We start from the raw sequence: 110,872 nt of genomic DNA on the forward strand, positions 1-110,872 counted from the left end.
CGCACTCCTATTCATCGATTTTAAAGCCGCATATGATCAAATAACACGAAAAGAGCTAAGGAGAATCATGTATGAAAACGGCTTCCCCGGGTAGCTGACAATATCGATTAAGGCTACGATGGATAAAATACAGCGCTGTATGCGAATATTGGATGGATTATCTGATGCATCCAAGTCCCGCAGGAGGGCTTCGCCAAGGGGATGGCCTCTCTTGTCAGCTATTCAACATTGCGCTAGAGTGTGTTATGAGACGAGCGGCGTTCAACTTGCGTGGTACGATTTTCAATATATCCAGTCAGTTCATCTGCTTCTTTGATGACTTAGACATTGTCGACAGAACATTTGAGACAGTAGCTGAACATTACATCAGACTTAAGCACGAAGCAGAGAGACTTGAACTGCGAATCAGTGCGTCTCGTCTAAAACCAAATATATGCTGGCCTCCGGATCCGAGCACGACAGAACCCGATTAGGTAGTCGTGAAAAGATCGACGGCGATGAGTTCGAGGTGGTGAACCAATTTCGCTACATTGGCAATGTCTGACAATGATACCAGCCGCGAGATCCGGAGACACGTTATCAATGGGAGGCGTACCTACTATGATCTCCACCATCTCCACAATCACTTGAGGTCAAACAGACTTAGCAATCGTGTGAAATGTTCCCTGTGCAAAACGCTCATAAGATCGGGTTTCGTCTACGGGTACGAAACGTGAACACTGCTCGAAAAGGACCTGCGAGCAATGATCGTCTTTGAACGACGTGTGTAAAGAACCATCTTCGGCGGTGTACAGGAGGACAGTGTATGGAGACGGAGGATGAACCATGAGTTCACGAAACTCACCGGTGAACCCAGTGTCCAGAAAAAAAACAGACGTAAGGAAACGAAGGGAGCTGTGATATATAGTGAAAACAAATGTAGATCAAAATTCGTTCACGTTTATTACAAACAATACATTTACGAAAATGTAACGTAAAACGATCAAATAATTAGTAATGGTTGAAAGTGAGAAACATTACTCGATACAATAGGCTCACCGGTAACAATTACCGGCAAAAATGAATCAAAGATGTATGTATGGCAAATAAAATGCAAACAATTGAGCAATAACTGCGATCATGGGTAAGTAACGTCAGAGAATAATCTAATTTGTTGTTTCCACCAAAAATTAATACTACCGTTTAGTCTTTAAATTGCTTTCTAATGATTGCTAAAAATTTCGCTTAAACACATTACACGAATCAAGTCTTTCGTTTCCCAACTTTACGACTTACTCTTGTAAAAAGATATTTCCTCTAAAACATTTACTCTTCTTCAATATTAAAAAATGGTTTCCTTTTTTTCTTTCGCTCTAAAAAGCTGGCTATCACACTTGCTTCTTTTGTATTTTCGTCGCTTACAGTCTAAATATTGTTTGTGTTTACTGCCCTACTCGTTTTGGACAACTTTCGATTGTTGGAGTTATCAGTTCAAAGATGACACGCCGATGACATTAAAAGCATCATCGATAATATTTAGGAGTATTAGGTTTCTTCATTGAAATCTACAGTAGTTGGCACACAAATGGTAGAACGTTGTCCTATCTTAGCACAGCAGTGTAAAAAATGTACATCAGGATGTAGTAAACCGATGTCAGAATGGATCGAGCGGCGCCCCGAGACCTTAGTCAGATATGGAACGATGATCCGTTTGGAGGCCGTGGCGATTCGAAGCTGATCATCAACTGATTTCGATCCGGCTGATACAATCGTAAGAAGTAAATGTATCCTTCGTCGTCGATTGTGAAAAATTTATTGAAGTCGCGATTGATGATCAACTTCTCGGCCGATCCAATCAGCTTGATACAGGACAGCAGTTGGGGTTTGTTCGAGGGTCCGACTTTGCTGAGCCACTGTAGCCCGGCTTCGTCGATGTCGAATGTGAATGACGTTCCATTGCGCGCTGGGCTAGCGGCCAGCGGTGATGCTAGCCCTGACGATCGACTCCCGTACGATGAACGATGCATATCAATAGCGGGGGAGGTGAGTGAAGGGCGGGATTTGTATCGGTTGGAACGTCTTTTGAAGTCCGCCGAATCTAGCCGAGGATTGTTTATCACATAGTCCAAACTCCAAAAGGCGATCTGCTCACCGATGCTGACTAAAATGTGTGGACTATTGGGGTCCTGCCAGGGACTGAAGTACAACGAGGCCACTGCAAATTTGTGCGATTCCAAGGTGGCGATCAGTTTTCGCTCCTCCGTGTTGTAAACTTCTATAGCACCCTTCTTGTAGCCCACGGCCAACAGCTCTCCGTGAGCGGACAGAACACAGCTTGAGATGCGTCTCAGCGGGGCGTCCTCCGGCTGGCCGTACACGTGTAGCACGCTAATCTCCAGTTGGTCATTGTCATCTAAAAAGATCCCTAATTGACGGATAGCACCATTGGTCGTACATATGATCAGGTATTGCTCGTTAAATGCCGACGCACCGTAGGTAAGGCTGTGATCGAGTCGATACTCGATCTCCTTGGTTTGTACGTTTAAAATCTGAAATTAGGTCCGACAGTTAGAGATGATTTTTGCAGAGTGCCTTACTTAACGTTATAATTAACTATATCCGATCACTTTGTACTTCTTTCATTCTATCTTTGTGTAATGATTGCAATCCACCAAATAAATCTAGGGTTATGGTGCACACTGGAGAAATCGTGTCAATTTGTGTGTTTTCGATGATGTCGTTTTATATATAAATAATTCCGTATTTATTTCTTTAAAATTTGCTTCAACTAAGCTTCTAGTGATCGATGGATTTGTCCTGAAATCTTTTTCAGATCATTATGAGGAATTGCCGTTTCAAGATTCGGTATGCAGTGTTTCTATTCATCTATCCTTGTTTTCTCAGTTCGTAGCAGATCTATGTTGTGTTTCTATGGACAATTATTCAATATTTGACTCTCGTCGTGTTACTGATTACTACATATTTATTTATTTTTTATTCGGTTTGCTTTTTTGTAGACGTAACGATTAATGTGTTTTTGCATTTATTTTCCATTTGTTTTGCTGTTTTTGAATTTTGTGAGGAAAATGAACAAATGCATTGGTATCATAACCTCTTTCAACTCTATCGAGAAAATGAATAAATGCATTGGTATCATAAGCTCGTTCGATTCTATCGAGTTGAAAGGCTGTCCCCTAAAAAAAGAGTCGATTTATTATTCATTTTCTGAAGAATTCTCACCGTGCTCTTTCATACTTGGGGTATAGATTTCGAAGGGTTTGTTAACAATTCATTAGCATCATATAACTCACGGTTTCTCAAAGTGGTCGATATCGACACCCTTTGGTTGATTTCGGTTTCTCAGAGTCGACATGAACGAAAATTGATTTTGGGGATCGACAAGGTCCGAAAATCGACCCCTATTAAATAACACAAATTCTTACTTGAAACTTTCAAGATTCTGCAGAAGTTGTGTGAACCACCCTATTATAAGAATGACTAATATTGGTGCGTCGAGTTCGTTAAAGTTTCCCCTGAGGCCAAAAAGGAATCCCCCGGTGGAGAAGAATGGTATCGCAAAGTCGACCAAGAAAGCACCAGCATCGATAAAAGTTTCCAATTGAGGATGTAAAGGCAGGGCATTGTAAACAGCCGCCACACACGCGCGCGCAACTATTTTCGTAAAGACAGCCGCCAAGAAGAAACCGAAACGATGTCATCACTGCTACCGCGGAGAAGAAAACAGCTACCGCTGCCGAAAAGCCCAAAGTTACATCTATGAAGCAGAGCAACAAGAAGAAAGCTCTTTTTACTGCCAGTACAGCTGTAGCAACAAAAAACCAACAAAACTATCGAAAACCGTTGCACAGAAGCCGAAGACACCGATGCCACAGAAAACAGTAGAGCGGTTCTGAGCACAGCACGAGGGATTTTGTATTCAGCAAATCAAATCCAGTTCTTCTTAGAACAAAATATTACTTTGAAGCGATATAATTTATAGAATACTGCGAATAAATAATTTTTTTAAATAGTTTTTTCGATCAAGCGCGATCAACGTAATATTACATCTTTCGGCAACTTTTTAGTACAATGATTCTTGAGAAAGACAATTCATTCCCGCTCAATGTTCGTCGGTAAAAGATGTTTTCTAAAAAAGTTCTCAAACAGGAAGTGGGTGTTGTGTAGAAGGAAGAGCGAGCGCAAAATTCATGTAGATTGATTGGAAGCGACATATATTTTGTCTATTGGAAGTGATATAGATGCAACTTCGAACAAAAGATCACTAAACAAACGGTAGTCCTACGTCAATATCGCGGTTATACCACAGATATAACACTCTCATAGTTATAAAGATGAAAATATGTACCAAGAAATGATTTTTGCTACATGTATGAAGACTGATACCAGAGGAGAATCGATCTTTCAGGTCGTGGAACGGGTTATTCTCACCGACAAAGCTTTTCCATGGAATATTGTGACTGATGGTGCACCATCTATGAACAGATGAGCTAGTAAGCTACAAATGAAACACAAATTTCTGCATAACTCGAGAATTAATCAAGCGAATGGAGCCAAATGTGGCATGTGGGGGTTTTTGGATACGAGAAATGTTTCTATGATGGTTTTCATCCATCTCTCCTCTGGAACCATCCAACAATATTCCAACCAAACATGACAATTGAAAATTTTAGGAAAACTCTGAAAAATTCAGAAAATTGAATTCACATATATTCTACAATTACATCGTGACAGGAGTTCTTCGTCCGATTGATGTTTGCGCTAACGAAATTGATCTGAAAATGTGTCTGAAAATAATTTGATATTTGGTAGAAGTACTAGGGAATTTATAGTAAAAGGAAATTGTGAAGGGCCAATTAGAAGATCAATCAATGAATAGTTCTGTGATTGGATCCATGAATGTTCGCTTAGTAAGAAAACGTGATTGTTCCAAAATATTGATCAAAAAAATTATTTTGGGCCTTCTTTAAAAATGAGACATTTATTCGCGTTTATTTGTTTCATTTGAGACATTCAAGCCGCTAATTTTGTAAATATCGAAGCTCAATCATTTCAGGAAATTATCGCTCCTTCGATAAATACGTATTGAACTGACTTTATCTAGCATCATGGACCTGAAGAAGAGAGTGTATGAGTGAACGAGAGTACGAATGGATGAGTAAGTGAGTGAGTGAATGAGTGAGTGAACGAAGGAGTAAGTGAACGAATGAATGAGGTGACGAATGAGTGAATTAGTCAATAAGTCAACGAACGAGTGAGTGAGTGAGTGAACAAATGAATGAATGAACGAATAAGTCGGTGAATCAACGAATATGAGTGAGTGAATGTGTGAACGAATGAGTGAGTGAACGAATAAAGAAATCAACGAATAAGTCAATGAGCCAAAGATGGAGTGAGATAGTGAACTAATGAGTAAGTGAGTGAAGGAATGGGTCAGTGAATCAACGTATGAATGAGTGAGTGAATGAACGAATAATTTAGTGAATCAACAAATGAGTGAAGGAATGAATGAATGAAAACAAATGAGTTAGTGAGTGAATGAATGAGTGAACGAAGAAGTCAATGAGTCAACGAATGAGTGAGTGACTGAACGAACAAGTCGGTGAATCAACGAATAAATGGGTGAATGAGTAAGTTAACGACGGAGTGAGTGAATGAACGAAAGTGCGAGTCAGTGGAGGAATGAGTGAGTGAGTGAAGGAATGAATGAGTGAGTGAACGAATAATTTAGTGAATCAACAAATGAGTGATTGAGTGAAGGAATAAATGAGTGAACGAATGAATGTTTTAAAGAATAAGCAAATGAGTAAACGAATGAGTGAGTTAGTGAACGAAAGAATGAATGAACGAATATGACAATGAATCAACGAATGAGTGAATTAGTGAACTAATAAGTAAGCGAGTGAAGGAATGAGTCAATGAGTGAACGAATGAGTGAATGAGCACAAAGTCAGTGAATCAACGAATGAATGAGTGAGTGAACGAAGAAGTCGGTGGAATAACCGATAAGTGAGTGAATGAATGAGTTGGCGACTGAGTTAACGAGTGAACGAATGAGTGAGTGAGTGAATGAACGAGTAATTTATTGAATCAACAAATGAGTAAGTGAGTGAAGGAATGAATGAGTGAACGAATGGGTGAGTGCGTGAACGAATAAGTGAGTGAACGAATAAGTCAACGAATGAGTGAGTTAGCGAAGGAATGAGTGAGTGAGTGAGTGAACGAATAACTCGGTGAATCAACGAATAAATAAGTAAACGAATAAGTTAGCGACAGAGTGAGCGAGTCAATGAGTGAGTGAAGGAATTAGTCAGTGAATAAGAATAAATAAGTGGATGAGTGAGTGAGCGAATAAGTGAGTGAATGAACAATGCGTGAATAATTGAGTGAATAAATGGAACTATATTATGAGATGATACGAGTAAATATCGCATGCGTCCAGCATTCTGGATCCAAACATTAGATTTTCATCAAGGTAAACCTTCTAGACGCCAAACGCGTTTTTAGCGTTTTTTGGATCCCATCTGTTTTATTTTTTTTATGGCTTTTATGGCTTCTATAGTTCCACTGTTCACACTTGGACCGTACGAAGCGGGACAGTTGATATGAAACTTCCATTGTTGTGTTATAAATAGCACCAATCACTGATGCTTCTTGCTGCAAGCAGCAGAATGTTAGTGAACAGAGATCGCGTTTAATATTGCACGGCATCATTTTAATTTTTTTGAAATTTCCAGTCGGAGATAAGACCCAGTTAGCTCAACCGACTTACGAATAAAAAGTATGTCGTCAATCTTCTCAATGTGCTTGATGACTTCGATAGGGAACATGTGGAACAGCCATCGAAAGGTTGGTTTCCTGTTTTCGTCGGTTATTCCTTTATTTATGTTTTCTTAAAGCATCCTCAGACTTGCTCATTCTTTCAAATGACGAATATTCTATTCAGTTTGCTTAAAAATAACAGTAAGAGTACCAAACATAATTTGGCGAATACACATAACCGTAAGACTTGCCTGAGGTCCGAATCCACTTATTTTGTTAAAATTGCAATCGCATTTCTAAAACAACTAACGTAGTTCATAATATGCAGATTCGTTAGTTGAATCTATAGACATAAATTAATTTTCCCTGGCACCGGACGTTATGAACAGTAACTGGTTACCAGTATCAGAAGTTCTTAGAAAATTGGTGCGTTTATCATTTGATTTGACCATTTCGAGTACTCTGTCATATATAACATAGGACAAATGTAATAAAAATATATTATCAATAACTCGAAATGTAACAAAATACCATAATTGCATGATTATTAAGTATTTGCATTTTTCACGTGGTGTGAGTAAACTAATAAAGAAAAATCAATATGTGGAGTGAAACATTAATGGCGTTAGTTGAAAAGAAAAAAAAAACATCATGAACTAAGGGTCCAACAAATGCCAAGAGTAAAGTAACACTTGTAGTGGGCGGATAGTACGAGTGATGCACAAGCGACAACTTACAGTACCGTGAAAACGGGCAGGCGGGGAGAGCCAACAGACCAGTCGCGACTAGCTGCGTTAAAGCTAAGGTCATATTAGTTTACAAATATTTGGTCGCCACAATGCCCTCGGGGAAACGAGATCTACTCTAGCACACAAATTGGTACATACCTCCACAGCACAGTTTTCGTATATAAGCACCAAATAGCGATCCATAAACAGATAGCACTCGCAAACTTCGGCCTCGATCTCCAGCTCCGAATCGCCTTCGATAAAAATCATACAACTGTTTTCTGTGGCCGCCACCAGAGCCTGCAGCTGCTCGTAATACTTTAGCACATTTATCGGCCTGCCCAGACTGAGCAGCGTTTCCGGTTTGGTTCCTCCCTCGGCGTTATTCCACTCGCTAAATCGCAGCACGTCACCATTCTTGAGTCCCACAAAAAATCCCGTCCGGCACTGGATCAATCGTTTCACCTCACTCGCTAGCGCTCTGTTCTCGATCAGTGGAGTCAGTTTGTGAAAATCCTCTCTCCCCTGGATGGTTGTGAATTGCAGCTCCTGTATTATGCGCTTCCGGTCGATTGTCCTTACGCTGACCGGTGAATTGTCCAGATCGGCAAGAAAGTTTGCGTTACCTTCCAGCTGGTACTGATTGGTGACCAATTGATTGTTAGCGGTCACCATCAGCGAGTACATATTTATGACATTCCCGCTCTCCTCGGACGATGAAATTAGAATGTATCGATACTGGTCATCATCCAGAGAAAATATGTCCACGTCCAAAATGTTGTGACTGATGTTGGTCCGAAGAACTTCGATGTGGTCGCGAATACTGAAGATTGAGATGCCCTGCGTGGTCCCCAGAATCACATACTCATAATCATCCGAGATGGCACTGCAAGTGTTATGATGATGGGCTGGAGTTTCATAGATTATATCCAACCGCTCAGTTTGGGGCCGGTTCCGTCGATCGCGGTTAAGAGTCCGCAAACGAATTTGGTTGGGACCAACCAAAACCAATGCGTTTCCCATGTAGTGTATATTGACAACTGGCGGTTCATCGAAATTATATTCCACACTAGTGGTGTTAAGGTTAAATATATACCCTTGGTTGCTTGCGGTAACGAGAAGCATTTTTGGAATCCTGCCAGGATCATCCACCAACGGTTTGATGATGTACGTGTCCTTGATTCTAGTATTGCACCGAGTATTTTCTGTGAAATTACTCAAACCGTTGTAAATGTGTAGGCACCCATTTTTAGTAATTGCGAACATTTCCGACATGTTTATGCTCACCGCGTTCGGCGAACGTTTTTTCGACACTATACAGAAGCTAACGAATCGATCGTTGGGATCATGTGGGCGCAAGCACTGAATTCGCCTGCGAAAGCTACCATCACTTTCGTGCTGACGTGCATTTCGATCCAGGGGGATATTTTTCATTGACCACACGTTCAGTGTACCTTCTTCGTCCAAGGCAACGAGAACATTGCTTGTTATCTGCATATCCACTACTCGCCCTTGATTTCCATCGAATACTGTGGCGGGAGCTGAGTACCATGGCGAGAGATCAACAAGCGATATTTGATTGTTGTCCAGGCTAACTAATGCGGAGCCAGGATCCTGGAAACGAACCTTAATCGGAGTGCTACGAACTTGCACCAACTGATGCTGGTGGTTGTGGTCACTAGGTAAAAGCATAATTAGTAAAAACAAACTGAGGAAATAAAATATAATACTCACATATCATAGAACCAAACGCGATTGTCGTACCGGTTGGCCTGTATTTTCGCTGCCGTAGAAATCAATCCGGTGCAGTTGATAGCGAGCTGCAGCAAACACGCGTCGGCTGATTTGGAGAGTAAAACCTCCGCCCTCATCAAGAACTCCGTCAGCGCTTCCGCGTACAGCTCGGGATCGTGAACGTGGGCGAAGATTCTGTTCTGATAGTGGCGAAGATCACCCACCGTGTTTGGGAGACCGGTGTAGCGCAGTTTCTGTTCTAGGAATCCAAAGTCCAGAAAGAGATCGGGGAACAGGTTATGCATCCCCGACTGCTCGAGATGGTTTGCGATGTAGAAATGGAAGTAGTTGTCATTCGGGAAGAATTTGGGTAGATCCAGCTCCGTTCGGTTTTGGAGGGCTTCAGCGATCCTACGGGTAAAGATTGAATGGTTAAACAATAAATAATGTTGGAATACAGATGGTCAGATGTGTTAAACAGTTAATCCAGATTATATGCCCACGAAGTGCTTTGGAAACAAGCAAAATCTGCAAACGTGAATTAGCTTTAGTTGTGCACATTACCTATAGCTTTCGACCAATCGCTGGTGGAGGTTAGCGTAATTTTCGACTGGATTTTCTTTTAGTAGGAAGCTATAACATACATAGTGCAGCACGTAGAACACCTGTTGGTCTTTGCAGTAGCGTTTGTCTAGCAGGCCTTTGTTGATCAGCTTGGCGGCAACCGCTTCCGTTTGCTCCACCGAAAGTGCCCAATAGCGTTGGAGAACCTGCAAAGCGAATGATTATAATTGTAGTTAAAAGCATAACAGTTACATGTGAATAGCAGGGTAGCTATTATTCTTGTATGGTCTTGTCTCACAATATTGCTAGGCTAGTATTTTAACAATGCCTTAGTACTGGAAGCCGGCTCCAACAAGTAAAGAATAGAATAACGTGTATGTAACATGACTTATTCAAAGTTCGCTCAACTACAATTAATCTGTTAACATTTGTGACTTTTATTTTCAATGCAATGGAAAATGGCAAACACATAGAAGCTCTTCACACTGACTTCAGTAAAGCGATTGACCGCATCGACATTCCATTACTACTCTTCAAATTGCAGAACATTGGAATGGAACAAGGACTCTTAAACCGGCTCAATTCTTGTCTAACAAATCGTGAACAAATTGTTCATTTTAAAATTCTCTCTCAAATCCAGTAAAAGTCACTTCGGGAGTCCCACAAGGCTCTCATCTTGGTCCTCTTCTTTTCATTCTGTACGTTAATGACATCTCCTTCGCTCTCAAGCGTATAAATGTACTTGTGTATACAGACGATATGAAGCTTTTCGCGGAAATTGGTAATGAAAACGACATCGAATCATTCCAAAACGAAATATAGTATTCCATACATGGTGTAATAAAAATCTACTAAAACTGAATGTAAAAAAATACAACTCCATTACATTTAGCAGAAAAAATCTTGTACTAAATATTGTAATACATCTTGGAAATCGAAATGTAGAGAAATGTGGAATAGTTAGAAATCTAGGCGTCGTCCTGGACTGTAAACTCACATTCATAGAAAACTACAACTTTGTAATCAATAAGGCAAATAGTGTGTTAAGCTTTGTCAAACGCTTCTAACATAAAGACGAGTATACTCGTCTATTGCCGCGAATGGGTTAATTAACTGATTAAATACAGCAGTTAGGAATTGTGTGTAGTGATCCCCGATTTATGAAATTAATCGTTCATCAGCTAATCGAATACTTTTCAGCAGTTTGTTCAGGGGTACGACTAAAACGTCAAATCCCTCATATTGCCAGTGTATCCAATATTGCTGCGGTTCACTGACATTTTGGTTCTGTCAATTACTGTTGTTTACAACTCGGTCCGGTTATATAGTCGAATAGTGGCTAACTTTAAACTCCATGTTAAATGTGAACACCCCCATGTGAAACCGAAATATGAAAATCGCTCATGCAGTTAAAAATAAAGCATACTATCTCCGTGATTTCAACGATTTCAATGCTCGCAAATGATACGTTGGTAAACAAATGACGCCATATTGATTTTGATTTTGGGTAGCCTATATTCAATTGATGTCTAACCCCTGAGTTTGTTATTCGATACGATTAATCGCCCCAAATCGATTAATCGATTAATCGTCACACTGAGAGAAATAGTAAGTTAGACTAATATTTCTCATTTGACTCATAACCGTTCGAGGATCCCGCTCATTCTGAAAACGCTGGCAGATTGAGGTGTAGACGACAAGTTCTTTATTGAATGGTCCTAACGTTCCCAGTGGGAAATGGGCAAGCTACTATACTTTATCGAGAATTTCGCCCCAATCAGACCTTCGATGTCAAAATAGGAAAAACCAGCTCTAGAAGCATGTGCTCCCTTGGCCGAGTGGTTAGCGTCATAACTAACATGCCGGGTGTTCGGGTTCGATTCCCGTTCTGGTCGGGGGAATTTTTCGTCAAAGAAATTTCCTCCGACTTGCACTGTGATCACGCGTATTCTAGAGCTTGCCACTCAGAATGCATTCAAGGCGTGTTATTTGGCATAGAAATCTCAACTAAGTACTAATAAAAATGACGCAAGTAATATTACGTTGAGACGGCGAAGTTCCTCTAGGAACGTTAGTGCCATTGAAGAAGAAGAAGCTCTAGAAGCATCCATGAGAAGACTTTTAACCTTTTTCTAATTGCCATGAACAACCTGTACTGAGGGGAGTTTCTGTATTTTTCTACGCGAACGATATTCTCCTTATGGTGGTAGGAAACACGCGCATATTCCCACGCACCAGGATGTAGGCAGCTACCAGAGGCATCGGCCATTGGGCAACTGAAAGTGGGCTGTTTAAGCGCAAAAGAGCGATCATGTGGTGATTTACGGCAACAGGGACCAGGGTCCCGGCTATACCATAACAAAGTGTACTATACAAGGTACACAACAACATGACAGCTATGGTGACAGGGAGAGAAGGATAAGTTTCAAAAGAACCAGACATACGGATTCGAGGAACAGACGGACAGAATTCAGATCCGGGCGGATGAACGTATATCGAAGGAAACGAACTGGATATTTACACCTGACGACGAAAATTAATGGTAGGAAAATTGGATAAAACTTATTTTCTACGGAAAAAGTGTCTTTGTTTACGTGTCAAAATGCGTAGAGCGAGCCCCATCATGAACTCCGACCGCGAATGACGAATCTCTGTATTAGGATCTCTGAAAAGAATCTGAAACTATTGATAACCAGAGCAGAGGCTAAAGCCCCTAATGGTTGTAATAGCTGTTATCCATGGTTATTATGCAAAGGAACGAATGGATAAACTCCTAATCACATCACTCACCGCAGTGAATCCTAATTCTTACCTCCCACCCACTAACAACTATCCTTTCCTTGATAAGGGAACTAGGGAACCACGCTATAGAAGCGACCCTTCTAGCCTTCGGGAGGCGCATATCATACTAATATTCCTTCCTTTCCTCTGGTGACTGTAAGGACATGGTCGGCGTCGTTATTGTCTATTTAAAGCGCGATTCGCCGAAACTTGCACAATGAAAATGATTTGCTACACCCTAGTGTTATTCGGTGTGTTCTTTGTGCAATTTTGCTGGTTCAGGTCAATCAAGGAGAGAAACTACGAAGTGAACAGTCTGCCCAAGCTCTGGAATTGGCTGGAAACATAGAATTGAGGAGTTAGGTAGACAAAATAAGAGAATTTCCTAAAGATAGGGGGCTGGACACATGAAATTTAATAGCTAGAGAGTTTTGGCGGAGCGAATCAGATAGGAGAATAAGTTTAGCTCGGAGTTTTCTCCAGTGGATTATTACAGTTTTGAGGGTGAACGATGGGAGGTGCCCAGCTTTCCGAGTGGAAAACGGTATCAGGAACATCTTTCGAGCCGGGGCGAGCTCGGTTGCCTGACAACCGATTTTCATGGAATTGACAGCAGAAAGTTACCGTTTCCGTGTAAGGAATTATCGGGAGTTGGTTTCGGGTTTATGAAAAACAAAACAGTAGATTACAGCAAGGATCTTACCGACATCTGCCAGATTTTCTCGACTGATCTCGGCAAAAAAAGTTGAGGTACACAGCCTATTAGATTTTTAGTTTTACAAACTTACACCTATCTTGACTTCTCCAATCACAACCCTATCATTATTAAGGCTCATTTCCAATTCTACAAATGGAGAGTTTTCAGAAAAAAATAACAAGAAGCATCAATATACTCACACTCGGAGGTATCTTTACGTTATCCCTGAAAACCACCAGACTGCTAAAGGCTTTCTGCTCCTCCTCGCTGAGCTGATCGAGGATCGACTTGATCGTCATGTTTTCAATCGCGATCGAGTGCCTCGTCAGTTCGACCGCCAACTTGCGCCATATTTTCACCACGTGCATGTTGGACACGTTGTTGTAGGCGCTCCCATACTCGGACATCTTGCGGGCAATCAGCTTGATTACGAACGGGTTACCCTTGCATGTCCGGTGGATTTCGTGCGCTTCCGGTGGCAGATGATCAGACTTTAACCGAAGCGCTTTCCCAAACAATTCCATACTTTCGTCTTCGGTGAATCCCGGCCGAAGCTTGACGACGAACCGTTCGTATTCGTTGACGCTAGCAACCACCTCGGAATTGCTGGTGATCACCAGCGTTTTGCACTTGAGATCGAACGCCGCAATCAGGCTGGGATCGCGTACGTGCGATAAAATAAGCAGACAGTTCTTGTAGCGGTCCTCGAACAGTTGAAGCAATCGACGCTTCCGAAGATAAATCTCGTTGGTGGGATACCGTCCGTTGTAGGTTATGTCGTCGGACTTGTAATCGGATTCCATCTGTATGCTAAGGTTTTCGAGCAACTCTAGGATCTGCTCGGGTTCGTTGCAGTTCGCCAGACTAAGGTAGAAAATGTTATAGCCCATGCGTTCGACGATGTTGAAATTTTCGCACGCTTGACTAACCAGGGTCCACTTGCCGGTGCCGAAACCCCCGTACACGAACAGATACCGCTGGCCACGAACACCGTGTTTCAGTTGCTTGAGATACTTTTGTATCTGCCAGAGATGCTCCCGCCGGTAGACGTTCAACTCGTCTATATTGGGAACGGTGGTATTGTTCCGATAGGAGAGGTAGCGGCTAATCGGTCCACTGATTCCACCCTTCACGTCATCTTCGTGCCGTTCGACGATCCAGCCGTAAAATGGTTTGAGCACATCGAGAAACTCTTTCACAATCATTATCCGTCCGCTGTGCAACTTGTGTTCGAGTATGGTGAACATGAGATCGAGTCGATGATCTTCATTGGGTTCGTCCAGAATTTCTTTACAGTCGGCTTGGCTGAAAATACGTCGATCGATGAGGTCGTTCTGAATGTCCTCGATGTCGAGATCGTAAAGCTCCTCGCGGAGCAGTCGCAGGTGCAGTAGTTCATTGGAGCCGGTCATAATGGACAAATTGGAACGGGAGTATTCTGCAACGGAGAGAAACAAAACGATTGAATTAGTGAACGAATATGTGCAGTTTGATGACATGATCTTTCGTTATCTACTCCATCGGGCACAAAAAGCAACAAAGTTCCGCATTGGATTTCCTGGAAAACCATCATCGCGTCAAATGCATGTGTTTTGCTTTCGCTGCAAACATCTATCGTATTTCTAATAACTCCAATAGTGAGTGGCTTATGGCAGAAACGTTTATCGCCCTTTTACCGCAATATAACCCGCTCAGCAAACCACAGGCAGTCGGTCGCATATCCGACCTATCATGCTACAATAATTGCGACCGTTTACATCGTGGCGTTATCTGATTTCCCACACATAGTAAACGGTAAACACGCTCTCCGCTTGCGATTGCTGTTACACTTCAATTCACTCTCATTGTGCTCTTTAACACCTGATCTGAGATTTCAAAGATTTTGTTTCAATTTGTACCCAATTAGTGAGAAAGCCACCTGTCATCTGTCTGATATCGGGTGACGTGCATTAAGGGTGGGAAGCTAGGTTTTTTTTTGTGGAAAACACTACATTCCTTCGTCATGATAAAACAGACAGTTTCCTTCACCCCTGTGGGCAAACAAAACAAAGAAATATTTGCATTGTGATACACACCGGCCCAGCTGGACTCGATGTACTAGGAGGAGGTGGTAAATATCAGCAGCCACAACAGTCAGTGTACTTTTCAGTGCAAAGCCATGTTTCACAGGCTTGCATGAATAGTAGCCCTGCAATAATGCGCTAGCTCTGCGATCGAAAAGGCTCTGGTAGGTATATGAATCATCACCCCGTCATTATAATCATCATCAGTGGCCACTGCAGAAAATAAAATGTTATTGATAATTGAACAAGAAGAATAAAAGGAAAGACATAATGAGTAACATTTATGATACTGATTTACAGATATTGAAGGGTGGAGTGTTTTTTTGTCCGTGTTTATAGCGCATGTACTCTGTGCCTTCTAGGGAAAAACTGTACAGGTATAGATAAAATGAATCATTGCAGAGAGGCTTGATTGCGATTGCGTGGCGTGATGGATTTGATGTCCCAAAAAATATTGTTGTTCCTTGTTCCTTCAAATATAAAAATTGGAGGTAATTTAGAAAAGTAAATTAATACTAACGGATTTTAATTTGTGAAACAAAATTCATATTGTACATGAAAATACGAAAAATATGACAAACAAAATTCTCATAATTTTAAACTAACATGGTGCCATTATTTCCGGACGGCATGAACCCAAGAAAAAAAAAATGAAATGAACGACCGCATCGTTGACGTATGACTAGAAATTATGTTATTTCATTCGCTTGGTTATATTATATTATTTTGAAATTAAATTAAATTTGAAAAATAATACTAAACAATTCTAGATGGTTGATTCGATTGTCTTGCACTCGTGAAAACAATACACAATCTGACCATATGTTGCATCTTAAATTACAACCTCTGTGATTATTAACTTGAATTGGAACTCATTACATGCTGAGCTTACGATTGGTCTATCGATTGTTCTTCAATGAAAAGTTGTTCCTTCATTATGGCTTCATCGGTTCCGTTGAAGTAGAGAGATTGAAACTAGAGATGAAACAGATATCCGGTAACTATCCGGTATCCAGCCTATCCGGACAATATTTGCTATCCGGCCGGATACCGGATAGTGACTCACCATCCGGCTGGATATCGGATATTTGAAAAAAAATTTGTTGTTATGACCATGTGATAAATTATAACTTAATCGCATATAAACATCATTCACACGTGATTAAAAATAAGGTGTGATTACTGACTTGTCCAAATTGTTATTAAAATTGAATTATTATCAACTCATATCATCAACGTTATATTCAGCTTCATCGTTTTCGTTTCGTTTAACAAGTGTTGAAGACGGCAATGAGCTGTTATTCTCAGAAGATTCGTCTCACGATATTTTTGTATGATTTTGACTTTGATGAGTTTTTGTCTATCTGTTTACGTTTCGAGAGCTCCTAAATGGTTTTATCTGAACTTCGGTTACAATCAGATAATTTTGATATACTTCTATGTAGTTAAAACGACCTCTCCAGGGTTTGAGGATGTTCACACACGAAATAAGTTCGGTGTTCTTTATGCAGTTTGTCTTTATCCAAAGTTTTTTTTTTGATACGGCAACATGCGAAAATACCTCGAATAAGGTACACCGGGGCAAGTTGAAATTCGGGGTAAATTAAAACGGAAATCATAACTTTCACTAGGGATGATGGATTGACGCGATAAAAATCTATAAAGTAAACATTATCTTTCAGCCCACCTTATGACAGTCAATATCAGAATATTGAAATGCATTAACGCAATCCGCGCCTTTGTTTACTCTTACTTGATCCGTGAAATCAAACCAAACATTTTTGCGCGCTGACTGAATCGGTCCAAAAACACTGATTTTTTTCAAAAATACCGCCCGAATCGCACGTCAGGTAATCAAATAGGGATAACCAAGTGTAGTGGCTTTGAAAACCAAACTGAAATATCTTTTCCGTATAGTTCTGAGCATTTAAACTCGCCCCATGTTTTTTCCAACCCTGGGGTAAGTTGAAACAAGTGAAAATCGACTATTTTTAAAACATTGCTGCAGATTCAGGACGTTATTTGTCGATGATTGTTGTATGAATAAATGATAGTAAATTTCAAAAATATGAATCATTTATATTTCGTTCCTCAGTATGTTCTACATAACTTCTGAATACACGGACATAATACAAGTAAAATTTGTTAGTTTTGCAACTAGAGGTCGTTCAAATATTACGTAACGAAATTTTTTACTATTTGAGACTCCTTCTTCCCTACACAACATGAAACAAATCGTCATTCGCATAAAAATGTTTAGATTTTGTTGGATTTATTCCTAAACAATTTTCGACAAGCCATCCCATCCTCTCTTTTCGAGTGCGTTATGTAATATTTAAATATTTGAATGATCCCATAAACCTCAATAGTGGCCGTTTCGAGTGGCTCTACTCTGACATGACCGTCTAAAATAGTATTCTTGATGTTATTGTTTCGTATATTGATTCCTAGTATGTTGTGTCCATTTTGTGTGTAGTAGACTACTCCTCCACATCAGACGTGTAACAAAACCCTTTTTTCCAAATGTTTATATGTAATTCTTTCAATTTAGTGTTTCATAAATCAGTTGGAGATAGCTTGAGAAGCAAAATAGCACATTAAACTCATGATAATTCCGCGTTTCAACTTACCCCGCACTACGAGACAACGGGAAACAATGCATATGAAAACATAACATATTCATAATTGATATTTTTCAAAGCATCCAGTGTGAATCCCTATTTTTTATCGAAAGTCATCGGTCATACCTTGTATATGCTGCAAACAGATTTGAATTTAGTGATCTAGCGATTTTTTAAGATAACTTTCAAGTTGAACTTCGAAAAAATCGTTCCAACTTGCCCCTGTGTACCTTATATAAAAGCCCAACGTACTTATCCATCAAGCCTGGCAGTTGTTGAATCTTCAAATTAGTGAATGTGTCGCTGATCATAATAATTTCGATTTGTGGTGAAGTAAGTGTACCCCCTCTTAGACTGTTAGCCATTAACAGACAAAAAACAGTTCCAAATTTCTTGTATAAAATCATGGTACACTATTAAATAGGATATTTTTTTCAACTTGCAATACCCGCACTTCGGTAAAACCTCATTGGTTACGATATCGCAACTCATGCGCAATGCACAAATAGAATTTTTAATCTAAACGAAAAACTTGATAGTCGCTCAAAATTTTTATTTCAAAATGTGATTATTACTTTTTCACATTTAACGCTCTATTTGCACCATGTCACATGCCATTTCTCTTAATTTTGTATTTGCAAATAAAAAGCCGAATATCCGGCCGCCACATTTTTGACGTAGAGCTATGCTGTTATTATATTCGAGTCGCTTGTTATTAACATCGGATATTATTTTAGAATGCTGCAAAATTTTAGAAATAACTTTTTAGTAGAATGGTTTGGTCGCCCTGATTTTGTTTTATTGTAGAATCAATTTTTTTATTGTAGAATCAGACGATCATTGATTGAAGATTCATCCATGCCCTCGCAGAATCACATGTCGCATTTTTTTCATGTCAATGCATTGAATATTCACCTCGAATGCTATTCGCTGGTCTTTTTTGCAATTGCTGACATACACTCGGCTACAGGCACTAGAACCATTATTCCACATCTCATAACTACGTCAATTTTTCTTTGGCACCGCATGGAAACAACAACAATGGCAATACTTGCAAGTATCAAATATCATGCTACATGTTATTTAGTATCGAAAAGAGTTGCATTGCTTCATTATGATCAAGATTAGCGCAAATGCCATTCTTCTTGAAGACAGTTTTGCGATTGACACGCGAGCCCAAATAATTCGCAATATTCCAGCACGACAATCACTATGGTTTAGCTTGATATTACTCAAATAATTCTGTGGCTCATAACCTTAACGCCTGTTTCGCCATAGCGTCAGTTCGATACATTGATGCAATGTCAAAGTCACCAAGTCGACTGCTTCGAATAAAATAAAAGTCTGAATATTTGCCTCAGCAGAGATCCATTATTCATACCCTAGCGCAAATATTCCTCTTCCGATATTTCCCTCTTTGTTTCTATTCATTATCGCGGCTGCATAATTTGCACCACCAAACAATCGTCTATCATAGCATCAAAATATTAGGTGATTGTTGCATAGCGACAGGGCCAATCCACACAGGAGTAGATAAAAATTGGATTTCAGGTTTCAGTACATACGGGTTATGAATCACGTACGCACACAAAGCCATATATCGATGGCTTGAAGCAACTAAATATACACACACTTATCTCCGCTTTGCGCTCTTCCCAACAGATTTATTAATATTTCCGGACTGTAGCTTTGTTGTCATCCTTGGTGGTGAAGGAAAACAAGGAAGAACAAACGATATTCATTGCTCCGTAACTAGAACGATACTGAAAGTTTGCCCCAGCGAATTCCAATGTTTATGTTCTAGGCAAATATTCACCTTCGTTCTCAATCTTCTTCTTTTCTTTGTTCACGGAGACTTCAAATCATTCCCCTTCGTTGCTCGCCGATAAGTTGCTCGTTAGTGACGGCATGGGTTGGTAAGCTCACAAATGAGCAGAACAAATGTATGGGAAAATGGAAATACTTCTAGTTTTCATCAATTTAAACCATTTACACTCCAGGGGATTATAATATATAGCATAACAAACAAATCTTAGGGAATTTTTTATTCGTTTGGTTTTAAATCGCCAAAATCCGTTCGCGGCAAAAACAGTTGTTAGCGTTAACTTTATTTCATAAAAACGTGACCTGTTTTCTGATTTGTTACTTTTAATGAAAGACGTAGTTCTACGTCAAAAACGCGAATCGCTCCTTTTACACGTGCTTACTTGAAAACGCCATTCGAGAAACTGGACAACACCGTGTCTTGATGGTGCCCCGAGATTCTGTTACAAAGAGCTTACCGCTTTAACAAGCTGAAACATACACAATAGAACAAAGAAGTGACCAATACTTTCTGGATGGTCTAACAGTTTGTTGAATGGCGGGATGGTTGGATGGATGACTGATTTATTATTTGCAATGTTGACTGAAATAGATAGAGAATTACTCTAACCTTATCTTCTGAATGTCAAATATGCTGCTTCGTAATTGTTAGTTTAGAAAAAAAGAGTTTTATGCAATTGATAATTGATTGCATCGTTGTCACAGCTCGCAAATTCAATCAGTACGTAAATGACATCGCAGCCGCAAACCCAACGCGTATCTATTATTAATTTCTATTACAAAAAATGTGAAGATGAAAAGGAAAAGAGAAACCGAAGGTGTCTCAAAAAGTACGAACTATTCAGTCTTAAGCACTCCGCAAAGATGAAGGGAATAGGATTCTTGAAGAAATCCGACTATAAGACGCCGCAAAACATTGGGAAGTTCAAGATTGCATGCAACAACAACGATTGCTTGAGTCAAATCGGAGCCGTTCGTGAAAAGAGTAGAGAGAGAAAGAGAGAAAAAAAAGAGAGAGAGAGAGAGAGAGAAAGAGAGAGAGAGAAAGAGAAAGAGAAAGAGAGAGAGAAAGAGAGAGAGAGAGAGAGAAAGAGAGAGAGAAAGAGAGAGAGAGAGAGAGAGAGAGAGAGAGAGAGAAAGAGCGAGTGAAAGAGCGAGAGGAAGAGAGAGAAAGAGCGAGTGAAAGAGCGAGAGGAAGAGAGAGAAAGAGAGATAGAAAGAGCGAGAGAAAGAGAGAGATAGGAAAAGGATAGAGAGAGAGAAAAAGAGAGGAAAACTCAGTAATTTGTATATGAAAATGGCTTTTTTGTTTTCAAAGTATTCTCCCTGACGATCAATACATTTCTGCGTTCTTTCGAGCCATTTATTATAGCAACCACGTCAATTCGAAAGTGGTACCTCCTAGCAGTGTCTTAGAATATTAACAAATATTCACTAGTAACGAATATGATTTTATTTCAGTGTTGTTGTGACACTATTGTGTGGGGTTCATAGCTTCGCCGTTATTTATACTTCGAATATCAAAAGCAAAAAAATAATATTCATCACATTCGAAATGATATTCGTTCTGGCAGTGAATTTGAGTAAAAATTCAAAAATAAAAAAAAGCCAGACTAGACCATTTAGAAAACAAAAACGCCAGAGTTCGATAAAACGAACTTTGCAAGAAATCACGGAGGATTTTATTTGGCGAGACGGTAACAACGGCAGAATGAATACAACGAGTGGTTGACATCGACATCGGGAATTTCATAACGCATTTCCGAACACGGCATCCGGGAGCTGCAAATAAGCACGGGCTCATTAAACATTTGGATAGTGCCAAGTAAAAAATCACGAACGCACCCTAAACGCTGCATTTATTATATTGCAAGCAGCAGTACAATAAAGCGCTTATAAGACCATTTCGACAGAAGCTTTGTGTGTAATCGCCGGGATGATTCCCATCTGCATCACTCTGGCGGAAGACAGCGAGTGCTACAAGTGCAGGGTAACCAGAGGTATCTGAAAAACGATGAGAGCGGAGTCGATGGACAAATGACAGCAGGAATGGGATAAGGCAGAGAACGGCAGATGGACGTACAGGCTGATACCGGTACTTTCGACCTGGTTGAACAGATAGTACGGTGAGGTTAATTTCTACTTCACGTAAAGGGTGTGTCACATCAAATTGCATCACGGAAAAAACGCTGTAGAAATTCGCCCAGTAGACCGATCCTTTTGAAAATTTTAGACAGTAAAATAAAAACTATTAAACAACTTTTGGCATTTTCTGTTTATTCATACTTCGAGCCCAAGCCCGTATGTTCGCACCTTCCTCTTTACCCCGTCCATAAGGTTCTGTACAACGTCAGGTTGTAGTTTTTTTTGAACAGAAATCCATTTTCTCTTGAAGTCCGTCTCCGATTTGACAACTTTTGGGTTCTTCCGGAGGGCCTGCTTCATAATCGCCCAATATTTCTCTATTGGGCGAAGCTCCGGCGCGTTGGGCGGGTTCATTTCCTATGGCACGAAGGTGACCCCGTTGGCTTCGTACCACTCCAATACGTCCTTTGAATAGTGGCACGAAGCGAGATCCGGCCAGAAGATGGTCGGGCCCTCGTGCTGCTTTAATGGTGGTAGTAAGCGCTTCTGTAGGCACTCCTTAAGGTAAACCTGCCCGTTTACCGTGCCGGTCATCACGAAGGGGGCGCTCCGCTTTCCGCAAGAGCAGATCGCTTGCCACATCATGTACTTTTTGGCAAACTTGGATAGTTTCTGCTTGCGAATCTCCTCCGGAACGCTGAATTTGTCCTCTGCGGAGAAGAACAACAGGCCCGGCAGCTGACGAAAGTCCGCTTTGACGTAGGTTTCGTCGTCCATTACCAGGCAATGCGGCTTCGTCAGCATTTCGGTGTACAGCTTCCGGGCTCGCGTCTTCCCCACCATGTTTTGCCTTTCGTCGCGGTTAGGAGCCTTCTGAACCTTGTATGTACGCAGGCCCTCCCGCTGCTTGGTCCGCTGGACGAATGAACTTGACAAATTCAGCTTATTGGCGACATCCGGGACCGAACTTCTCGGATCACGTCTAAACTGCTTAACTACGCGCTTGTGATCTTTTTCACTGACGGAGCATCCATTTTTGTCGTTCTTCACCTTCCGGTCGATGGTTAGGTTCTCGAAGTATCATTTTAGTACTCTGCTGACCGTGGATTGGACGATTCCTAGCATCTTACCGATGTCCCGATGTGACAACTCCGGATTCTCGAAATGAGTGCGCAGGATTAATTCACGACGCTCTTTTTCGTTCGACGACATTGTTCCCAATTTACGAAAAATTGACAGTGAAGCATGGCCAACGTGATCTATACACTCTTATCTGATTATAAGCGAAAGCTGAAGATAAAATTCCTAAAAATTAAATTTCTACAGCGTTTTTTCCGTGATCCAATTTGATGTGACACACCCTTTAGTTCCTATTTGGACATGGCTGCTCCAGGCAATATATACCTCGATTCGGGCACGCAGATATCCGGAGCACGTCGTTTTTGTCTGTCCCAGGGTCACCGAAAGACGCAAGGGGCTGCCTGCACTTCATGTCGGGAATATTGTGGAGATGTGTCGCGACGAGAGGATCTGGAATGCCGTGAGCAGTGCAATCACACATAGCATGTCGGAGCTGCAGCGAAGGTGGAGCGTCGACCAACGTGCTGACAACGCCTGACTATAAAAGGGGAACAACGGCGACCTGTTGCAACGGATGATACCCCACCAGAGTAGTTGTGACGGAGTGCGCGTCATGTTGGAGGACACTACCTAATCGGCGCTTCGTTGGGAAGAGAAATCCTGCGAGGACGACTGTGATGGGGCGCGGGTCAAGTTGGAGGGCGCTGGGTGAGAGCCCCACTCGACGTCTGGGTTTACCCTTCCCAGAAAAGGCTGGTAGAGCGTTCCCTACCTCTTAGAAAAAAAAAAACATTTGTTGAGACAGATTTATCGGAGTTCTCCCAGCGAATTAAAACAGCTCTTTTCCGAGTGTTAATCAGCTTCAAGCTACAATTTACTTCATGAAATAAAGGTTCACAATAATGCATCGAAACAACTTACAATTTAGTCTCCGATTGTAGTAACAAATTAAAGAATCCAAAAAAGTACTTATTTTAGCAAAGTTTTCTAGTCTCGTCCCCTAATCGTTCAGATTTAGAAATATATATATATTTTGTTTACAATTCTTCGTTTTACTCTTCTTTCTCATTCCTCTTCCTCGCTTATCATCACCTCTGACAGTTGTAGTTTAGGGTTTAGCCGTTAGTGGGTGATGGTGCGTAAGTATCGTTTTTGAGGGGCTGTTTCGGCGAACATCCTCCCCCGCGTGTCGCCTTAACTTCCGATGTGGCGTCACTAGAGTTCCCTACGTCGATCACAGCCAGTTTTATCGCAGGTCTTTTCAAAATTCCTCCCGGCGTTAATACCTCTGCCCGACGAACCACTCCATCCTTGCCTGGTGTAACTCGAATTACGCGTCCTCTAACCCAGCGGTTTCTCACATCTTCTTCTGCCACGAAGACTAGTTCACCTTCCTTTATTGGTCGTACGTCCCGAAACCATTTAGTTCGCCTTGTGATCGTCGGTAAATATTCTACTATCCAGCGACGCCAAAAATTGTCCAGAGTATATTGCACCATATTCCAGCTATTCTGCAAGGCCACTCCGCAATCCGTTGGGTTCCTTCCAGGCTCGCGGACTCCGTTCGAGCTCATCAACAAGAAATGGTTCGGAGTTAGAGCTTCATGATCGGCCGTTTCCAAGGGGATGAAAGTAAGGGGTCGCGAATTTACCATGTTCTCCGCTTCAGATATGATGGTTGCCAGTGATTCCTCATCTAACTTCCGGATTATCGGAATTGATCCTAGTGCTGCTTTAACAACCCGAACCATTCTCTCCCAGCAACCTCCCATGTGCGGGGCAGAAGGTGGGTTGAATCGCCATTGCGTTATCGCGTTGGTGAAAGTACTGCTGAGCTCCAAGTTTATTTTTTTTATTTCGTCCGTCAGGTCTCGACTTGCTCCGACAAAATTAATTTCATTGTCGGAATAGATTTCTAAGGGAGAACCGCGACGCGCAATGAACCTTCTTATCGCCTTCTTACAGGAGTCCGTAGATAGACTTGCGTCAACCTCAAGATGCACTGCCCGAACAGTGAGGCATGTAAACAGGCAAATCCAACGCTTCGCCACACTCCTTCCTATTTTAATGAAGTATGGACCAAAGATGTCCACGCCCACGTATGTGAAAGGGCGCACGAATGGTTTCAATCGTACTGCAGGTAGCGGTCCCATTTTTGGGGCGTAAGGGGTTACCTTGTACACTCGACATCACATACAGCGCTTCCTGGTTAGGCGAATTTCCACTCGTAATCGTGGAACGTGAAATTTCTGCCTTACTTCATTGACTACGGTTTCATCGTTGGCATGGCCGTATCTTCGATGGTAATAATCCAACATCAAGTTCGTTACGTGATGGTTCCTCGGTAAAATTATTGGAAACTTCGTATCATAGCACAATATATCCGCTGCGACCGCACGACTTCCCACTCGTAGCACTCCGTTGTTGTCGACGAATGGTGTAAGTTTCACGATAGTACTGTTTGATCTTCTCCATTGATATTCAAACAGACGATGATCATCTCGTTTCGACTTCAGGATAGCTACTTCCTCTGAAAAAGCATGAGATTGTGCAGTTCGCCACAAAATATTTTCCGCCATTTGCACTTCTTCACTAGTAATCCCAGTCGAGTCCATTGATTTCAATTTAGGAGAGCGTAATTTGTTGATAAAATGGCAAACGTATACCATACAACGTAGTAGCCTCTCGAATTTTGAGAATCTTTCAGTGTTTACTACTGGTTGTACCATATAGTGATTGCAAACAACCCCTGCTCGGAGTTCCATATCGCTTTCATTTGCACACTCTTCATCACCAGAATCTGCCGTCCATTGTACGTCTTGTTCATACAGAAATGCTGGTCCCTGGAACCATCGACCTTGTACATTGCAAGTAGGGCCTTTTCCCCACTTGGTTGCTTCGTCTGCAACGTTGTTCTTGGTGGAAATCCATCTCCACTCTTGAATATTAGATAAACTGAGTATTTCGTCGACTCTGAAGGCCACGAATTGACGATACCTGCGTACGTCAGACTTTATCCATGAACAGACGGTTGAAGAATCAGTCCAAAAATAAGTTTTATTAATTTTCAGGGTATGATTTTGTTCTATGAACTTCCGCAAGCGGGCTCCCAGCAACTCTGCCATCAATTCCAATCGTGGTATTGAAAGCCCTCGAAGGGGTGCAACTTTTGTTTTCGATGATACAAGTGCGACCCTGATCTGCCCTTTGTCGAGTATGCGGAAATATGCTACAGCCGCATAAGCTTGCTCGCTGGCATCTACAAATACATGCAGCTCCAAAGACTTGTAACTGTCGATGTCGTATCCTGGAAAATAGCAACGGGGTATGCACAATCCGTCCATTTTCTTGAGCACTGAAAGCCAGTCCCACCAACGCATTGCAATCTCCTCTGGTATCTTTTCATCCCACGCGGTTTCTGCCCTCCAAACATCCTGGATAAATATCTTCCCGTGGACCACAAACGAAGCTACAAGACCCAGTGGATCGTATATGCTCATTACTACTTTCAGCATTTCTCTTTTTGTAGGAATCCGGTTAGCTTCCACCAGACCTTTAATAGCGTCGCAAAACTGCATGGAGAATGTGAAGACATCTTCTTTTTGCAACCACGCTATTCCCAAAACTCGATTGAGTCCCGTCTCCTTTTCCGGTAACAGAGATTTCGATGGTTTTAAGTTCGTCTCTCCTAGTCTTTCGAGTACGCTTCGGTTGCTCGACATCCAATTTCTAATATGAAACCCTGCTCGCTTATGCACTTCGATTACTTCCATCGCCACTGCCACCGCCTCTTCCGCTGTATCGAAACTGCCCACGTAGTCATCCACATAATGTCGTTTCATGACAGCCGCGGCTCCTCTCGGTAGTTCCAACTCTTGCTCCGAGGCATTCAGGTTTTTGATATACTGAGAGTGCGCTGGAGAGCAGGCCGCTCCGAATATTGCCACGTCAGATACCATGATGTTCATCGGCAAATCCGGTGAATCTCGATACGGAAACAGCAACGCACTACGGTCTTCCTCGCGAATCAATATCTGCAAAAACATCTCCTTCACGTCTGCTGATACAGCCACTTCCCGCTCTCGGTACGGAAACAATACTGAGAGTAGCGGTGTCATGAGGTCCGGTCCTTTCAGAAGCACTGAGTTTAAGGATACGCCTTCAACTTTTGACGCCGCATCCCAAATAACTCTAACCTTTCCTGGTTTCTTCTCATTCATTACGACTCCGATAGGAAGGAACCAGGTGCGTCGTAGATCGAAACTATCCAATTCTTTCGCAGTTGCCTCGTGAATGTAGCCTTTCGCTATAAAATCCGCTATCTGATGACGAACGCTGTCATATAACTCCGGGCTTCGAACTAAACGCTTTTCCAGGCACTTGAAACGATGTTCCGCCATTGGTCTGCTGTCCGGAAACTCAATGTAGTCGTGCTTCCAAAGTAATCCTGTCTCAAACTTACTACAGCTGGTTCGACGAGTGGTTTCTTCGAGAATCTTGTACGCTCGTTGCTCATCAACTCCTTTAACCGCTGGAACCACTGCTACACCTAGGCTTTCAACATCGAAAAAGTGGCGAACGTACTCGTGAAGGTCTACATCCGATTGCGCTTCAGACATATGTAGCTGTCGACGAGGAATGCCTACTTCTGATTTCCGTAGATTTCCACATACTGTCCAACCGATCCTAGTCTTAGTTGCGATCGGCTCATTCGACCTTCCTTCTCGAAGCTTCAAGGTAGCTAGTAGGTGGGAATTACTAAGTCCTATCAATATTCCTGGTACAGCGGATTTGTAGGTTTTCACCGGAAGTTTACTAAGGTGGACGAATCTTGTTGCGAGTTCTTCGAAATCCAACGTTTGTTGAGGGAGTCCCAAGCTGTTCACCGTGTACGCCTGTGATACCTTGAACCGTTTTTTCCCCCAGCTCCCGAAATTTCTAAGTTTACTACCTCCGACCCTGCTATATTCTTGGTACCACCTCCAGTCCATTGCAGACACAACGATTCTATCCTACCTTGAACCCCTATCTTCTCCGCGATTGTTCTTTCGACGAGTATCACCGAGGATCCATCATCCAGGAATGCAAACGTGTCAACTCGTCCTTTGTGACCAAACAAAGTGACCGGGAGTATTCGGAACAGCGTCGATGATGTAAGTTGATGATGTATCGTAACTACCGCACTCGTAGATTCTTTGTTCGATTTCGACTCGACCTGTGGCTCAAAGTGCAGAAGACGATGATGCCGTTTCGGGCATTCATTAATACCACATACCTCGCCCTTACACGGCCAACGTGCGTGCGAAGTGAGACATCGTGCACAAAGCTTATGTGCTTTGACCGATTTCCAGCGAGCGTCCAAATCTAATACTTTGAAGGCTGCACAACTTCCAATTTGGTGACCGGCTACATTGCACATTGGACAGAATTTGCTGCTCGAATTTGTTTGCTTCGATTGCTGTGGTTCTTCCGATGATTTCTCCAGGTTTCTCGTTCTAGTTGGCTCTTCATGGTACTTTGACTGTTTCGTTTCAGATATCATGTGTGTGTTAACGTATGATTTTTGCTTAGATTTACTTCCGTCTTCTTTTACAGCTTTTGATGAAATGCTGACAAGCTGGGTCACGCCACTTGCGGCTGACGATATTTTTGCCATGTAACCGCTGAACACATTTAGGTCCACTACTGGAACTTGTTCCTGATAAAGCGCCCAACTGAATTTTGCCGTTGCTGGTAACTTGTCGACAAGTTCCTGAAGCAGAATGGGATTGGACAAGTGCCTTTCCAACCCGACTGCTTTCAAATGACCACAAAGATTTTGCACAACCAGTCCGAAACTCACCAAGGTTTCCAATCGATCTCCTCTAGGAGCGGGTGTTGATCGTACCTTAGCGATCATATTATTCACGATCTGTTCCGGACGGCCATACAACTGTTGGAGCGTGGAAATAATCTCAGGTACCGTTGACGGGTGCAACAGGAAGCTGCTGACTGCATCTTTAGCAGCCCCTTTAAGACTGCGTTGCAACCGTAGAAGGTTTTCAGCGTGGGAGTAGCCACATATATCCGTCGAGTGCTGGTAGCTACTAATAAAAAGCGGCCAATCTACCGGATCTCCAGAAAAGACTGGCAGTTCCTTGGTGACCACTTGTCTGGCTGCTAATTGCTGAGAAGATGGCCCTGTATACCCAACTGTTGGATTCGGAACACCACCTTGGTTTGGGAACAACTCAGGATGAATTTGCGGAACCCCCGTATCCCCTATAATCTTCTGTGGCTTATTCGAAAAAAAAGTCATTCACATAGGACAGAGGGGGTGGTGGAAGAGGAGGACTTCGATACTGACTGTTCCCTATCATATCACAAACCCTAGTCTTTTTATCAACATTTTGTGTAACTAACGGTGGGCTAGTGTAACCAATAACCGAAGACTGTTTATCGTTAAACTCATGACATACGTTCTGCATCTGGTGGAACTCGTCTCGTAAAGCCCAGTAGTCCTCCTCCGCCTTAGTTCGCAGTCGCATCTCATCCTGATTCTGTTGACTAGCAGCCGCTAATTTGGACTGCAAATGTTGTTCATTCGCCCGCAGCCGTTGAATCTCTCTCGCTAGGTCACTGTTCTGTTTCTGCAATGTAGCATAATCCTTCTTGAGTTGCTCGAGTTGTTGTCGCAGAAAACATTCCGCATCTTGAAGTTTCTTCATCTCCTCTGCGTGTCTGATTTCAGTGTACTTTATGGTATCTTGCACTGCCGTTAACTGAAGTCCACGACTGTTCAGCTGATTTCGAAGAGTTGTTTCTGATTCTTTTCTCCGCTTCAGTTCATCGACTTGCTGAGCTTCCAATATTTTTATTTTCTCGATCAATTCCAATTCACGCTCCCGTCTTGTAGCAATGTCCAACTCATGCTTCAGCTTTAACTCCTGGACACATTCCGCGATTCGCTGCAACTCAGTGGCATGTTGCTTACGAATCCCAGCGATTTCGGAACACAATTTTTCTTGCGTAACGATCCGACTCGCTTTAGGAACTGTCCCGGTTCGAGAGACAACGTCCTCTACCTCGAGAAGATCTTCAAAGGGCTTCAGATCGACAAATGGCATGTCAAATTGATTCTTATGCTGGCTAATCTGAGCGATGGCCAATCCGCTAGCGTTCTCGGGCGAATGCGCTAATTCTTCACCTACCGTGCGGCTTTCCAACGTACCAAGGGTTGATTCTACCTCTAACCGCTTATCATCTTTTGGGGTCGAAGAGCAGTGTACAGCTTTGGGAATGCCAAATGCATTTTGAGGTACGCTAGTATCCACAGACGTTGATGTAGGTGTCTGTCCATCGACGACCTTACCGGAACTCTCGGTTATCTTTGTCTGCTTCACCCATTCTTCCGTCCTCCTCGCACTTCCCTGGCTACTCCGTAAACTACGTATGCTTCTTGCCTCTTCATCGTCTCGTCGGCGCAGCAACTCATGCTTTCGCTCGATGAATTGCTTGCCTCGTTCAAGCTTTTCCTGAAGCTCCTTTTCATTTAACGCCTTTTCCTTCGCAATTCGTTCCATACTTAGTTCATCCACAAGTCGGCGTTCTTCCTCCAGACGGTCCAAATCACGGTTGATTCTGGCTCTGCGAATGCTAGATGTACTTGATATCCCACTAACGATGCTCGGTGCTGGATCAGGAATTCGAGGAACGCATGCCGTACATGAGAAACTTGTTGAACGTACCGTAGCAATGTTGACGTTGGCACACGAGAAATGGTACCACCGATTGCAGTTCTGGCATTCAACCATGAACCGTTCCGCATCATTCGAACGATCGCAACCATTGCAATCATGATTTTCTACGCCAATGTGGTCTTAAATCGAAGCCTCGAATGAATCTCTCGAGCGGATCGATATCGGATCATCTTCATAATTCTGGAGGGGAGCATTCGCCTGCTCCATAGCTCTCGTTCGCGAACGCGTTTGCCGGACATTCGACTGGAATTCCATGACTATTCGGATAAATTCTTGAAGAATTTGTTAAGACAGATTTATCGGAGTTCTCCCAGCGAATTAAAAACAGCTCTTTTCCGAGTGTTAATCAGCTTCAAGCTACAATTTACTTCATGAAATAAAGGTTCACAATAATGCATCGAAACAACTTACAATTTAGTCTCCGATTGTAGTAACAAATTAAAGAATCCAAAAAAGTACTTATTTTAGCAAAGTTTTCTAGTCTCGTCCCCTAATCGTTCAGATTTAGAAATATATATATATTGTTTACAATTCTTCGTTTTACTCTTCTTTCTCATTCCTCTTCCTCGCTTATCATCACCTCTGACAGTTGTAGTTTATGGTTTAGCCGTTAGTGGGTGATGGTGCGTAAGTATCGTTTTTGAGGGGCTGTTTCGGCGAACAACATTGATGCACTGAGATTAGTTAATCCACAAAAAAATTATAAACATCGTAATAAAAAATAAATAATAAACATTGTAGAAAAAAAAGAGTTCTCGATAAGTTAGTGAGCATACTGTGTTCGGCTATATTTGACTACGTATGTGGGACCAACATTCATGCATTAATTTCAAGTGTTAACACACGATCTTAATACACAGCAGCTGACTCCGTCATTGCATATAAATGCCGTCAACGAGCCGTTGCTGATAAGCAGCCAAGACACCAGTCAGTCTGTCTATGGGGCCAACGATGAGTCGCCCATGTTGAAGCTGTTGAAGCGTGCAACGAAAAGAAAAACAATTGACTGATAAGAGAACGTGTTTTCGCTTTATAAATAGTGACACCGATTCCAGCTACTCTCCTACGCGTCCTCCCTCCCAACGTCTCTTAAGGAAATATAATAGCAAAATTGAAAATATAGATTATCAGTTGAGTAGCGTTTGATCTTACCTTGCATTGCACTAGTTCTGCGATGCATACGGATTAATCACTTTCAGAAAAATAGCAAAAGTTCATGAGACGAATACAAATTGTTACGTTCTAAAATTGATAGAAATTAATTGTCGATTTTACACTCGTCGTATTTGGTTGAGCAACAAACACTAACGATGTTAATACACAATGTAGAAACAAAAAAACTATCACTCTCGATTCAGTTTACCGCGGACACCGCGTTGTGATGAAGGTGGTGCAAATAATCCCCTCCTCTCACCCGTACAAAAGCTGGCATGAAACTGGACGCATTTTCCTGAGCTACGTGCGCTTCTCTCGGGCGTGGACCATATCCCCGCGATTGGTGGTCATTTTTCGCACACCAATGTATGATCTTCGTATCCCGTATATCTACGAGTGGAAGGGGAAGGAGAAAACCGATGTCCGACGACTAGCGGGTTCAGCTCAAGACGGCGGGTAGAGATCGAACCGATGGTTGGCGACGGTGATAAGAACTGCAAACCGTGTGTGAAGGTGACGCAATTAGTTTAATTCAAGTTTTGGTGTGTCATTCGGAAAAAAATTACAATTTAAAGATCGATTTTTGCGACTGTGTCAAAAAGCAGCACCTGATGATTCTTACAAAAATTTCGAGTGTCTTATATGGTACGATAAAATTATCTCACATATAAATTATCCTGCGTTATAGTTTAGTTTCCCAGAATATAATCGAATATTTATTATGACGAAGTAATAACGAAAATTGAATTGTTTTGTGTTTCATTTCCTATAAGATATCATCATGGCATATTATTTGGTTTTATTTATTTTTTTAGTTGTATATATATACATTTTAACTGAAGTGTGTAGTATGATTTCAAACCCCATTTCAAATCCCATTCCAAAATCCATCTTAAAACCCCCAATATACAAATTATCCTTCTTCTCATAAGCAGTTGATTGTTTCAAAATAAATGACTCATGCGTGGTCACTTCAATTTACGATTCCCACGAAACATTCCTCAAGCGCAACTGCATTATTTCGTTAATTGTTTTTCTCCCACATTCGCCCATGTAAACAATAAAAAGGCTAAAGGCAATAAACCTGAAACCAAAACAAACCCAGTTCTATTCTGATTAAATACGCGACCGTACACGAAGTCGTCGTGACACTTTACGATTTCCCATGAAATCGATATGTGCGCTTATGAGCGCAGTAAGCAATTTTATTTCTTGACACCATTCACATCGAACACCACATTCGATTGATTGGCTTTTTGAAATCGACTTGGCTCCTCCCAGTGAAACTCTCCACAAACTGTTGGATAAGTTAGCTTAAGATTTTTGTAACTAGCATCAAGTGAGTTCTTGTATTACACTCGACGCGGACGGCCGCGTGGAGCTACATTAAATCAATAAAGGTTGTAAACACATAAGTTTGAGTTTCAGATCCAAATTGAGAATATATATCAAGTGACCAGATGTTCAGAGGTCTAACGCGGGACACAAAAAAAACGCTATGCATATACGTTATCTGAACATAAGCCATAGTTTAGCGATTCTCATTTATTCGTGAAATTCTTAACATGTGTACTTGCAATAGAGTCATTGAAAATGCCAATCAATTTTTCAACAATTTTAGTGTTAACGCAAGCCTTTAAGAAATAGACCATTTTGCGATGGAAAAAAACTAAAAAAGTGAAGGGTCTGAGCCTAGGGGAACGGACGGAAGTTTAACGTAGGACTGTGATTGTTCAGAACACTTGGTTATTTTAAATGTAATTTTTTTCATTGTTCAGAAATTTGTTAGTTTTTGAAACTCTAAATAGTAGCCCTGAAAAAGACCGTATGTTGTATGTACTCATAACCTTTAAACGGTTTGCAACGAACAAAGAAAGACGATAAGCTTCTGGCAGGAAGTTCAACTGTCTAACTGAAAATGATTAATGAATATCAGTGGGACACATAACAGGGTGGAATGGTAGATGAAGTATACGTGAACCGGTAATAAAAAAAATATATCATCATTGATTACATTGAATATGAAATTTATGGGGAAAAAACGAAAAAAAAAGTTGAAAATACTCACGATTTCGTGATATTTTCAGGTAAAATACACATGAAATCATGAAGTTGCTTTATTTTTGATGGATAGCTATGGTATTGTGATTTCTTTCCATTTTCTTATTCTTATTATTGGGCATCGGGAGCAGTAGCTTTCTTGGTGAAATAATGTTCGTTTGCAGACTATCACAATCTAGTCGTATTGGTTCTACTGCTCAATCTATCATAGAAGGAATTGAGTCATTGAGAATTGAATATGAGTCATGAAGAATATTAATATTCCATTTCGTTTCATTCTTGTGGTGCGATGTAATGCCGATTTCAATGAGTCTTCGCATGATAATCGCTGCCTCCCCCTAATTAATGAACGATCTCTGTATGGGTGACACTTTCCTCGTTGCTTTGATGAAATCTTGCATGAAGTTTGAGTGATGCATAAAATCTTGCATCTGATTACTATACACTGGAGTCGCTTTTTACGCGGGGGATATGTTCCGCGTAAATTCCAAAATCCGCGTAAAAATATGCCGGGTAGTTTTCCAAATCCGTGTAACAATCTAACAAACAGCGAATTATTAGTTTAAAATGCAACCCATATTCTAACAATAGATTTACTGATTTTTTTTGCATCCTACAATCATGATATCTGTATCTCCTTTTATTTCTCAGATACTAATCAGTGATACAATTCAAACTTTTTTGGTGAAAAGTCACATCAATTAGCACTTTGAATTTTTACGCGGTTGATACGTGCCGCGTAAAAAAAACCACGTAAACTTCGAAATCCGCGTAAATTCCGAAATCCGCGTAGAAAAACTTGTAAATTCCGGAATCCGCGTAAAAATAAACCACGTAAATTCCAAAAACCGCGTAAAAAGCGGCTCCAGTGTAACATCTTGCTAGTTTGTTAGATAAAACGAATTATTGCACATTCATGGGAACGAAGTTGGAAGAAAGAATGCATAATACATGATTTCCCTTCGCACCCGCTCGCAAAACATACCTCATTCATTTATTAAATTGCTCACTTGTTTCATTATTTACACTGTTTATGTCGCAGGCGAAAAAAATGCTGAATAAATTTGCCGTCTAATGGTATATATTATAACATATATCGTAAGAACGATTCTGCGTAATATGCATTTAAAAAATCTTAAGAAACGATCAATTTTTCGTAGAGTGACCCCCCTGTATAGAAATCAAAGATCATTCAATGGAACAAATTTTCCTTAAATCTTACGTTTATTAAGCCTGCAACAAAAATGATTCAGCACTGTTGATTCACAGGCATCTTGAAGATTTTTTTCATACTGCCAGCTTCACTCCCACAGCGAAGGAGTTGGACATCCTGAGGCACTTCGCACTATAGCCGATCTGGTATTTACAACATCCTCTCCGTGCCGATCGAAGCAACCAGCCAAAGGATGAAGAAGAATCTGCCCAAAAATGGACATTTTTATGCGGAAGCGTCAGACGAGGCCAGCCGTGTCTGAGCAGTAGGCACCCAGAAGGAGTAGCTGGAGAGTCTTACGGTGAACGGGGAGATATACAGTACGAAGTGCCTGCCGTAAGATGCCGCATTCACCAAGAAGTAGTAGCCAAAACGAAGAGACAGCTGACCGCCAAAGCAACGAATAGCTTAGAGAAAATGCCGATATCCATTTTTTCATCGGCCAACGGTTCCGACCAACTTCCGTAAGGCCGTCCGACACTTCATTTACGATACTTCATCAATCAACTCTGCCTCTTCCTGTCCAGCATACACTAGTTCTTCCGGTTTATTTAACACGTTGAGCCCCGATCGAGCTAGGGGACCAAAAATGAACTTTTCGTCTGACTCTCGTCGGTCCCTGCGGATCAATAGAAATTTTAATGAAATTAGTTTTCCAATTTTTTACTGTCGTTCCCAATTGACACACTCTGAACGAAGTAGTAGGACGTCTGGTGAGTTTAATTTTAACAATACTTGTGAAATACTGAATAGTTTGAGCCTGCGTGCTCTGATAAGCATAGTTAACTCCTCCAGCTCCAACTTCTGTAGGTAAAAGAGGTGGGTCACCAAAAGTAACCTCGGTCGCCATGATTGAAAAAAAAAATTAAATGTAATACGTGTGACGAATAAAAATATATTGTTCGAGAGTTTTTTCAGAAACCTTCTCAGGTCAGAATGGATATTATTTCCGAAGTCTAGATTCGCCGAATAGTTGAGAGTTCGCGTTTTCAGAATCACATCACTCACCACAGTGTATCCTGATTCTTTTTGATTCATGATAATCGTGAGGCCGCGAATACCATACTAACATTCCTTCCCTTCACCTAGTGACTGTAAGGACGTGGTCGGCTACTCCAAAGCGTCGTTCAGTGTGTTCTTTGTGCAATTTCGTCGGTTCAGGTCAATCACGGAGAGCAGCTGCGAAGTGTAGTCTACTCAAGTTCAAGCTCAAGCCATTCGAAATATTCAAAAGGAAGAAAATGCGTAGAACATGCACTATCTGCTGTTTCTTTTTTTTAAATAAATTTATTTTCAAATGGTATAGTGTAAAGAATGAATGGGCCGTTTTTATGAATAGGAAAAACGCTTGGTGAGAAGAGCAATACAGATGTTCTCACTCAAACTCTTGAACCCCGATAATCTTTTCGAAAAACGTTACAATACAGCCATTCCACACAAAAACCGATATAGTGTTTCTCAGATTTTCGTGAAAATTGATAGTTTTTTTCTTTCAAAAAATAACTTTTTTAAAAATTCATAAGTTTGAACTACTGGATCGATTGAAATGATCGTCATATCAAATCATATCTCATAAACTCAAAAATGCAAAAAAAAAACGCTTCATTGATTTTTGGATTTGTTATGTAAAAAACCCTCAGCTTTCAAGAAAAAATATAAAGCATATGGCGCCCTCTATCTTTAACTGAGTAAACTATAAAAACAAACACAATCAATAATTACGAAAACAGAATCCAATTTTCTCGCAAGTTTAATATTTTTTCAGAGAAGACTATTTTTGGCTTTAATTTGATATGTCGTATATTATAAAAAAATGTTATCTGAAGCTACAGAATCTTGATTCTAAAAAGTCTGGAGAATTTGTAGAAATACCACTACAAATGATTCGCGCGTAAATTGCCAGCTTAAAATGCAAACGCAGTGCTTGCTCTACGAACACTGACGAGAAGGAAACATCGCAATTTGATTTCCGCTCGTGTAAAACTTATTGCAACGACGAGAGTATAAAAGATGTTATATTAAGGTGCTTTATCAATATAAACTGAACCGAAAATTTCGCTTACACAGTACTGCTCTAGCTAGCGAGCATACAACAGCTTTTGTCGAGACTGAGAGAAGGTCTTTGTAGCCATGCAGCGTGAGCGTGAGTGAGTGATCCTGGGTTCAAACCCGGCCCCACTAACGAAAATTGTCAAAATGACACTTTTTCGAATGAACTTGAACGTTTTAAATCTATAACCACTGTAATAGAAAATACCAATTAATCAATTGTTTTGCTTTAGTCAGCGATCGATCAACAGTTTTTCTTAATGTTGGTGCTCAATGCGAATGCGATACGAAGTCGAACAGTAGAACAATAGATTGTCAATAGTGTCTTGTGAATGAAATATGATGCGATTTTGTTCGCAACTTTAAATCCGAGGTGGATGCTCGATGGAATGGTACACCGCGCATCGGTTTTCATACCGTCTGGTGGAGAGTGTTTCTGTATTGTTGAGTGACATGAACAAAATTCTGTTGCTTTGATGTTTTGCTAATGGTAGACTGAAGTGGTTACCATAGTATTGAGGTTTATTATTCCGAGTTCCGAGAGATTTAATCCGAGTTTAAAAGCTATGAAAGAGTTGTTTTTTGTTGGTTTTTACCAGGTTAGAGACAAAACAAAAAGTTTGAACCCGCTATGATCCATGGTATAAGAGAATAAAGAACGTTCACAATGCACATTGAATGCAATAGGTATGTTGACGTAGGACAACATGTTGTTATTGTTCTCGCAAAGTCAAGAATGAAGATATTTTTTCACAATTTTTTTTGCAAATAAATACTAACTTAAAAACTATAGGGCCTATAAAATGTTGGTCAATGAATGATATGTAGGAAATAGTTCGAATTTAAAAAATATATTTTTTAAATCCACTTAAAAGTATTTTAAAAATTAGAATTCATTTATCTATTGAGCTTTTTTCTCAATTCTGAAAAAAAAATATATAAATAGGCCATCCATACATCGGAATAAGGGCACTCCTACAGAGAAAATAGTTATTGTAGCAACTTTTTCATGTTTCCTTTGAAAACATCCTTTGTTTTCAGCGTTTTTTTTTAGATTTGTTTGACATTTTTCAATAAAAATTTAAACAATTTTCTACATTCCATTCCTCGGCCAAAATTTGGTAGGTTTTATAGTTTCTAAGTTAGAGTTTTTTGTTAAAATTTAAGAAAAAAATACTTAGACCTTTTTCAAAAAGTCATCTAGGTTTAATTTTTGACATTTCAAGTATGTAATGTTTCTTGAATTACCAATGTTTTTACACCCACAAAGTTTCACTGCGGTCTGAGACGGTGCTGCCAAGCCAACTCCTAAGACGAGTTGGCATGAAATTCGTCTAGTTTAGACAGTCAAAAATATGTCCTTGGAAAGATTTCTAGAAATTCTTATTATTTTCCAAATAACATTGCTTTTAGTACACTCCATTGTGTTACAAAAAGTCGATGACCTGTTACGCTAATCATTGAGCCTTTCGTTCTGGTCAGCATTATTTGAAAAAAAACGGCCCTATCATTCCACCTGATCAGGTAGTGCATGTGTTGTTGTCAATGTTGTCACGCATTGTACAACTTATCTGACGACTCATGCTCGAATTAACAGATCTGATGAACGATTATGTCGTCTGTAAATAGACGAAGAACGCGAATTTTCTCGAACTGAATCATGTTTTTCATAATCATTATCAGCAGACTGTTCACGATGAATAGGTAAATCAAACTATACCCAAAAACAAGAGAGAGCTTGACAGCGCACATATCAAAAAGTGTTGCCACCTTGAATCAAAACTTTAAATGCGTTTTTTCTCGGAACTACTTTTTGAAGCCGGTGTGATAAAACTATCCTTTGTATAACCGGTTCAGAACTGGAGTAACGTCCCAAATTCGAGCCTCTGCGCTAGACAACCCCTCAGCACTAAACCTAACGATATTTCATGTATGGCTATTCCTACCACAGTGGGTCAAATGACCTCTCTTTAAAATGTTGTATATATGTATCAATATGTATGGCGAAAAATATATTATTTAGCATACTTTGGTAAAGAGTAAATATTGAAAAATACATTGATGTATTTTTTATGAAACGTAGTAAAGGGTAATGACGATGTGATAATGTTATTTGTAAAGAAATTCTGACATAATTTTGAAAGAGGTCATTTGATCTCGTCGTGGTAGGTTTAGTGTTGATATTTTTAAATATAATATTCCGTTAAAGAGTTGTTACTAAAACTGAAATAATTTCGCAACCCATTGTAACGATGCGCTCGTGTCCTGGACACAACTCTCTATATGTTGCCAGTTCTTGGTCGGGAGTTCTGTGCCAAATAACACCCCTTGCCTGCGTGATAATCCCCGACATGGTATACGAGACGCTACCATTTGGCCATGGAATCCTCAATACCAGTCGGTGTTTCAGGCTATTTTCCGTCGAGAGTATTTCACGGCGGAGTTTTTACCGAATTATGAAGTGTACCCCGACTTAGTGATCCTAAATTGACAGGAATGTCTCTATCAAGCCAAACAAGTCAAATACCGCAAAGGCACATGTAGACAAAGATCCGACAACCAATCGTCGTGAGAATTACAGATAGCCCGACAAACAAACAAAACAGGTCAAACTAAAATAATTTCGCAAATAGAATGGAAATGATTTCTATGATTTTGAATGGGTTATCCAGAGGGTTAGTGGGATGAGCATTTGAATTATGAAGGAATGTGTTCAGATTTGTGTTTTGTTCGTCAATTAATTTCAGATAATTCATTCGTTACGAATAGCTGATCATGAAGTTTCCCGTCTCGCGTAACTGTGTAAATATAGTTGGATAAAATACCATCTCATCGGGAAACAAGTTCCCCGGACTTGCTGATGAGCACCATTCGCCTATTTACTTATGCTAGTCAGCTCCAGCTTGTAAACTTGTGAGTCAATCACATAATCCACACACAGTGCACGCATATTAATACCGAAACGGATAATCGCGCTGCCACATACCTCTCCCGGTAACTTCTCGCAAAAAGGAAAGATCATTCAAAACTTACTTTCCGAACAGTTCAATGAACCTGTCGCCCCGTTCAAGGCTATCGGAGAACCGGTTTGCGTTGTCAGCTGATGATAGTGCTTTGTTTGTTTTCACACATTTTTGTCCAATCATCACATTTTAGAAAACTGCGGGACGCGCGTCATTGGTCCAAGTTGCAAATCATAAACACTTGACTTTAGAAAACTCGATGTTGGTTCGGTACAGAACAGCTTCGGACTTTGTGCTAATCCACTTGAAACAGAACATAAGATTGGGAAACACACTCGCGATGAGTAATTAAATAGTTCAGACCATTTAATCGCAATTGGCACCACTAAGATAGGTTTTTCTCTTCTCCCCACAAGAAACATTCACTCGCCCATAAATTATGATAAATGTGCACCGCACCAACACTGTTTCTACATTCTTATTGCATTGGATGTCTAGAACCTAATCACCGCACTGTCCACCGTAAGAAACTGTTATTTTATTTCATCTAATGTATTCGATTCTGAAACATTCCGTAATTAGCTTATGTCGTAGATTTTTTTCCCACCGTGTTTATCATCGGTGCGACGAGATGTTGACTTAACTGGATGCAGCTGTATCACTGTTCCACTCCACGATGATGTGCAGCACTTCTGGTCGGAGTTACAACACACGATAAATTCCTTCCACACGGTACGAGTGCTGATCGCGAAATGGCAAACCGTCTGCGGAGTCTCCTCCAGCTCAACTTCAACTCAACACAATAACATACACGGAGAGCAGCAGCAGGTCGGAAAGTCACGTCTGCTCCGCGCGTAAGCTATGATTGCCGGGACCGGTTTTTGCACAACACACTGCTGCAGCGGCAGAAACAGAACACGAAACGAAGGGACGGACGGACGGACGAACGGTGATGGACCTGATCATTACGGGAACGAACGGATCTGCGGTCGTCCCGAGGGTGAAGTGGCGTTTTGTGTGTGACGTTCTTGTCAGAGAGTGACATTCTTTTCGACTGTTTTCTTCGTGTCGCACATTTGTAGAAATCGGAGGAGCATTGCGCGAATACAACGTGTGGGAGATGATGTGGTTTATTATTTGTTTGGTTTGTTGGCTTCTGAAAACATTGGATATACCGGCGTGCGTAGGTGAGCTATCTTTTATTTTTGAATGGGATTTTCTTGGCTTGTGTGATTATTGACTGTTTTAAAGTATGACTTATTGAAAACCGCGTTTGTTTGTATATTTACATTTGTACATCATTTATAAATACTGCTAACTATTGGAATTGCTTTGGAAGTGACATATAAGTTAGTGAGAAACAATATGTGAGTTATGATTACAATTCACTTATTGCTTTTCTTTTATTGTTCTCCTTGTAGATCTTGGGTTTTTCGCACTTTTCTGGCGATTCTGGCAACATTCCGGTTCGTTGTCAAGCGTTTGCGTCCATGTCCTACCCGGTCGCAAACGCTATCGAGCTCTTGGTACTTCCTCCAAAGCTTCTGAACCGCACCAATGCTTACGTTGTACTTGGCCGCTATGTTCCGAAAGGATACGCCATCTTGGTGGCCCTTAACTATTAGTTTACGCAAAGAAATTTCGATTTTCATGAACAGCAAGAAAAAAATTTATAACAACTCGCGTAACCGTATTCAGAAACAACAAACTCAATCTGACTTAAGAGAATGATGGAACCTAAGCATACAGCATACAGAAATGTCATTGATATCAGTAATGACGCGCCATCTCCAGCTGAATCCGATAACTGTTCACCTGTATTCTTTTTTTGTGACCGTATTCATTTGTTCACAAATATGATCAAATCTGGCACAACCAATGTGCGAATCTTGTACTGCAATCCAAAAACAATTTTTAAGTTGAGAACTGATATCTTATGTAAAACAAACGGTTCATGAACGAAGAACAAAAATTTTAAACAGTGTATTCTATGTCAAGGAAAGTGTATTCTATGTATGCGGTTCAAACTTAAAAGCAATCGCAAAAAAGGTAGGAACTTCAACTAAGTCAAGTGAAAAAGGTGAGTTTCTTCAAACGCCAGATCCAAAACGAGCATGGACACTGGAACAAGCAAAAAACCTGATCATAATTTCAACAAAACAGATGGGGCTCCGATTCTCCCAAATAAACCCCCGGATCGGTCAACCCAGCCTAATGCAGAACACTAAAGTTTTGCAAATAAACCTCCATCACGTTAAAGCAGAGTCGAGCGTGTTATCCTGGAGGTTTACAAAAGACGCTGTGGATCTAGCTTTTATCCAAGAGCCTTGGGTTCACAAACGAAGAATACTAGGTATTCAAACAGGTTCATGTAAGTTGTTCTATGATGACAAGCATGACTCCCCAAGATCTGCTGTCTTAGTAAATGCAAACATTTAATGCTTTCCTATTACAGAGTTCATTCAAAGGGACATCGTCGCAATCAGAGTGGAAGTACCAACCGCCAAAGGAAGATCCGACATCGTAATTGCGTCGGCTTACTTTCCTGGCGACGTTCCTGAGGTTCCCCCACGAGAGCCAGCGGCGTTTGTTAACTACTGTAGGGAAATTAACAAGGACTTCATCATCGGATGTGATGCCAACGCTCATCACACAATGTGGGCAAGTACCGACATTAACTACCGAGGTGAGTGTCTTTTAGAATTTCTCTCGTCAAACAACATAGATATTGCTAACAAAGGAAATGAACCAACATTCATAAACGCAATCAGACAAGAAGTCTTAAACCTAACGCTGAGTAGCCCGTTTATTTTTGACAATATTCATAACTGGCACGTTTCCGAAGAGGCGTCTTTGTCTGATCATAGACACATTATTTTTGAATGAGATGGTGGCATGACAGTTCAACGAGAATACCGAGATCCCAAAAAAAACCAACTGGGATCGGTATTCCCTTAACCTCGAGTCAAAAACTCTGAACTCAAAAATACGGTCGATTCAGCAGCTTGAATCAGCTTCAAAAGAATTAAACGAAACGATAGTCTCTGTCTACAACAACAATTGCCCACTAAGAAGTGTTTCTTCGACGAGAAACGTTCCTTGGTGGAATAAAAGACTTAAACAGCTTCGCAAAACAGCGCGGAAACTGTTCAACAGAGCAAAAATTACTTCGGACTGGTCTCAATACAAAACGGCTCTAACTGAGTACAGCAGAGAACTGAGACGATCCAAACCAAAAACTCTGGCAAAAACCACTCAAACGGACTAGGTTCCATTAAAAAGGACGACGGTTCGTTTACAAAAACTCCCTCAGAAGTACTAGACTTTCTGATGAAGACTCACTTTCCGGGATCTACATCTGTCCATCTGTCGAATACTAATCCTGGCTATAATGGCGACACAAAATGCTCTCGATGGCACCCCACAAGACCTGAAAGTGCAAAGGATGTCGCTAACATAGTTGCTGGGTTAGTCTTCACGAGAGCCAGAGTGGTTAACGCGGTGAGATCCTTTCTACCTTACAAATCTGCAGGTACAGATGGAATTTTTCCAGCCCTGATTCAAAATGGTGAATCAAAACTAATTCCACCTCTAATCGAGATTTTTAAGGCAAGTCTGATACTAGAGCGCATTCCTTCGATATGAAGACTTGTTAAAGTAGTTTTCATTCCAAATGCAAAAATCATTCAAATCATTCCCAAAGGCATTCAGACCTATTAGTTTATCATCAATACTGCTGAAAACTATGGAAAAAGTATTGTATGAATACATAAAGTCTGTATTCATGTCCAAATGCCCATTATCTAAATGACAGTTCGCCTACCAATCAGGCAAATCCACAGTAACAGCGCTACACACGCTTGTAACAAAAATTGAAAAATCTCTCTCGTCAAAAGAAACCGCTCTATGCGCGTTTCTTGACATCGAAGGTGCCTTTGATCATGCTTCTTATCTATCAATGGCACAAGCGATGAGAAATAGACACTTCAATAACTGCATAGTCAAATGGATCCAGGGCATGCTCACACATAGACGAATCACCTCGGAGCTGGGCGGGTCGTCTTCTTCTTCTTCTTCTTCAATGGCACTAACGTTCCTAGAGGAACTTCGCCGTCTCAACGTAGTATTACTTGCGTCATTTTTTATTAGTACTTAGTTGAGATTTCTATGCCAAATAACACGCCTTGAATGCATTCTGAATGGCAAGCTCTAGAATACGCGTGATCACAGTGCAAGTCGAAGGAAATTTCTTTGACGAAAAATTCCCCCGACCAGAACGGGAATCGAACCCGAACACCCGGCATGTTAGTTATGACGCTAACCACTCGGCCAAGGGAGCACCGCGGGTCGTCAACATATGTGATTGCAACGAAAGGTTGCCCACAAGGAAGGCTTTTATCACCCCTCCTTTGGTCACTTGTAGTTGACGACCTGCTGATAAGTTTAGAGGTAAAAGGACTCGAAGTTGTGGGCTTTGCCGATGATCTAGTCATAATGGTACGAGGCAAGTTCGACGACGTGTTATCGAGCAGAATGCAGATGGCCTTAAACTTTACACAATCCTGGTGTATCACAGAAGGTCGGAGCATAAATCCCTCAAGAACAACAATTATTCCGTTCACCAAAAAGAAAAAAACTGCATCTGCAGTCTTTACATCTTGGGGGAGAGGAAATAAAAAGCAGCGCTTCAGTGAAATATCTAGGTGTTATCTTAGATGCCAAACTAAACTGGAACGCGCACTTAGATTCAATAATCAGCAAGGCCAACTCATCCCTATGGGCATGCTCTAAAATGATAGGAAGAACATGGGGTCTTAAACCAAAAATGGTTATGTGGGTTTACACTGCAATTGTGCGGCCTAGGATAACCTATGCCTCACTTGTATGGTGGCCAAAGACTAAGGAGACTGTAGCTACGAAAAAGCTAAACAAACTCCAACGACTAGCATGCGTTGCAATTACTGGAGCAATGCGAAGTACACCTCCAAAGGCATTGGAGGCTATCCTTCACCTGATACCTTTGAACCAATATGTTCGGCTAGAGGCTAAAAAAGCGCTCGAAAGCTTAAAAGATGGAAAAAATACTAGACGGGGACAAAACTGGTCATTTGAGCATCCTGAATCTTTTACCCATTGGACCAGCCTCAGAGATGAACAATGATTGGATGGGACCTAGGACCAATTATGACATTCAATACAGAGTGATCGAACATTCCCGCTCAGTATGGGATGAAGGTGACCCCAACGTTCGTAATGGTTCAATCATGTTCTTCACTGATGGGTCGAAAATGGGAATCAGAACAGGTGCTGGAGTGTATGGTTCCAGAACAAAAATCTCTGTGGTTATGGGAAACTGGCCAACAGTTTTTCAGGCAGAAATAGCTGCAATAATAGAATGTCTAAAAGTCTGTCTCAAAAGAAAGTATAGACATGCTAACATCTGCATATTCTCTGACAGTCAAGCGGCACTCAAAGCTCTACATGCCTTCAAGTGCTCTTCAAAAATTGTCTGGGAATGCATTTCCCTTTTACGGCAATTAAGTCAGATAAGTTCGGTACAATTGTACTGGATTCCTGGCCATTGCGGTGTAGAGGGCAACGAGTGAGCAGATGAACTTGCCAGGAACGGCTCAAACTCACCATTCACTGGTCCAGAACCATTCTGTGGACTCTTCGACTGTGTGTTGAAAAGCGAGCTGAAAAAATGGGAAGACCGGGAAGTGACAGCCAATTGGATGGTTGCAAAACTTAAACAGGCGAAAAAAAATATTACACCGAGTATTAAAATTACTCAACAGCTGCTAAGCCTTAATAAGAAAGACTCAAGCACATTCACTGGTCTTGTAACAGGACACTGCCCGAGTAAATACCATCTTAAGAACATAGGTTTAGCACAAAATTTAAATATGCTGCTGATGGTAGAATTGTTTTAATGTTTAAATTCATTGATGGTAGATATGCTATACATACTCTAATGGAAAATACAGCAAACTAGAAACGGTTGTATATGGCTGTGGTTGTTGATAGTATCTGTGTCGTTTAAGTTCAGCGATTCTTGTCTTTATTTCAAAGTTTGTGCAATGGATAATTTTAAAGAACATTTTTTTCAATTACTTGAAGACTTATGATTTGACCGTTGACCAGGTATATAACTGCAACGAATCTGCCTTATTTTTCAAAATGATTACCAGATAAACGTTAACTTATTTGGAGGAAAAAAGGTGAAAACGACTGCATCCTAGGGGCGTTAGGAAAATTTGAATAATACGATAGAATGGGAAGAACAAAATAACTTAAATTTAGTTACAATTAGAGATTGTTAACCGGTTTTACCGGTAATACCGGACCATTTTTCATTACCGAATTACCGGTAATTTTACAATCAATAACTGGTAATTTTTATGTTTACACGATAAAGGATATTTGCCTTTATTCCGCTTTGAAATATTACACAAGAATCAAAAAAAGATCGATAAAACAAAGCTGACAATGTTACCCCGATTCTACGATCTCCCAACTCCGCTGCCCGCAGAATTGCTGTTCAGCCATTACTTGAGCTTGAATTGACGGCGGCCGAACGTATTTACAAACAAACGGCTAGAGTTTTCCGAGGGAGAGGACAACAAATGACCTGCAATAAATGGGCAATGGGAAGTGCATACCGTTATGTGTTCGCTGCACATAAATGTTTTTTTTTCGCTGTTGGCATCATTGTTGTGATTCGGTGACTGCTGCAAGTCATAGTTTCATTGCTGTTTCACGGGACCAGCCAAAAATGGTTGAAAGTAACTATAATACAGAAAAAGGCATGTCGTTTCCCGGTGACTGCTGCTTCAACTGGAGATTAAACTGATCTTACAGATTGGTTCGGTTGAAGCCGGCCCAGCGTAGGTAACTGTTGGTGTGGAGAAAACGCTCTGTAGCATAAAGGAAGGAAGGTATTGAATTAGAGAGACTTTAAACTCTGAGAGTTCATTCGTCTCTTCTGTAGCATAAAAAATAGACCCGACTGTTTATAAGCAAAAATAGTCGCTGTTATTTTTTATCCCCTCCCGTATATTCCATGCCTCATCTTCATATTGTCGAAAACGAACCACCTGTCAATTCCAGCTCCTTGCTTCAGCGATGAAGAACTGACAGCGATAAAGGAATTGGTTTATGCCCTCGACTGTTGAACTGCTATTTCGGAAGAACGGCACCCTTTATGAAGTTGACGTTGGATTGAAATTTATGCTAGAACAGCTATCGAGCAACCATCAGAAATTGCCCTGATTGAAAGGACTGCAGAAAAACGATTCGTCTATGCAGATCTGTTCGCCTATATGAATAATCATTCTGCTCGTGGTTGGGACACAATTAATGAGTACTCCGGCGTCTTCTATCAAAAGTCGAAATGCAATGATCAAGCAGGGATTTGAAATCGTTCGTGACTTGACGAAATTGGACGAATATGGTATTGATTCAGTAGCTAGACAACACGAGGGAAAAATCCACTGGACGTTGCAGAGCCTGAAAAACAGTTCAGGGAAAAACTTAAACCACGATTGCAGCAATCAAAGGTATCAACATCCGCCCAAGCTCAACGTTTATGACCGGATTGATGAAAATCTTCAGACAAGAGTTTTCGTACTGAGGGCGTCAAAGGCAAATACGTGAAATTCGATGCTCTTCGTACTGTACGCCCAACATCATTGGACTCTGAATGTGCGTTTTTCTCTTCTGGAAATTTCGGTAATGATATCCGATCTGGATTAGAAGACGACCTAAATTAACACTATTTGTGTCCTGTTTCTATGAATATCTGTTTCAAATATATCACGTCTCCATTTTATCACGCGAAATTGTTTTTGAGCGTGATATAATCGAGACGTCGCTGTATATACAATAATTACTGCTTTATAGTTTTACTATCAATAAACATCTAAAAAAATCTACGTACCTCATTCAACTGAAACTGAAGAAAGATTTTGTTAGCTTATCATAGTATCAATATCACTGCCTAAAGTTTCAACCAATACTGTGATGATCATAATCGGAATATAAGCGAAAAACGAATGTCTCTGGACTTACACATAAGCTTTCGCTTTTCCCATAAACTTTCGCAGAAAAATTATGTATAAGATATTTTATATTCATTTTATCAAGTTGCAACTGGCAAAGAGGACTCTCGCGGTATCAATGAATGCGTTTCCATAGGCAATCTGTTGATGTGTATTGGCTCATCGACTTGGATATCCCGATCTCGGACTGTGAGGGTACTTCTCAAGCCTAACAAAAAGACGATTGTTGAAAAAGGTCCCCGTGGTGTATGATGTTGTGCACAGAAAGATGATCTTCGAATGAATCTAAAATAAAGATAAGCCCATATCGGTTTTAAGCTACCGAATGATTCAAGATTATAGAATAGACGGAAAGCTAAAGTAAAAATCCGGAACGCGTTCCACTTCATGACAAAGGACAGCGACACCAATTTTATTACCAAAACACTCCCCCACATACGCTTGTGAGTTGTGAGATCATGTTAATAAATTCCCTCAACTTAAATGCACAAAGATCATGTGGGCGCGCGCATTGCAATTTGTTAGTTCGCAGTGGACATAAAAAAAACAATGTCTGCATTTTTGACCTACCCCAAAACGGAGTATGCAGGTCAATGAACCGTATGTGAAGAATTTTGTGACGAAGAGTAATTTAACTGTTGAATCAACCGTCGTTAGTAGCGCCAATACAAACTGCTTGTGAAAACGAGACCGATTATAGAAGATGATCTTACTCGGAGGTGAATGCCCTCAACGCTTTGCGACGAAACATTTCTATGCTTTGTGCCCAGAAGCGAATCGCTGCGTGCACGGGGCTATGATTTGACCTCGGTAGCTAGCGCAACGAACACGACACAGATAGTTTCCACTGTCAAGGCCAAGCATTTGCGCAAAAGCTCCCACGATTCCTTGTGTCGATATAACAATGTACACAAACACGTGGAAAGCCATACTGGGTGTGTGCTTTTTGTTACGGGGATTTTTCTTCTACACTTTGACAACGAGAAATCAATCACTAATCCCTGAGAATAATGACAGGAACTCAACACAATTGCGGATTTCAGACTCAACGAATTATTAATTTCGAAGTTTACGCTAATTGAACAAACACTCCGTGAGATAGTCGTCACTCGTGTTGCTATGGGATTTACTACCAACCAGTCTGTGACTAACGTCAATATGAAAACAAAGAGAAACTACAACCCATTGACTGGCTCTGTCTGTCGACGCCAATCGCTGTTTAGTTCCACTACACATTCGTTTGTGCAAGGCACGTGTGTGCTGCCTTGGTGGAAAAGCGGAAATTTCCCGCCTTTGTGAGGTGCGCATGCTAGGAACTAAACCCCCATCCTCCGATTTGATTGTAGGGTAGCACTTTGTTGGCGCTAAGCGAGGTCATTTCTCATCCGGGAAAAAACTTTTTCCCTTTTCCCTTGGGTGCAGGCACAAGGGGATTTCGATTGTGTCACTCTGTGGGAGCTAACTTTTGCTTTGGGGTAGGTTAGTGACTTCCCCTAATATCGGGATATTCGCTAATGGGAATCGTCTGGCTAGACTGAGTGAACGAAGGCCATGACCGTGGGGAACCGATGCAATCTATGGGGGGTTAGTGCACTCGGTGATATGTTTACCAGGTCAACCGATTGCATCCCGGAGGGCGTTCCGTTGGTGGAGTGCATCACACCCCGAAACAATCATTTCATTACCTTTCAAGTGACAACTGAAAATAGGTGTTGTATGGCAAACAAAAAAATCGCTTACAAAGTGATGCTGGCGCTTTGCGACAGACGGCTGAGTTTGCATTGCGATAGGTCAGGAATGACGAATCGTTAGTAGATAGCGGAACTCGCAGCGCATCGATTTGAAATGTTTTGGTGTTGTATTGAATTGTCTTATCTTTGCTTTATACTTTTATTCAAAAAAGGTTTTATTCATTTCTCGTCACTCCACGCGTGCATCCGCGTCGAGTGTCATACAAGAAGTGTCTTAATGCTAGTTACATGTGTCTTAAGCTAACTTAGCCAACAGTTTGTGGAGAGTTTCATTGGGAGGAGCCAAGTCGATTTCAAAGGGGAATAGCCAATCAATCGAATGCAGTGTTCGATGTGAATGGTGTCAAGAAATAAAATTGCTTACTGCGCTCATAAGCGCGCATATCGATTTCATGGGAAATCGTAAAGTGTCACGACGACTTTGTGTACGGTCGCGTATTTAATCAGAATAGAACTGGGTTTGTTTTGGTTTCTGGTTTATTGCCTTTAGCTGCGCGCGACATGATGTAAGGGTGCATTCATATCGCCCGCGCATGTTGGCATGGACGAATGTGGGAGAAAAACAATTAACGAAATAATGCAGTTGCGCTTGAGGAATGTTTCGTGGGAATCGTAAATTGAAGTGACCACGCATGAGTCATTTATTTTGAAACAATCAACTGCTTATGAGGAGAAGGATAATTTGTATATTGGGAGTTTTAAGATGGACTTTGGAACGGGGTTTGAAATCATACTACACCATCCCTCTTTAAGAGAATGATGTAATGCAATGGAATCATTCTTAGTATTCAGATTATGGATTAATTATTCCTTGGCTTCTCTCAATGTTACAAATATTTTATAGACTTTTTATAGGTTTCTAAACTTTTATTTTCCAAAGCTGTTGGTATATTGTAAACAATGGTATGTGGTTTTGTATAATATTGGTAATTTGATATATTTCTAAAGATTTCTATAAATAATTGTAATATAATTGGTTTTTGCGAATGAAGTAACTTCTCTAAAAATGAATGTTGTTTGATTTTATATTTTTATCAATCTGTTTTTGTGTACTGTCTGTGTATGTTCTGTTTTGGGGTTCTGAATCCTGCAGTTTGTATCTAGTATTTCTTGAACTATATATGGTCCGTCATAGAATGGATCAAGTTTTCTTCTGTTTTCTATTTTTAGATAAACTTTGTCGTTTACTGTTAAATGAATTGGATTAATGACATTTTCTGAGTTTTTTGCTCTTTGAATTTTCTGCTCAATTAATTTGGTTCTTGCTATTTCATTAGATCGTTGTAATTTAAATTTTAGTTCTTTACTATATTGTTCAAAATTATATATTGGTTCAGTTCCTTTTTCAAATAATTCTTGTGGTAATTTAGCTTTAGTTCCAAAAATTAATTCATGAGGGGTAAATTCATGGTGTGAATGTGGGGTTGTGTTATAATTGAAAGCATAGAATTTTAACCATTCATCCCAATCCGATTGATGTTCGTTAACGAAAGATCTCAGGTATTCATTTAAACATCTGTGATTTCTCTCCAAAGAACCAATCGTCTGAGGGTGATAGGCTGTACTAAATTTTTGTTCAATTTTAAGCATTTCACAGATCTGTTCAAAGACTTCGTTATTATACTCAGTTCCTTGATCAGAACGTAAAGTTAAAAATGTTCCGTAAGTTAAAATAAAATTGTCTACTAATGCTTTAGCAATTACGTTTGCTTCTTTAGTAGGTACTGGAATTAATACGACATATTTCGTTAAATCGCATTGAATACTAACTACATATCTATTGTTGTTGTTACTTTTTGGTAATGGTCCAACTGTATCTATTGAAATACTTTCGAATGGGTGATTTGGTGTTGTAGTAACTACTTGTTTTTCTTTTGTATGCTTTATGACTTTGTTTCGTTTGCATAATTCACAGGCCTTGATGAATTCTGCAATCGATCTTTTCATATTGCTCCAATTATACACTTCTCTAATTTGAAGGTACAACTTATGTTGACCAATGTGACCTCCTGTAGGGGTGTTATGGTAATCATTCAATACTTTTTGGATGTCTTTTATTTTTGTTAAAAACATTGGTGGATTGTAAATAATAATTTCTATTGAATACACTTGAGTATTCGCTAATATTTTAAAGTTTTCAATTGATATCATTTTAAATATTTCGTCTTTTGTCGACAGCGCTAATTTCTTTTGGTTCATTTTAATCATTGTTCCTTCTATTTTCAGAAGTGCAGATTCTAATGTCTGACTTCCATGTAAAATTTGTTGATGCACTTGGGCAATAATTTTATTGTTTTTCTTTAAATAAAATATCATTCCATATTTGTCGACGCGTGTTTCGAGTTTAATTAATTTCTTCGTTTCTGATGGATTATTTGTCATGTACGTAGAGAAGTGATCAGTTTCTCGTGGTACAGAAATTTGATTATCAGATGTTTTCATATTTGAATTATTTTTCGAATTACGAGTCATCGCTCTTGTGCTTACTCCTAATATATTTAAATTTTTTAATTCATCAGAGGAGGTTACTATTCTTGATAAAGCATCTGCTCCTACATTTGATTTTCCTGCTATGTATTCAATTGTAAAGTCATATTCTTCTAAATCAAGACGCATTCTAGTTAATTTTGAAGTTGGATTTTTCATACCGAATAAGAAAACTAACGGTCTATGATCCGTTTGTACTAAAAATTTTCTACCGTACAGGTAAGGTTTGAAGTAATTAATAGCCCAATGTATGGCTGTTAATTCTTTTAGAATCACTGGTTTATTCTTTTCACCAGGTGTAAAAGTTTTGCTTGCAAAAGCTATTGGTAAATTTCCATGTTGTGTTTGTTGAGACAATACAGCTCCACAACCTATATCTGAAGCATCTGTTGTTAATATAAATTGCTTCGTAAAATCTGGATATTGTAATAATCTTGGTGACATTAATGAATTTCTTAGGGTGTTGAATGCATTTTGACAACTATTGGTCCATATAAATTGTGAATTTTTCTTCAATAGTTGATTAAGGGGATTTGCTATTAATGCAAAATTTGGTACGAATTTACGATAATAATTACAAAATGCAACGAATCTTCTAACTTCGTCTGCATTTTTAGGAACTGGATAATTTTGAATAGTTGAAAATTTAGAATCATCTGGTAACATGCCATATTCTGTTATTTTATGACCTAGAAAGGTAACTTCAGTGCTAAAAAATTTGCATTTCTGCGCATTTAGCTTCAAATTGTAATATCTTAATCTTTCAAAAACTTGATTTAGATTTGAAATATGATGGTTTACAGAACATCCTACGACTATAATATCGTCGATGTAAATGAAAGCTAATTCTGGGGTTAAACCAGCCATTGCAATTGTCATCATACGTTGAAAACTGTTTGGACTTATATTCAATCCAAACGGTAATCTTGTATATTGATAATGTCCGTTTTGTGTTGAAAATGCCGTAAATTTTCTAGACTCATTGTCCAAAGGTATTTGATGAAAACCTGACATGAGATCTAATGTTGAAAAATATTTTGCTCTGCCAAGTTGATCTAAAATATCGTCAATTCTTGGTAGAGGAAATTTGTCTGCTAAAATTTTTTTATTTAGTTGTCTAAAATCAACGACTAAACGCCATTTTTTGTCATTATTTTGGGATTTTTTCGGTACTAGAAGTATAGGAGAGTTGTATGGTGAAACTGAAGGTTCCACTATATTACTCTCTAACATTTTGTTTACCTGTTGATTAATTTCGGTTTGTTGCGCATGAATCGTCTTGTAATTAGGAATATATACAGGAACTTTATCACTTAGAACAATGTTCTGTGAATAGAAATTGTTTTGAGTAACATCCTCCTCTGGAAGACAAAATATGTCTTGATAATCATTAATTAATTTTTTAAATTTATCTTTAGCATATGGAGGAATTTTGTCCGTGTTTATGCTTTTAAAAATCTCTTCGGATCTCTTATTATTAATATTTTTGGTATTTACATTAAGAATAGAATAATCGTTTAAAATACTTAATGTAGGCTTAAATTTAGAATAATGTATGTACAAAGGTTTATTCGTAGTATTTACAAATTTTACATAAGGCTTTAAAGGTGAAATTATAGTGTTACCACAGAAAACTCCTGGGTAAATTTCTTCTGAATGGACTACCATATCCTCTCTAATGTTTAAATATGGTATCCTTCTGATAACTTCACTACGACTTGGTAGCATGAAGCCTTCATTTAAGTTGTCTTCTATTGGTACTGAAATTTGTATATTGGCTATATTAAATGTAAGTAGCCAATGTTCATAATCTATTAAACATTTATAATTTATTAAAAAATCTCGACCTAGAATACCATCAGCCGTAATTGGTAAGTCTGCGGTAACTAGGTGAAAATCGTGATTTAAAGTTAATGTATTATTAAAGCATAAAGATGTATTTGTTAAACCTAATGTTTCTACACTATTTTCCGTAATGCCGGTTAATTTAATCTTATTGTTAGTATTTACATGTTGATTTGGGAGAATATTTCGTGCTTTGAACAACGAAATATCTGCACCGGTGTCAATGATCAAGTTGCATATTTTATTTCCAGTCATGTGCACTTTGACTTGGATAAAATTTGATGCATTTAAATTTAATGTCAAAATCGGTATGCCTGTCCGTAACAATTGTTCAGTTAGTCGACATCTGTTAGCAATTGTTACTGGTTGGCTAAAAAATAATCGGTATTTGCTTGATTGTTCCCATTATTTGCAATATTGTTGTTGAACGGTACCATAGCTTGGCAAGTATTATCTGATTCGTTTTGTGGGTGAAATCCATTATTGTTTGCATGATTATTCAGTCGAGGAATGTCTTGCTGATTTACTACGTACATTCTCGCTGGTACATTATTTCTATTGAAATTTCTGTTAACGTTTCTGTTTTGATTTTGATTGAAATTTCGTTGAAAAGGGTATTGTTGTAAATTTTGATTGAAATTTGGTTGTTGTCGGGAATTTTGGATTGAATTTCTATTAGTAGGATACTGATGGTTAATGGGATATTGTCGGTTGAGGTTTCTATTGAGGTTATTTGGATATCTTGCTTGATATCTTCCATGGAAATAATTTCTTTGATTATTTCTTTCATAAACCATAGGGTTTCTGTAATTGAAATTTCGGTTTGTGTTATAATGATTTGGTTGTCTAGCCTTAATCGACTGCAGTACGACTGCGTTTGAATCAGTATTGTCCTTTTCATTTTCTACCATTACGTTGATGGCCTCTTGTAAATTGTCGAATTTGCCAATTTTCAGCATCATTTTGGTCTCTCTGTTGGGTGTTTCTTTGATAAGTGTTTTGATCGCTACCTTTTGAGACATTTTCCTTGCGACTGTGTCGGGAATTTGTTCTCTTATATAGGTATCTTTGAGCTTATCTGTCAATTCATCGAGTTGTTTAGTGAATTTCTCGATTTCATTTGTCGATTTGAGTCTCAAATTCATCAGATTAGCTAAGGCTATGTCTGAATTTGATTTCTCTTCGCAATTTGTTTGGATTTTTGCGACTATTTCGTCATAATCCGTTGGAGATATTGAGAATAAATTTCTCGCTTTACCAGTTAATTTTGTCAGTATAATTTGAATTGCGGCTGCTTTGCTTTCGATTGGAACTATGGTCTTTGCCAAGTTCACCGCGTCTATAAATGATTTAACACCACTTGCGTTTCCGTCATAAGTGGGTATCAGCGTTGCTAATTCAGCGGCTGTTTTAATATTAAGAGCCATGTTGGATACTTTGTGTATTTTAATATACCAAATTAAAATTTTTGTCAATATTTTAAATTTAATTTTTCTTTGTTTTAAATTAATTTCACTTTTCACTCTCAATAGTGAATCGTCAGTGCTTAATTTATAGGGTTTTAGTAAACCACTTGATTTACCAAGTGTCTCTGGTTCACTATCGTATTCCCTTTGTATTACTTCTGATTCATCTAAAATTTTGATGGCCTTCTGATATATTTGTTTCAGTGCACCATAAGTTTCAACTTCGTCATTCCAGACTGAAGCTCCAAGTCTATACTCGAAAGATTTTAGTATTGTTCGATATTTGGCTAAGTTTTCTTGTAACTGTTGCCTTTTGACTTCAATATTATGTAAAGTTCTTGGTCTGTTTTTATTTTTGTTCAAATTCTGATATCCCTTTTTCAGATATGATTCAATTTCTTTGAGTTGTTCCATTTAGGAAGACTCAATTTTATTCATAAATTCTCAGAATTTTATCTTTTCGGACTAATGATAAGAACAAATTTGCGAAAAAATATATATATTATTTTATTGATTATTTTTCATTTGCCTTCTATTCCTTTTTGCTTCGGCCAATCTTTGTCGTCTTCTCTCTTTCTGGCCGGGAAGTTTTAGCCACGTAATCGGATCACATCCGGGTAATTCATCTATTCTGTCTAGTAATTCTTCATACGATTCGAGTTTAGTATTTTCTCCAAATACTACTATATCAGGTGCGAAAGCTCCTTCGCCCTTTCCTTTGCTTACATCGGCTAATAATTTCAGAAAATCTTCAAAATCGTCTTTAATCATTTTTATAAGATTTTTGAAGTAGAGGTAAAAAAAAATAATATATAATTTTCGTTATATTATTTTCTTATGATATTATTTCTTTGCTGTAATTTTTGTATATTAAGTTATTCTATTAGCGGCCATTCATATATAGTCTAAAGCTTTAGGCAATTGATGCCATAGTTTGTGCCGACTGTGCAGCTTTCAGTGCTTCTTTACGTACACACTGCTTATAATTCTTGTATAGTTTAATGAAAGCAAATATTAATAAAATCGCAAGTATAATCCATAATAATAACTCTTGCGTTTCGTGGAATAAAGTGTGTTGTTCCACGTGGTTTAGGATATTTACTTGTGGGTCTCCTGTATTTTGAATAGTTTTCTTGTCAAACAGGCCCATTTCTACTTTCTCGAAGCATATTCAATTAATTACATGCATTGTTTTTCATTATGCATTATACATTATAGTCATTGGTAAATGTATCGAAATTTATTGTTTCTATTCCGAATATATTATTATCAAAACTCATTATTTGGAAATAATTTTTATAAATACTTTGTAACCGAGGGTATGTAATTCGAACACTTCATAAAGAAACATATAATCATTCTAGCCTATGCGTTCAGTTCGATAAGTGCTGTACGTTTTATTTTGATATACATCAGTTTCAATTGCTTACTTCATATCGTCGGTTTCATTCCAGATTTAGCTCCTTCTGCTCTCTGTTGGTCCCGCCTGTCAGTTCCTTATTGCTGACAATGGTCTCGCCTTCCAATGTTCCTGCTTCTGTTCATTTATCTTCGCGTTACACTTTCCGCTGCTGCTCTTGCTGTTTCTCCTTATTAAGGTTAACTTTTCATTTTATTCACATGGGAAAATAAGTTGTCTCTGTTGATTTTCTCCCAGCACTTTTGGTTTGATCTTCATTGAAATTATTTTCGTAAGGAGTTTTTTTTTTTTTATTTTGTTTCCATCCTATTCAGTGTCAGTATTTATATTACACCGCTTTTCTGGCACTTTTCCGATCACATTGTTTGTAACACTTTTTGAATTTCTCCCAGCACTATTTGTTTAGATTTCGCTATTGTTCCAATGTTTGCTGTTCGAATTATCACTCGCCTGTTGGCACGACACTTAATATTCACTATTTAAGCTTGTCCAGTTGTCCATAATAAATATATATTTCATATATATTTTTTTTTTCAGTCTGCGCTAAAGTTGATTACACAAACTTCGGGGATTTTTCTCCCTTTCCTTAACTTTTCTTCTCATACTTTTATTTTGGCTTTTCCATTGAGCTGTGGCGGTAATTGCACTCAAGTTTACCACTCGCCATGTAATTATATAGTTTATATTGTAATGCCAATAATATTGTTCACATCACCAATATTGTTCATCACACGCGGCCTTGTACTTATTTTCAATATTCTTCACATAAATCACTTCCGAAGATTGCAGGTTTAATTTCACGGTCGCCATGTCTTATCTTTGCTTTATACTTTTATTCAAAAAAGGTTTTATTCATTTCTCGTCACTCCACGCGTGCATCCGCGTCGAGTGTCATACAAGAAGTGTCTTAATGCTAGTTACATGTGTCTTAAGCTAACTTAGCCAACAGTTTGTGGAGAGTTTCATTGGGAGGAGCCAAGTCGATTTCAAAGGGGAATAGCCAATCAATCGAATGCAGTGTTCGATGTGAATGGTGTCAAGAAATAAAATTGCTTACTGCGCTCATAAGCGCGCATATCGATTTCATGGGAAATCGTAAAGTGTCACGACGACTTTGTGTACGGTCGCGTATTTAATCAGAATAGAACTGGGTTTGTTTTGGTTTCTGGTTTATTGCCTTTAGCTGCGCGCGACATGATGTAAGGGTGCATTCATATCGCCCGCGCATGTTGGCATGGACGAATGTGGGAGAAAAACAATTAACGAAATAATGCAGTTGCGCTTGAGGAATGTTTCGTGGGAATCGTAAATTGAAGTGACCACGCATGAGTCATTTATTTTGAAACAATCAACTGCTTATGAGGAGAAGGATAATTTGTATATTGGGAGTTTTAAGATGGACTTTGGAACGGGGTTTGAAATCATACTACAGAATGCGCGAAACGTCGTTGGGTTGGATCGAGTAGGTTTGTACTGAAATCGAAAGCTTGTTGAAAGAATGATGTATGTAGAGGTTGTTGGCGTTTAACTTGCATTCATTGTTTTTTAAATTTTATAAAGGGCTCATATTTTTGTTGATATGAGATGATTTGCATCCTCTTGAAAAGACTCACTGCTAGAGTACTGTTTTCACGGTCTAAGAGAGGTAAATTTCGTTGATTGTTGAATGCATAATCATAGTCTTTCCTACTAAACTAAATTTTTTTCTGTATTATAATGTACATATTGTCTTCTTCGATATCAAAACCATAGCATTCAATTTTTCTCTCTGAGCACGTTTACTTCGATCAAAATGAAGAAAAAAATACTGCGCTACAGCAAATAAAACAATTTTAATGTTCAATTTCCTACATAGGATTTCTCATATGATATTTGAATTTACCTACAAAAGAATCATTGGTAATGGTCCTTATACTACAAACAACAATCCCGCTCAAATCATAAATTTTATGAGTCAATGCGAACGCGTTATTGGCGAAGGCTATTACGACATCGAACACGTTGTTTGGTCGCTAGCTTAAATTCAGAACTATTTCTTCGGGTCCGAGGAAACTGGTGGCTAGAAAAAAACCTTGATTAAATGTCCAAATTATTTTTCTCAAAGCTATCAATCTAATCATTAATATTATCCCGTTTCTCGGTGAAAATACGTCATCCTACTTACTCCGAGTCCTATCCGCGAGTAATCGATATCCCATCCTGTGAATCCTGTGAGGTCTACCACGAAGTCGACGGCCTCTTCCTGGTTTTCTGCTGAAGATAGTTTTGGCCAGTGTTGGAAAAAATCATCTTCGCTAAGATCAAATGCATAGATTTTCGGCCTAGGTTGCATCGAAAACCTATATATTCCAAACGAAAATTAAAATGACAGATCCAGGCAACCATTGAATATGAGCAAATGAACTTTTGTCCTTTAATATGTTTTGATGTTTATTTTTTCCACCCAGTGTCATTTTCATCTTGATTATCGGAAACGTCAGAACTGAATTTCATTTCAGCCAAATGAATATCAGCTGTTGTTAACTTCTAACCTGAGGCTACTGTGTGCGGTTGGGTTTTGCAGTTGCCGGATGCCGCAATCGGAAATACCTTATGAAATTCCCGATGTCGCAAATGACTTGACGGTAGCTAAAACCACTTGTTGTATCCATTCTGCATATGCCGTTGCTACCGTCTCGCCAAATAAAATTTATTTTGAACTTAAATTCACTGCTAGAACGAATATCGTTTCGGAAGTATAAATAACAGCGAAGTTATGAACCCCACTCAATTTCGCATTCATTCATTCTAGCAAAATTGTTCATGCAACAGCGATATGAACAAAATGAACTCGTTTGTTATTGTCATCAATATAATGAGGGCAGTGTGATTCAAGCTGGAAAAAAGTCATTTACACTGTAGCGATAGCAGAGCGAGAGCAGCGGAGCGGGAGCAACGAAACGGGAGCAACGTAGTGGTCACCAGGTAAGTAACCCTCATTCCACTTTCTGTGGACACCAAGGCGGCAATGGTAGGAGATAGTAGCACTACGCGATAACTATCCGGTAAGTAATTTCACTTCATTAACTTTTCTAATCCACTTTATTAAAATTTATTCTAAAAAAAATCAAAGGCTGACGTTCTTCAGCCGTCAGAGAGGTAAAGAAGGAGGATGAGTCGTCTCGAAGGCCTTTTTATATTGAGTTCAACGGAAGCGTTATGGTCTCCATGACGTTTAGTATGGCCTCCGTCAGACTTGTCATTTGACATGTTCATCGATTTCGATGAACAAGGGATTGTATTCGATGTGCGAGGAAAGCTAACGTACAGATGTTGCAGTTATCTTCTCCGGGCATCGAACATGCTGACCCCTTCAGAAACGCGCTTTCTGACGATATTCGTAGACATAAGAACGCTGGTTGGTTGCCTCGTAGTAGTTGGTAACGTAGTCGATTTCACGCTGCGGGTGTTGATAGTCATACGTCATCCGAAAAGCAATTGATGATGGCTGATCCAGACATAATATATGTCTGGTGTAATGTTATTGCAGGTTTGTCTCGACGGTCGTACTGCTGGATGTTGTTGGATCAGTTTCCGAACATTTTTGAAAATCTCCTGCTGTCGTAGTCGCAGTTGATGGCAAAGGAAGCAGGCAAATTTTAGAAACGGGTCTCTTGTACTGCCCGTCTGAAGTTTGCACTGTCACTACCCGTGTGATCCCATCCGCTCCAGGGTGTAGATCCGTGATTCGTGCTGTAGGCCAGTGCGTGGGTGGAGAATTTTCGTCACGAAGTATCACCAGCCTACCCTTTTCAATAACAACCGGAGGCTTTAGCCATTTTGTGCGCGGTTGCAGCGATGATAAGTACTCAGAGCTCCATCGTTTCCACACGTCCTGCACGATTTTTTGAACCTGTTGCCAACGGTGGAGTCGGTTGAACGGAATGGATGATAAATCCACGTCCGGAACTGCTTTCAAGGGCGATCCAAGTAGGAAGTGTCCCGGTGTGAGCGGCTGGAGGTCAGACGGATCGTCGCTGATAGGAATGATGGGTCTGGAGTTGAGGCAACCTTCGATTTGGATTAGTAACGTCTCCATGTCGTCGTAGTCTAGCTTGTGTTGCCCCAGGACTCGAAAAAGATGCTTCTGAACTGATGAAATGGCAGATTCCCATAAACCGCCAAAATGGGAGGTCTTCGGCGGATTAAAGTGCCATTTGATATTGTTGCTGGTGCATTCGATGGCAAATGCTTGTTTGTAGTTGCTGCTGCGTAGGAAATTTCGCAGTTCATTGGAGGCGCCAACAAAGTTACGACCGTTGTCGCTGTATATTTCCGAACAAAATCCTCGGCGGGAAGTGAATCGTCGAAATGCTTGCATAAACTTTGCTGTAGTTAGATCCACCACTAATTCGATATGCACAGCTTTAGTGCAAAAGCACACAAAAACTGCTACATAAGCCTTCCTTGCTGCTGATCGTCGGTTAACTGGTCGAAGAAGTAATGGTCCCCAGTAGTCAACTCCTGTTACTGCGAATGGCCGGGATGCTGTTACACGAGTTCGAGGTAAATCGCCCATAAACTGCTCCAGTTTCTTTAGTTGAGCTCTGAAGCAAGCGACGCAGGTGTGGACTACCCTTCTCGCCAAGCTCCTGGCCCCTATGATCCAGTAGCGGTTGCGTAGAAGGGCGAGAAGAAGTTGTGGATGTGCATGGAGGTTTCGTTCGTGAAATTGTTTTACCAGGAGAAACGAAAACAGATGGTTTGCTGGCAACAGAATTTGATGCTTGCTGTCAAATGACTGTTGTGCATTGCTCAGTCGACCTCCAATGCGAATGACGTCTTCGTCGGACATAAACGGGCTGAACCAACGGAGTCTTGATTTGGTGGAAAGTGGTCGTTTCTCACTTAGTTGTGCCCACTCGAGCGGAAAAGTTTGCTGCTGTATTAGAGCGATGAGAATGCCTTCTGATGCCTTGATCTCTTCTGCTTGGAGGAATGATTCGTTCTTGATGAATGTTTTTCTGGTGGCACGGCGACAGTTTCGAAGAAAGCGCCTACAGTAGGAAGTGATCCGTAGCATGCGTTGATAGCTGGAAAATGTTGCAACAAATTCGTCGATGAATGATGGTTTGTGATGGACGTTGAGAGCTGCTACTTGTACCCTTCTAGTTTCTCGAAGAGTGGTATGAGTTTGGGGAGTGCTGTGTTGTTCGATTGGCCACTGATCAGGTTCCATTCCACCACAAAGTGCTACCCAGAAGTGCTTCAGCGGTGGCTCCGCGAGAAAGCCGCATATCCGCAGGGTTTTCTTGACCTGCAACATGGTTCCAGCTGCAGTGACCCTCTCCCACGAATAGAACATCTCAGATAATTTCAATATGAATAAGTATTTACAATAAGAAAGATTCCTACTGAAGATAGGGGAGAATCCAACCAAGGATTTTCCAACAGGAACGATGGAATTTTCCATACTGTGCAAGTTGAAAATTCCCTACACATAGCAGGTAGCCAGTAAGTTAGTTCTAACGTTTTTAGAGTTCTGTACATCCTCACAGAGGGATCGAGGTTTAGAGAGAAAAAATAAATGAGTTGATAGTTGAACATCGAGAAGAACAGTTGTTTCTCTCGATAGAACATAAAAGAAAAGTGCCCCAGACCGCTCGGGCGTTGCATTTTGGTGACAGCGGTGGGATGCTGTCCAAGTGGGGACAGCAGCCCACCCATAGAAGTGTTTCAATTTTGACTGCTGCTGTTGTGAATTTTGGCGTTCCGCTGCTGCCAGAAGGGACGAAATTTTGTGCTATCAAGAATTATTTTTTGTGACCCATGTTGGTGCATGTGAGATCGAAGCTAAAGCAAATGAAGAGATCGAAAGAGTAAAAAGAATGTGACGTTGAACCGAAAAAGTGCTTACCAAAACAAGAAAAGATAATTCCTAAATTAAATGCCACTGCGCAAGTAAGTTAATCTAATGGTGGCTAAAGTGTCCTCCGTTCAACGCTGAGCGGAGTTTCGAGGAAAGGAAGTTATTAGATAGGTCGTAAGACTGCCGGAAATTTAGTGCGACCAAAACCTTTTTGACTTGGTAATCGAAGTGAACACATAAGCCACACCAGCACCGGGGTGAACTTCGAGCAGCAGAATATCGAGCCGCTGGTTTTTGGCCGCCAACTTCACACAAGTCGAGGTAACTACAACGGCGGAAAAACAACTAGCAGCTGATAAATACCTAATAGTGCAATTATGACAGCTGCACTAGATCTGGAAGCTGTGGATAGACGGGTGAATATGGAAAACCATCCGTTGGTCAAAGGAGGCGGTAAGAAGCTACTTTATTATAGGAGAAATAGTAGTCGATTCCGTTAATAGGCCGAGTGTTGTGGAAACATGGACATGGATAAGTTTAGAAATTAATTTTCTAATTTTTAAGATGGTTTTGATTAACAATGAATGTAGAAAAGCAAGACAAATTAGCGTGAATTGTGATTAACAAACGAAAAAAAAATATATACATATTTCTATGTGAATAACAACTGAAACTGAATGATATTAAGGATATGCTAATCGTTCAATAAAATTAATCTGGCGAGGGCTAATCAATGAATGGAATTATTAAATATAGGAAACATGATACTACCTAAAGACAAGCTACAGGATAACAAGATAACAAGTCTTGAGAAACATGAATGTATTATGTTTTTGAAAGTATTTCTTCAATTCTGTAAAAACTGCTTATTTTGTTTGGAAAAAACTTTCCTGTCTCCCATACTTTAAAAGTATGAACAGGGCAATCTGGGGAAATGGACTTATCGAGATTTAAACAGGTGTGATTTCAAATTAATAAACACACTTCGAAGTGGAATTTAAAAAAAAAGTAAAAGATTGAGCCATATATGTCTACAGCCAATTTAACAAAAATGTGTCCATCAATCGCAATCATAGCTTTTGAATGTACCGAAGGGCTGGAAAACCAGGAATTCTTTCCTGTAACGAAAAAATAAATGAGTTGATAGTTGAACATCGAGAAGAACAGTTGTTTCTCTCGATAGAACATAAAAGAAAAGTGCCCCAGACCGCTCGGGCGTTACACAGCTGCAGTTCTCGGTGGTCAATTGTATCTTCGATACTCTGTTCGCCACAAAGGTCGTCCAGGTTGATGGATTACATTTCAACCAACTGAGTACAGTGGTGGAATCGACCCAGAAAAAAGTCTGCATTTCAAGTTGCAAAGCAACGATTACCTTCTGATGAATTTCTGCTGCTATAAGCGCTCCACACAGCTCAAGTCGCGGAATGCTCTGCTGTTTGAGCGGGGCGACTTTCGACCTGGATGTGAGTAAGGCAATTTTGACCTTGCCGTCTGGATTCGTTGATCGAATGTACGCACATGCGCCATACGCTCTTTCAGATGCATCTGAAAATATATGCAATTGCACATTCGTGGGTGCTGGGCAGCAGATGTGACGATCAATGCGTAGTTCGTTCAGCAGAGGCAGCTGATGTTTATATGATCGCCAACGTTCGTGAAGGGATAATGGGAGCTCCTTGTCCCAACCTCAGGGCTTACCGTTGTCCTGAAGCATCCAAAGAGACTGCATAAACAGTTTAGCAGTTGTTACCACTGGGCCCACAAGCCCCAGCGGGTCAAATAATCGAGCGATGTAGGATAAAGCAGTTCGTTTCGTAGGTGGTTCATCGTTATGTTCTTCTGGGAGTTGAACCTTGTACCGTAGACGGTCCGTTAGAGGTTCCCAGTGCAGACCAAGTGTTTTGAGGCACTGATCGCGATCAAATTCCAATGTTGGTTGCATAGCTAAATTCTCTGCGGGAACATCAGCAACTGCGTTGGGTTCGTTGGATGCCCACTCGAGGGGGAGATGGTAGTCCTGGATGCGTTCCATATGATGCAGTGCAAGATACTCATCCATAAATGCACAGTACTGCCCTTGCAGGTTCTCGTTGGCAGTTAGCTTACTTTCGAGCAGTCGAAATCGTCGAATGGCTGTACGACGGTTGTCGCCTAGGTTGTTGAGAATTGTTTCCTTCACCGGTAAGCGAACGATATAACGGCCTTCAGTGTTCCGAGTGACCGTTTTCTGGAAATGCTCCTCACATGCGGCTTCCTCAATAGAGTGGCATGGCATCTTGGAGTCTTCCTCAATACACCAAAATCTTTCCACGAGCTGGTGTAAATCTGCGACTGTGGCGATGTTAGCCACTATGGGAGATGACGATTGAGTGGGTGCGCTTCTTCCAGTGACTATCCATCCGAATACTGAACTGACGAGGGCGGGAAGGTTGTGCCCGAGGTCGATTCTGTCGCTCGTGTTGAAAAGATCGAAAAATAGCTGGGCTCCCAGAACGATATCGATGGGACTGGTTTGGTAAAAAGCAGGATCCGCTAACTGGACTTTTGGAGGAATCTTCCAGGTTGACACATCGAAAGATGATGACGGCAAATCGATGGTAACCTTGGGCATGACTAGAAGTTCTACAGAGGCACTGTAATCACTAACTCTTGAACGGATGGTGGTAAAAACTATGCTGCGCGCTGGTGCAGCAGATTGGCCAATGCCGGAGATCGGTAGATGAACTTTTCTGCGCCGTGCCTTGATCAGCTGAGAGAACGATTCTGTTACGAAAGAGCATTCGCTGCCAGAGTCGAGCAGAGCTCTGGCTGGATGTTCTCGCCCGTTGTCATCGACAACAAGTATGACCGCAGTAGCGAGCAAGACTAGTTTTGGTCGCTCTCCAGCAGAAGCGTGACTGGCTATTTCCGTGATCGCTGCCGAAACCGATGGCGATGATTGTTGATCGTTTGCGGGCTGAGTAGATTTGTCCTTAGGCGGAGATGGTTCCGAGCTCGCTTGAATGAACTGGATCCTGACTGAGAGCAGAGTTGTGTGTGGTGATGACCTCTGCACTTTCGGCATGTGCTCGAAGACGAACAGTCTCTTGCATGATGGCCCTTACGCAGGCAGTTCCTACACAGCTGGTGCCGGCGAACCTCCTTTTCCTTATCGTCGAGTGACATTTTGGAAAACGTAGCGCACATGTACAATGGATGATTGTCGGAGCACACTAAGCACTTTCTAACATTGGTCTGGGCTGCTCCGTGGCTGGCGACTGGCCGTGAAACCGGTTTCTTTGTATGATTTGCTGTTGAAGATTCCGAGGATTTACCGATCGTTTGCAGAACGGTAACGCGACGCTGGATAAAGACTGTGAGATCCTGAAACGTGACAACGTCCTTGGTGGAGCAATACCGTCTTCTCACCAAGCTTCTTGAGTATTTTCACGGTGGCTTCGAAGTTTTCTACCAAAGAGTGAAGATCAGTCGCTGATTCCCGTTTAATCGATGGAAATTCAAACAGCGAGTACGATTGTTTCAGCCTGGTGGTGTTCTGATAGTGGTATAGCAGGAGATTCCAAGCTACCATGTAGTTGTTGGCCGAAATCGCGATCGTCTGTACCAATTTCAGAGCTTCCCCGGTGAGCGAAGAACGCAGATAATAAAACTTTTGTATGTTTGAAAGCTCGTGAGATGAATGAACTAGAGAGATGAACAGGTCGTGGAAATTAAGCCAGCGGTCGAGGGCACCATCAAACACAGGTAGTTTAATATCTGGCAGACGCACGTGGGACGTAGAGAAGGTTTGCAGATGTGATTGAGTACTCGGAGAAGGAGGCGTAGATGGTACTTTATTCACCGATAGAAGGAACCCTTTTGCTTTGAAGTATGCGGTCTCGAAGACGATACGGTCCTTCAGATGAGCCTCAATGTGACTATCATCCAGCGTCTCTAGCTCTCCTTGGACTGTGTTAAAATCATTCCAAATCGTTATGAGGTGTTCCAACCTCACGGGGACTTCGTGGCAATCGGAGTCTTCCTTAAATCCCTCTACAAAATGCACGGCGAGTTCGAACGATGTGATAAGGCTATTCTGCCTTGCTTTCAGGGTCTTAATGCGACGGTGGACATTCTGACGAAAAACGACGACGATGACGATAGTAATCTGCAAAGCACAAGACCGCGTAGCCCGAGGGGGAAAGGTTATGGTGATTGGAATTATAATTACCTTGTAAAGGCAAATTAAGTGCCTTGTATTGTATAAAATTCAAGCGATGTAACGAGATGTAAGATGTAAGCCGCAGAGCGATGGACTACAGTGACCAGGTTCCAGTAGGAAGTCGAGAAGCGATGATGAAGTGGTAGTTCCTTACCAGTATAGACTCGTGGTTCGAATCACAGAGCAGGATACCGATGATGTCCAAACCAGATATAGATGGATAACCGGAGTTCGACGGATATCCGGTTCGAAGGACCAATAGCGATAGCAGAGCGAGAGCAGCGGAGCGGGAGCAACGAAACGGGAGCAACGGAGTGGTCACCAGGTAAGTAACCCTCTTTCCACTTTCTGTGGACACCAAGGCGGCAATGGTAGGAGATAGTAGCACTACGCGATCACTATCCGGTAAGTAATTTCACTTCATTAACTTTTCTAATCCACTTTATTAAAATTTATTCTAAAAAAAATCAAAGGCTGACATTCTTCAGCCGTCAGAGAGGTAAAGAAGGAGGATGAGTCGTCTCGAAGGCCTTTTTATATTGAGTTCAACGGAAACGTTATGGTCTCCATGACGTTTAGTATGGCCTCCGTCAGACTTGTCATTTGACATGTTCATCGATTTCGATGAACAAGGGATTGTATTCGATGTGCGAGGAAAGCTAACGTACAGATGTTGCAGTTATCTTCTCCGGGCATCGAACACACTGGGACAAAAAAATATTCGTTTCTCGTGAATATTTGTTGATATTCTAAGACACTGGTTTTGGCGGCTCTCTGGTCAGGCGTTCTGGCTACATGTCCAGCCCACTGCAGCCTGCCACGCTGTATTACCTTTACTATCTCAGCATGTTTGTATACCTGATACAATTCGTGTTTCATGCGCCTGCGCCACACTCCATCTGCCAATTTACCGCCAAGTATCGATCGCAAAACTTTACGCTCAAAAACTCCGAGCACTCGTCGGTCAGCTTCCTTCAGCGTCCATGCTTTATGTACGTAAAGAGTAAAGGATACGGGAGCGCACTTTGTATACGGAGTTGAGCAACGTAATGCCTCGATAGTTGCTACAATCGAGTCGATGGCCCTTCTAGTAGAATGGGCATATGAGGCCTTCCAAGTCGTTCGGCATTTGTTCATCCGCCCAGATCCTCAATATGATCTGGTGTATCGCATCGTAAAGCCGTTCGCTTCCCGCTTTTAGCAGTTCGACCGGGATACCATTCTTCCCAGCGGCCTTGCCGTTTTTCAGCTCACTAATCGCCTCTTTAACCTCTTCCTGTGTTGGTGGCTCCACAGCTTGTTCGTCATTCATAATCCTCATCTTGTTCCTGTTTTGCTCATCTTGCTCCTCACCGTTCAATAGCGCCTGAAAGTGCTCCTTCCACCTGGCTTCCACCTTCCACCTCGGTTTCTCAGTAAGCAGGTTGCCGTCCTTGTCATTACACATCACCGGTGCAGGGAAATTCCTGCTTCTGACTCTGTTGACTGTTCTATAGAAGCTCCACACGTCGTTTCTAGCAAAGTTAAAAATAAATAAACTCGATTTTCGGTAGCTCTTGCCTCCTTGTATCTCTCTTTGTTCTGACACGTAGCCGCAGTGAGCATGCGGCTCCTGGCACGGTTCTTCTCGCCTGTCGCTCTCTGGCACTCGGCATCAAACCAGCCGTTACGCTGTCTTCCCCGCGTCGTACCTACCACCTCTCTCGCAGTCGTTTCAATGGCACCGTGAATAGTACTCCACAGCCCATTTACATCCTGTTCCTCCTGCTGTTCTGCGATCCGTTGATCCAGCTTTCTGGCGTATTTTTCTGCCACGCCATCAGCTTTCAACTGCTGTATGTTGAACCGCATCGTCCTCTCTGTGCGGGACGTTCAGTACGTTCGACAACCGTGAGCGGATCCTACAAACGACGAGATAATGGTCGGAGTCAATGTTTGGTCCGCAAAAAGACCTAACATCAGTAACATCCGAGAAGTGCCGACCGTCAATCAGTACGTGATCGTTCTGGGAGCACGCTTCTCCGTTTGGGTGCCTCCAGGTATGTTTCCGAATATTGAAACGTGGAAAATAGGAGCTACATATGGGCATTCCTCTGGCCGCGGCAAAGTTTATCAGCCTCAGGCCGTTTCCATTGGTTGACGAGGTAAGGCTGTGCCTTCCAATGACCGGACGGAAAAATTCCTTCCTCCCAACCTGTGCGTTTGCATCTCCGATGACGACTTCTTCGTGTTCCGTGTTCGTTGCCTACGTCTTTGCCGATTAATCCGTTAATCCGTTCGTATTTATAAATTCGTTGTTCGTGGTTAGAATGGATTTCGGTATGCTACCTTACCATAGTTACTAGAGACGAATGAACTGCAAAAGCTTAAAGTCTCTATAATTCAAGACCTTCCTTACCATAGTCGCGATACCTTCATCTTGCTTATGGGGTTGCCATCTTAGGTGTAGCTGGCGGAATACAACATTTCATTCTCAGCCGCTCGCTCCGACACAGACGCTGTTTGGGCCGCTCCTCCTGGAGATCAGACGCAGCTTTTTTTTTTTGGCTGAGACGCTTATGGCGGCGTCAACTCGCCTTTTAGGAGTCGTTAGGGGAGATTGTGTAGAGCCCACTACGCATCTCCCGACCCTAACTAACTCCTGCTACTTGTTCGGGGGTACTTATTCATTGTATTCGCACCTACCCTCCATATCTGGAGGCCGTTTTGCTATCCATGACCTGCGACCCGTCTGATTGCTTGCAGCTAGGCTGTGCATATTGAAACTCACATTGAACGGATGTTCGGTTATTGCAACACAGTGTGCACTTCGGAATCACTTTAATTTAGCCCCGTTGGCTACCGTCCCAGACCGCAAATCAATTGTTACATGGGTCACTACATTCATACAAACTGCAAGTGCGACAAAAGGAAGAACTGGAGTCCCTCGGCCCGTTAGATCACCTGAGAACATTGAAGCAGTGAGAGTGTCAATGTTGCGATCGCCACGGCGTTCTGCGCGCAAACACGCATCTGCCCTTGGACTGTCCGATCGTTCTGTGAGAAGAATTCCTCGTGATGATCTTCATTTTCATCCCTATAAGATGGTGATAGTGCAGGAACTTTCAGAACGTGTGAGCTTCTTCTTGATGTCGTTCCCGAGGGTGCTATTGTTTTTTTAGCGATGAAGCCCATTTTCATTTGTGTGGGTCGGTTAACAAACAAAACATCCGCTACTGGGCTGACACCAACCCTCGAGAATTGCATCAAAAGCCTTTGCACCCAAAGTCACAGTGTGGTGTGCAATTTCCTCAGCTGGAATTATTGGTCCCTGGTTTTTTGAAGAAAATGAGGTTACAGTGACAGTGAGTTCGAACCGGTATGTAAATATGCTACATAATTTTTTTTCCCGCGGCTAGAAAATTTGGATTTGGGGGACACTTGGTTCCAACAAGACGGTGCAACAGCGCACACTTCAAGAGCATCGATGGTTGTTTTGAGGGAACACTTTCCAGAGCGCCTTATCTCAATTAGAGGCGATTTGGAATGGCCGGCACGCTCTCCCGATCTGTCCCCTTGTGATTTTTTCTATGGGGTTTTTTGAAATCCCGTGTTTATGTGAACCGTCCAAGAACCCTACAAGATTTGAAGACTAACATCCAAGAAGAAATTGCCAAAAATGAATACATTCGACTCGTTTGCTTCCATCAATCGGTAAGTGAGAAAGATGATTTCTCCCATCACCACAGTGCGGATTTCCACTTCTATCACAGCAGCCAACAACATCCGTTTTCCTGCAGCAGTAACCTCCAACCCCTGTTGGCAATGCCGGGGAACAGCATCAACAGCAACAGCAGCAGGACCTGGCCATCGATAGTATTTCTAGCAATTTTCCCCATCGGAGATCCCGTGCTTCACGCACATTGAAGAATCCTCCTCAGCCACATATCTGTGTCATCAAGGGCAAGGAGGTATTCATCAATGTACTCAGTCGGATTTGAATCGTCAATCCAGACAACCCGGATGCACCGATTCCATTATATACCTTATTTTTATTATACATGGATTTTTATAATTTTTTTTCAATAAAATGATTAAAATCGATCAATGTATTTCCTTTTCACTTTCAATAACAAACCAACACAAACAAGCAGCAAGCAGTGCTGGAAGCAGAGCTGCAAGCAGGTCGACGCCTTGCACATGTTGGCGAAAAAGTGGCGTCAAGTTGTTCGATGAATGCATATGAAAGGTCGATAACTCGATTGCAAGGTGGCAGCATTTGAGGTCGATTGTTGACATTTCATCGACCCGATCTTGACAGGCAAAACGGAATGTGGGTTGTCATTTGACATGTTCATCGATTTCGATGAACAAGGGATTGTATTCGATGTGCGAGGAAAGCTAACGTACAGATGTTGCAGTTATCTTCTCCGGGCATCGAACACACTGGGACAAAAAAATATTCGTTTCTCGTGAATATTTGTTGATATTCTAAGACACTGGTTTTGGCGGCTCTCTGGTCAGGCGTTCTGGCTACATGTCCAGCCCACTGCAGCCTGCCACGCTGTATTACCTTTACTATCTCAGCATGTTTGTATACCTGATACAATTCGTGTTTCATGCGCCTGCGCCACACTCTATCTGCCAATTTACCGCCAAGTATCGATCGCAAAACTTTACGCTCAAAAACTCCGAGCACTCGTCGGTCAGCTTCCTTCAGCGACCTGCTATGCTAACAAGAGTCATGACAAATGCCAGAAATCGGTTTACGCAATGTATGGAGAATGGGGAACGTCACCTAAGAGTTTTGCTCTTCAAAACAATGTAAATAAAAACTTTAGACATGTACCTACATTATAAAAAATAAATAAATATTTTCCGATGCATGCAATAGTTTTTATTGAGAAAAAGAAGTTATGCTGCCCGACCCTGTATATAGTTATGTTAGGTCCGGACTATGTCTTCTAAGTACTTAAACAACTTCGAGTAATAATTTTCATTCAAATTTTAACAATTTCAAATTGCTTTCGGGTCAGATAATCTGATAGAGATTATTTTCACCAACGAGATATCAGTTGAAAGATATTAATATTGGTTTTCTTCATTTATTTTTTGACGTAGAACTACGTCTTTCAGGAAGGGCGTCAAATCAGAAAACAGGTCACGTTTTTGTGAAATAAAGTTAACGTTAATAACGTTTTTCATTATGAAAGAATTCTCATGATTTGCATACCAATCGAATCGGAAATCCTCTAAGATTTGTTTGATATGCTATACATTACAATTCGCTAATCTCTAAACGGTTTAAATTCATGAAAACTGGAAGAACTTCCTTTTTTCCCACACATTTGTTCTGCCGATTTGTGTGCTAACCCTACCCGTATTTCGAATGCTTATAACTCGAACATTTTTCAACAGATCGGAAAGATGTTTGCATCAATTGATAGGAAATATTTCAATCGTCGATCACAACTAATAAAATGTTATTTTTCATGAGATGAACAATTGAATATCTGTAAAATGTCAAACGCTCTAACTGCCAAATTTTGATTGGCCCGATTTACGATTTCCCCAACACAGGCCTCAAAATCGAAGTACCTGTGAAAATCAGCTTTGCAAATATACATGCAAGTCGGGGGTACTTTTGTTCCCATCGAGCTGTGTTTCCCTAAAATGGACTTCAAAATTAATGCGCCTGGGGGAATCCGCTTTGTCAAAACATGCAAGTGGTGGGTATTTTTTGGTGTTGAGTACTTTTGTACTCGCTTGTCGTTGTCATTTCAGATACTGAACTTTTGCGCTTCGAGAACTACGTAAACATGAGATGTGCAATAATTTCAGAGGGAAATGTAAAATACAATGATCTTTTGACAATTCCTCCGTTCACATATTTTGGTAGTCCTAGGCATCATATCAAAAGTAGAAGAACGTTCATCAAATTTATTTGTAACGAAGAACATAGTCTATTACAAAAACTTCGATGCATTCAGAAATAATATTCGAAGTGGTAAACAAGTGGTTTGCTTAATATAATTGCGTAGTTCTACGTCGAAAATATGCGGTCGTGTCCTAGATACAACCCCCTACAATTTTTAAACGGTTTTATTTAGCTTTCCCTGTAATTTGTTTGTATGTTTGTAAGTTTGTAACATGTTGGTCTGTAGCGCTGACCCACATTAATAGAATTTTGACCCCCTTTCTGTTGATCGATTGATCTGAAATTTGGAACACACCATTATCTCTGTAGTCATTATAAAACTGCGTATTCCATTATCTTGAAAATCCAAGATGGCGGCCGCTATAAAATGGCGGATCGCATATTTTCTCAAAACCTTATCGATATGAGTTTTCCAAAACCCCATCAAACCACATGGGTATCAAATAAAAGGGCTTGACACAGTTATTTATGAAAAATGCAAATCCAAAATGGTCGCCACCACAAAATGGCGCCATATATATATATTTTTTTTTTTCCAAAACTCTATCAATATGGGTATCAAATGAAAGGGCTTCACTAGTAGAACACAGTTATTTATGAAAAATACAAATCCAAGATGGCTGCCACTACAAAATAGCGGACTATATATTTTCTCAAAACTTCATTAATATGGGTATCAAATGAAAGGGCTTGACTAATAGAATACGGTTATTTATGAAAAATCCAAATCCAAGATGGCCACAATCACAAAATAGCAAATTACTTTATTAAACGGTTTTATTTAGCTTGAACCGTTTGTATGTATGTTTGTATGGCTGTAGGGTTGTCCCATATTAATAAAAATTTGACCAATAGGAACTGATCGAATTTGTAAAACACCTTAATCTCTGCTGTAATTTTAAAACTGCTTTTCTTGAAAAATCCAATTTGGCCGCCGCTACAAAATAGCTGATTCCATATCTTCTCAAAAAAGGTTGATTGAGATATGTGTATCAAACGAACGAACTTGAACACACTTGTATTTCTGCAATCCACTCAATATGGGTATCAAATGAAATTATTTGACTGATAGAATACAGTACAATGGTTTTATTGTAGAGAAATATTCTAATGAAATAGATAATGTACTAAAAACTAGAAAATAAAATAAGTAAAAAAAAATTTTTCAAGTTAAACGGTTTAATTGTGATTAAACATAACAATGTACTAAAAGCTAGAAAATAATTAGGCAAGTAGCAGTTAGCAGCTATCACACCTCTCCTTCATTAGTCTAGGGCATTGATAAGACTAAAATAAAATCGTTGGATTTCCATTATCCACAATTAACGACTTCATCATATGTCCCACGATTTTATTTTAGTCTTATCAGTGTCCTAGACTAATGAAGGAGAGATGTGATAACGGCTAACTGCTACTTGCCTAATTATTTTCTAGCTTTTAGTACATTATTTTGTTTAATCACAATTAAACCGTTTAACTTAAACAGTTTTTTTTACTTATTTTGACGTAGGACTACGTCTTTCATTTCTATACTGGGGTGTAAGTTCAAACTTTCGAAAACGAAAGCGTTACGCCGAAGACCGAGATTTTGAGCGTTAATAGCTCCCAAACAACTGAACGAAATAGTATGATATACACTTCATTCGAAAGATAAAATGTCTACGCGTTATATGCTTGTTACTTTTTGTTCCAAAAACATGTTTCAATAGCCCTAAAATTGCTTTCAAAACAGGCTATCGAAATCACACCAATCGGTATATAAGCGAGTGCCGCTCGGAAATCCACTCAGTTATGATTGCGCAACAATTGAGGTACGATCGCCGGAATGGATGGATGTTTCCCTAACACAGACTTCAAAACCATGGATCCAGGGGAAATCGGCATTGCAAAATAGATGTAAGCAGTGGGTACTTTCGTACTCGCGTGCGTATCTGGAAATTGGAATGTTTCCCTAACACAGACTTCGAAACCATGGAGCCTGTGAAAATTGGCATAGCGAATTAGATGCAAGCAGCGGTACTTTTGTACTCGTTTGAGTTTTTGCAAATTGTAATGTTTCCCTAACACAGACTTCAAAATCTTGAAGACTGGGGAAATCGGCATTGCAAAATAGATGCGAACTGTGGGTACTTTTGTACTCGCTTGTGTTTTTTGCAAATCGGAATGTTTCCCTAACACAGACTTCAAAACTATGGAACCAGGGGAAATTGGCATAACTAATTAGATACAAGCACCGGGTACTTTTGTACTCGGATTGACTATGGATTTGATATGGTATGATATGGTGTAGTGGATATGGTCGAAGTGGATATTATATTACATGTCGAAGAAATCACATTTATAAAGGCAGCGTTATAAAATTATTTGTTTACGAATGCTGCAATCGATCGTCGTTATTGGGAAGTTGGAATTGTTGGGAAGGGGGTCTTATTTTCGCTGTGTAATTCCGAAGAGGAATCCATTCCTTCTCAAGCGTTAATAATCCTACTCCGGATCAACGATGATTCCAATTGCCGGGGTTTGGGGAGTGGGTACTATTCACGCTGTGTATTTCCGAGGAGGAATCGATTCCCCCTTTGAGAGTTAATAATTCTTTTCCGGCTCAACGTGGACTGATATGATAGTCACTTTATTACATAAAATGATTTGGTATGATAATTACTTTATTCGAAAAATGAAATGTCTAAGATTTATATGCTTGTTAATTATTGATTGTTAAGTCAACGTTAGTCCTACGTCCACCTTGCGGTTATATCAAAGATATAACCCACTTTTAATTTTATGTTTATTTCACGACTAAAATATATTATTTTCTCACTTTACATTTGTCTTGAGATCAATTGTCAAGAGATCAAGACATGTCATGATCATACAAAGTGTTGCTGTGAAATATTTAGTTATACGAACAATTGATACCAAATATTATAATTTTCTTATTGAAGTTTCAAGGATGAATTGTTCGAGTACAGATCCATTTCGACGAAGAAAAAAGTATGAAACAACATCAACAACTTCCACATACAGCAGTGATAGCTTCACAGCTCGTTCTGTGCTTCACGTTTCAGGAAGACTTCCTTTCAATTAACAAATACAAAAGTTCGAGCGTTTTCTAGCGATCGCCGCTTGTCTTATCATTCTATTCCAAGCATTCCCAAACAAAGAACGTTACACATTCAGTCACTCTCAGCTCGCCAATCGACTCCACCGCTATCACCACCTGATTGCATCGACGTCACACTCGAAGGAGAAGACGATTCATGCTCCTTCCTCCTTCTTTAGTATATCTGTGTGTATATGTTGTGCAGTGTGTAGCTGCACACGAGCGAAACATCAAACCGGAACAGAACAAAAACTGCTGCAACTCAGCACAACACATCGAAAGTTCGCTAGTGCACTCGTGAGGCGTGCAGACAGAGACGTTCAACGTTGCATGAAGGCTATTCACTGTCTGAGCGGTGGGTCTCCTGGAACTCTACGGATGGTGGTGGAATTCTGCATTACACTTGACGTTTTTTGATATCAATGGCGTTGAGGAGGGGTGTTTGTGAGAGAGGGGTCCCATGGAACTCGGGCTGCGAAAGGGGGAAGTTGTACACGAACAAGACCTTGACTGTGTGTCCCATTGTCAAGTGTGTTCATCGTAGACAACGATGTGCTGCGGGTGCCCACATGGACGTTCCTGGGTGAGTGGGGGATTTTGCGCCAGTTGAATGTCAGGGTTTTTATGTAACCGCTTTGGGTTGGAGTGAGTCGTGGTGCTGTTTCAAATGTTAGCTCACAGTCGAACTCAAAGGTTTGTCATAGAAATGTTCCCTCGCAGGAGAATATCTAAGAAGCACGTACAAGGTCTTTTTAGGAGTTGTTTATCCCAAGATAATAAATATATACCAATAATGGATGGTTATAACGTATTACTGATTGACACTCACCTGTTTGATGTCGGGAATAATCTCTTTTACTATAAACTTATTTGCGTTGTATAATTCTATCACTAATTATGAGCGTTGAGTTTGAAATCTAAATTCGACGATTTCGTCCAAATGCATTTAGCTACGACGGATTAGCTATTACGAGACTAAAATTACACTATACCGATTCACTTTTTATGAACTACATTAGAATTACTAGCGAACTACGGGCGCTATAAATACATCACTCGTTGTATAAATCAAATCTCCACATTTATGGCAGCGAATGCAACCTTTCCGTTTCATAGCATAAATCTCATTGATGATCAGGACTCAAAGCACACAACCGCTGTTCAAATGCATCTTATTCCGAACACAACAAAAAACAAAAACATCGCACCGATAAATACAGAGACACACCCACACATCGGCGTTACGTACGCGTAGTCGCCGAGGAAGAATCGAGGAAAAACAACTAGTAAAAGAAAAATCACCGCAGCAGTCCTATTTTCTCGTGTCGATTGCCACAATTTGAGCACCTTTTTCGAACTCGAATTCACATATTCCCGAGTTCTTATTACTAATTTGTGCGTTTGCGATCAGTTTCCGAGTGCTTTCTGCGCTAATCCTACACTGAAAAGTGATTATTTATCAGACGTTAAACAAAAAAAGGGAGTGTTTACGGAACACATCCTCTGCGTGGACACACACTACGTCTTGAAGAGAGCGAAGTTAGTATCGGACTGTTGGTACCAAAGGAGACGGGAGAATTCAAAAATATGTACACAAGCGAGCAAATGTTGAACGTTATAAACATTGCAAGCACTGTGTGCGTGATGCCCCTCGTCTGGTAGCTATGGCTACGCACACGCTGCACAGGTAGATGATATGAGGCTTGTTTCGTAGGGTGTGTTGAGTTTGGCACAACTACTCTGTTCGATGTGTCTGAAGAAGGAATATGAAGAAAAGGGGGTACTGCTATGCATGCTTCGTTATCCATTCATACACGATAGTTATAACACCTTTTACGAATGGTATACAATACCGGCCTTTTTTTTCATTTTGATTCAACGTTCCACCGAAATGTTCTTTATCGTTGTGTATAACCAACACAGGTATATCTGATGTAAATTAGCATACCTCGTGCCAGCTTTTCATGTGTCGATAAAACAGTATATTATGGGGTCTTCACTTTGAAATACAGAGTGCGTTGAACGATGGGAACGATAGTTGTTCTCAGTTTACGGTTATGAAGGAACATTGTCGACATTTAGGGGAAGTGCGAGTAAAGAGGGAAGTGTGGATAAAGTGGTCAGTGGCTTGTTTGGTAGTTTAACCTTTTACAAGACCAAGTATATTGGCACCCACGATAATTATTTTTTTTCGCTGCACTTGGAATATAAATTTAATATTTCACTTAACCAAAAACTTCTAAAGCTATTTGGAAATACTCCTCTTGTTTTGGGCTGCTAAAATGTACGATATCAATTCGGGAGAACGCCGGCAGAAAATTCTGTTTTTATTTTGTTGAATAAGCAACAAGTTGATAGGAGATCCACTGTCGGAGTCCTGGCCTCTCTTCATCCATACAAACTCTGCTGCTTGCGACAAATAACATCAGGCTGTTGTGCTATAGATAACACAACAACGCTCATAATAACTATCTCAACTTTCCAGTCATTTCTGAAAAATGCACAACGGTCCAGGAGGTGTGTTTGAGTGGAAATTAGCATTTAGAGTTCAACAGTTATTTTCTGGACAAAAACTGTTTTCAACAAAGTTGTTACATATGATGGAGCGCTCATTCTTGTGTTATCAAAAATAGGATGACCAATATTGTCGATGAAATAAAAATACAACTTTCTTATCTATATAGATAGAGGTAAACATAGTTGGACAATGTTGTAGACCCGGTTATTTGAGACATATTTGCAGAACAAAGGTTCTATCTCTTGTAATAACCGTTATAGGGCATTTTTCTTAGTTGGGTTAGGGTCACCATGGAAAAAAACTGTTTTTTGCTCTAACTTTTATATTTCAAATTTTACATGCAAATTACCTTTGAAAGACTTTTAGAGTTAACGAACACAAACATTTTGCAATGCAGAACTTGTCAATATAGCAACTCTACTCAAAGTTATTAATATTTATTCCCCATAAAATACGCTCTCTCATTTGTTTGTCATTGTTTCTGGGGCAAACATAAAAAATGTTTGTTGGTGGCATTTAAAAGAAAAAGAATCACTCAATATAATACGTGATTTACAAAACTATGTTATTTTTCATGTTTGAGTAAATTAAAATTGAAATCATGAGTTTTTGGGTAAAAACCATCAATTTGGATAGGATTAAGATATTGACAAGTTCTGCATCGCAAAATGTTGGTATTGATAAGCTCTAAATATCATACCAAGACAGTTTTGACGTAGAATTTGAAATATAAAAATTAATTCAAAAAACCCGTTTTTTCATGGTTACTCTAATGCAACTTAGATAGAAAGCGCCAAAAACAATTTTGTGAGAGATATTTATTCTCTAGACAAAAAATGTCTCCGACAAAGTATAAGATATGATAGAGCGTTAATTTCTATGTTATCAAAAATAGGGGTGACCAACATTGAAAAAAAATATAACTTTCTTCTCTTTGAAGATAATATAATCGATTTAGCGCTTTTTTCTAAGTTGCATTGGGGTGACCATGAAAAACCGGGTTTTTTTTATTTAATTTTTATATTACAAATTCTACGTCAAAACTGTCTTGGAATGACTTTTAGAGCTTATCAAAACCAACAATTTTGCGATGCTGAACTTGTATACATCTCCATCTTCCTCAAAATTATTGACGATTTTTCGCCCAAAAAGTCATGATTTCAATTTTAATTCACTCAAACACAAAAAATACCATAGTTTTCAAAATAACACATTATGTAGAGTGAAATAGAGTAATTCCAAATGAAATCGACAAATGACAAAACATGAGTATTTTTGATTCGAATGAAAGTGTGTATTCCGTTTGGGTTAGAGGAAATATGAGTTTTCCACAGCAATTGGGAAGTTTTTGACTCAACCGTAACTTTTGAAAAGGGCGTAACGAATGAGTAAGAGAAATCTTTGATAATTTATATCTCAAAAACTATGAGTCGTACCGAAATAGTATCTTAGAAAGAGTTATAGAGTATTGTTGGCTTAATTTGAAAAAAATATACACTGAGAAGAAAAATTAGTACTCTTTTTTAATTTACAAAATAAAATTTTAATTTGCGATATCAAAAAATATGTATTTTTTTATGTTTTTTTCATTTTTTCCATATAAAATAGAAGTCATGAAGAAAATTTAAAAAATGGGCCCAAGATGGTAAAACTATTTTTGACGAATTTTGTGGAACATCGAATTTTTAAGAATTTTCGAAACTTCGAATTTTTGTGTGTTAACAATCATTTTTAGCCACAAATTATGAATTCTGATGTGATTTAAAGCAAAAAAGGTTATTATCAATCTCCTTCTAAATGTAGCCATTCTCGAAATATTCAAAAAAATATTTCTAATTTATTTTCTTTTTCATAGTAAATAATCTCTTTTAATATGTTTGTCGTGTTATACCGTCATGTTCATGAAATTTTATGAATTTTCTTGGAAAGTGTTTCGTAGACAGTTTGTATGTAGAATTAGAAATATAAAAGTTAGAGCGAAAAAACATTTTTTTTTTCGTGGTGACCACAACCCAACATTAAAAAGAGGCGCTATATCGGTTATTTCAATAGATAGGAAAAAAAATTGTTATGCAAAGACATCTCAAATAATTGGGGCTACAATATTGTCGAACTATATTTACCTCTATCTAGAAAAATAAGAAAGTTATATTTTTTATTTCATCGACAATTTTGATCACCCTATTTTTGATTAACATAAAAATGAGCACTCGATATATGTAACAAGTTTGTCGAACTTAATTGCACCGCCTGGACCACTGTGCAATGGAACAGAAGGAATACTCTTACACCTAAATGGCTGTTGTTCAGTTTACTATATGTATAGATACGGTAACATGTGCACTGAGGTCATGCGTATTCTAGAGCTTACCACTTAGAACACATTCAAAGCGTGTTGACGCAAGTAATACTACGTTGAGACGGCGAAGTTCGTTGGTGCCATTAAATAAAAAGATTAAAAGTGCCATTAGATAAAAAGAATATCTAATAAACATGTTACATATACACGATAAGTTCTGACTCTGTTAATGTTAAATTTCTAGTAACCCTAATTAAATAAACAAACAAAACCCTAAATAATTAAACAAAAGATTTGATTTTTCATCACCCATCACAATTTACTACAAATCAAGATTGTGTTGGGACAAACTTGCTAAATGCGTAATAAATTTTTCCGAACTCTCTTTTCACTGCAGAACATATGCGTAATTTTTCAGAATTTCTCTATTTATCTTCAATATTATTCGAATTTGGCTGAAGACGAACACAACGTTATAAAGACAGCTCAAATGGAACCATCTGTTCTCTTGTGATGATGAGTTATACGAACGGAAAAATTAACATTTGTTTTATATGTAACTTTTGGGCATTACGGGCGACTAATTGTTTAAATGTTAGGTTGCGGTCTACCAATGTGGACAGTATCAAAAAGTCATCAGAAAATGAATATAGTACTAGATGATGAAACAAGGTTTTAACCCTCCTGTACTAGCACGCAAAATAACTCGTATACTCGTGCACGGTGTCACAGACTGTGCGTTCTCTGTATTATTGTTATTTTGTATTTTTAAGCACTGCTGGTATTTGTTTAAAGTGAAAAAATGATATAGTTAAATGAAAAAACTCCATAAAATATTTTTTCTTCAACTTCATTCAGTTTTAATAATCGTTTAATTCCGTGAAACCATATGCTCGAGTATAGGAAGATCAATTAATGGAAAAACATAGGTCATACAAATAACTATTCAATGATAAATCATTCTATAAAATAAAAATAATTATCGGTTACTAAATAATCGATCGTGACCGGAATAAATCGCTGCAGTAAACAACTTCAACAGAAACAACCGCTTGAAAAAAGTTTAGTAGATTACAAATATTGTGGCGCGGGAAAAACATCTTGTGTATAAATGCCACACATTTCTATCATAAATTTATTCCCTCATTTTCGTTTTTCTAAGGTTACTGTAATGGGGATGAAGTCTCCATTTCACGAGGATAAGGAATCGAGGCGGGCCAAGCCGCCAAGATGACGCGATACGATTCCACCGCCGACCCGCCGTCGGAAGCGGCGGTGTCTCGCGCGCAAACCTGAGTTCCACTGATTGCCCGGTTAGTTTCAAACATAGGATACGATCCTTTAGCAATGTCCGACCGAACTTAAGCGATCGTCGGACGGCATATGTTTGCCCGATTAGTTTTTGTTTTGAAATACATTACCGCGCCACAATATCTAGCCTACTACACTTTTTCTGAGTGATTGTTTCTGTTGCAGTAGTTTTCTGCAGCGATTTATTCCGGGAACCTTTCTAAAGCATAAATTTTCCATAAAAATACACCCAAGATGATTATTATATTCCTCAGTTTCCTAGAGCCAGTGGCGCCGAAGCTTTCGCACCCGGGACGGAAGAGACGATTGACACCCCTATCCCCCCGTCACAAAAGGAATCAATCATGTTTATTCAATTTATTCATATAAATTCGATTAATTCTGTACCCCTAAGATCGTGTACACGGGGCGGTCCGCCCCCTTCTCACCCCTCAGTCAACGCCATTCCCTAGAGGTGAAAGAGGAATATCTATCGGAAATATTGACCCCTATGATGTAAATTGAATCGAACAGTCGATTCGATCCTTATAACTATCACACCGAGCAAATTTTTGTATTTTGTAAATCGATAGATTCTAACCGAAGCGAGTTTTTTCTCGAATGTCATGTGCTGCGTATTGCATATTTTTAAACGTTGTTTCCCAAAGCAAAATATCAGAGATGCAACAAGCAAACCAAAAAGCTCGAAAAATTATGCCTATAGCTCTCACACGACTGTATCAATACAGTAATGTATTTGAATCCTGACGCTTCTAAATCCGGACACTTGTTGAATTAATGCGATTGCACAAAATGTTATGGCTGTGGTATGATATTGAATGTAATGCAAAGTGTCCGGATTCAAAAGTATTACTGTAACAGCAAAATAGAGCAAACGAGAAAAATTCTGTTAAACTTAAATTATGTAATAGGGCTCAATATTTAATTTTAGAATTTCCTAATTTCTCTTCCATCACTGTTGTGCTTTTCATGGTTATATTTCTTGAAAGAAATCTACACAATTAAATCACTTTACTTATCAAGGCTTTGAAATAAAAATAACAATACTTGAGAAAATTTTGCATTCGCAGTCTTCAAAGGGAAGTTTTCTAAAAAAAACGTTCAAAGAACACGGCAACAGAAAATCCGAATCGAATCGGGTGTGGGGTGGTGATGTCGACAGCAGCCATTGCGGAACAAATTTTAACCTTCAGTTTTCCACCGAATAACGCACCTATCACCGCTGAAAATTACCTTCTATACATCCGACTTGAGATGCGTTGTACTTTGATGACACTTTTAACCCGGAAACAATGCTCCAATTCACAAAAAAATATTGATCGTTCGGAAAAAGTCGCAAATAAGTCATTCACGAATTATCAGTCATCCTACATGTTGTAACCGTTTGTTGCAGTTGAGTTTTTTGAAAGGAAATGAAATATGAAATTTTATGTTTTTCTAATATTGCCACATTTTTTGTAAACTTGTTTAGTAGGAAAGTAAATACAATTGATGAATAATTTTTGTAAAATGAAATCGGGCGAAAATGGTGGCGTGTCGGCATGGTAGGATACAGCGAGGATTGCGAGAGAGAGAGAGTTAGCGATAAGATTGAGAAAATGGACTATGCGCCAATAAAAAATGTAAGGAAAAGGCTCGAGGAAGAATCCGCCACCGGGCTTTTTGGATTCAGACGTGGTGTGTGACGGATGTTTGTCTAAGAGTTCGGTCGAATAGCTGGGACATAGTTTCCTCGACAAACTCCCGGTTGACCGGCACACTATTCGGCCTAGTGGACCACCACAACGCCTAACCGTAAAGGACAAGCGAGCACTCTCAGGTTTTCCGTTAACACCAAGGAGGGCCCCTCTCGGCATTGCCACACCGGTATCGTCCTGGGCTTGTCGATCTACGTCAAAGAGGGTAGACGCCGAGTAACGTTCAACTTCCACGTGCCGATCTGTTGTGGATTCCGACGCCAACTACAGAAGCATCCGCCATTCGCCTCTCTCTCGTCACCTTGGAACAACGGCATCAATAAAACAAACAAAACGTGGAACAAAACGTCATCAATAAATAGAAAATTATTCAAAAGGAAGGTGAGAATATTCTTTTCATTTGATTCGCGAAGCCTCTCCTAGTAAACCGACCCTGAGATCCAGTTCGGGAGGTCTCTTGCGGCTGAGAGCTTTTCCGGGTTGACGCAGTAGATAGTCACAATGTAATGGTGGCGATCTGGCGTGGTAACATCCGAAACTCTCACGCTATAGGTCACGAGTTCAATTCTCACTCCCGACATTCTTCCGGAAAGGAAGTAAAGCGAAGAACCAGCCAAATATGTTAAAAGTCACAATCACAATACTGAAAAAAATCATCCCACAAGCGACCAGATGACAGTTTCAGCAAAGCTATCCAAATTGCCTTTCTCAAGGCTGAGTGTTAAGTTTTGTTTTTCAAATTGATTTTTTTGATGCTAGATACGAATGAACTGAAATAGGTTGAGAAAACCTCTATAATTCAAAACATTATCATCATTACATCACTAAATCCGAACACGATCCTTAATTCAAAGAAGCTCTTTTCCAGCAAAAAAAAAATACAAATCAATTCGCTTTTGATTACTTTGGATTTTATTTTCGAATGAATCGAAATTTTCAAAATACCTCCTCAGACGATAGTTTTGGTGTATCTGAAAAGGACCGATGGGTTTGCGTGGTTTTACGAAGCAGATGGGTGATTCATGATTTATTCTTGTTCACGCGAGAACTATACACGAGATTTGTGTTCTTATTGCCAATGCACGTAGCGTATTTAGTATGCATCGCGAATATTCTCTTCATGCACCACCGTCGTCTATTTGAAAACAGATAAAATCAACGATTCGTACGTACGGCGGTTCATCTTATTTTATATTTCTCTTCTGTTCCGCTCCTGTCCGTCATTACAAGCTCTTTAACTTTCAAACTTACACCCCAGTAAAAAAAAATTAACTTACACCCCAGTACAGATGCAGAAATGATGTGGTGCAAAAATACAGAACCACTCTCCACCAGACGGCATGGAAATCGACGCGGTGCCTCCAACGAACAAAATTGTACCACTGTTTGCGATTTTTTTCTTCCGTTGTTCCTTTGTATCGAACAAACCAGCTGTGGCTGACGTCAGCATTGAGAAAGATTGCTTTCTGCTAGCTGGAGCAAGACTATGACTTGAATGAAGATGATTATGAGAGACTTAAAATTGCTCAATTCTTTCGGCCCTAGCCTGAAAAAGGCCAATTTGGAAACTAAACTAAACTCTTGGCCTTAAGGAAGACCATTTGGAAATCCTCGATGTCATCTTGTCGCTAGGTGGATGACTGATGAATTGTGAATGCTGTAAAATTGCAAATAGTTTGTTTATACTCAATAAATTGAAAAGCGGAACTGAAATTGCTTATTAGGGGCTGTCCACATACCACGTGAACAGAAAAAGCACGATTTTAGAATCCCCCCTCCTCCTCCGTGGACAAGCCTGGACATTTTCATACCCCTACCCCCCTTTGTCCACGTGGACATTTTTCTCTTTCTAATTAAAATAACTAAGGAAATAACTGAATTGCGCCTAAATTCCATTTAAGTTTATTTTATTTCAAGTTTTACTAGCTGTACCCTGCTGTACCAGCTATGCTGTGGCTCATTGTTGTTTTACGGTAGAGAAATGAGTAGCATAACAAAGCACATGTTTCATTTAATTTTAAAATATTTGTGAGTAAAGAATGTTTTTTTGTTTTTCCATTGGCGATCTAACGTACAAATCTACGCCTAGGTGGCGCTGCGGTGAAAGTGATGATGGTTTTTAATTTTGCAATGTGAGTTTATGGAAGGTTTGTAGTTCTTTCCATAAATCACAATGTTATTGTCATAAAAGTTTATTTGAATGCGATAAGTTTAGAAGAAATTTGATTCTGCGCAATTTAATATGATATTTTCTTAACTCTTTCATTAGTGAAAATTTTATAAATGTTGACAATGGTTGAATCAATAAAGGAAATTCGAGAGCACAATCAAAAACAAGTTGAAAAATGCATGGTTCCTGCATGTGAGAACTACCTTGAAAAGTCCGGGAGTAAAATATACGTGATTTTAGGTTACCTTATCATCTTTTTTTTTAGTTCAAAAACAAAATCCAAATGTCTCACCGATCGTTTACGTTTTGCGTTAGATCACCAATTATCAGCGAAGATATGCAGGCTATCTAGTTTGCCAATACGGAAACTCGTAATGTACAGTTGACCAGGTGAGGCACCAGGCAATCCGCATCTGAATATAAACTACACAACTTCAAAGATTGATCTTGAGCTTCACTAATTGTGATTGCGAACGCCAATCGAATAAAAATAAATGGATTTAAAATTATTTTCAAATACCATTTTAGTTCAGGATTTTTTGACGTAGGACTACGTCTTTCATTTCTATACCGGGGTGTAAAATCAAAGTTTCGAAAACGAAAGCGTTACGCCGGAGACCGAGATTTTGAGCGTTAATAGCTCTTAAACAGCTGAACGAAATGGTATGATGAACACTTCATTCGAAAGATAAAATGTCTACGCGTTATATACTTGTAACTTTTTGATCCAAAAACTTGTTTCAATAGTCTTAAAATTGCTTTCAAAACAGGCTATTGAAATCACCAATCGGTATATAAGCGAGCGCCACTCGGAAATTCACTCAGTTATAATTGAACAGCGATTGGAGCATGTTGTCGATGTTGTGGTGAAGCTCTTCGTTTATCATGAAAGCGCGGATGAACGGTGTCACCAAGAGCCTGTTTGTGCACCTTAGGCCGAAAGGGAATCCATCAGGAGGAGAGTGATGCCACAAACGGTTCCGCTTTAAACATGGGAGCAGCCAACACACACACACATACACGCGCGGAACTATTTTCGTTTGGATGCCGTTCAGCATCGAGAAATTTCCGGAAAGATTCAATCGTTGTTTAAAAATAATCTGCCAGTTCCCCTGAAAACTGAAAACTATATTCATGCGAAAGAGTTCATTTTAATGTTTTCTATCCATGTAACACTGTGACCAAATATTTTTCAATTAAGTGCTATTAACAGGTGGTTATCGAGTTAGCATTAACCACTGGTGGGCTTCGAGTATCGAGGAAAATCGGGAAAGAACTAATCGTTGCTGAAAAATACTCTGTCAGTTCCCCTGGGAATTGAAAAATACATTGATGAGAAAGAGTTTATTTTAATGTTTTCTATCCATATAACAATGCAACCAAATACATTTGGTTTTGTGATTCTTCAATCGATCGCAATTAACAGGAAAGCTTCTGAAAATTATTCTTTTTCGGCGAGGAATCAAGGGATCGAGGGATTCATTACCTAGCCTGACCTGACCTGAAAGACATGCAGTTTGTTTGGAACTGTGAGGGAGGGCAGAAAAGCCAGAAGGCAGGATGCAGGAGGAGAAGAGAAGGTGACCAAGAGAGAGTATCAGCATCGAAAAACGGTTCCCCGGGAAGACATCGATGCAGCCGCCACACACACATACACGCACGGATTTTTTTTCGTTTGGATGCCATTCAGCATCGAGAAAATTCCGGAAAGATTCAATCGTTGCTGAAAAATAATCTGCCAGTTTCCCTGGGAATTGAAAAATACATTCACGTGAAAAAGTTTATTTTAATGTTTCCTATCCATGTAAAACTGCGACCAAATACAGTTGGTTTTGTGATTTTTCAATCAAGTACAATTAACAGGTGGTTATCAAGTTAGCATTAACCACTGGTGGTGGACTTCGAGAAGAATCCGGAATGGTGTCATCGTTACTGCTAAATAATCTGCCAGTTCCCTTGGAATTGAAAATTATGTTCAAGCGGAAGAGTTTATTTTAATGTTTTCTATCCACATAGTACTGCTGCGATCGAATACATTTTGTGTGTGTTTTGTGATTTTTCAATCAAGTGCAACCAATTAGCAGGAAAGCTTCTGAAGATTATTCTCCCCCATCAGTAGAATATTTTCGTATCGAATACAGTTCGCGCGCGCAATGGAAAATGTTTCGCATCGCGAAAATCATATAATTTTCAATTATTGCTCAGTCGCCGAAAGTTTCAAACTCAAAGAGTTCATTCGCCTCTAGTTTGCCTTCCAAATTTCCATCGTAAACCACATCTTCTTTCGATTCAGTTATGGACAAAAAGCATACTTTAGCGATATTATGGTGGTGAAACGCATTCATTTTTCGTGAGGACATCGACAAGACAACATCGTTACTGAACGAGTTGAACGAGCTGGACGAGCTGGACGGCGAGGGATCAAGGGATTCATTATCATTAAGGTGAAGGTGGAAGCTAGCCACAAATGGCTGCCATTTCTTTCATCTCCCTCCCTCACCCTTCGCCCGAAAATCAATAATTTTGCGAAACAGTGTGGAGAAAATGATCATTTTCGCACACTTCCCATGAAGTAATATACGCCAAACTCTAATCGATTACTTACAAGATATTAAATTTTCATCTGCTGTCGCACTGTATAGTGAACAACGTCGGAAAACTCGAGCAAGTGCTCTGAAAGTTAAATTTTCATTTTTCAATCTTCGACAATGGTTTTGTTTGTATTGGTGAAAGCATCGTTATTTTTTCGACACTGATGCCAGACAACATCATCGAAACATCTATCAAAACCACTCAATAAAATGTTATTCCTGAGTCATAGCGTTTCATATCATGAAAATCAATAGAATAAAATTGTGTTGATATCAATACAATCATTATTTTTACGTTTAATGGGTCTATAATGTAAGTTTTAGCAACTTCAACATTGGGTAAGAAAATTGTATTGCAGAGCTCGGAACACTGCCACGGCTGCCTATGCTTTCAAAAACAATAAACGGAAAAGTACTACATTCAATCAAAATATCTCGGCCAACGAAGAGCAGAGTTAAGGCTCTCCAACGTGAATATGTGAAAACAATACGACCAACGAAGGAAAATATGAAGGAATTATCAGCATGCGGAAGAACTTGTTAATATCAAAAGAGGCCCAATTCGCATGTGTTATAAATTTGCTCATGTTACGCTCGCGTATAATCAGTATTGTCAGTGTCAATGAAGCGCCACACAGTCTGATAAGTGAATTGATCTATTTACATGTGCTTCGCTCTTCTCTCACAAACACTATTACCCCATTTTTACACGTGGGTTTACCTATACTACTACAATGGCTAGCTTCCACCTTCACCTTAAGAGAAGAGAAAACGACCGAGAGAATACCAGCATCGAAAATTGGTTCCGCTTGAGACATCGGAGAAACCGTCACACACACACATACACGCGCGCAACTCGTTACGTTTGCTGATTATCGAGAAGAATCCGGAAAGAAGTAACCGTTGCTGAAAAATAATCTGTCAGTTCCCCTTGGAATTGCAAATTACATTCGAAAGAGTTTATTTTAACGTTTTCTATCCATGTAATACTGCGACCAAATACAATTGATTTTGTGGTTTTTCAATCAAGTGCAATTAACAGGTGGTTATCGAGTTAGCATTAACCACTGGTGGTGGACTTCGAGAAGAATCCGGAAAGATATCGCTGCTGCAAAATAATCTGCCAGTTCCTCTTGGTATTGAAAATAACATGCAAGCGAAAGAGCTCTCGTTTTCGAAGTACCTCAAATATTCATTTAGTCATTCATTCAGAATGGATTCAGATTCAACTTCAAACAAATGATCACTGAATCAACGTCCTACGTCACCATTGCGGTTATACCATAGATATAACCCACTTCCTGTTTTTCAACAATTGTAATAGAATGTGTTGATATCACATAGAATACATAGATACAATAACTTTAATTTAAGTTCACATCTTTGTTTCAGGAGTGTACTTATTCCATCTGGAAATCCACTAACATCTTCGCCAGTGATAATCCAATTAACCCGATTGATTCGCTTTCATTCGATTCAAGTGAAATTCCAGTAGAATTTTTTTCACAGAGATATTCTCGATCTAATGAAAAATCATCCTTTCATTTTGGATTATGAATATTTAATGACATAACGATCGCACAGCTAATCGATGGACAGTTTTGAAATGTTTTATGCAAGGCCCAGTTATTGCGTTCCAAAACCCACTCAAAAATTTCGATGTTGCATTCTGGTCCATTATTTTTTTTTGTTGAGTGCATATCTTTGCCCACTCCGGAATATGATCGATCACAGCAAATGCCGATTCATCTTCACTCTGAATTTCCGATTCACCTTTAGCCTGTAGCGCAATACGAAAACTTTTCCGCCATTGTTCGGAATTTTTTTAGAGGTATTGAAAGCGTATCAAAATATTTTATTATTTTTCAAATCCTTATCGACCATTCTGCAATTCATTAACCTTTTGCGGTCGTATGTCTTTTTTTCTGTATTATAGTGACTATCAACACTTTTTGGCTGGTTCGTCACTGTTACTTCCATTTTTTGGAAGAATGTCGGGAGTGAGAATTGAACTCATGACCCTTAGCGTGAGATGTATGGAAGTAACCACTACGCCAGATCGCCTCCTCAAGGTCGTATGTCTGCTCTCAGCCACCACAGCGAGGAATCATACAAATACTTTATCCAACCGCATGCAATAATTTACACTACTTTTGTACGAATTTTAATGTCTAGTGAATTTGATCTTGAGTTGATACGTAGTTTCTATGGATAATAGATAACGGTACTCGGTGTAAACACAAGATTATTAGCGTAGGGAGATACGAGAATCATAAGAAATTATGACGACTAGTGGTGGAAATTATGACGACATCTTTTGCAAATGTAAATATTAAATCCTAGAAATTGAAAAATCCCAATACTTTGAAAAATTATTACTTTTCGAGAAAAGTAATACAAAAAAATTGTTTCACAAGTAATTTTGCATGAAAAACTATACAGACATTTTCATTCTAGAACTAACTGTTCTCGAGTTAGAAAAAAATCTATAGAACATTATATTTGATGAATGAAAACTCAACCATTATGGAATTGTTTAATTTTTATAGTTATTTTTATAGGTGCCACAAACGTTGACGCCAAAAAAACATCTTTGACCGTATCGACGCATGTGAATCGCTGCTGAATCGCAACAAAATCGACCCGTTTCTGAAGCGGATGGTGACTGGCGATGAAAAGTGGGTCACTTACGACAACGTGAAGCGCAAACGGTCGTGGTCGAAGCCCGCTGAAGCGGCTCAGACGGTGGCCAAGCCCTCATTAACGGCCAGGAAGGTTCTGCTGTGTGTTTGGTGGGATTGTCAAGGAATAATCTATTATGAGCTGCTTTCCTATGGCCAAACGCTCAATTCGGACCTGTACTGCCAACAACTGGACCGCTTGAAGGTAGCACTCATGAAGAAGAGGCCATCTTTGATAAACAGAGGCCGCATTGTCTTCCATCAGGACAACGCCAGGCCACACACTTCTTTGGTGACGCGCCAGAAGCTCCGGGAGCTCGGATGGGAGGTTCTTTTGCATCCGCCGTATAGTCCGGACCTTGCACCAAGTGACTACCACCTGTTTTTAACGAGCTAGGTAGTCAGAAGTTAGCCACAAAAGAGGCCTGTGAAAATTGGCTATCCGAGTTTTTTGCCAATAAGGAAGAGAGCTTCTATAACAGGGGTATTATGAAGTTGGCATCTCGTTGGGAACAAGTCATCGAACAAAACGGCGCATATTTGACTTAAAAAAGATGATTGTAACTATTTTTATGAACAAATGAAAATTCAAAAAAAAAAAATACCGCAGGACTTTTTTGACAGCCTAATATCTGACTATCAACTCAATCAATTTATTGATAATTACGGAATACTCAGGTTGGGCGGAGTTTTGAAATTCTTGAATACGGAACAGTTTTCATTTAATTTAGAGTGTATCGGTGATTCTATTTGAAAAAATATTTATTCTTCGTGTCCACGTGGACATAGTCTATACCTCCTCCCCCCTCTCCTTGGACAAGCGTGGATATTTTGATACCCCCTACCCCCCTTAGGTTGTCCACGTGGTATCTGGACAGCCCCTTAGAGCAATCGTGGGCAATTTTCTTCTACTGTCAACTTTGAATTTCGAGGTGATTTGAAAACTTGGTTTCATTTCACATTTCTAAAGGCATTAGAGAATACCTTTTTCCCAATTTTTTGACGGTTTTGGCTGCATTAAAGCCGAACAACCTGGATCGAAACTTCCGTGATTCACTTGGTTGAATGCGTTGATGCATGATGAGAGCATATTTATACGCCTCATCAGTTTTTTTTCAACAATTTGATACATACAAATGCATCCTTGAGCTTCTTACTTCTTCTTGTTTATGAATGTGATCCGAGTAGAAGGTGAGATAATTCTTACTTTTTTATTCTTCGAATTCTTCGAATTCACATCTGTAGCTTTCATAAACATTGTTTGATCTTTCGTAAGACGCCAACCGGTTACATACGGGTGTATTGAAAGTAGTGCGATTGGTTCGGAAGTAGCGCAAGGTTGCGTTAAAATCGCCGACAGCCGTAAGGATTATTAATGACGGGCTGGAGGACGACTTCTCGGTGCTCAATCAAAACCATTTTTTTCGCATCTCGAAATAGTTGTGTTGGATTTGTGGATAGTTGTTTTGTGTGTTGTGATATGAGCGATACGATCGAATAACCAGCAATATTTTTGTGTCATGTTTAATTTATTGATCTTTTTACAAAAAACAGAGCACACCCAGGGTGGTGATCTCTTCCCGTGGGTGGGAAGAAAAACCTGACTGTTAACTCTAGGTACTAACAAAACAACAATCTAATAAATAGGTTTCATTAGGAGGGGTTTTTTTTCTGAGGGGGGAGGTACTAGAGGGATGTCATTGATTCAGTAGTGATCAGTGATTTACCAGCCATAATGAGCATGGGATCCATCGTAGGAGACATGGGCGACCTCAACGGCTGGGGAGTAGGTCAGGGTCTTGGTGGAGTGGGCAGCAATAGCTGGGGCAGCATGGGCATAGGTTGCAATAGCTGGGGCGGCATGAGCGTAGCTGGTGTAGGCAGGGGCGGCATGGGAGTAGCTAGCGATAGCTGGAGCAGCATGGGAGTAGCTGGCGATGGCTGGGGCAGCATGAGCGTAGGTGGCGACAGCTGGAGCGGCATAGCTGACCTGCTTGGTAAGGGCAACTGGGGCGCTGTGGCTGTAGGTGGTCAAAGCTGGAGCAGCATAGGACACCTGCTTAGCGACGACTGGGGCATGGGAGTAGGTGGCAATAGCTGGGGCATGGGCATAGGAAGCGAGGGCCAGTTTTGGGGCTTCGTTGGTGACTCGGATGTCGGACTTGCGAACGCTGGAGTATGGAGTATCGACGGCCTTGGAGTAGTGAGACACGGTGGCATCATGGGAACGGATGGTGCTCTCGTGGGTGGCTCCAACGGCTGGGGCAGAGTACGACAGGGTCTTGGTGATTGGTGCGGCGTAAGCCAGAGGAGCGGCATGGGCGTACGAGGCATACGCAGCTGGAGCAGCATAGGCCACAGTCTTGGCCAATGGAGCGGGCTGGGAGATAGTGCTGTAGCTCACAGATGGAGCCGAGGAGTAGTGAGCCACTGGAGCTTCAAGATATCCAGCGCTGGCAAAAGCCAACGAAGCCACGAATACGACGAACTGTAAAATTCACGAAAACATAAACACAAATTAGTATCACTTAAAGTTCTTGCACTTGGTCTACACTACACAGTTCACGAATTTCACCACTTGAGCGTACCTTGAATGCCATTATGCTGGTACTTGAAAAGTGTGTTACTACTGAAGTCACTGTGATCAATGATACAGTTTCGTTGGCGTCGTCCAATATTTATATCAAAACTCTATTACGTGCGGAGCTTGGCTCAGCCAGCCCAAAACAATAACCTCGCGCCGGTCTCGGAATCTCGCGGGGAGGACAACGGCAAAAAGAATATCGAGAGGGTGCGACAATTCGCGAAGACTGCCAAAAGGAAGCACGAAGGTAGGAAAAAACCTATTTGATTATTAATGTACACACAGCCCAGGTGAGAGCGAATGAGGAGAGCGAGTTGCAGCGGGATGGAAAAGCTCGGCGGATTGCAGGAGATAAACCGCGGACATACTTTCGCTTTCGTTACGAATAAAAACACGCGGGAGAATAAGATGCCGTCGATGGCGTGTGTGTGTGTATGTTCCAATATATCATAGCAAAGAGTCTGTCGAACTTCACGAGTGAGCAACCTTCTCGTGCAAAGTCGGCATACATGGGCCACTTGCAAAAGGGGGAATTGGACCGAGAATGGATGACTGGTTCAAAAATTTTAAGATCCATGACAATTAACCACACATACTCACAGGACGAAGCCAAAGCAAGGAACCTGATCCGATTCCATTGAAACATTATGCCTCGGGGACGAGTTTTTTTTCTCTCTCTTCAAGTTATATTTTGCGTTTTTGTTGCTGGTTTTGTCAGATTTGCGGAAAGGGCGAGACAGGAGTAATGTGAATCACTCACTGTTCGTTACAATGACAAATGGATTGATCGTACGTTTGATTGCCTTCAAACGAATTGAGGTGTTGGTCTTTTCTGAAAACAGGAGGCTGCAACGCGATGAAGAGATCAATCGGATATCATAATTGATCTGGTCGTGTGGCTGGTTGGAGTATTTTTGACCGATCAGCGGAACGATTTTGTATTTCATTATATTTGATATTTCTGTGGTGTTATGTTGAGTATTCTGGAATGTCTGCGGTTCCATACTTGAAATTAGGCACAATCATTTTCTACTGTTTTTTGCAAACGAAAGGTGTGCACATTTATCTAGTGAAATTCGGCCAGAAATAGTTCTATTTCTTCGATAAGTGGCAGACTATAGCTCAAAGAAAAAAGAAATGTGTTTCTTAAGAGTTTATTGAGTGTTGCAGCATTCGCCGAAAACTACGTTGCGTTCGATAACCCTCGGTCTGAGGTTGAGTCAATTACTACATCAGTGTAAATTTGCTATGCTCAAGCTGTATATTTTAATTCGTTTTTTTGCGAGTTTAGCTCTGCGATTCTCTCAATGGATAATTGAACATTTATTATTTGTCTATCCATTGTCAGTTTTTTTTTTGTTTCAGAGGCGTTTTTATACTTACATTATATAAAATATTTGGTGTCCTATATAAAGAACAAAAAAACAAAGTTGAAATCGAATGGCAATAATATTCCAAATCAACTCAGATTTTTTTTTGCGTATGGCACGCATCATAATAAAAGAGATATAATTTGATATCAGGAGCCGATCGTTCACAGTGGTGCAATAGACATGCAGTCAAGTTTGCACGTCCCATTTTCGACATTCCGTCTGAACAATGGAACGATGAAAACGAAACTTGGAGAAATAAATAAACTCAAGTCTGTAACCGGTATTTTTGGGCTGCACGATAAAATGTAACACTAGCGACATCGAAAACCACATGGTCGAAAACAAGATTAATACTACCGATTTGAAGCCGTTCAAGCGTTGTCGCTTAAGTTGATCTGGCATAAGGCTGCTGAAATCCCTTTGAGTGTTAACTACTGATTTTGGTTGTTGTACATTTACACGTTATTCGTTATCGTCGGAGATTTTCATCGCTTTATTTATCCCATGTCTTTTTCTTTGCTTATTCTTAGTAGTCGGCCTAGCTCCTCTTGAGCAACGTTGTAAGGACATGTTTGTTAAGAGTGCTCATAAAATCCTGTCAGAATGAATTGTTTGCGCTACTGTTTGATTGGTTCCTGTTTGGATAGGTTTTCAGGCAGACGAAAAGACGTTTTGACAGCAGCTTTTACACAGTTTCAAAGCTGAAATATATTTGTTTTAGTTCAATGTTTTCTCGATAAACTTATACACTCACATTGTCGTGTTCCTTTTCCAATATTCTACCCGAAACCTTACTTTCTGACTATCTGACTAGTCTTATCTACTTGAAATGATAATGACTGAACTGCTAACAGAAATAAAATGAGACTTTAGCATACAATTGACTCTACTTGATTGTTTACCTACACTGACTTCAGTAAACTTTACTTTAAGATTACCACAAACAAAATAAATTCACTAAGCTTTCCAAATTTTCAAAAGCCAAATTTTTCAAATCAAGTCGTAACACGTTTTCAAACTCTATCTGCACTTTGTCCCGTTTCGAATGAAGTTCTCCGCTATGCTCCGCTTAACGTTTTGCGATGAAAAAACAGCGTTGTACGGAATTCACTCAACTGTCAGACGAAACTGCCCTGTGGTTTCGTAACAGTTCCGTTGAGACCCTTTTCGGTCTCAACGGAACCAATTGTATTTTTTTTTATCTAGGTCAATTAAGAGTTACTTCGGGGGTCTCCGTAGCCACATTGGTTGCGCGTTCGCTTAGTAAGCGATCGATCGTGAGTTCAAAACTCAGGGCCCTCATTCACCATCTTTGTGTTGTTACAGAATAGCTACGTCCACGCAACAATCATCAGCGATGGAGATCGATCCACGATCGATATAAGATCGATTCATCCATATAACTGCTCTGCTCTGCAAGACACATCGGGCTGCTGTTCTATAAATAACTCAACAATGATCATATCAACTGTCTCCGCTGTCCGGTGGTCCAACTGGATAATGGAAGAGCAGAAAGAATACTCTTACGCCTAAATGGCTACTGTGTAAATGTACCATATGCAATGGTATAGAAGGAATACTGGCGATTGGCAACTGTGTGTAATGTGTTATAATTAGAAATATGATAACCATGTGACATGTACACGATTAAAATTCGGCTCTGTTACAGCTAAAATACTAATGAGCCTAAAATAAATAAATGAGATAAAAAATAAAAGAGTTACTTCTACTACTTCAATTGGACGATCGCTCATCCTACTAAAGCAGAGTTCAAAGAACAGCATGACAAGCGGCTAGAATGAAGTAGCGGTTATTCAACCGAATGGAAGGGATATAGTGAACAAAGATCCGTGTATGTGAAAAATGATTCAAAACAGCTCATGAATCTGCGATAGGGTTGCAACGAATGTCTGGGAAAAACAGTTTAAGAACCGATCATTCACATTTTGTTTATTGGGCCAAAAAAAACCTGTGTAAAATTAAAGCTCAATTGGATATGATTTAGGAGTGCCTGAAAACGCTCAATGCTTCGATTTTTTGACCCTCGAAAACCTGGGTGGGGTGGCAACATGAAATCGGAGTTCTCAAATTGCATGAAACTGTCTTCTCGATTTTTTTTGTCAAAAATCCACTACATTCGAGAGCGGATCGTCCTATTTAAGCGTTGATGCATTCAAGCTAACCTTCTGCCATCACCGCTCAATTGTACCGCTGTTGGTGAGAACAAACAATATTACCCAACAATCCAACTAAGCTGTCCTTCTCAAGGCTACTAAATCATTATCATTGACTATTAATATACCCACAATCGATATGCGATAAATAGATTCACGTAATTCTTCGTAAACTATGCGGTCGTGTCTCGAACACAACCCTTCTGTAACTTTTTTCTTCAACTAATGAACGTCACTGTGTGAAACTCAATCGTTATTGGCTATATCACTGGTTCACTGGTTTGAATTTAGTTCAAAATTGGAATTAGATGGTTCTCTTTTCTAGGTGCTGCTCCCGCTGGTTGAATCCAATACATTTCACATTTTTTATAAAGCGCTGTCTGAAATTCGGTACCTTGCTGGTGGTATTGGTTCTGTAGCAACGGGATGTCGCGGAACGAATTCCAATGAATATTCCGGAACTTTAGGACAATACCTAAAGCGTTACATAGGGATTTTTGAAAATGCGAAACATTGCGGCAATTTTTTCTAGAAATGAGTTATTTTTCATGAAAAATCGCTGTTTAGAGGCTCATAAAAAATCGAAAAAATTAGATATCAAAAAACGGCTATGTAACGCTTTAGATAATTTATTTTTAGACAAATCAGTAGAGTAGATCCTGAAACATCGATACAACGAACTGAAGATACATGGTTTCGCGGAAAACGCGTTTCAAAATTCGTACATCAATACTACATAACAGTTCGGCTGAAAAGTTCATGAGGTTGACTATCACAAAGCACAATCTTTCAATGGTACGTGTCAAAATTTGACAGCAATCGGTCAATTAGTTCGTGAGTTACACCATTCAGAGTGGAGCAACTTTTGTTATTGTGAAAAAAAAAGGAAAAAATCACAAATCAATGAAAACGATGGCAAAATTGCATGAATTGGGCTTCGAATTACTTCCGCATCCACCGCATTCTCCAGCTCTGGCCCCCAGCGACTATTTTCTGTTCGCAGACCTGAAGAGAATGCAAAAATTTAAGACCGATGATGAAGTGATTACCGAAACTGAGGCCTATTTTGGAAAAACCGAAAGAGTACTATAAAAATGGTATCGAAAAGTTGCAAGATCGCTATAATCGCTGTATCACCATCGAAGGCAATTATATTGAATAATAAAATTGAGTTTTGCAAAAAAAATAGTTTCACTATGTTACCTTATAAACTTTTCAGCCGAACTGTTATATCCCTTGGGGTGACCTCATACTTTTGGCTGTAACTGTCCAACGAAATCAAATATCGAAAACTACTTTAAGGAGAACATTTCTGAGGGGATAAGCTTCCTAAAAATGCAAAAAAAAAACATTTTTTTGACCTTCCAGACCGGGGTCCCTCTTAAGCGGGAAATACGGGAAACTTTCAACGCCTGCTCTGTTGGTTCACTTCTATTCCTGCATACATAAAACTCACAGCTCCGCAATTGATATCTAGCAGCTAGAAACTCCAAATTTCCAAAAAGCTGTACGATTTCAAAAGCTACACAAAACGATTTTGACGAAGTTCGATTATGTGGTGATGGAGGTCAAGACAGACCTGGACAGAAATTTTATACGAAAACCGGAAGAGTGGTAGTGGCAAATATACTCAAGTATGTAAAGCTTTGGTTCGATAGCTTACTTATCGAATGGTCCAGAGAAGTGATCTACCTAGGGTTCACTCTAGACTGCTATCTCATATTTGGGTCTCACGTTGAGAAAATTTTCACAAAATGCTACATTCTGCTCCGGTTTTTGTATTCATTAATTGGCATAAACTCTGAACTTTGTCTGAAAAATCGGAATACTGTCTAAAAACATATAATTTACACTGCAATTGCTGTTTCTATCTGGAAGGGCTGTGCCCCTGTGAACTCACCCTGGATGAGAGTTTTCAGAAATATATTTAGAAATTTGGAGAGAAAGAGGTGCTCCAATTCTGAGTCACTTCTTAAATTAGTAAATAAACCCAGCCAAAGTGCAAGGTTAACATTCCTCGTCACATCAGGTGACGAACAACGAACCAACGAGTATGAGCCACGCGGCATAATTTGGAATCACTTAGTCAGCAATCACGACCTTATATATGTGATTATATATTTATACAAAAAGGATGTAAAACTGACGAAGTTCGTTTTCATAACGGGTCTTAGGTAGCGGGACTAAATGAAAACTCGTTTGGTATTTTGTTTTTAAATTCTATTCTTTATTGTATTTTCACAAGTATGCAATTTCTTTTTGATATAAAGTATTGGAAAAAAACAACAATAAAGTAGGTGATTTGATCATCCCTACATAATATAGTCAGGATACCTTGAGGCAACAAATACAACTACACTGTTTATTCGCGCATCTCTACACGTTAGCAAATTTTGTCTGAAGCTCTGTCTAGTGATCCCCGATTTTTGAAATTAATCGTTCATCAGCTAATCGAATACTTTTCAGCAGTTTGTTATTCGATACGATTAATCGCCCCAAATAATCGATTAATCGTTACACTAAGAGGAATAATTAGTTAGACTAATATTTCTCATTTGCTAGAGAGCCATCTGGAATCAAAAAAGTGTTCATTCCGTCTGAAAATCAATTCTTATCTTTTACGCTCTCCTAACTCGTAAACGAAACGTTGATGGCGTTGAGCTTCGTTTACGAGTTTAGGTGAGCGTAAAAAATAATGATTGTTTTTCGGGATAAAACCGCGGCAGTCGTACGTTTTTTTCTCTCTGGGTTTGGATCGATTAATCGACGTAAATTATTCGTTCGTTTCGATTATTGGTTGCGCAGTATTCGTTCGACTAATAATCGATTTCTCTAGGAAGTATTCGATTAATCGATTAATCGAACGATTATCGGGGATCACTAGCTCTGTCGGTTTGCTGTCGGAAAATAAAAAGTAAACAAGGCTGGTTCATTCGATCTCGTCGAAACATTTGTCAATTCATTGTGTTGTTTGTTTGTTAAGCATCGTTTTCGGTATTGTGAGAAAAGTAGAAACATAAGAAATTTCCGAACTATGTAATCCTGACGGTACCATGTTCCAATCGCTGTTCAATTATAACTGAGTGGAATTCAGGAGAGGTTTTGTACTATAGAGACTATAAACTTCTTCAGTTTATTCGTCTCTAGCCTTGAGAAAGGCCTTTGGAAAACTTTACCCTACTCCTGCACTACACCTCCACCCTCATTGCCTTGAGAAAGGTACTCGATGCGTCGTCGTCCAGCTCGTCCAGCAACGATGTTGTCCAGTCGGTGTCCACACAAAAAAAATGAGTGGGTTATATCTAAGATATAACCGCAAGGTTGACGTGGGACTATCGTTGGCGTAGTAATCATTTGTTTGTATTGATTAGATTATTGATTGAGTGAAACTTTTCAAATTCAATTGAATTCAACATATTTGCTTTGTAAGTAAAGAATTTGAACAAATTCCACGTAACACCAAATCATCAAGACGGCGCCAGTGGTTGTGTGGTTAGCGTAACAGCCTCACAATCCGATCGGCCTGGGTTCAATCCCAGCTGGCGTCGTTGGAATTTTCTGAGGCGAAAAATCTCTGGTTACGTCTTCCTTCGGAGGGGAAGTAAAAGAAGTTGGCCCGGCTCATGAGTTGTTGAGTCTGATAGGTAGGAACAGGTGGAGTCGCCTCCCTGATGTCGGTGATTGGCACTGAAGTGGCGGAAATAGGCCGACGAAAAATAAGCGAAGATAAAAAAAAAAAAAAACACCAAATCATGCATTGTAATAGATTATGTTTTTCAATACGAGTAAATTTGATAACATCATTTTGCCTAATCATCAAACGGTATGCGTAGGAATCCAGTGATCAGAAGATATGAAGACATATTTTCAAATGCAGTCTTGAATAACCGAGCCAAAGCGCCGTTTTCGTACCCGCTTTTGTAATCCGTGTTAGGTACATATTTCGGAGTGCAAAAAAATGCGGGTACAAAAATACTCCCGGCATGAATCAAAATGGATCAACAATTTCAACTTTCACTTTGTATACTATACTTTAAACTTGTAAGTTCATTCGCATCTAGTATCTGGAATGACGATTTTCCCAGGCACCTCAATTCAGTATTACGCGTTAGGGAAACATATTTTGGTCTGCACAAAGAAAAATGAATACTAAAGTACTTGTATTTGCAAAGCGAATATCCCCAGCTACTTTGGTTTTGAAGTCCGTGTTAGGGAAACACATTTCGTTGTGAACAAAAGTTCCCCTAACTTGCATGTATTTGCAATGCCAATCTCCTCAAGCACATTACTTTTGAGGTCCGGTGGGAACAAAAATACCCCCAACATGAATGTATCTGCAAAGCGGATTCCCCCAGGCATGCCTGTTGCCTAGGCACCTTGGTTTTGAAGTCCGTGTTAGGGAAACACATTTCCTTGTGCACGAAAATACCTCCGACTTGCATGTATTCGCAAAGCGGATTCTCCCAGGTACATTGATTTTGAAGTCTGTGTTAGGGAACATATTTCGATGGGAACAAAAATAACACCCCTGCTTGCATGTTTTTGCAATGCCGATTTCTCCAGGCTGCTTGGTTTTGATGTCTGTGTTAGGGAAATCGTATATCGAGCCAATTAAAACTAGGCAGTTAGGGCGTTTATATAACGCTTGACATTTCACAGTTATTCAATTGTTTATGTCATGAAAAATTACATTTTATTCATTGTGATAGATACGTAGGAATATTTCCTAACAATTGATGCAAACATCTTTCCGATCTATTAAGAGATGTTCGAGGTATAATTATTCGAAATCTTGCATTTTTCCTGCATGTTCTGTGTTTAGGTTTTCATTTCACCCCGATATACTCCGGTTAGACGTAGTCCCACGTCAAAATGGAGTGGATTTCCGAGTGGCGCTCGCTTATATAACGATTGGTGATTTCAATAGCCTGTTTTGTAAGTAATCTTAAGGCTATTGAAACGAGTTTTTGGATGAAAAAGTAACAAGTATATGACGCGTAGACATTTTATCTTTCGAATGAAGTGTACGTCATACCATTTCGTCCAGTTGTTTAGGAGCTATTTACGCTCAAAATCTCGGTCTCTGGCGTAACGCTTTCGTTTTCGAAACTTTGATTTTACACCCCGGTATATAAATGAAAGACGTAGTCCTACGTCAATACTATTCAAGTCGGGTAAGACGGACACTCCATCGACAAAAGATAAATAGGGTAAATGATCTTGGTTTGTCCAGTCGAAAATATGATCATGGTTTGCCCACTTTTTTGAATGCTCTAATTCAGCGCTCCTGTGTCAAATAAGGCCTTCGAATGTTTCGAAACATATAAATGAAATTGCCTTTTACATGATTTATAGTAGTTTGATAGTATATTTTTACGAAATCACATGTTTTAAAGGATTATAAAATACACCTTCTATTTGTGTCAATGCGCCCCTTATTCGAGCTAACTTTTAATCGATCACCAGATGATTATTTGGCACGTATTCAGACCTTTTCTGGATTACAACACATATAAATATTGTAAACATCATGCTTGCTCACCATTTGTATTGGATTTACATAGCTAAACCATTAAATTAACGCATTTTGATGAACTCAATTCTGATCATGAGTTGTCCAATTCAATAATGTTGTTTTGTCCACATGATTTCTATGGCAACCGCTTGGCGCGCTGCAGTTTGTTTATGTTTGTTTATGGTGTGCTTCGCGCATAGCAGAAGTATGGTTTTTCTGTGTTGATTGTGTTGAGGTGAACACTTCTAAAATGCCCAAGAAAAGGCAATATTCTGAAGAAAGCCTAAATTATGAATGAATCAATATGATGACAGTAAACTCAAGCAATGATAAATGCAACATCTAATTGTGAATTCGAATGTTTTCATTCAAAAATGGAGATTTCTAAAACCGGACAAACCATGGTCATTTTTTTGGGCAAACCATGATCAGAGGTGGTCAAACCATGATCATAATTCTTCTTTAAGGAAAATCGTTAAAAAACATAAAAATTTGAATAATTTCAACACCTTATGGTAGTATTAGCAACTGGAGACTTGGGGCTTTTCAACAAACCCAAACTGGTATCGATTATGTGTGATTTTCATGAAGAAAAATCGATTTGCATTTACTAGTTGCGTAAAAACACCCCAAATTGGACAAACCAAGATCATTTACCCTATTTTATTTTGAAAACCATTTGATTATCTCCTCCTTCTTTTATTAACAAATGCACGCTAACTACGTTTGCAAGTGCAACCACATATCATGGATGAATCAGCAGAGCGGTTTTTAACACGTAATCCGAATTTGTGATTCCGAATGCTGGAAGACATGAAAAAATGAGACAAATTACAAGCCCTTCTAGGTGATTTTAGTCTAGCCTTTTTGTTAGATCATTTTTAAGCCATATTTGAAGACCTCCAAAACATATCGAGTTTGTCTCTCCCGACTCAATCTTATTTTGTCAAAAATGCCGGACACATTTTCAAAATTTCTGCCTCAAAGACTTTTTACAAGAAGAGACCTAGACTATCAATTTGTGGTGAGATAGCTATATATTTGTGAAATTCACGAAAAAAATCAACTTTTACTTAGGGTGTCCGTCTTTACCACCCTTCCTCTAATAAGGTTTACTCTGTATAGCTTTTCCACGGGTTGCAAATATGAGCTAACTCTTAAGGGAGTATTCTAGTCTAGAAATAAAAAAAAACAATTTTTTTCCTTCATATTTCTAGGCATTCAAAAACATTCCTTAGAAAGGAATTAATCTTTTTATTTACCGAGTTAGAGCCATTTTAGTGATGCGGTATTTAATCTGGAACGGCCATAACAATGAATTTCAAACCCATTTTTCTCAAAACTAGTTTTTTCAAACTGACGTACACGATATCCCAAGTTCTATTTACTGAACCGATTCATGTCAAATTTATATGGATACAAGGCATCTCGCTATCGCATGAACCTCTAAAATGCGATATTTTTTAAGTTTTACTATTTTTGAAAAATCGAGAAAAAACGTTTTAAACCGCATTTTGTTTTTCAAACAGTCGCCATTTTGCCAGAAAAGATGTTTTTGACTTGTCCGAGGTTCATGCGATAACGGCATCTTTACTGATTCAGAATCTGTTCGATTTTTTTGTTTCAGATAACCAGAAGGACTGGAATCGTGTACGCCATGGCACAACTTTTTTTCATACCCTCTCACTTCATCAGCTCTTAACTATTCTAGTTATAAATATTTTTTCTCCACTTAATTTTTGTTTTATTGTTAAAAGATAGATGAAAAAAATCATGATGCAATGGATGATAAAAATATTCTTCGTTTTATTTTTACGGAGTACGAAAATACATCCGAAATTCGTGTTTCTACACTAGAATAGCCCCTTAAGCAAAACATGAAGCCGTGTTTATGTTCCTATGATAAGGAGTCGTGCGAACTCGAAGAACAACCGGAAACTAGTACATTGTTTCATATTTCCCCCACAAAAGCGCTATGCCATTCTCCGAGGATCACAAATATCAAAGGTAGAAACTACAAAGTGCTTAAGATCAAGATCGCTCAAAAACTGATTTGCATATCCTGCCCGAGCTGTGGCTCAAGTTACTTCAGTGGGTATGCAATCCCAGCAGTGAGCAGTATTGAACCGAATGTGTTTTTCTGTAGGTCACCGTTACCAAAAACGGTATCACACAAAACCGAAAACAACACAGTAACAAAATGCTGAAACTTATATTACCTTTCGAACCAGTTTTCAATTCGGTGCATATGTCACATCGCCGTTTGTAGGCCACCATAAACCTTTTTTCTCATTTCTGCAAATATGACACACTCTCCGGCGAATTTGCGTTATGAAAACTTGATAAATTACTCCAGCCCCCGTCCATAGACGGCACTGAGGATACCGTTGGATTGCTAGAGCTTCGCGCGCTCAGAGATTGTTGACATCTGTGACGGTGACGTTTCATTGTGTAATATTATCGAACATAACCTACACACGGGCACGTGTCAAAGTTGTCACCGCAAAAGATCGGTCCGGTGCTGATACGCAAGCACATTCGGTTAAGCTGTTGCACAAGCTATCAGCGCGCTGATTGCATTGATACAATTTGGTTCGATGAGGAATCTGGGTATTTGACATGAATTTTTCGTCGTATTCCTTCGGGGGGCTGCAGGGAGATCAATTATGAGCTAATTCATTTGTAAGGTGATTGAGAGAAAAAAAAAACGTGACAGGGAAATGATACTTGTAGGCTGCTGAACTGATCAAAGGGTTCACTTTTGGTTTGCTTTTAGCCCTGAAGGTCTCTGAGGGTATTCGGTTCAACCAAATACATTAGTACAGCAAGAGTTGAACGGACAAAAGTATCTGAAAACTCGTGCCGATCGATCAATTAGCGAATGGTTTCGCTAGACCGCTATTCAAATTGAATATGTTTGAAGTCGCGTCTCATTTCTCGTCGTTAGGTGTCGCCAAGAAGTCTCGAGATGAATGGTGCAGTCAAACTTGTTTCGGGAAACACGACTGAATACGTAATGTATTCATACGAGAGAACAATAAAATTGTTTCTAACAAAAATTGATACGATCATTGGAAGGAGTGGAATTTATTGAGCCACAATCGAGGTGTTGATTCACAGATATGTGAGATAATTCCAGTAGTTTTGATAGCGGTGCAACGGGTCACCTCAAACGGTGCAGCTGTGTGATTCCATTTTCAATGTGAATAACATGTGCGAGCTCTTGACTGTCGTATATGATTCAGTTCACAGCAGGAAGCAACCGAATAAAAAAACACAATATTACAGTTGGAGAAGTGGACCGGTTTATGGGGGCACCATTTTCGAAAGCATGGATAATTATTTTGTTTATCAAGGTCGTTATCCAATTAGGTCCCTATGGCGTTGCGTGTGTGTGTTTGTGTGGTGCAGGATCCCAGCTGCAACTTTTCGAGCTGCCGTTCAAAACCTTGACAGTATGACATCAACCGACAATCTGTCAAATGGTTCGTGGTGGTTCCATTTCGATATCGCACCACGCCTGAAACCACTGCAAGGTTTGTTTCAACGTACATCCTTTTGCCTGTCCACGGATTGACTTTTCAATGCACGGATTGACATTTAAAAGGCAATAATTGTTAATGAGTTTTTTTTCTGCAATAAATATCGATCGCATTTTGTCGGTAGAAGTTGCAATGACTAGCTTGCTCGCTTATTTGCTTCTTGTTTAATTGCAGAAGTGACTGTTACACGCACTGGCGCTTGTCAACCTTTGAGGAAATAAATGAGGTTACAGAACATAAATTAAATATAATAAAATAAATATTAAATATAAAGAGTTCGAATGTGTAGTTTTTAGCAAGAAAGTATTTATGGCAATTTTTTTTAAATAGCCGATTATTATCCTTTTTTTACAAATGAGGTATTTTTTATGATGATGTTTTATGAATTGTCAACGTTTTCTTTAATAATGCACTGTGTTTTTGAGATATTGAATTCAAATTTTCAAAATTTCTGATTATAATTCATAAGAGCTGAATTTTAATTTTAATAATTACTGAGCATTTCTCGTTCGTGTACTTCGTCATGATGAAAATGTAGATTTTGACTAACGTTTTGGCATTGCCAGATCATCAAAATGTTTTAAGAGTTCGTTCACACGAAGACACAAAACTGTCAAGTCGCTAATGCATAAACCTGTAGTTGTACTAGAAGTTGACACAAATGTAGGGCAAGTGGGGGTTAGGCGGACATGTTAAGAAGAATTTCAATTGTATCTTTAGAAACCCATGTTTCCCAAAACATGAATGTAGTTTCTTACAATGTAATATGCTGTTTTTCGAAATAATCGGCCAAATGTTTTACAAAAAGTTTTTTTCTATGCTTTTTACCGGAACTAAAACAGACTAAAAAATAGAACTTTTTCTTCGATGTGTAATACGGACATACACTCTGTCCAACTTCTATCAGACCAGGTGATGATCTTGCTGCTTTGTGTGTGCAAGCGCTGTGTGCAAGTGCTGAGCGTAAACGAATGTTTTTGTATTTTTCAAGTGTCAAGTTTCTATAAGACCAGTTACATTTTCCGTTGTTTTGTTTGTTTCGATCAATAAATCTGGAAAATGCCGAAGGAAAAAGTGCTCACGGAGAGAGAGAAGAAAGACAAATCGGTGCATTTTACCAGGCAAATTTGGTATCAGAGAAACTTCTCGTCGGATTGGACGATCCAATCAAGTTATGTTCAATTATTTGGCGAATCCTCAAAAATACGATAAGAAGGAGAGAGAGCTCCACGTAAATCGAAGCTCTCGGACCGGCATAAGCGGGAAATAGCTAGAACAGCTTCGAATACCTCAAAATCGCTTATGCAAATAAAGCAATATTTCAATTTAAATGTTACTCGGGTGACAATTCGTCAAGTTTTGCTAAAAAATCCCCTCATAAAGAGGGTTTGAAAGATTAAAACTCCTCATCTTACACCATCTCACATCGGAAGGCGTCTGGGTTTTGCTAAAGCTCATATGAACCGACAGTGGGACATGATGTGTTATGACAAAGAATGTTTCCAAAAAATACATTTTGCTATATACCATAACAAAAAGTTCTTTAATGTATAGATTATCTTCACCGACGAAAAAAGTTCAATTTGAATAGTCCTGGTGGTTTCAACGAGTACTGGCGTGATTTACGGAAGAAGGAATAGTATTTTTCAACCAGGAATTTTGGGGGAGGCTCGTGCATGGTTTGGGCGGAATTCTGTGCAACCGGAAAACTCATGATAGCTTTCACATCATTCAAGGATGTTCTGGAATCATTTCTCCTACCGTTTTCTACGTAGATATCGTCACAAAAAATTCACATTCTAGCAAAACAATGCTACTATTCATACCAGCAAGGAAACTAAGCAATGGATTAAGGACCAAAAACTCAATTTTTTTGACTGGCTGACTCGCCCTCCAAAGTTGAACCCTGTTGAAGATCGTAGGGGGATCTTTGTACGTAGAATCTACACTGAGAGAAAACGGTACACCACGATTGAAGAGCTCAAGATCGCAATTTCGGAAACATGTAAAAATATCTAGAAATCCGTTCAGCAGAATAATGAAGATGCCTTCTAAATGGCAACAAGTATGCGAACAAAACGGCGCATATTTGACTGAAATTGGATAATTTTAAGTATGTTAAATAAAGCGTCAAATTTCGATTAGAAATACGACATTTCTTTTCCCCCAACCCTATATTTTTGACGTGGAACTACGTCTTTCAGGAAAAGTGCCAAATCAGAAAACGGTTTACGTCAGTTTACGTTTACGTTTTTATGAAATAAAGTTAACGAACATAACGATTTTCACAGTGAACAAAAGGAAGTTCTCTATGATTTGTTTGATATGCTATACATTACAATTCATTAATTACTAAACAGTTTAAATTAACGAAAACATGAATCATTCTCATTTTTCCATACATTTGTTCTGCCGATTTGTGCGTTCCTCTATCCGTACCATCAATAACGAGCAACTGATACATTCGTTTCTGCCCGTTTTCAACATATTTGGTATAAATAGGCCATCCGCGATTTGAAGCTACACTAGAGACGAATGAACTCTCAGAATTTAAAGTCTCTTTGATTCAAAACCTAACCTAACCAGATGCTACACCACTTCGCTTTCGGTGGTCGGAAGCGGCGTAGTGTGCGGCTGGCAAACCCGGGGGCGCTGAGCCTTTGGGGCGCCAAAATTCAAGAATTTTCAATAGAAATTTTTATCCCCGAATTATATTTCATCCTTCAATTGAGTAAAAAGACATCCATCATGAGTAGTTGCTTCTTTCCGTACCTGAAACCAATAACCTCTCTATCATTTTCGAAAAATTGAAACACCCAACATCATATTACACCAATACTCTTTTGATTTTTTCGTTACGCATGCCTGGGCGCCCCTCCGTGCTATGCTATGTTGTACAGTTATTTAAGCAATAACACGTTCGTCATCCCATTCACCTAGATATGGGTGACTCTTTCCTTGTTCAAATTGAATAGGATTTTAAAAGGAATTTGATAGAGTAGGCACCTAAGTGTAATTATAGGGCGCCATGTTCATAGTTTGCCAGGGGCGCTGTCTATCCTCACTACGCTGCTGGTGGTCAGAGCGTCAGAGGTCAGTGGATTCCCAAGACAGGTGATGAAGACGTATGAGGTAGGATTTCTTTTATCACAAGGGCCCTTCTCAGGGCTTATTCAGATACAACGTATCACTCATGGAAAGTTGCTTTCAAATTCCAGCAGGGAAACCTTACTGCTGCATGTTGTAGTATTCGATCACATCTCAAGCGGAATATAGGAGCAAAACTTGGTTTGATCGATGTCGTTCTGGTGTAGTGGCTGTCGAAGATACACCCCGTACTGGTAGGTCAATCGTCGTGGAAACCGATAAAATCGTTGAAATCATCCTGGCATGTGAGCACTCGCTCGATTGGCCAGGAACTGGGTATAGACCATTAAACCATTTGGAACCATTTGCAGAAGATTGGATTAAAAAAAAAAGCTGGATGTATGGGTGCCACACGAGTTGACGCAAAAAAATCATTTTGAAATGGTCTTATAGAAACTGGACAGCTGAAATTATCATATTTTAGCACACTAAATAAACAAACAACTCTTTTGTACCAAACTGATGTTGAATATAATTTATTCTAAGCATTCGACAATGTATGAATGTATCTTGTTGAAATTCTAACTGTTTGTGTTGCAACGAAATAGAATCAGGGTGGTCTTATAGAAGTTGGACTGAGTGTAGTTAACATTGTTTGTTTTCCGTCTTCATAAAGGCTTCGTTGGTGCTTTGACATTGCATCAATGCATTGAACTCACACTATAGCGAAGCAGACGTTAAGGTTGTGCGCCAAAAAAGTTATTTGGGAAATACCAAGCATCTTGAATGTCGTGCTGGAATGTTATAAGATATTTGGGCTCGCAAAACTGCCTTCAACAAGGATTGCATTTGCGCTAATCTTGATCATAATGAAGCAATGTTACTCTTTTCGAGGTTGTTGAGATTAACAGAAAGGGTTTATTTCGTTCATTTAGTCACCAAGAAAGTAAATGTCGGCCTGGAATTTTATATGTGATTTGGTTTTGCTTGCCAGTAGCAAAACTTTCTCCACTAAGGATGATAGCTGCGCTTATCTCGAGCATGAGAAAGTAATGCAACTTTTTTTTAGGCCAGTAATATCAACAGAAGCGTTTCTTTAGAGAAAAGCGCAGAATG

The 110,872-nt window shown here is 39.8% G+C and overlaps 3 protein-coding genes, 1 long non-coding RNA gene and 1 other non-coding gene across 7 annotated transcripts; all 5 read right to left on the reverse strand.

Moving 5' to 3' along the window:
• Positions 1-923: 923 nt before the first annotated feature.
• On the reverse strand, positions 924-77,774 carry LOC129767795 (uncharacterized). Of its 3 annotated transcripts, XM_055768994.1 has the most exons (7): positions 77,562-77,774; positions 77,044-77,255; positions 13,464-14,701; positions 9,786-9,991; positions 9,222-9,632; positions 7,647-9,165; positions 924-2,528 (listed from the first exon to the last, which is right to left on the reverse strand). In XM_055768994.1, the coding sequence occupies exons 3-7, from the start codon at positions 14,673-14,675 to the stop codon at positions 1,668-1,670; spliced, it is 4,209 nt and encodes a 1,402-aa protein (XP_055624969.1). In that variant the 5' UTR covers positions 14,676-14,701; positions 77,044-77,255; positions 77,562-77,774; the 3' UTR covers positions 924-1,667. The 3 variants fall into 3 exon arrangements, with proteins under 3 accessions (XP_055624969.1, XP_055624968.1, XP_055624970.1); XM_055768993.1 differs by lacking the exons at positions 77,044-77,255; positions 77,562-77,774 and adding an exon at positions 59,310-59,418; XM_055768995.1 differs by lacking the exons at positions 77,044-77,255; positions 77,562-77,774 and adding an exon at positions 40,187-40,871.
• LOC129772330 (U4 spliceosomal RNA) lies at positions 18,303-18,449 on the reverse strand. Its single transcript, XR_008742599.1, has one exon. It is a non-coding gene; the product is annotated as a U4 spliceosomal RNA (small nuclear RNA).
• LOC129767811 (uncharacterized) lies at positions 30,950-32,581 on the reverse strand. The gene is made up of 3 exons (XR_008741577.1): positions 31,985-32,581; positions 31,828-31,917; positions 30,950-31,646 (listed from the first exon to the last, which is right to left on the reverse strand). It is a non-coding gene; the product is annotated as an uncharacterized LOC129767811 (long non-coding RNA).
• LOC129767804 (uncharacterized) lies at positions 60,250-62,370 on the reverse strand. Its single transcript, XM_055769012.1, has 2 exons — positions 62,289-62,370; positions 60,250-62,217 (listed from the first exon to the last, which is right to left on the reverse strand). Exon 2 carries the CDS (start codon positions 62,205-62,207, stop codon positions 60,666-60,668), a length of 1,542 nt encoding a protein of 513 aa, XP_055624987.1. The 5' UTR covers positions 62,208-62,217; positions 62,289-62,370; the 3' UTR covers positions 60,250-60,665.
• A 15,217-nt stretch (positions 77,775-92,991) lies between the features above and the next one.
• LOC129768529 (larval/pupal cuticle protein H1C-like) lies at positions 92,992-94,190 on the reverse strand. Its single transcript, XM_055770249.1, has 2 exons — positions 94,070-94,190; positions 92,992-93,969 (listed from the first exon to the last, which is right to left on the reverse strand). Exons 1-2 carry the CDS (start codon positions 94,079-94,081, stop codon positions 93,205-93,207), a joined length of 777 nt encoding a protein of 258 aa, XP_055626224.1. The 5' UTR covers positions 94,082-94,190; the 3' UTR covers positions 92,992-93,204.
• Between the last annotated feature and the right edge of the window lie 16,682 nt (positions 94,191-110,872).

The sequence above is a fragment of the Toxorhynchites rutilus genome, chromosome 2 (assembly GCF_029784135.1).
Source record: "Toxorhynchites rutilus septentrionalis strain SRP chromosome 2, ASM2978413v1, whole genome shotgun sequence".
Classification (NCBI taxonomy): Eukaryota; Metazoa; Arthropoda; class Insecta; order Diptera; family Culicidae; genus Toxorhynchites; species Toxorhynchites rutilus.

What these genes read in the sequence shown, in the direction of transcription:
- LOC129767804 (XM_055769012.1), bottom strand. Translation starts at nt 62,207, where the DNA reads ATGCTACGGATCACTTCCTACTGTAGGCGCTTTCTTCGAAACTGTCGC.
- LOC129767795 (XM_055768993.1), bottom strand. Translation starts at nt 59,343, where the DNA reads ATGGGATATCGATTACTCGCGGATAGGACTCGGA. An exon ending in ACTCGCGGATAGGACTCGGA is followed by an intron (nt 14,702 to 59,309) that starts GTAAGTAGGATG and finishes TCTCCGTTGCAG; the next exon opens with AATACTCCCGTTCCAATTTG. An exon ending in CGCGTTTGGTTCTATGATAT is followed by an intron (nt 9,166 to 9,221) that starts GTGAGTATTATA and finishes GCTTTTACCTAG; the next exon opens with TGACCACAACCACCAGCATC.